Below are 144,179 nucleotides of genomic sequence, written 5' to 3'. Positions count from 1 at the left end.
ACCTTATTAAACAATATCATTATTTTTGATGCGGGTTATCATTGAAATATCTACATAATATTTATTTTTTTTTTGAAAATGTTATATACTTTATAAATTTAAGTTACTTGGCTTCGTCAAGTGCGTTAAGCAAATTCGTGAGCAGTTGCGTGACGCTAGATTCAACATACAATTTAGATGGTATCGATGTAGACTGGGAGTATCCTATAAGTTCTACCGAAAAGACTACATACGCCAACATTTTAAAGGTTTTAAAAAAACAGGAAAAAAAAAATATTTGTTACTAGAGCTAATTTAATTTTTTTTAAAAAATAGACGCATATTGTGATTTTTTAAAATAAAAAATAATGTCAGATGTAAAAATAATTTTTGATTAGATCCTAACAACAGATGAAAAATTACTATAGAATTTAATTACAATTATAAATAGACAAAACAAACAAAATATGAATTTTTTTTAAAATGAAATAATATATATAAAAGAATCTTAGAGCAGCGTTTCCCAGTAAAATAGTAATGTCTGCTGTGCCAGCCGGGAATCAAAATTTCGGAGGATTTGATACTAGCGCTATGAACAAGTCATTTATTTTTTATAAATGTTTTATCGCTCTAACTTTTAGAAATATTTAAAAAATATATATATATTATACTTAAACTTTCTAAATTATATTATTTGATGCATCACTATATCAGTTATTTAGATTATGCAGCTATTATGACCTATGACTATCATTCAGCAGGTTGGGAATCTCAAACCGGTCATAATTCTCCACTTTTGGGGACCGGAGTCTATACAACTGTATTAATATTTTGCCTTAAAAAACAATTAACGAATTTATTTTCGTAATATTTAGAAAGGTTCGGTTGACGAATGGAAAAAGGTTGGTCTAAATCAGAATATTATGGTAATAGGTATACCATTTTACGGAAGAACCTGGAAATTGACAACATCCAATACCAATGTTGGTGCACCTGCATCCGGATATGGCTCTGGGGAGGATGGAGTTTTAACCTATACTCAAGTTAGAGCCCCTCATGAACATTATAATATATTACTCTCCAAATCAACTTCCTTTTTTTTATAAAGTGAAACTTAAACAGAAAGGCAGTTTAATTGTTAATAAATGTTAAAACCTGTTCACATGGAATAGGCGCTGAGTTCCTAAATATCTACCTCAAACTGTCATGAGTAATTTTATATCGCCCGACATGGCTTTTTGTTGCAATATTATACTTAAATAAAAGATAATAGTTGATAAATAAATTAAGGTTATATACATTTATAAATGAACTAACAATATATAATTTGCTTAATAAGTCAATATTATTTTTAAAATAATATTGATAACTAACTTCTTCGTAATTTTCAATTATCCACTGATAAGATACAAAGCCGAACTTGGCAAGAACATTGGGATGATTCAGCAGAAGTGCCTTATGCAGTCAGTGGATCCGAATGGCTTAGCTACGATAACGAAAAAAGTGTCACTAACAAAGTACAGTCATTATTATTTTAGTATAAATAATTTTTTAAAAAGTAAAACACCATTCCTTGCAACTGTGAGCGTAAGAAAACATATAGGTGCTACTATATATATAATTGTATACCTAAAAATAAATTATTCTATTTTCAAATTTTCCAATTGAATACGAATAAGGGTAATATATATTAACTGTCGTATAGTTTTTTTAAATTTTAATCGAATTAATCGTAATAATTTTTAATTTTCGAAATTATTCATAAATATTCTAAATTATTCATAAAGAATTCAGCATGTTCCTTGCGAAACTCTCTATTTTTCCACATCTACATAAATCATTTTTTTTAATAAAAATTTAATCATTTTCTTAAAAGAATTTAACCAAATCGAAAGATGTTTTTATATTGGCTCGATTACGAATAAGGAATCATCTTATTCGATAATAATAATCAAACCTATAGACCAATAATTTAAATAAATTATGATTTATATTTAAAAGAAAAAAAATTTATAAATTATTTCAATTAAATACTAAACACTAGAATAAGAAAGTAATTGGTATTTTGTTTTTTTAAATATAGGAATATTTGCCGATATTGTTACCCTATGAAATTATCACTAAATAAAATTTTTAGCAAGTTTTCAAGTTAAATTTTGAAATAAAGTTCCGATTAAAACGGGTCCATCCAAGTTCGGCCCCCCCGGATCTTTAGCGATAGAATAATTGAGTCATCTGAGGGACTTATTGCATTATTTTGATGATAGGTTCAATGGGCCTGCCAGAATAACATGGCGGGAGTAATGATATGGGAATTAGCTCAAGATTCTAGTAAGAGTTTGATTCGCGCCATTAGCAATTCCATGCAAGGGTGCAGTGGGGGCGGAAGCACAACCACCAAACAAAGCACAAATTCAACAACCAAGACTACCACGCGATCTAGCAGTTCTGGAAGTACTTCGAAAACTACTACACCTAGTACTTCAAAGACTACAACTACCAGTGGAAGTAGTGGATGTGTTAGTAACCCTAGCCAAATTTGTCAAAAAGCGGGACCCGTCTTGGCGGCTTATCCACCTGATTGCAGGTTGAATTTTATTAAAATAACTTTTCCTTTAGGATGAATATTTATGTTATATTTCTCAAAAATAATTGCGGTTTAATAGATTATATCGTTATCGAAACACTAATATTTATTACTATTTTATAATTATATTACAGTAATTGCTTATAATTTCGCAGAATCTAACAAAATAAATAATATTGTTATTATTTTTAAATTTCTATTTATTTTTCAAAAAGCAAATATGTTAATTGTCAGCCTGGAGCAAATCAAGTTGTTATGCCATGCGCACCAGGCACCATCTTTAATCCTAATATCCAGGTATGTGATTATCCATACAACTACAATTGCAAACCATGTTAAAAAAGCTATACATGGCTTATTTTGGGACAATTAAATTATATTATATTTGATTTAAAAAAAAATAAAATTCATTGTGGCAATATTAGATTGATAGCGGGAAAAATTATATTAAACTATATTATTAGATTTACAATATTAGATTTATAGCGGGAAAAATTATATTAAACTATATTATTAGATTGTTAAATGGGAAAAATTATATCAAATAGATTTATGATTTTAAAATTTACCATTTCCGTCTAATCAAGCCTAATTAATTTATTTACAATCAATCTACGAAGCTTAAAAATCAGAATATTTTTCGTTATATGGAATACTTTAGTCAGGAGAGGTCACAGTAATGAGGGTTCATATTATATTAAAAAATAAATTTCATTGTATAATTTTAGTATAAGCATGATTTAGATTACTATTGAAGAATAGATTGGAATAGAAAGAAGTGAAAATAATAATCAGAATTTATGCAAACATAAATAAAATAATTTTACTATCATACTTTAGAGCATGCTTCACCTTAATTATAAAAAATAACATGACATAAAAACAAAAAGGGAAAGGGTTAAAGCTAAATAAAAATTAAGAAAGAATACTGAACAAAGGTCTAGCTAGACATATATTATCGAAATCTAGAGGTTTAGGCAAAATTTTTCTGGCTGAAATATTGAGTTAGCCGTTTTTAATCGGCTCAAAACGAGCAGTAAAATTTTTGAAAATCATTTGTTTGTTTAAAAAATTATTATAAAAAAGAAACTAATCTTATATAATATATTATTAATTTTTGTATATAATTTTTATTTTTTATTATATATATTTAATAAAATAAATAAATAAATAAGAATATTTATATATAATATATAATATATTTAGTACTTTTTTTTTTAAAGTAACGAGTTACATTTTAGATATATATATATCGATTACAATTTATTTGTATTATAATTATATTTATTACAGCTGATAACCGCTTAAAAAAATCTCCGCCCAAAAAAGCGCTCAGAAAATTCTAATAGCGAGCTTTTAAACAACCAATTTTGGTGTAAATCTATATGTATTTTTTTTAAATTAGGAATTTGCAATTATGGCAAATGTATTTTTTTAAGAATTATGAGAGTGGGGTGGGATTGTGGATGGTGGCATGGTCACTTACTAGGGTTGAAAAAAAGAAGTATATTTGAGGTATCATCATCTTATCCGAAATCAACGGGTTGCTGGGTACATCCTATCCTCATGGAGGTAAAGGGGTCTATGTAAATTCCGTAACATTGAAACATGCAATTAAAGGTACGGCATATAATGATATAAAATAAAAAAAAAATTAATGAATCTTAAATGTAACTAGAATATTCATTTTTTTTGTCATCAAATAATTGAGCGCCATCTATTATATAATTACTTATTTAAAATCTTTATTTAATTCATTTATCATTATCTAATTTGAGTTGTAAAATAACGTCGTTATCTGATAGCGTTGCCTTTTTTTTGACGAGATCATTCGTTACTTGCTTCAAAATATAAGGAATAAGATGTAACGCGTTTCTTGTTTTTAAGTAACGGTGACTCAAAACGTTACTTAGAACTTCTCCTTAAAAAAATGGAAAAAATATATTTTATTTTTTTAAAAAAATTTTATAAATAATTTAAGCCGAGTTTTTCATTTCAGATCAACCATCAAAATTCTTTATTTTAATGGGATCTTTGCGGAACTCTGGAAGATATATGCTGATAGTTCTAGTCTACTGCTTCCTCTTTTTAATGAGATATGGAATATGGGCAACTTCCCAGAGGAATGGATTACCTCGATAATACTTAATTTCCCCTAAGAACCCGACTAGCCCGAAGGACTACAGAGGTAGTGCACTTATCCCGGTTACCCTAAAAATGTTCACGTATATTATAGCAGTCAGGATCAGACCAATCATCGATAGGAACCTCTCAAACGCCATCACATTTTATAGGAAAGGTAGAAACACGACGGAACTAACTATGGCGCTTAAGGTTATTCTGGAAAAAGCTAGAATGCATAAGTCCACCATATTTGCCTTATTGATTTAAGTCAAGCCTTTGACTCCATTATACAGCAAAAGATCTGGCCCTTGGAAGGCATATGAATTGATAAGCATATAATTTCGCTAATAAAAATAATGTACTACAATCATAACGTAATGGACCTAAATTTATAAATTATTTTTAAAAATACAAAAGAATTATCAAAATTAGAAGAAAAATAAATTGAGAGAAGATATAGTAAGAAAAATAAAAGTAAAGAAAATCGCTAAAAGTTAGAAACAAATTGAGAAAAGATACAATAAGAAAAAAAACGTAAAGAAATCGCAAAAATTTAGAAAAAAATTAAGAAGGAATAACAAAAATAAATAAAAGTTTAAGAAAAATTGACAAAAAATTTAAAAAAAACTACGATTTTTCTTTTTTGATTGGGACTTTTCCTTTTTTGAATGGGAAACCCTGTATCTAGAATACATTTTCACTGAAGTTTTATTTTAAGATGTTAGCAATACTTATTTTAGCCCATTTACGTCAAAAAAAATTTAAAAAACTTTAAAAACAACGATTATGACAATTGTCACTTATCAATGGTACATCTTCACTAAAAAATTTTTTAAACATGTTAGCAATACCTATTTTAGCCCATTTACGTCAAAAAAAATTTAAAAAACTTTAAAAACAACGATTATGACAATTGTCACTTATCAATGGTACATCTTCACTAAAATTTTTTAAACATGTTAACAATACTTATTTTAGCCCATTTACGTCAAAAAAAATTTAAAAAACTTTAAAAACAACGATTATGACAATTGTCACTTATCTAGGCTACATCTTCACTGAAATTTTAATTTAACATCTTTACAAATATAAATTATATTTTTATATTTTTGTGTTATAAAAATCAGGTATATAATCACTGAAGACGAATTCGGGTCCTGAGCCATTTTTAGATACGACATGAATATTCTTATTATAATTTTGTTCACATAAATCAGTAACCCAAAATTTAGCAATTTATCAGATTTTATAAAAAAACAAAAAAAATGAGCCAGCGAGTCGACTTTCACGAGCCTACTTCATGAGTCGACTAAGCGAGCCGACTACATGCGCCGACTATGGGAGTCGGCTCATGCGGCTCCTTGATAGGCTTGAGTTGGAGCCATTTTTTACGACTACGACTCGAGTCGTAAGTCGTAAGAACTCGACTTTTTAGCAACACTAGATGTTTTATAATATTCTATACATATACAAATCTGATGGACTTAGGTTCGTATCCCAGCAAAGATTTTTTCTTAATCTGGCAAAATAAATTTTTTTTCTTCTTAATCTAGCAAAATTAATCAAATAGAAGATACAATTCAAAGTTTGTAGCTATTTAAAAATTCAAACTTATATTTTAAAATTTTTCACAACTTAATAGCCAATGATATTCTTTTGAAAAATATTCGTCCAATAAAAATCATCATAGAATCATATCATATCACTTATTCACTATCCATTACCATATAAAACCATTAACATCTTATACATCATCATATATATATATATATATACTAGACTGATATATTATAGACACACAATCTTATATTAATATTACACTATACAATTTTACACAATTAATACATAAATATTTTTTGGGGGATATCTCATAGGCAATGGAAATTAAATTTTTTAATTTAATTACTATTTTATTATATTTTTAGATTCCTGCACAAGATACCATCCAACAAGAAGATACTGAATATCAACAATCAAATTGTAGTAGTACTGAAAATCAAGAGCAATGTATTATTGCTTTAACATCCTTAACACTAAATTTTTATAGTCTCTAAGACCTATATAAATTTCTTATTTTGATTATATTTTTTAACGCTATTAATTTTTTTCTGAAAAACCATTTCATGGAAAATTTAAAAATTGTTGTCATGAAGATACTGTTTTATTGCCTTCCCTACATTTAACATAATAAATACATATATTAATTAAGTTTTTTTAAGGATATCTCTTAGGCAATGGAAGGTAAATTTTTAACAGTAAATTTTTATAGACTTTTTATTTATACTTTTAATTTACACGCATTATTTCAGGTTATTTACGTTAAACTAGGAGCAAGGAAATCACATCATCATCAAAAACAACACGACATCGAGCAAATCCATCAAAGATACGATACCTTCATCATCAGTAAATTCTGTTTTATACTTTCAATTAACACGCCTTATTTCAGGTTATTTACGGCAAACTATAAGGAAGGAAACAGCATCATCATCAAAAACGACACCACATCGAGCAAAACCATATGGCAACAACACTTTCAAATAAAAGGCAACATTACGGTGATATACCCAGTTAATGCTTACAAATCTTAGATCCCTCTCAATTTTTAAAATATCTTAAATCTCTACAATTTTTTTAAATATTGTTACTAATGCTTATGTGTTGGAATACGATAATCGGCAAGTCTTGAGGTATACACAATTGTTATATTTTCTTACAATTCATATCTTTGTCTCTTTTTTCTATTTCTTCCTTCCTTCTTTTATTTATTCCTTTTTTTTATTTCTTTGCTCCTCCCTAAAATCCATTTCCTACCTTCACACGGGAGGGGGGTGAATAGCAATGCTGACTAACAGGAGCTCGGGTGGATAATGTTATTTGGGGTGCTAATATGAAACATTGTTTCCATGTAAAAAATCTTAATTGATCATAAGATAGAAATATTTCTGATTCATCCATCAATGAGATAAAATTTATTATTAATACACTCTCCGGTTCAACTCCATAAACTTACTCAAAGTCCCATGTCTCTGTTTATATTGTTTTTATGACTGCAGATAAAATATGGTTGGAACATTTTGTGATATGATGATATTTACATATAATTATTTTGATTTTTTTTAAAAAATGGTACAATAATATATATTTTTTTTAATAAGTATTACTATATAAAAATCCAGTCGCAAATAAAATAATCACAAATTATTTCTATTTATATTCAAATACTTTTTTCGGGAAATATATTTGTATTTATATTCTAATTATATCTGCAAAGTTAGGCCCAGCCCGTACCCGGCCCGAGTCCGGCCCGGCTTAAAATAATCGGGTTCGGGCCGGGCCGGGGTTGGGTCGGGTCGGATTTTGGAATTTTTTTAAAATATATCTAAATTTATCAATTTTATATTGAATTTTTTATGTAAAATAAAAATTTTTGATTTTATTTATTGAAACTAAACGCCATATAACATATGACTTTTATTTTGAGTAGTCATAAAAATTAATTTCTATATTTAAATAAATTCGGGCCGGGCCGGTTAATTTTTTTAAAAATTGGGTTCGGGCCGGGCCGGCAAAATCATTTTAAAAATAATTTCGGGTCGAGCCGGGCTTGAAAAATTGGCCCGATGCAGATCACTAATTCTAATCCAAAATTTTGCATAAGTTTTTAAAAAAAGAGGATTTTGTCTTTGAAAATTTTATTATCGTCTGCCTTCTTATTTCTTTAATTTCTAAATATTTCTTTGGATATAAGTAAGTTATTTATATTATACATTTGATATTACAAAGCGAAGAATAAAATGAGTAATGGAAAAGCAAACCTGTTTGCGTTTTTTTTAAAATGGTTGCTAACGCCAAACGGTAATTTTACCAATTTGCACGCGGTCATTTGAAATGCTTTATTTGCGCTTGCAACGCTCAATATGTGCGCACCTTTGATTATACAAGGGATATCTATGGAAAATGGCACCCATCTATCAATTCTGCAACAGGTGTAGTTAATCGATTTTTTTAAATTCCAGATTGTTCTTTTCGTTATATAATTTTTCTATTTTAGGATGTTTAAAACAAAATTTTTTTACTAAAAATAGGTTATTTTACTTATTTTTCGATAAAACCTGAACAAATAATTGAAGGGGAGAGGGTGAAGGTGGCATTTCAATTCGGTAAGAATGAATGAGGAGCCAGGAGTTTGGGCCTCCCTATATCAGGGAATAGGAAGAGAAAATGGTGTACTTCTATAGAATAGAAAGGAGTTGTAAAGATATGAAAGTATCCTCTTTTGGGGAATTCAATATAATTTTTATCGATATACGTTCTAATAACCTAAAAGAATAAAAAAATTTTTATTGAACATAAAATTTTAGAGATGAAATAAATTTGGTATCTATTTTTAAAATATTATTATATGAAATGGTAAAATATTTATCAAAAGAACCAACTGAATAAATAATTTCCTATTAATAACTATATAAAAAAAAAAGTAGAGATTTTTTTAACATCTATATTCGTTTAAAAAATTACTATAAAAACCACCCCAAAAAAGAGTAAGGGTTTTATATATTATTTAAATTGGTAATTTTAACATTTCTTATAATATTTAAAACATAATGTTTTTCCAACCTTCGAAAACTTTTCTCTCATTGACGGCTCTTGTATGCTTAATAACGATACCGACATTTATAGAAAGTAAAATAATTTTAGAATTTTGTTATATAATAAATGTAATTTTAATTATATATTTAATAATTTAATTTTTAGGTGGTGTGATAATAGGATACGTGCCAAACTGGCCTCTGGATTTGTCAACGGTAGATGCTAATTCAATCACCCATTTACTCTATGCTTTTGTCGGTATCAATCAAGATGGTAGCGTGAGTTATAGCGCCTGTAAAAAATATTTTTTAATATAATTTTGTTCATAATCATTTTTTTTGAAGTTCTTAAAAGTGTTTGTACAGTTTTGATCCTTTCAAATCTTATCCAAAGAAGTCATTGTATTTAAACCTATTAAACTTTGAATTATATAACTTAGACCTGAGCGTATATTTTGATAATCAAATAGGAGATTTATGACCATTGATGAATATTTTTCATATTTTTTTAGCCGATTTTCAGAAGTTGAAGGACTTTAAAAATCAACATCCAAATCTCAAGATAGTGCCTAGCATTGGAGGTGCCTCATATACCTATATGTTTGGGTAAATCATTAAACAAAAATTTTGAATTCAACTCACGTTAAGATTGGTGACCACCTTATTAAACGATATCATTATTTTTGATGCGGGTTATCATTGAAATATCTATATAATATTTATTTTTTTTTTGAAAATGTTATATACTTTATAAATTACTTATTCTTAATATGGATATAATTTAAGTTACTTGGCTTCGTCAAGTGCGTTAAGCAAATTCGTAAGCAGTTGCGTGACGCTAGATTCAACATACAATTTAGATGGTATCGATGTAGACTGGGAGTATCCTATAAGTTCTACCGAAAAGACTACATACGCCAACATTTTAAAGGTTTTAAAAAAACAGGAAAAAAAAAATATTTGTTACTAGAGCTAATTTAATTTTTTTTAAAAAATAGACGCATATTGTGATTTTTTAAAATAAAAAATAATGTCAGATGTAAAAATAATTTTTGATTAGATCCTAACAACAGATGAAAAATTACTATAGAATTTAATTACAATTATAAATAGACAAAACAAACAAAATATGAATTTTTTTTAAAATGAAATAATATATATAAAAGAATCTTAGAGCAGCGTTTCCCAGTAAAATAGTAATGTCTGCTGTACCAGCCGGGAATCAAAATTTCGGAGGATTTGATACTAGCGCTATGAACAAGTCATTTATTTTTTATAAATGTTTTATCGCTCTAACTTTTAGAAATATTTAAAAAAAATATATATATATTATACTTAAACTTTCTAAATTATATTATTTGATGCATCACTATTTCAGGTATTTAGATTATGCAGCTATTATGACCTATGACTATCATTCAGCAGGTTGGGAATCTCAAACCGGTCATAATTCTCCACTTTTGGGGACCGGAGTCTATACAACTGTATTAATATTTTGCCTTAAAAAACAATTAACGAATTTATTTTCGTAATATTTAGAAAGGTTCGGTTGACGAATGGAAAAAGGTTGGTCTAAATCAGAATATTATGGTAATAGGTATACCATTTTACGGAAGAACCTGGAAATTGACAACATCCAATACCAATGTTGGTGCACCTGCATCCGGATATGGCTCTGGGGAGGATGGAGTTTTAACCTATACTCAAGTTGAGCCCCTCATGAACATTATAATATATTACTCTCCAAATCAACTTCCTTTTTTTTATAAAGTGAAACTTAAACAGAAAGGCAGTTTAATTGTTAATAAATGTTAAGACCTGTTCACATGGAATAGGCGCTGAGTTTCTAAATATCTACCTTGAACTTTCATGAGTAATATTATATCGCCCGACATGGCTTTTTATAGCAATATTATACTTTAAAAATAATAGTTGATAAATAAATTAAGGTTATATACATTTATAAATGAACTTACAATATATCATTGCTTAATAAGACAATATTATTAAAATAATATTGATAAATAACTTTTTCGTTATTTTCAATTATCCACTGATAAGATACAAAGCCGAACTTGGCAAGAACATTGGGATGATTCAGCAGAAGTGCCTTATGCAGTCAGTGGATCCGAATGGCTTAGCTACGATAACGAAAAAAGTGTCACTAACAAAGTACAATCATTATTATTTTAGTATAAATAATTTTTTAAAAAGTAAAACACCATTCCTTGCAACTGTGAGCGTAAGAAAACATATAGGTGCTACTATATATATAATTGTATACCTAAAAATAAATTATTCTATTTTCAAATTTTCCAATTGAATACGAATAAGGGTAATATATATTAACTGTCGTATAGTTTTTTTAAATTTTAATCGAATTAATCGTAATAATTTTTAATTTTCGAAATTATTCATAAATATTCTAAATTATTCATAAAGAATTCAGCATGTTCCTTGCGAAACTCTCTATTTTTCCACATCTACATAAATCATTTTTTTTAATAAAAATTTAATCATTTTCTTAAAAGAATTTAACCAAATCGAAAGATGTTTTTATATTGGCTCGATTACGAATAAGGAATTATTTTATTCGATAAAAATAATCAAATCAATAGACCAATAATTTAAATAAATTATGATTTATTTTTTAAGAAAAAAAATTAATAAATTATTTCAATTAAATACTAAACACTAAAATAAGATAGTAATTGTTATTTTATTTTTTTTAAATATAGAAATATTTGCCGATATTGTTACCCTAAGAAATTATCACTAAATAAAATTTTTAGCAAGTTTTCAAGTTAAATTTTGAAATAAAGTTCCGATTAAAACGGGTCCATTCAAGTTCACCCCCTGCGGATCTTTAGCGATAGATTAATAAAGAGTCATCTGAGGGATTTATTGCATTATTTTGATGATAGGTTCAATGGGCCTGCCAGAATAACATGGCGGGAGTAATGATATGGGAATTAGCTCAAGATTCTAGTAAGAGTTTGATTCGCGCCATTAGCAATTCCATGCAAGGGTGCAGTGGGGGCGGAAGCACAACCACCAAACAAAGCACAAATTCAACAACCAAGACTACCACGCGATCTAGCAGTTCTGGAAGTACTTCGAAAACTACTACACCTAGTACTTCAAAGACTACAACTACCAGTGGAAGTAGTGGATGTGTTAGTAACCCTAGCCAAATTTGTCAAAAAGCGGGACCCGTCTTGGCGGCTTATCCACCTGATTGCAGGTTGAATTTTATTAAAATAACTTTTCCTTTAGGATGAATATTTATGTTATATTTCTCAAAAATAATTGCGGTTTAATAGATTATATCGTTATCGAAACACTAATATTTATTACTATTTTATAATTATATTACAGTAATTGCTTATAATTTCGCAGAATCTAACAAAATAAATAATATTGTTATTATTTTTAAATTTCTATTTATTTTTCAAAAAGCAAATATGTTAATTGTCAGCCTGGAGCAAATCAAGTTGTTATGCCATGCGCACCTGGCACCATCTTTAATCCTAATATCCAAGTATGTGATTATCCATACAACTACAATTGCAAACCATGTTAAAAAAGCTATACATGGCTTAAAATTTTGGGACAATTAAATTATATTATATTTGATTTTAAAAAAAATAAAATTCATTGTGGCAATATTAGATTGATAGCGGGAAAAATTATATTAAACTATATTATTAGATTTACAATATTGGATTTATAGCGGGAAAAATTATATTAAACTATATTATTAGATTGTTAAATGGGAAAAATTATATCAAATAAATTTATGATTTTAAAATTTATCATTTCCGTCTAATCAAGCCTAATTAATTTATTTACAATCAATCTACGAAGCTTAAAATCAGCAGAGTTGTTAAACGCTATTTTTAAAAGTAGCGCGCTACCGTAATAGCTATTTGTCAAAAAAAGTAGCGCGCTACCGCTTTCGCTATTTGTCAAAAAAAGTAGCGCGCTATTAGCTACTTTTTATAAATAAAATTTAGAAACAAATGAAACAATTTTTTTTTATTTTTTTTGCTTATAATGTAAATGTATAATAAATAATATATAAAAATCAACATTTATAAATATAAAAATATAGTTAGTTTCGATTATAAAAAATAAGCAATATAAATAAATATTTATTTTAATTTGTTGCATTTTAATAATAATATCATTTCAATATTATCATCCCCAAGTCTAGAGCGACGATCAGAAAGTATAAGCTTTGCTTTACTAAATAATCTCTCAACACTAGCACTTGAGGGCAAGGGTGTATTAAATTTTATATATAAATTTTTAATATATGAAAAATTATCAAAAATATTCATTTCAATATTTTTTGATTGAAAAAAAAGATCAATTGGATTTTCTATTAAATCATCTTTAATTTCAAAAAAATTATTTGAGGATGTCTTCGTGGTAGATACTCGGCAATCTTTGTTTGTTGGAGTAAGATTATTCAGCTTCGCCATTAGCCTATCGCGTTGATGTTTGGCATCATCGGAATTTATATATGGCCAGTTTAGTTTAAACTTTGGATGAACCATTGCTGCTAAGACATTGTCATCATTGTATAAGTTTGGGAATCTAAAAGTTACAAAAATAGAGTATTTTAAATATATCTTAATCATAAAATTTTATAAATTTTTTAGCTTTAAACATTAAGTTAGAATAAATCTTCAGTCAAAATCAAAACAATATAAATTTTATTTACCTTCTCTCAATGCCTTTTAACAGAGAGTCTACTAGGGGCTGGCATAAGATTAGATTATTCAATCTCTTTAATTTGGTATTTAGGATACTTAAAGTGGGAACATAATACCCCATCTCCATATTATCCTCACCTTCCAAAATTTCAAGGGAAACAGCAACATATTGCATAACCTAAAAAATTAAAATGATATGGAAATGAATCATTATTAATTAGAATTACTTCTGTATACTCTTTTATAAAAGTATGCTCTTCATCGTTAATATATTCAATTTCAACAAGATCACAGAGATAATTAATCTCTAATCTTCTTTCCTCCAGAAATAAAGCTATTAGTTTTATTGCTTGGTAAACAGAATTCCATCTTGTACGATTAGGGGTTAATAAATACCTCCCTAATAATTTTTTTTTAAACATGTCAGAACTTTTAGGAGATTTGTTCTGCTTATTCCATAAAGTTTGACATTTATAAAATGTCGATCTTGACACCCTTTTAAAATCTTCATCATTTAAAGCTCCTTCAGCATCTACTGTTGCTATCAAATTTAAATTATGACAGGAGCATCTATGATGGCTGGGTAACATTGTGGAGTTAGTAGAAGATCCTATAGAATATTGATTAGATTAACATGTATTATAAAATAATTTAAACCTTCTTTTAAGATCTCATTAATATCATTGGCATCAACACCTATTTCCTCCTCTTCCAATACATGTTGACTATCATTCTGTATCTCATCTTCAGCATTATCCTCACCAAATATTCTATATATATATTAAATAGGACAAATTAAATTATTCATCCAATTTTAATAGAAATGTCTAGTAATATTTATCAAAAATAGAGTGGAAAAATCATTTCTTAATATTTTAAATTTTGAACCTCAGGAATTATAATGTAACTAAGCAAAAATATTTTATCAAATGAATACATTGAATGAATTCCCTGTACTCTATAATATATTTTATATTTAATTATTTTAGCAAGTTCTTATTAAAGGAAATATTTAAGCTACAATTGATATATAATATTAGATAATTTTAAAAGGCTCTTAATAAAATAAATAAGGTAGAATTTAACTTTATTAGTTACTTTTATTTATTTATGATATAAATAAAATTACATTGCAGTATTTATTTACGGAATTTAATTAAAAATGAATTAGAGAAAATTGCTATGTAATTAACAATTAAATAATATAATGTTGTACATTATTTTCATATTTTTATATATAATTAATAATTTTGCAAGAAATATATAAAAAAAATATGAAAAAAGATTTAAATGATATTTATATTTATATACTATATACTCCCTTCCCTGTTTAAGCTATTAAAGGGCAAAAATTAATATTATTAATCCCTGGTTATTATAATTAATTCATCAATAAATATTTTATTAATTATTGCAAATATTCATTCTTATATGTGTATGCTATGTTCTTCACAAATAAATAATAAAAACTGTATTTTATAAACTATTCTAATTTAATTGGTAATGATAATTTAAAAGTATCTTGTATTTAAGTTACTCTAATTTAGTAAAAGATACAAGAATCTTTTATCTTGTATCTTTTTGATTATTTGAAAAAGATACTAGTATCTGTATCTAAGATTCATTTTTTTTAAAAGAATCTGTATCTGTATCTAGATTCTTTTTCTGGAGGACCTGCCCAACTCTGTCAATAACCATATCTTATTAAATGTTAGATTAGCTCAATATTAATGAAATAATCCACCTCTGTTTTATATTTTATTAGTTAATTTCACTAATTTTATTTATAATTTGATATAAATTATGATAATCATAATATTACTAAAATATGTGTGTATTTAGTTAATAAAAATTCTATAAATAATGTGAAATATTAAAATACTAAATATTTTATAGATTAAATAATAACCATTCCATTCTGATAAAAATCATAACTTAAAATAAATATTATAAATAAATTTGTGATATAACCTAAATGCCTTCAAGTAGTTAGACCCATTATCAGTAACCATCTTGCAAACTTTATTATGAATCCTAAAAGACTTGTGGATGTCAATAATTTTATTTGCAAGTACGTCATATGTCTGGCATCCTATAATCCTTTTAAGGGCTAAGGCTACAGATCTTCTTTTTAAAGGAGGGTCTAACCAATGGCCTGTGATTCCCAAATAAGCTCTAAAAATATTTAATCAGATTAATTTATAAATATAAATAAGTTTTTACCTTCTGTTATGTGTCCAACTATCTGCCGTGGTACATACATAAGATATATCTGATAACTCTACTATTAGAGCATCTTTCATCACTTTGAAGTTGTCGGCTATTTTATTCATAAGTGTCTGGCGACATAAAACTGTTGTGCCAGGGGATAAAGTTTTAATCATCAGAGTAAATGATGGATTATCAACCAAAGACACTGGCTGAACTGTGTCAATAATAAAATCAACAATAACTTTATCAGCCAATTTTTGTGAAATATTGGCATGTTTATTATCAGTTAATTTGGTTTGGATAGTATTTGTCTTTTTGAATGAAGATTCTCTTATACCAAAATTTTTTATATGTTTCTCTATTTCCTTATAGCAATTGGCGTGAACAGTCTAATAAAATAAATAATATTATAATGTAAAAATAACAATTTACCTTTAGGTGTTTTTTCAGGTTATAGCTACTCGATTGATTTGATGATATATTTTTTTTACATTTTAAGCACAGGAATTTGAATCCAGATTTTGTTTTAATATTTATTTTAAAAAATTTTTCAAATTTAGGGAATTGAAAAACGTTATTAGAGCTATTAAGTACATTTTCTTCCATTGAATCTTCCATATCTGAATCACTTTCAAGGATTTGGATATCCATGGACGATGCCATTTTAGATTATTAACACAGATTGAAAATATAAATTAAAAATTGAAAATATATTTAAATTTCAAAATTAAATAATAAAAATTATAATTAATTATGATATTATATTTAAATTTTCATGTTTATACTTACATTCATTATATTTTTTAAAAGTAGCGAAGTAGCGCGCTACTAAAAAAAGTAGCGCGCTAAAAAATTAAATAATTTAAAAAAAGTAGCGGGTATTAGCTATAGCTACCAAAAAAGATAGCGCGCTACTTTAACAACTCTGAAAATCAGAATATTTTTCGTTATATGGAATACTTTAGTCAGGAGAGGTCACAGTAATGAGGGTTCATATTATATTAAAAAATAAATTTCATTGTATAATTTTAGTATAAGCATGATTTAGATTACTATTGAAGAATAGATTGGAATAGAAAGAAGTGAAAATAATAATCAGAATTTATGCAAACATAAATAAAATAATTTTACTATCATACTTTATAGCATGCTTCAACTTAATTATAAAAAATAACAAGACATAAAAACAAAAAGGGAAAGGGTTAAAGCTAAATAAAAATTAAGAAAGAATACTGAACAAAGGTCTAGCTAGACATATATTATCGAAATCTAGAGGTTTAGGCAAAATTTTTCTGGCTGAAATATTGAGTTAGCCGTTTTTAATCGGCTCAAAACGAGCAGTAAAATTTTTGAAAATCATTTGTTTGTTTAAAAAATTATTATAAAAAAGAAACTAATCTTATATAATATATTATTAATTTTTGTATATAATTTTTATTTTTTATTATATATATTTAATAAAATAAATAAATAAATAAGAATATTTATATATAATATATAATATATTTAGTACTTTTTTTTTTAAAGTAACGAGTTACATTTTAGAGATATATATATATCGATTACAATTTATTTGTATTATAATTATATTTATTACAGCTGATAACCGCTTAAAAAAATCTCCGCCCAAAAAAGCGCTCAGAAAATTCTAATAGCGAGCTTTTAAACAACCAATTTTGGTGTAAATCTATATGTATTTTTTTTAAATTAGGAATTTGCAATTATGGCAAATGTATTTTTTTAAGAATTATGAGAGTGGGGTGGGATTGTGGATGGTGGCATGGTCACTTACTAGGGTTGAAAAAAAGAAGTATATTTGAGGTATCATCATCTTATCCGAAATCAACGGGTTGCTGGGTACATCCTATCCTCATGGAGGTAAAGGGGTCTATGTAAATTCCGTAACATTGAAACATGCAATTAAAGGTACGGCATATAATGAACGTCACGCCATTTTCGCAGAGGAGTATATTGATGCAAGGGAAACAGTTGGGTAATTCCGTGCCGGGAGATGGGCAGAAGATTACCCCGTCGAACCTAACTATAACAGGGGGCAATGATATGGCCGTCGTAGTAATCGAAGGCAACGTGCTTGCGGAGGTGCTAATCGTAGATTGCGGTAATGTGACACTAGAGGATTGTGGTGGATTGAACTTAAATATTGTAAAGAAAATATATTTATTTTGACTCTAAAAAACACATTTTTTTTGCTTGATTCACTAAAATAAATGAATAAAATTTATAAGCTTCAGAGAGGAGAAATAAATCGATTTATGTAAGAAGTAAGTCAATCTTCTAGAAGATCGGCATGTAATTTTTAAATTAATCTCTGAGAGAGGTTGGAAAAGTTCTGATCAATGTATAAGATGAACGCTTCTCTTGACAAGAAATATTAGCATATTCCTCAAAATGAGGTCAAAAATCCCAGACTTCGGGGAGAACGAATATTTTTTTCCCCCCACTTTATATTTACCTCGTTGAGGAAAAGGGCAACAACATCCGTAACCGTCTTGAATCTTGAAGCCAGGATCGTATCTAATATCACAAAAATAGTCTTTGGGACAAATAATGCCCCCTACAGTACCGCATATGGTGTTGGGGAGTGCCATGCTTTCGGAGCATCTATGGCAAACTATATAAATGAATAAATAAAAATGTAAAATGTTTAGAAAACGTAATAATATATTCCTACCTATCAGGGCTTCGAACCGTTATACAGAGATTTGGTTCATTTCGGTTTTTAGTTTAAAATTTATCAGTTCGGTTAGGTTTAGATCGGTTGGTTCTGGTTTTTGTAAATTGGATTTTTAAAAAGAGAATTAATCATAACCCATAATGTATATATGTATATATTAATCTCAGAATAAATCTTATTAATTAATATTTTTATAATTCCTTATTTAATTTAACCATGAATATTATTTCTTATCTAATTAACTAGTAATTTGCCTAATTTCTATTAAATTGGGTATATAAAAGTAAAAAACAATAAACTTGGTATTGATTGATATGAAGATAATGCGATTTAAGTGTACAAAATAAATTTAGTAGAAATCACGAATTTAAATTTTTCCCCAAGGAAAATTGAAATTTCAAATTCAGGTTAATAATTTTAAAGTAATTATTTTTAAAAACCGCTATGAACCGGTTTAAACCGGTTCAAAATATTTATAACAGTTTAGTTCGCTTTATATTTCCCTATTAACGGTTCGGTTACAGTTCGGAAAATTATAACGGTTCGTTCCGGTCTTGCGGTTCGGCTCAAACCGCTGCTACCTTCTAAGAATAACCGTCGAATTCGGATGGCTATAAAAAAATAGCTAACTTTCTCGATATATTTTTTTTGGTTTCGAGTATATTGATAAAAGTTTAAAAAACAAAACAAGATATAAAATATGAGGAATTCCAAACCTAGGGTAGAAGCGTCATAGGGTAAAGATATGTGGTGGTATCTATGCACAATCTTGAGTGACTCGAAGTCCTTCAGGCGATCTTGCGTTTCTTGAGGATAATTGTCGAATGTGGCAAATTCATCCTTGACTTGATCATCTTTCTCCTCCCTATCAATAATCTGTGTTCCTCGTTGATAGAAAAGGGAAGAAGCCAATTGTTTTGGAATTGTAAGTTGCTGATATAGTGGTGATGCTTTCAAAAATTTAATTTGTAGCTTTAAATCCATGCGATAAATGTTGCTAAAAACCTCAGTAAATTTCAATTAACCTTATTGGGAGTTCATTAAATTATCACTTTCCAAGGTATAATCCAAGCAAATTTCCTATAATCCCAAGCCCTGATATTTTAGGATTTCATTTATTAATAATAGTAAAGTTTTTACTTAATAATCTGCTACTCAAGTCACTAGAAGACCTCTCTTTCATCATCTGGAGATAAGCTTTCCAATAATGTCTCATGGAGGAATACATAAATTTATCATATTTGTAATAGTTTTCTAAAGTCGTCGACACTTCGGGAGGGTTCGTGTCGGATGGCGTTGAATAAGGGGGGAAGATATCGCCCACCACGAGTTTATTATAATTATCATTAATGTATTTTATGACCTCTCTTCTAAGTTTTTTTTCCGTCTCCGCCACTTCCGTTTCTTCTTGATCTATCCTATTTGACGTTTGACTGAGATCCTTCATGTTGCTAAGGGGAAAAGTTGGGATTACTATTTGATCCCGAAAAAGTTGCGCCTTGATCAGATTTATCTTAAACTTAAGAATTTGAAATAATAATAATTTTAAAAAAAATACTTATTTTATAAGGTTAAAATCCGTGGTTCCTCAGGTCGGACTAAAAACCCGAACCATAAAAGGGTGACTCAGTTTATTAGCTTATACTAAAAAGCAATTAAGTATCAAAATTTGCATCGGTCCAGGAAAGGTCTAAATTGGTCAGTTCGATGCAAAAATATTTATTTTTCTTTTCTCCTTCTGCTTCATTCTCTCTTCTTCGAGACCAGTTAATAACGTAAAACTAAGTTTTCACTTATTTAAAAAGATTTATTTATATATATATATACATAATATTATTCTATCATTTTATTTATTTTCCCCGGGGGAAGAAAGTGCAATATTTAGTGAAACACTAACACGCTCAATAATTATCCCCGATAAAGGTTATCATAATAAAAATAATTATTATATACCTTATTCAAAATGAACTTAAACTTTTGATATTTAAAATTATATAAATATTTTCAAAATCTTGATTCATATATTTTTTTTTATTTAAAAACATCACTTTTGCGTTTTATTTTAAGATCGTTTATTTAGAATATTTATTTATGGCTAGCGTCATTGTGCGGGTGTAGTCATAAGTAGTGCTGTTAAACCGCTAGTTTTGAGCCGATTCGTAACTCAGTATTTTATCCAGAATAATATTACGCAAGCCTGAAGATTTTGCTCATAGAAGGAACAAAGGTATAGGCATATATTCTCGAAATCCTCAATGTTTAGGGCAATATTTTTCTGTCTAAAATATTAAGTTAGCCGTTTTAAAGAGCCGTTTAACAACACTATATGTAATATTATTATGGCTAAAAATCGTAATCGAGTCGTTTTTAAACATCGAACCAAATCAGACCATTAAACAACACTAAGGCAAGGATATTTTATGGCGCATCACCCGTTAAAATTCCGGTGTACCGATGTTTAACATATAACCATTTTCGCCTAAAAAGTGCCAAAAAAATAGCAAATTGAATAGCTAATACCCAAATTATATAATTAATACCCAAATTACATAATTAATACCCAAATTATATAATTAATACCCAAATTATATAATTAATAACCAATTCTATTTAGTCGAATTATAAAATTTAATAGTGTAAATGAGCAAAAGTACTAGCAAATTAGCAAAAAAAGTCGTTTTACCTAAAAAGTGTTAAAGGACTTAATTTAATAAGCAAATACTTCAATCCAAATAATAAATGAGAAAATGTAATAGCAAAATTGTAAAATGGAAATAAGAAAATGAACAAAAATTACTAAGCAATTTTTAAAAAAAATGCAGTTTTGCCTAAAAGTGCTAAAATGACCCAAATTTAATAAGCAAATACTAAATTTATATGATAACTGAGCAAATAATAATTATAGATTGGAAAAATTTGATAGTAAATGACCAAAAATACTAAATAAATATGCCTATAAAAGTAGTGTTAATTTCATCCATAAGAATATGGCGCAAACAAATGTTCTTAGAAGGAACAAAGGTTTAGACTAGACATACATTATCGAAATCTCGAGCCTTTGGCAATAACATTCTGGCTAAAATTTTGAGTTAGCCGTTTTTAAAAATCGGCTCAAAACGTGCCATTTAACAACACTACCTATGTGAAAAAAAATACAATATAATAGCAGATACTTCAAATTTTTGTAATAAATGAGCAAGTATTTCATATTGCAATCTCATATTTTAGATCTAGGCGAAATGGTCGTAGGCGAAATTTTTATAGAGGCATTGGTTATAAGACAAAGCCCACCCATTTTAAATCAATTTTCTAATCTTTTTTTAAATATAAATTCTAATCAAAATTAACCCAACATTTCTGGACATAATTCATCTTATATAATACTGGAATCAAATGCGGCAAAATAATGTCTTTAAAAAAAAAAGAACATTTGTCAGCTATGTCAATTAAATTTTTACAGATTTCAGTAAAAACCAGTTAGAGGTCTGTAAACCGGTTAGTTTAACCCCGCCGGCACCATAACCGCCTACACTATGGCAGGAAATATTTTGGGGGGGGGGGGGGGTGGATGAATTTAAAATAATTTAAAGGGGAAAAAAATGAGGAAAACGGAGTTATGTTTATTTAAAAAAGTATATTTTTTTATATGTTTATGTGAAATATATATATATATTAAAATATAATAATTAAAAGAATTCAACCCAACCAAATAACTTAGAAGAAGGGAGGGTGTGCTAAACAATTTAAAAAAAAAAATAATTTGGCCTTTATGGGTCGGGTATTTAAAAAGGTGGGTAAATTAAAACCGGTCCATTACAGACCTCTGCCCTTTCGGTATATCCTACCCTATAATATTATGTATTTAAAAATTTACTAAACCAAGATGATGTGTATGATGATAATCGATACGAGTCTTGATAGGGTCAGAAGTGACGCATACGCGATTGGCATCTTGCGTAAATGCTGATTCCTGAATCAAGCATGGCCAGCGACAACTTTTTTAAGAAATAAATCCATATTTTTTGCCTTTTTTTTATGACGAAGTTATGTCAAAGATAATGTTTTGGGGAGTGGGAAAGACTTTTATTTTTTGAGGAGAAAAGCCCCGTAAAACAAAAACTTTTATCCAACCGATGTGTCCATATGATCTCGTAAAATTAATAGAATTTCTCCGTTATTCCTAAATTATCATTCCTCATTCCTCGGATATGAATATTTGATGGACGCCTTGTTAGTCGTTAAAGTGAAGTGTGGAGAAAAGGTAGATGGGAGAAGGAAATCACTTATGAAGGGAAAATACTCAATAAATATGGCGATTTTTCTTCTTCTTTTAAATGATAAATAATGAAGATTTTAAAAATTGGTTTTTATAAATTTTTATATTTTTCATATAAAAGTTTAATAAAATATATTATTAGCATAGCGATTATATAATTTATAAAAGATTTGAGAATGAAATTCAACTGTTTCTCGACATAAGATAAAGAGAGGTATTTCGATAAAAGTGACTTCTTTGATAAAATTAACGTTTATCCCTAATTATCATATTTTTATTTTTATTTTAATTTTGTTTGTTTTATGCTATTTAAAATGAATGTGGTTTAATTGAAATTAGAAGAAAAATATATATATTTTTTTTTTAATTTTCCGCGAGGGATGATATAATTAACATAATTTCGTTAAAACAAATTGTCAATAATCGTAATAATATTTTTTACGACGACAACACAAAAACAAATTCAACTATTTTAATGAATAATATATATTTTTTTAAATTATTTATAATTACTTTACATAATTTTTCCATTTTTATAAAATTAAAATAAAATTAAACAAAAATAATAAAAAGTATTAATTTTAATTATTTGTATATGTTAAAGTGTCAATGTGTTTTTTTTTCTAAAAATTTAAAAATCGGATTTTTCCGGAAATACATTTCAGCATGTTTGGAATACCTATCTTACGATTTTAGAAAATTTTGACGTTAACCACCATTGAGTAATTAATAGTTTATAATTTATAAAAAAAACCTATGGAAAAACTAACGTAAATTATATTAAGTTCTAAAGTTCATAGCGAAATTGCCTGAATTATCATAGGGTAGTAGGCATTCCAAACATGATAGAAAACATTTCTAATAGAATCAAATTTTTAAATTTAAAAAAAACGTGCTAAAAAAATGATTTAAAGTTAAAAAAATAACAATTTGTCGGGAAAAACCCATTAACGATAACATATACATCATATATATATCTCTTTTATTACGTTTACTATTCATATTAATAATTATACATTTCAATATGATTACACAATTATACAAAATCATAGGTTTGAAATTTGGCCTTAGAAAAGAAAGAAAGATGAGTGATATACGGAGCAGAAAATCCAAAACATTTTCGAAGTGATGGAACAGAAAATCCAAGATATTTTCAAAGTGATGGAACAGAAAATCTAAGACATTTTCAGAGTGCTATGGCGGTGTCCTGGTTTATTTTTAAATACTTATTACTGTTTAGCCTAGGCTAAACAGTCTTTGAACACCCTATTTTAAGTTTTTAAGTATTTGGTATAGTGTTGTTAATTGATAGGTTGTGCAAAACCCAGACCCGGAATTTAGGTCTAAAAATCGACTAAACCAGCTCTGAGCACGAACCTTAAACACAGATCAGTTGTTCAGACCCGTGGCATGCATTCCTTATTTTCGTTTTATTTTTTTGTATTTTTCTCTTTGTTTAGTGGAAGCTATATAGCCGTATAAACAGCTGGCCCTTTAGTAATAAAGTCGAACGAGGAATGCAGCTTATAAGCTTTTCTAAAAAAATAAAAATGTGAAAAAGGAAACTTTTTCTTAAAGAAAATATCACTTATTTTCCTTTGTTGTAAAGTTACAACAAAATAAATAATATTTTTTTAAAATCGCTATCACCTTTAAAGCCCTACCATTTCCTAAAGATATCTCGAGATTAGTTTGCTCCAATCCACCTTCGTTTTGTTCATAAACACTGCTTACTTGTATATAGTACTGATAGGTTGGGTCTAAAGAATAAACTATGCTTTTTACATAACAGCTGCCTCTAATTCTAGACAAATACTGCAGATAGATATCCTGCCTATTTCCCAACCTCATAGAATTTTCCATCTCTATGCACAAATTTTGTATTTGTATCTTAACTACATATATTTTTTTTATAAAAAGTTAGTATATCAAGATACATAAATAAATTGGAATCGATGAATACTTTGGAAAAGGAAGCATCTTTCTTTCTTTCTTTCTTCTCGTCTCTTCTCTTCTCTTCATCTCTTTTTAGATTTTTAAACCTCCTAATCATAAGTTTTAAATATAATCGTTTTTTATATATATATTCTTACGTAGAAAAAAAAAATTCAAGAATTTCAAATATTCCTTAATACTTTATATAAATTTGAAAAAGAAAGAAAAAAATTATGCAAATTTGAAAAAATTGTGTATTTTATAAAATATAAGCGACTTAATAATTGCATTAAATAAATATCTAACTATATTGTATAATTAGGTTTGTTTAGTGGTACAAAAACTAATTTTTTTCTATTTTAACTAAATGGTATTATAATTTTTTAATTTATTCTATTTTAAATATTAATTATTTGCATATTTTTTTTAGATAATTCATAACGTAATCAAAAGAAAATATTAATTGTGAATATCTTTTGATGACATAATATATATTTATATATATAGTAATATAATCAAAAAATGATTTTTATAAAATATAAGATAATTAATTTATTTTCAAAATAAAGCCATGTTTAAAATATAAAAAAATAAACATATTTATTAGCTTCTAAACACGAATCAATATAAGTTACGAGGTTTTTAGGTCTTTGAATAAACAAAATAGATAATTTTAATCATTCCTTCTTGTTAAGGTGTAGTATTATGAAGAGTTTTTTTTTTGTTGAGGTGTGTATGTCACGCCTTGCGACGGAAAAAAATGAAAGACGGATAAATCTTCGCGGTTTTTCTTTCCCCATTAATTTTCATATAAATATTTTTTTTTCCCAGTCATCTTTTTTTTTTTTTAAAAAAAAGGATTTGATTTTTGATCAATTTGAGAATTTTCCTAGGAAAGGAATTTTAAGAATTTTTTTAGGGCACGTCACGTGTCCCGTGCAGAAGAAGGCTAATTTTTTTCGACCCAACCCGAAAATAGTAAAAAAGGAAAGAAATCGTTATTATGGCTAAAAATTATTTTTTTAAACTCGAACCAGCAGGGCCTGGACCTAAGAATATTTTTTGGTGTTTAGGCCAAGCTTGACCAAAAAATTAAGGTTCATGAAAGTATATGCCAAAATGTCTCATAAGTTATAAAAAAAAAATTCGTCAAAATGCTTCATGACAGAGGAAGGCGTAATAATATTTATCGATATAACCCCTATAAATTGGTACAAAAGCTGGGAATTTTACATTAAGGAATTGATAAAGTTATAGTTATAAATTGAGGTCAGATTTTACTCGATGATTCTAGAAATATTTATGTTGCGATACTGAATCCTGTTTTATAAAAGGCTTCGACAGAACCTCTACATCAGACCTCATATATTTAATATTTAAATATAATTCCCAAAGCACGTCATAAGTTTCGGAAAATTTTCCCAAGCCCGGACCGAGCCCAAAAGTTTAATTTATTGTTTTTAACGAAATTAAATAATATTTCAGTGTTTGCACTACTGAAATTTACTACTATTAGAAGAAAAAAATTGGAATATTAGAAGAAAAAAATTTGAATATTTTCAGCCACGCTAGAAAATATAATATTAAGTCCATAACCAACCCATGGGGTCTGTAAACTTATATATCATTGCTAAATCAAATAAAATGGCAAATAAAGCTCTTGGTATTGACACGTAGTTCGATTAAGAGTTTAAACTCGCATGCTAACATAAAAACCTATATTTTATATTTCAGGACACTTTTTTACATAAAGTGTAAGTTAAAAATTTTGTTTAAACCAAAACCGTCGAAAATGCTTATATTTTGGATGATTTTTGGATATTACGCATACTATATATTTAGCCAAAGGCATGACCTGATCACACATGGGATTTAAGGTAGCCGCTACTGAATGAGGCTCAAAATGAAATTCCGGATACTAATTCCTCCCTCTAATAATATATTATCATGTTATAATGATATAAAATGATGCTAGGTTTGTGTACTAAATATAAATAAAAATAGAAATAAAGAACCTTATTAATTTTGAAGAAAAAAAATAAATAACTTAAGCTATTTTTAATGTAAAAATAAAATGCCTAAACGATAAAGTAGTTTCCAAACTTCATTTGATATTTAAATCATGGGATGCTTATTATAGAGATATTATATTTTTGATACACGTTTATTACATGTCATAATTATCCGTGATGTAACCGAATTTTCCTCATAATTTTGATATTTAAATAAAACAATGTGATCTGTGACGTGTACATTGTTTCACCCCCCCCCCCCCGACCCCTAATCATGGGTTTGATATGAAAATTCCCTCCTTCTAGAATCGAAATTCTAGATGTGTCACCAATCAAATTTATTAATCTTGATACAACCTAGAATTTTATAGGAACCCTATGTAGAGCATTGTAACTTTTTCGATTTGAAAAAACATATTGGCTTAGATTTATTTTATTTTATTTTAATTTATTTAATTTTACACAAAAAGGCTCGCTTTGGCTTAGAATAAAATAATGAAAGCTATTTTTTATTTATCTACCGTTACGTCTAAATAGACAGTCATGTCTTAACACATTATTAGTTTCAAAAAAGGTAAATATTTGGATCAATGCCATATAATAATATCTAGACTGACAATGCATTCATTAAAAGTGTACTTCAATGAAAACAGCTGGGGACGGGACGCCTGTTTGTTACCCATATCATTATTAAAAATTATAAACGAGAGGCCAATTTATTGTTCTGTCTGACGCATACTTTATTAAAGAATTACCTGATCATCGAGATAACAAGGAAGCAAGTTATCAATTTAATTATAGTTTTTATCATGAGATACCAAAATGGCGGGTCCAGCTGATTTGCATTCAACGACGCTTTCAAATGCATTATGAATAAATCGTCAGTTTAGGTATTATTGTATATCATTGGTTTGGACCTAGCCTTATATAAATATAATATATTAAATTTCGGGTTGAGCGAAATCCTTCATCAGCCCTTCATTGCACAGATGAAAGAAAATCTTTCAAGTGAATAGGTAAAATACCCTCAGACCCCAATTTAAAAATACTATATACTAAAATCAAATTAATTTGTGGCTTACGTATTTTAAAAATATATTAAACTATAAGTTAATAATTTTAACTGTTATTTTATTAATATAAATGTTATTTTATCATTTATATGACAGCTTTTAACAAGAGTGTCAAAAAAAGTGACAAATTATTTTAAAATGTCACAATGTAATATTAAAAAAAAAAAGATATAAATAAAATTGCCGATGTAGAGATGTTTATCTAAGGTTCAAATATTAATATAAAATAACTTTTAATTAATAAAAATGATATATAAAAAAGTATTTGGATGAACAGGTAGAGTCTATGAGACCCCAAGCTACAAAACACCTTCTAAATTTTGAACTACTGTTGACTTTATCTAAAAATGTAAGATTCAGGCAAAAACATCGAAAGAATTCTAATTAATAACGTTTTTAAAATGACTTGAGTCTCTGCATAGTCCCTATTCAATGAAGGGTTAATCTGTCAACGGCCCTACGAGATATTATATAACTAATAAATGAAAGTTTATTTAAGTTAAAAAAAATATTAATTTATTTCGCGTTTTGTAAACGTAGCCCTTTTTTTTATATAAAATCGTCTGTATTTATTAAAATCGTCTGTACCATATTTTGGATTAAATTATTTCAATTAATATCCTAATTCAATCAGTTGTAAGTGAACTTCGTTGATAGACTTTTGTTTATAAAATATATATTCATAAAGAAACCAAAACTTAAATCTTCTTATTTTTAACGATTTTTATGTCAAACCAAAAATGAAAAATTTGTATTTTTTTGCGGTTAACTTGAATTGATATTTTTTAAATATTGCAAAATAGAAAAACAAGCTTAAATATAATTTTAACAGAATTTAAAGGAAAAAAAATTCTAAAAAGTAAGTATTAAATAATTACGATAATAACATATTTGCAAAAAAAATAATTTCCATAAGAAATTTTAATTTTTTTCCCCATTTGATCTTCTTCGGCTAAAAGCGAATTTTTTTCATCCCTGGTTATTATATTGCAAACATTATACCTAATTCCAAGTTGCTAAAATTGGCAAATTTTTTCTCTGACCTTGAATTTTATGGTCTGAAGAGAATAGATAAAATTAGAATTATTATATACCCTTTTCCTATATTATTTTCGTCGCATATACTTATAATCAAGATTAAATAAAATATTGGATTTCAAATTCGCAATATAAAAATGTTAAATTCATCAGAGAAAATAATGGGAGATAGTATGAGAGAAGAGGATGATTACGATTCCGACGTTACCGATATAAGCAATATAAGCCCCGCTCGACTTAAGGTTATTCCTCTAGATTTATCTACCAAATCAAGCAAAACATTGCGAGGCGCTGAACAACCCATTCCCGTCAAACGTAGCAAGGTCGAAAATCCCCTATCACTGGCCAATAAAACAGCCATTCATTCTAACCCAAAATCTTCCCATAATTTTATCAAGTACATGGATATTATGAAGGAGGACAACTCATTACCCGTCAACAACCTCAATATTTCAATGCATTCTACCACTGACAAAATATCTGATTTAATCGACGCCGTGATAAAAAAAAAAGTTGGTACTAATTTTCGAGCTTTGAATTTGACAAAATCGACAAACATGTTTAAAAAAATATGCATCCCTCCAACTATAAGAGAATCACCATACATGCCAACACCAATCAAATCATTGTCAAAGTATTTATTTTATTTTTGTTTGCACAATACACTACTTTGGAAAAAGCTGTGATTAGAAAATGAATTAGTCTTTAAAAACAATCTGATAATGAATATTTTTAGATTTAAAAAAACAACTAATTTTCGTGAAATAAAAACATTTCCTTAATATCGTTTTTTTATTTTAATTCACAAAAAAAAAAATTTAAATTGCTAAACCCTACCATGAAATCCTTAAAAATATACAAAATTTATACCAATAATTTCAGTATACAATAAAATGTATTCTTAAGAACATTCATTCATTAAAACATATGTAGAGTCGTTTTTTGTCTATGTCCTTAATGATAACGTGTTAAAGGGGCCCTTTTATGCTAAGTCATAGCAAAGAAATTTTCTCGCTTAATATTTAAACAATGGTAAGTAATTTATTAAAGCTTAAAAATTTTTCCGCGACTGTGGTATACCCTTCAATACAAAAAAAGATTAATTTATAAAAGTCTCAAATTTAGTAGTTTTATTTGAATAAACAATATTGTAATGATAAAAGTTAAATCTCATAATATATCTTTTATTCAATCAGATCCCAGAAAAATAACAATGCTCTTAATGTCTTAAATAGTGTTGTTGAGTTTTAAAAACGGCTAACTCAATATTTTAGCCAGAAAATTATTGTATAAGCCTTGAGATTTCGTTAATAGATGTTCAAACCTTTGTTCCTCCACCTATGCGCAAAATCTTAAGGCTTGTATAATAATTATCTTAATAAAATATTGAGTTTGCTGTTTTTAAAAGTCGACCTAAAATGAGCCGTTTAACAGCACTAGTCTTAAATGATGGACGTATATGAAAAAACAATGTAAATTGCAAACTACAAAACTGTCATTTAATTAAACATCGATACTTTATTATTTCATGTTTTTATACAAATAAATTGCTTAGTTATCTATTAGTATCTATTGTGCGTATCTAAAACAATTTACATATATACTCGATTAAGAATAAAAGAAAATACATTACCTCGAAATTTTTTTTTAATATTAAATTCAAAATTATTATTAATTTGCGGAATTTATTTTTCTACTCTTTTTCCACATCTACATAAAAGCAAAAAAACAATTTTTTTTATATATATGTTAGTTGTCAATGTGTTATTTATTTTTAACTTTAAATCATTTTTTTAGCGCTTTTTTTTAAATTTAAAAATTTGATTTTACCTGAAATGTAATCCAGCATGTTTAGAATACCTATCTTATGAATTGTAGATAATTTTACCGATAACCTTTGAACCATTTACAATTTATACGAAAAATCAATGGAAAACATGACAAAATTATTTGAAATTCATAGGATAGATATTCCAAACATGATAGATAGAATACATTTCCGATATAATGAATTTTTTAAATTTAAAAAAAGAGCTCAAACAATAATTTAAATTTGAAAAAATAGCACATTGTGGGAAAAAACATATTAATGCCAACATATATATATATAATTAAAAAAATACTATAAAATAATCATAATATCAAATTATAAAAATTACAAAAATTGATTTTTTTAAAAAATCTTACTAAGTGTTTCTAGTAGATTTATTACGCGAAAATTAAAACTGTATTATTTTATTTAGGCATGACGAGACCATGATGGTCAACAACGACAAATCTTGCCTGGATATCAATTTGGATACGATAATTTGCGGCCATGCTTGGAAAATGGCGCGAGACGCCGAATACCTCAAACGTTCCACGAGCTCTACCCTATACCGCCTATTCGAGCTAGATAATAAAACTCGATTAAATTGCCCCGGCGCCGATTTAAATTTGAATTTCGTAAATGCGTGGGAATAATAAAAAATTAAATTACATCACAGAAATTTTATTATGCCATGAAATAAAATATTGTTATTTTTGTTGTAAAAAAAAATTAATTTTCTGGTCCTTGAGATCAAATTTACAAAGAAATTGATTTTTTTTAAAAAAATTATTTTTTTTGTCATCGATATTATTGATATTGAAGGTTTGTTTTTAAAAAAATTTTTTTGTTAAAAAGCAAAATATTTTGAAAGGTTTACTTCATCTCCAAAAGCTTCATGATCTGGATTTATGATTCTTGTATATATCTCCGTGTTAGATAGCTAGTTGTTACACAAAAACAAATACGAATAATAAATTATTTGCTTAAAACGAATCGAATATTTATTATTCGTGATCATGTCAATCAAATAAAAAAAGTAAATTTTATCATTTGGTATGAATTTCGAATAATTTTAATTTTAAAACGAATCGAATATTTATTATTCGTGATCGTGTCAATCAAATAAAAAAGTAAATTTTATCATTTGGTATGAATTTCGAATAATTTTAATTTAAAACGAATCGAATATTTATTATTCGTGATCATGTCAATCAAATAAAAAAGTAAATTTTATCATTTGGTATGAATTTCGAATAATTTTAATTTAAAACAAATCGAATATTTATTATTCGTGATCGTGTCAATCAAATAAAAAAGTAAATTTTATCATTCGGTATGAATTTCTGATAGTAAATTATTCAATATGCTTAAAGGATTCGAATTCGAATAAATTTTTATTCGATCCATTATAGGAATAGTGGCGAAGAAGGATATTCATTCATTAACAATCTGACCTTTTAAATGTCAAAAAATATGGTTGCCATGTGATTGCGATTATTTGAAAAAAAAGAAGATAAAACCGGGATGAACCGTTATGATTTTCCTATAAGGGTAACCCAACTCTTGAACAAAAGGACAAAACTTCAATCCTATTTAAAAAATTCTTAGATAAATAAATATTTATTGAACTATTTTACACTTTTCCTTGGGGAGTTAAATTGATCGCGGTGCTAAAGAGTTGTTCTTCTTACTAGCTTTAAATTTAAAACTATTTTGAATTATCGATTTGATACAGGTTAGATGGGAATGAAGAAAGAGGATATATCACCCAAAATGTGAATATTGTAAATGAAAATATATAATGATAAAATATAAAAAGGATAGTTAATTACATTTAAAACAACAATATAATTTGTTTTTTAAGTATCACTTTTTAGCTTAATCTCCGATAATCCAAAAATGACACCATTTAAAGTAAATAGATTGACAGATTAAGGGATTATATAAAGATAAATAAAATTTAATATAGATTAAAATCAATGAAACTTTATATATTATTTATTTTTAATTTTATAAAATTCTAAAACATTATTGAAATTTTTTTTTCTCAAAACAATGTAAATAAAATAAAAACCATTCAATTTCTAAATAACGTAAACAAATTTTGAATTATTATTTTTATTGGTATGTTTTAAAAGACTTTATTTGATAATTTACTAAAAGGATATACGGAAAGAAGAGGAAAAAAAATACTTCTATAATATCCAATAAATAAAACAAATTAGACAATTTTTCTATAATTTAAAAAAAATCAAATTCCAAAAATGACACAAAAACTTTCATTTATAAATATAATTATCGCATTTTTTCTAACAAAAAAATATAGAGCCGGAATATCGAATATTTCCATTTCAAGGAAGGCTTTTTAAAATATCCTCGACATCCTTGAAGACTTGATCCAAAGGTTTGGAAGCTATGACAACTTTCAACAACCCTTTGTGAGCCGGGTTCGAATAAAACTCTATGAGTGGCTTCGTTTGACTGTGATAAACTTTAAGCCTTTCTTCTAAAACTTTAACATTGTCGTCCGGCCTCTGTATAAGGGGTTCTCCCGTTACCTTAAGCGATACAAGAGGAAGTAGCGATAATATAAAAAATAAATGCAAATCCGAGTTTGGAAGTTTAACTAAAAAAATAGAATATTAACGGTTATTAAAATTTTTTACGAGGTTTCGGGTTATTAAATTCAACCTGGTCAGGGATCCAAACCGAAACGAATATCGGTTCGGTTCAGGTTCGGTTCGTAAGAAATTAAAATATTGGTTCGGTTCGAACCTCTAGAAACTACACTTTTGTATTCAAACCTACATTCGAATTATGTATAGGGAAAATATTTTTTTATTTTATCATTAATTCAAAAAACACATGTATAAAACCTTCATTTTTATTAATTGCACATTATAAAATAATATTTAATTTATAAAACACATGTATAAAACCTTCATTTTTATTAATTGCACATTATAAAATAATATTTAATTTATAAATATAAAAATAAATATCAATGTTTAATTTTAATATGAATATTTTACTTTTTTTTACTTAATTTTTTTTATTAAGCCTCACAATTAATATATTTCAAAATTCGTTTGACTCAAATTACATTATAAGGAGATAGTATAAATTTAATTGTTGAAAAGCATCTTTCCACACTGACTTGGGTAGCCGGCACTGCCAATATGATATCAGATTTGATATGTAATTGGATTTAATTTTTCTCTATGCATTATAATTTATAAGCTTGAAATATTTAAAAAATGTTGTAAAATGACAATATACTAAAATTTATAAAAATTAGGACAGACACTTGTGATTGATGATAATCTTTAAAATAATTCAAATATAATTGAAATTTTTTTAATATGCTAATAATAACTTACATATTATTTTATAAGAATAAAATCATGAGGTTCGAACCGGTTCAGAGGCATTTTAGCGGTTCGGTTCAGGTTCAGCCAAAAAATTTTAGCGGTTTAGGTTCGGTTCAGGTTTGATAAAAAATACCCGTTTTTAACGGTTCGGTTTGGATCTCTAAACCTGGTTCCGTTTCCGGTAAAAAGTAGAATTCTACGAACCAATTTTTAAAGGGAAATAAATTTTTAAACTATAAACCATTTCGTTTTATATAAAAAAAAATATATATACATCATCCTTCATAGGCACTTTAGGCGGATTGTTTTTGATGTGATAAGTTCTTCCACTAGGTTCGTGTATAAGTCTACCAGTTATCCGGCCGATCAAATTCTCATCCGGTACTTTGAATTCGATGACGCAACTCAACTTCTTCTGCAATTTTGTCATCATTTTGTCCAGCTTTATGTATAATGTTAGGTTTGTATAATCACAAGATAATTACAAAATATGTGTGGAGAAATCTATAAACTTTTAATTTGATTTTTTTTTAAAAAAGAAGTATATCATTCATTATAACAAAAAAAAATTTTGAAGTTAGGAGATATTTTATATCTTTTACTTTTTAGTTCATAATATACACCCATATAAACACTTAAATAGTTTTTATGGATATTATTTGTGTACTGGATGGATATAGATTGTCAGGGACTTCTATAAAATAAAAAAATTCAGACTAGCAGAAAAAAAATCCAAATTAAAAACAATACTTCTTTAGCCCGTCCTGTTTCAATGACCAACATTTATCATCCCCCCCCCATATGGTAGAGGTTCCCTGAACATAACCATGAGTATGTCTCCATAATAATTGATTGGCATATTCAGAATCGAATAATTTCGCCTTCGATTATTTGTATCAGCGAGAATCGTATAATTCACTTATCTCTCTAATATTAAAATCTATAAGACAAAATGTATGCATAAAGACCTGAGGTATCATATTGGATACTTTAATTAAAATTGATTTTAATAATTTTTTAAATATTTAAATCTGTTGAATTAGCATATCATAGCATAATTTATTAATCATTTAAGTAAAAAGAATAATTTTTTTAAATCTTTTTGAAGAATTTAACTTGCCATATGATTTTGCGAAATATTGGTATAATAAATTTTTATAAAAAAACACGCTTTTTGGGGGTATTTATAAAATACGACATTTAGAAAAATTAATATATTTTTATCAGGGTTGGCAAGTCGGTCAATTGACTGGTAAAATTTTGTCATATGACCGAAGGAGTACTTGACTAGATCAAATACTCTAAAATATTATTGGTGAATAGATTATAGGCATCGATTTAGTTTATAATTTTATAATGAAATACAAGATTTTCATATTAAAGAATTTCATTTTTTGTAATATAAAAATAAAAGAATTTTTCTCATAAATAATTTGATTGAATCTCAATATATAAATTAGAGACCTCCAGAGGTACCATATTTTTTTCAAAAATTTTTTACGGCCCGGCCCGGGTATCTATATTTAAAGGTCCGGCCCGGCTTTTTTTAAAATAGATTTCAGGCCCGGCCCGGATTTTTTAAAATAATAGTTTTTGATTTTTAAAGCTAATAATGTCGATTTCAAATATTTGGTTTTACAATATACGGCTTGACCCGGATTTTTTTTAAAAAAATTTTCAGGCCCGGTCCGGGTATATTTAAAAAAAATTAAAATATGGCCCGGGCCAAGCCTGCAGGTCTCTGATATAAATGAATATAGTAATTTTGCTAAAATATGGTTTGAGGAATTTACTCTGCTAATTTTTATTACATTATCTACAATTATCCAGACAAGAAAGAACATCGTCAATAGAATGTAAAAGCAAATATAAAATATGCAAGAAAGCTCTGAAAGCAGCTGTTGAAGAAGTCAATAGAATGTAAGAGCAAAATAAATATGGAAGAAAGTTCTGAAAGCAGCTGTTGAAGAAGTTGGATACTTGTCCGAAAGGAATCACCAATAGAATATTAAATGAAGAAATATTATGAAAGAAAAATTTATAATTTTAAACTATTCATCAACATTTAGCTATCTTATTGTTGTAAGTGCAAAGGTATAAATGTACTTTATCCCATGTAAAAAAAACGAGATGTTAATTTTGGAAAACACATAATTCAATCATGCCATGATTTTATAATTTCTCTACCCAAAGAAAATAAATTAAAGATACTTTTGAAAAAGAAAAAAATTTATTGGATCCCCAATATAAAGGGAACATCTTATTACTAGTGAGTATGAAGTTTGGGTAAAAGTTTTTCAACCTTGATTCTAATCAAATCAAAAGAATTATCACTTCTCTTATTTTTTATATATTGATCGTGGAATCAATATAATTTTTAGCATCCATTATATTTGTATCTACTGACTGTAGGTACTTATTTAGTGGATCTATTGTTATTAATATCTCATAAATTATAATGGCGAATATAACGTAATATTAACACATTGAGATAAAAGACCAGTCGACTAAATCATAAATGGAAACCTTTGAATTAAAAGTTCTAGTAGAAAAGTAAAATAATACTTCACCAGTTGCCTCAAGATTCTCATAAATGATGCGAGTTGTATATAAATGACCAGTCCACCTCTGGCTTAAAAGTCTCTTAAGAGCATGGCCTGTATATTTACAGGATAGGTTAAAACGCCTAAAATAATCATACAATGCATTGGATAAATTAAAATAATTAGAAATGATAACAATATTATTATATCAATTTTGAACCACAAGATGCAATTTGTGGTTGTAGCAGTATAAAAGAAAATTTTTTATTAATTTTTTTTTTGAAGTAAGGCTTGCACTCCTCCATTTCGGCCAGAAATAACGTTTGCGCCATCGTATATATATTCGTTGAATTAATATTTAACTTATTAAGTTACTTTAAAATGAAATCAGTAATGTTTTCAGCAGAAAGACACTCTAAATTAATAATTCCTATTAAATTTTCTTGGATTTCTACTGAAAAGCTAATAATTATGCTCAGGTTTTCACAACCGGATGCATCTTTTGTCTCATCAGCCTTAAGACAAAAAAAAAGGCATTTCACTTTTGTTATATTTATCTGAGATATATTCAAACACCATATCTGCCATAATATATTTATTTTGTTTTGAATGTGGGGTGATGGATATTGGGCATTTTTGGGTATTAATTTCATAATTTTATTAAATTCAGGATCTTTTTGGATTGTGTATGAAAATATTGTTATAAATAGTCCAGGGTAATAAATTATGTTTTCATCTTTTATAGCGTCCTTAATTTTTGTTGAACCAGTCCCACTATAAAGTAGGTCCTGTATGTTAGGAAATAGCATCAAATCAAATATCGATTTAAGATAATAACGATTAGGGTTAATTTGTTGGCATACCAAAATTGCAGTATCCTTATTTATATTTTGATTTTTATCATGCCAAATTGTTATTGAATTTAAATGAACTTTAGAGCTTTCACGTTTTAGCAGTCCCTTCTTTAGAGCAAACGCATTTTTCCAATTTCTGAATCTATTTTGTTCAAATTCATCACTTTAACTACACAAGTATTTCCTATGTGGAATACAAAAATCAGCGTCAGCTTCTACAATGTACTCCAACCAGTCTCGACTTCTATACCAGATTTTTGAAATGATCTTAATCTTCCTTCCATGGATATCTTTTTTTCATGAAATTGATTAATTTGATTTGTTTTGGTTTATTCTGGAAAAGGTCACCTGGGATTTGAATTGAACTTGAATTATTGGAGAATTTTTTCCACTAAAAATATTATAATTAATAAATTGTATGGAAGGAAATTGGCATGTTAAAAATCTAAATATAAATAAGGATATTGAGATAACAATAATTTTGGTATGCCAACAAATTAACCGTAATCGTTACTATATTAAATCAATATTTGATTTGATGCTATTTCTTAGCATAAAGGAGCTATCTTTTAGTGGCACTTTGACACAAATTATATATGCTGCAAAAATAATTTATACTTCTGGATTAATTATAGCAATGTTTTCATACACGATTCAAAAAGATCCAGAATTAAATAAGATTGTGAAATTTATACCCAAAAATGCCCAATATACATCACCTCAGATTCAAAATGAAGTAATATCTATTATGGCAGATATGGTGCTTGAATATATTTCACATAAATATAACAAAAGCGAGATGCCCTTTTTTTGTCTTAAGGCTGATGAGACGAAAAATGCATCAGGTTGCGAAAACCTGAGCATAATTATTCGCTATATTTTTTCTGGAGAAGTCCAAGAAAATTTAAAAGGAATTATTAATTTACAGTGTCTTTCTGCTGAAGGCATTACTGATTGCATTTTAAAACAACTTAATGAGTTAAATATTAATTCGAATATAATAAACCAGGCATATGATGGTACAAACGTGATATCTGGCCAAAATGGGGGAGTGCAAACCCTACTTAAAAAAAATTAATAAAAAAGCTTTATACATTGCTACAACCACAAGTTGCATCGGTTCAAAATTGGTATAATATTATTGTTATCATTTCCAATTTTTTTAAATTTATCCAATGCATTATATAATTTTTTAAGGCGTTTTAATGTATCCTGTAAATATACAGGCCATAAGAGACTTTTAGATCAGAGGTGGACTGGTAATATAGAAACATCTCGCATCATTTATGAGAATTTTAAGGCTTTTTAGAGTATTATTTTAATTTTCTAGTATAACTTAATTCAGAGGCTTTCATTCATGATTCAGTCAAAGCCACTGGTCTTTTATCTGAATGTGTTAATATAAATTATGTTATATTTGTCACTATAATTTATGAAATATTAATAACAATAGATCCTAAATAAGCATCTATCGTCAGTAGGTACTAATCTAGTGGATGCTAAATAATCTATCAATGGTACATAAAACGCCTATACATTTTCAATTTTTTTTAGTCAAGACCAAATTACATTTGATTGTGAAAAAAAATCCAATTGGAGTTCTTTAAACAATAATTATTATGAAATTATTGATTACTTTGTTGATCTTTTTAGATAGATTAATATGATAATAATAATCCTCTATCATGTTTCCCCCTTTGTTACTGATTATTTTATATCAGATCCATTAGAATCATTATTAAATTAAATATGGAAACGTTACATCATGAAATGAAAATAACAAAAGGATTATTAGCTGCAGAAGTTAAAACATAATTTTGAAAATATCCTAAATATTATGTATAAAAAAATATATCATCATGCATTTAAAGAATTATATAAATGCCACTCAGCAGCCATCATCATAAGGAATCAATGATTTCTGAGGTCTCATTCTCTATAGAGAGAGTTTAGAGCACTTGAAATTCGATGAAAGATCAACATAAGCTAAATTTATTATTAATGGCTAAAAAGATAACACAAAATTTATCCTTTAATTCATTTATGTTAAATTTTATAAATAAAAATTGTCATATTATATTATTATTTTATATATTCGTATTATAGTATTATTTTGTATTCATATTATATGAATAAATTTTGAATAAAAATAGTAAAAAATGTTTATGAATGCTTAATTATTTGTTTTATTTTAAAAAAAATAATGCCACCCCCCCCCCTTCCCCCAAATGAGCAGCTGGCCACCTGAAGATTCATTTAAATATAAATTTGTTAAAGTTGTAGATATAATAAATGTGACTAATGAAATAAAGTATAAGAAGGTAAATAAGTTATACCAAATGTTAAAATCAAAATAAAAGAAATGTATATAAATGCAAAGTAAAATATAATTTTTTAAAGAAAATATATATTTAAATATTATTCTATGTTTTAAAAGATAAAACAAAAATTTAAAAAGGATCATAGGAATATCTAACATAATATTTCAGATAAGGAAATTTAAAGTCTAAGCATTTTGAAAATTAAAAAACAAAAAGATACAAATATAATTCATTGATTAAGTTAAATCTACTTAAAATATATAATTGTATTAAAATAGTCAAAATATTTGAATGTTAAAAGTTTAACAATATATAAATATTGTATATTTTGCTAGAAAAAGTGTAAAATATATAAATTTGGTAGATATAAAATTTAATATTACTGATGAAATATAAATTTGCATTTCATTACTTCTTGTGCTTGTGCTATATTTCTAGGGAAGCCATCAAATATAACACCATGTTTACACTCTGGAGACAATAACTTTTTTTCCAAAATTGCAAACATGACATCATTTGAAACTAACTCGCCTTTATCCATAATACCTTTAACCTTTTTCCCTAGTTCAGTACCTGTTGCAGCCATTTCTCTCAACAAATCACCTAATTGAATTCAAAATAATTAAATCAATATAACCTCTTCATAAAAAAACTAAAAATATCATCAATCGTAATTAAAAGGTGGTATATAATATAATAAAATGAGGGTAAATAAATTAGATAATTGCTGATATTAAAATTTATCAATCATACCTGTGGACAAATGGAAGACATGATGTATATCGATTATTTTTTTAGCCTAAAATATTAATTTAAATAATTTAATTCAGGGTTATAGACCTGCGTCCCTTTTCCAGATCCTGGGGGGCCTAAGAATATACAGTAAAATGTTTTTTCTGGAGGTGGCATTTTAAAGGCAAATATTTTAAATGTATCTACTGTAGAATAAAATATGATTGATAGAAATCAATCGCACATCATGATAATACATCATAGGAAATGTGAATATATATTAGATTTTAAAGTAATAAAAACAATTTTTGAAAATCAATTATAATAAGTCACATCTTGAAAAAAAAACTAGATATATTTTGAAAATATCTAGATCATTTTAGAAATAATTCTGTTGATCATCCTTTCTTATTATTACACAAAATAATTTGCGATTAACAAATAAAGGAATTTAAGCATAATAATATATACATATAATAAAACACTATTTTTATAAAAAACCATTTAATATAAAGCTAACGTGACCATAGGTATTTAATTTTTAATGATAAGAACACCTGTCATTTTATTTTTATATTCGTATCAATGTTACAAAATAATCAAATTATATAATGGTTCAAAAATTCAATTTTGAATTACCTTCCTTGATATTGATATTAGGAGCTACACGTGGGTTAGGAAAATCAATATTTGATCATATATATCCTATACTAAAATACAAAAGTAACATATTTATATTAACTGGAAGAGACGTTGATAAATTATCAAAGGATGTTAAAAGCTCATTAATTTTAGAACCAAATGCAAGTCAGATAAAGGAAAATATGATTAACTTTATCAAATTTGATCTTGATCAACCATATAGTTATATTGTGGATAAAATTGGGGAAATTTCCACTATTATGTCTAAATCTAATTTACATATCGAACAATTTTTAATTATCTATAATGCTGCTACATTAGGTTCTGTGTCAAAAAAAGCAGATCAGTTTTTATCTGAACAAGATGACCAATTATTAGAATCTTATTTTCGGACAAATATGACATCAACTATACTATTTCATTCTCTTTTAATGAAAACTATCAATAATTATAAGTGCATTCATCCTAACACAAATCCTATGCTTCAAGTTTTTGTTGTTAATATATCATCACTAATGAGTACAACTCCTATGCAAGGATTTTCATTGTATTGTGCAGGGAAGGCAGCACGGGAATTATATTTTAAGGTTTTTGCTCAAGAAAATGAACAAACCTTTGAAAAAGGTGATGTAATAGATAAACACGTATTTGTCCATGTATTAAATTATGCACCTGGTCCTTTGGATACAGATATGATGCATGATATATGTCTCAACCATTATAATGAATCTGTTAAAAAATATTTTATAGACTTAAAAAATTCACATAAATTAGTTCCCATCGATAAAAGTTGTGAAAAACTGATTAAATTATTAAAAGATGGCAATTATAAATCAGGAGATCATGTTGATTTTTATGATTGATTTTTATTATTATTTTATTAAAGTTGATTCTTATAATAACAAAATATGATTTTCATTATCTAATTCATAAGGTAAATTTTTTTTAAGAGAAATATATCATTTGTAGAAGTGAATGGTTAAAAAATTGAAAAATTTAGGCATTTTTTTGTATTATATGTGATAATCCTAATTTTGATGCATTAATATTGGAATATAATCGATGATTGTTATATTTTATTTTATAAATATGATCCATTCCTTGTTTACAAATTTATTTTAAGGTAAATTTTATTTAAATTACAAATATATTTATGACTTTATATTATATTTTTTGAATATTTATGTTTGTTATCTACAAAATTAAAATGATGTAATTAAATAAAGAAAAAATTGTTCATATTGTATGGGTCTGTTTTATATATTCTCTTTAGAAATTTTTATATAAGGATGCACTAATTTTATAAATTAAATAGGAATTGAACAATTAAATTTGGACATGAAAAGGATGATAAGTTTAGGATTGAAAATCCTATGAGATTGGGAAACAGGGATTTCCAGTGTAGCAAGAACATAATTACCTTTTAGTCATCATGAAATAAAAAAAAATGGTGCCCTGTTTTTATGATTTGAAGTGCGCCCAAATTTAGCCTTTCACCTTAACGTTTCGAAACGCAAATACATTTTAAATATGCATTCGTTTAAATTGGACAGCATTTTTTTTTGTTTTAAATTTAGAAGTACCATATTTTTTTTAAAAAAAAAAGAAGTTAACTGTTCAATATAGACATAGCTGCGTTTGCGTTTTTTTTATTTGCGTTTTGAAACGCTGCGTTGAAACGTTCAATTTTCTGAGCAACATTATTTGGACAAGGATATCCTGTTTTTAATTTCTTTTAAGCTTACTAGCTCGTCATTTATTTTAAAAATTAGGATTTAATAACCATAGTCTGTCTACCATTTTATTGCGGATCATAAATTCTCAACTAATTTTTTTATATTTAATTATGTATTTTGAAGGTCAAATAAGGGAGTTGCCTGCATTACGAAGTGTTTGAAGTTAGACAATGATGACCGTAGTTACCATTTTTAACTAATTGTAACTAGTTACTGTTTTAAAAAAATAACTACCTTGATAACACCACTTTACCTAATCTAGCATTCTTAACTGTGTTTTTTGACATGTGACTGATTTATAGTAGGCACGATTTATTCAAGCGGTGCAAAATTATTCTCTGCACAATTTACAAAAGCAAGCTATAATTATTTAATACGGTGCAAGATGATATAACCGTTACAGCTGTTTATGCATATATCAAAAGAGTATTATAGCATGTGACGAATCAGCTGGAGCGATTAAATTCGCATCGCTTGAGCAATTCGCGCTACTATAAATGCAGTGGTAGTCTCTTTATACTAATATATAGTGACTTACTTTTTTCAAAAAAACATGGTCTCTTATAATGTGATCTAATTAATATTGCAAAAAGGTACTTGTGTTCTAAAGTCGAGATAGATGACCAAAAAATCGATATATAAAATTTTATACAACGTAGCCTGTTACAGTGGCCCCTACACTTTTTGAGCGAATGAAGCAGAATACCCCCATGAAAAGTATCCCCCCCCCCTTCGAAAAAATGATAATTATGACACTCATAAATTTCAAAAATAATTTTTATTGCATCAATTTTTAATATATAATATAAATAAAATGCAAAAAATATAACTTTATAAATATTATTTTAAATTAATAATTTAGATAAATTAGGGGAAGAGAAAGCGAAAGAATTTATAATTTCATCAGTATTTAATTGTTTAAATAAAATTTTTCCCATTGATAATATGGTTAAATTATTGAGAAAAGAATCTTTCATGGTACTGCGCAGTCTTGTTTTAATTAATTTAATTTTGCTCATGACTCTTTCGGCAGTACATGAGGTTGTGGGAATGGTTAATAAATATTTATATAAAATTCTTAAATTAGGGAAAGCAGAAAAATTTTAAAGTAAACGATAAGGTAAAATAAATGAATAGTTTTTCCAATCTGAATCGTAAGTCCCTGAATTATCATCATCATCAGAAGAAGCTAAATAATGTATTGGTAAAAATATTTTAATTAAATAAATTTACAATTCTCAGAATCTGACAAATCTTTAGATTCTTGAACCTCTAGGTCATGAGTAATAATTACATCCCCATTTTGGCCATCTTATTTCTAAACTTCAACATTTCTTCGAAAATTTTACTTGAATTTAAATTGTAAATTCACAGATATCCTCGATATCTTCTTTAATAATTGATTTTTCTGCCATTCCCTTTGGCGTAAAAAATGATGTTTGATGTAAAGATTTCATGGAATCATCATTAAATCTTTCGTTAAACTGCATAATAATTAAATCGAGTGCAGCATAAAACACACCTAATCAAAAATGTAGATTTCTCTCCTTCATAAAATCTTGCGCCTTTGAAAAAACATCTAAAAATTCAGTTTAAAAAATAATTAAGACAATAATTTTTATTATACTTCTCAAATTAATCAAGCAATCTTTTGCCAATTGAATTTGATTTATTGCATACCATATATCCTTCGAAATGGTTTGCAATTTTGTACAAGTCAAACTTGTTATCAACAATATTTTATCCAAAATACAAAGTGATAAAATAAAATAAAATTTTTCTATTCTAAAGACTATAGCACTAGCCATAGTGGAAGTGGCAGGATCTTCAGAATCCTTCTGCCCTCAAGGCATCATAAAGTAGAAAAAAATTTACAATAGCTTTATATGAGGATAACCAGCTTCTAAATAAAAAAACATTTTAAATCTAAATAAATAAGGTACTATTACCGAGTGGTATTATTGATGCGTAGAAATCGTTCGATTTTTTCAGATCATTACACTGAAATTTTTTGAGTACCTCATATCTTTTTACACCATTAAAATAGACATAAATCTCATTTAGTATTCCTAGAACATTTCGAAGTTCTTTAATTGATTGGCATAATTGAACAACGATTAAATTTAATCGATGACAATAACACCAAATAAAATCTGCCTTTGGCGCCTCTGCTCTAATCAAGGCTTTCACACCATTGATTCTTCCACTCATGTTTGAGGCGCCATCATAACTTTGCCCAAATAGTTGTTCAAGAGGTAAATTCATCGAGCCAAGTTTGGATATTATATTATGCTTTTTATCGAGACCTGTGGTATTTCCCTTACAATATATGTCAATCAGTCTTTCAACAGGCTTCGGCGTCTCATCTATTTTCAACATATCTTACTATCAAAGCTATTGCTTCTGATTTCGAAACATCGTATGTGCATGATTGAAAAGCACCTGTTAAATGTAATCTCATTTTGAATTTTTTTATAACCATATTTTTCATGGTTTCAATGAGAATGTTTATGTTATTATATGATAATAGGTTTGAATATAATTTCGTTTTTAATCCTATTTTCTTTCTTCATTTTGCTGTATATACATTTTTAGTATAGGTTCAGAATCTGCAATACACTTAATAAGGGCCATCATATTGATTTCTTGTTGCCTGTTACCCCAGAAGGCTTGGTTACGAGATATTAAATAATCTAAACATCTTATTATAATTCTTATAATAGAACGGTTATTATCTACACATTCTTTCTGAGGTGTTATAAATTTTAATATCGAATTATTATTATGAGAAAGCCTTCCATAATAGGCCATCATATGTGCCTGTGAAGATTCATGCAGAATAATATCACGATTAATATTTTGCCATTTATCTAGACCTTCACATGTCCATTTTGAATTTGCGTGTGGACCACCAAATAAGAGACATGTTAAGCAAAAAACTTTATACATTTTAATACTATAAGTAATCAAATTTCTAGGAATTTTGCTATTGTCAATATTGGTTAATATTTTTAGGCATATTTTAAAATTGGAAAAATAATTTATGACAAGAAATTTCGGATAACAAATTTACTAAACATCGACCAAAATTTCCCTCAATATATTAAATTAAATATTAAGTGGGGGATCTTATTGTTACATTTATAAACCAGAAATCACATGATCATGATGGATGTTAAAAAAAAGTACCCCCACTCAAATTTACTGAAGCAGTTGCTTCGGACTCCCCCCCCCGTTGTAGGGGCCCCTGGCTTGTTATGGTATAATAAGCAGAGATCTGCACACCCTGTCGGTATTTTAATTTTTTTAAATATACCGGGGCCGGACCGTATAGTTTAGAAAAATCAGGGCCGAGCCCGAAAATTTTCTAAAAATAAGCCGGAACACGCAAATGGTACCTCTTTATTAGGTCTTTGATAATATAAACTTAACGATTCACATTTGATTAATTCTTTTTATATATAATTAAATGGGTTTTTTTTTAAATAGCCCCTTTCTAGCTCAGTTTGAAGTGATATCTGGATAAGTAAGAATTTTTTTTTAGCATTAATCTTTTTTATAATCGATCCTCTGAGTATATCGAAATTATCCAACATCATCGAGATCTTGTAGTCACGTGTTAGGCTATGATGTTAACATTTTGATTCTGGCCAGTAGTCTATGTTAATAAGTCTGATTTTTCATAATATAGCTTAAAAATAATATTATGTTTAGCATCGAGATTTGGCAAATTAGATGTTTAAGCATTTCTGCTAGGCTGGAAGCAAGATCTTTAGGCTTACATAGTTATTGGTTATTCCTCTGTAAATTTGAACATTGCTCATTTGCACCCAATGAGTGAACCGACGAATGAAACTATATTTTCCGATTATCGAAATGTTTTTCAGGTAAGGGGAAATGAGTTGATAGGCATAATAAAATTCATTAATTTAAGCTTAAGTCCTTGGTGTGATTGCATTGAGATCGGAAATATTTTATTTGCCATCTGTGAGCGAAATCTCCGGGTTTAATATAATATAGTTCGGTTATAATCTTAACCGGACCGTTTTTTATAATCGACCCGAATCGGGCTTTTTAACAACACTACTGGCCATGTGGAAACCTGGGCAAAATTTTAAATTACTTAGATTTTCTGATGTTTTTATGATTATATCTATTAGGTGTAGTTTAGTAATAACCTATTTTTTGGGGCTAAGCCTGAGATATTCTTTTTGACTGAGGCGTTGGGAATGTCGAATATGGCAATTGTCACCCTTTAGAATTAATTACATTATTAAAAAATTTCCACTAGGAACATATTCAAAATATTAATTATTTACCTTATTTTCATTAAAAAAAACATTGGAAATGTTACATAATGACGAATACCAAAATTTTTTTGAATTTCAACTAATAATATTCATTTTTGCTTAATTTCATTTTAAAAAAAAACATTGGAATAGTTATAAAATGACATATCCCACCTTTCTGAATTAAATTATCATAATACAGTAAAACAGAACGTTAACCAATCAAAAATCAGATTAAGCTCAACCTTAGCCAATCAAAAATCAGATTAAGCGCCGCCATTACCAGAAATCGGCACAGGCTCAATTAAAATAAATCGGCTCATGATTAACTAAAAATAATCGGGCATAATAATAGGTAATTGGATATTAAATTTTACTTTTTTTTTGAATGAAAATACGTGGTCTATTTAACAGATATAGAATTTTAATTTATATTTTTTTTAAAAAAATATCTTTAAAACACGTTTAAATAACCAGTGTTATGATAAAAGAACAACAATTTTCCAGGGAATTCAGAGATTTTTAATTTTTTTTATTTTTATTTACATAATAATTAAGAAAAATAATCCAGAAAACGTATTCTTCTTATTCAAATATTTAGGCCATCCAGGGCGAAAATTAGTTGACTAAAACCAACAATATTTCTAGGTCTTGTTTTTAAAAAAAAAAAATAAACTTTAAAAAAAATCGTAAATACCAATCTAGGTTTTAAATGAATTAGGCGTTATGTAATAGTTACTTTTAAAATGTTGCCAGTTACATTTAGGTCAAAAATGGTAACTGTTGTCAACAACCCTCTCTAATTTGAGCCCTTCATATGGGAAACTCCTTTATTTGACCAAAACTGAGTCCCAATTAGGATCGATAACCCCGGGGATATTTTCGAGAATTTAATTGTAAGGGAGAGAGGGAACATTCTGAAAGTTAAATCCATTTTTTCTTATAAATAATCATGAATGGCTTGCATATATTCGTTCAAAATATTCCAGCAATTATATCTTTGAACAAAATATTTTAAATCAACTAGTCACGATAAGTGTTGTTAAACGACGACTCGTTTTGAGCCGATTTTTTAAAAACGGCAAACTCAAAAATTTTAGCCAGAAAAATATTGCCTAAGCGAGATTTCGCTAATAGGATGCCCAAACCTATGTTCCATCTAAAGCAAAATCTTCAGGCTTGCGTAATATTATTCTGGATGAAATATCGAGTTAGCCGTTTAACAACACTGGTCAAGATAATAGCTCGTAATCATGAGTTTGACACCTTGGGCCAGGGTGAATTATTTAACACGGTAAAAATGTATAATATTAATTAAATTACATTGAACTGATAACCTTTGGAATATAAATTTGTATATAAAATAAAATGAAATAAGTTAGTAAAAAAACGTGATATATTTTATATAAGGTCATTCGAATATAATTTGTTTAAATTTATAAAGGTCTAATATTTTTGAAATATATAAATATGCATAAAACTATTCAATATGATATGTAATATAAATATAGTTAGTAAACGATTATGAATAATAAAATAAAAAAATCATAATAACAAATTGACAGTATTGAACATAAATAATAAAATAATGCAAATTACAATAATAAGTAAAAGCGAAACCAGCACATTTATTCAAAATCCCCTCCCCCTAATCATCAGGAGAGATTGAATTGATAAAACAAACATAATTAGCCTTAAAAATGGATATCGCGATCTTCTACCTAAAGTAAAAGCTTTTGCGAGGCTCCCCAGAATTTCCTGATTAGGTGGCCAACGTCTTTAAAATACGTTTTAGCCAAATCACCATATGTTGTTAAAGTGGAGCAAATGATTAGTACGAATATGTAATTAGAAGAAAAGGTAATTATCGAAATTTTTCACAAGTAATAGATCCGAATCCTCCTGTTTTATAGAAATCGGAAATAGGGTTGTAGTGACGGATTTATCAATAATCTACGTGCCTGAAGGTGTCTAGTAATGAACGCACATATTGAAATCGATAGTGGGATCTTCGCCATGTTAGGAAGTGTGGCTTAATGCCAGGCTATGTCTGTAAACGTTATGTTTCAGCAGGCACTAAGAATGACTCTTATTCTGGTTTAGAATATTACTAGATGCGCCTTCTCTAAAAATAATGGGCTCGATCGCAGATAGTAATGGATTTTAGGGATGTTATAAAAATTCTTAATTAAAAAAATGGACTTGTGAGACGAGGGAAAGAATGCGTTTTTAATTTTCAAAAATATCGTACATATTGCTAAAAAGAAAGATTTACTGACTCCTCGCCAAAGGGAGAGCCCAAATGCGAAAAATTTTTCAAAGGGACATGCTTAAACCCAAAAGCGTCTAATGGAATTGTATTGATTTTGCAACATTAGTTTTGGTTAATTACAAGTCTGAGACTGTCAGTGGAAGCCTTAATATTAACAACATTTTCCACCCCAGCAGAATCGCCGGAGATGACTCCATCTTCAATGTACCATAAATGAAGGGGCAGCGCGCAGTCATTTTTTTATTTTAGTTATCAAATCGTGGATTCCAAGACAGAATAATATGGAACCCAGGGGGTCACCCTACTGAATACTTTGATAAGATTATAAGACATAATGGCCAAATACCAAATCGGATGGTATTTTTATAGGATGAAAGGATAGTTTATAAAAACTGGGAAATGTTTTATAAAATGTGAAATGATTACCTTTCCATAGTGTTTGCAACGGTCCGGTCCGGTCCGGTCTTTTTTTTCTAAAATGGGACCGGACCGATGGACCGTTAAGTCAAATGAGACCGGACCGTGGGACCGTCGGTTCGGTCCGGTCCAGGCGGTCCGGTCCCACCTAATAAAATTTTTTTTATAAAGCTACAAAAGTTTTATTCTGCATTTAAATTTATTAAAAATGAATAGTTAAATTACCCTATTAATATTTCAATTATATCATCAATTCATTTTTATTATATTATACACAAATGCCTAATCAAAGAAGAATATAAAAAGTAAACTATGAATATTGAATTTAATGAAACGGAAGAATATAAAAAGTAAACGATGAATTAGATATTATATAGTGTTAGGCATTAAATAATCATATTTTATATGTTCATGTACATACACATTAACTATAAAGCAATTTATAGTAAACTTTTATATTCTTTAATCGGTCTTCGGTCGGACCGGACCGGACCGTGGGACCGTGTTGTTGGACGGGACCGTCCCATGGGACCGAAAAGTCTAATAAGACCGGACCGGACCGGACCGTTGCAAACACTACATTTCCATGAATGCTAATGTAAGCTTTTCTAAAGTCGATTTTAACAAGGTGTTGATCGGTATCATTCTAACATAAATACGAGTTATATGTGCAGCCCCTTCACATCCTGAGTTCGTTCCGACACCTAATTGAAGAGGAAGAAATGTTAGAGACTTGTGCAGAAATCCTGCTAACTATAAGCTTGGAATATAATTTACTATATACAGCACCAACTGCAATAGGCCTGATATCACCATTCTTTATTTCTCAGGGCGAGAAGTTTGGCTCCAAAAAAGGGCTCTTGCGAAATCTGGGATGTCACTATTGATGACCTTGTTGTATAAAATTGAGTGATTTTGTCCAATAAACAGATTTGACTATTGAGAATAGGAGTGGTAAAATCTTGAAGAAATAAAGGTTACATGCCTTCAAATCCAGGGGCCGCGTCCTTCTGAAAAGATCTGACTGATTTAAATACTTCTTCCGAAGTGAAAATTGATGGTTCTTAATTTCAAAAATCGTTATAACTTCCGATGTTTGGGGATGCTTATCTAGCATTTTTGGTATGATACCGCGTCCACTGGAGCAATATGTGAAAGTATCTGCTTAGATCAAGAGCATCATTTATGTTCAGGTTATTTATTTTATTTTCGATTAGCTTCACCTTGAATTTTAAATGTTAAATCTAACTGTTTTTTGTTGCAGGTGTTAGTTATGATATCATGGGGTTAATAATTGATATTGGAAGAGACTAGTTTAATATTCCTAGTAAAAGAATTACCATTCACAGCAGGAATTTAAAAAGATTTGTGAATAAAAAAATGCTGACCATGCATCCTTAGAAGATAAGTTTTTTAACAGCCTATCAATGCATTGAGCATAATTGGTAGAAACAACTTATCTGGTACCTCTTGGAATTCTGGAAATCAAACGGGGTTTAGGAAGGGCGAGGAATAGGGCAATGAAGGGATTAGTTATATGAATATCAGGGATATTAGATTCAAGAATGTTTGATGTTGCAATATTTTCATGAGTTGATATAGATGGAACAGATAATTGTGTCAGAGGATTCAAGAGAAATTGTTAAGAGGAATTAAAGGGGACAGAGCCAGAAAGGGGGCATCTATTTCCAATCACACTATGGGCTCTTAAACGGCTGTTTCCAAGTTTTAATGCATTGAGAAAAGAAACTTCTATCTAACATAATATGTATTAAGAGAGAACAAACCTGTTCATCATCTTATTTGAGTGCAGGCATTTACCAATATGATTATATATTCAAATCTTTTAGCAGCTATCAATTATACATTATTAAATGCTATTATAATATGTAATGGAGTAAAAAGGTCTATGATGTGAGATTAAACCCGTTCACCATCTTCTTTGAATGCAGTTTACCAATATAATGATTATATATTCAATCTTTCAAATTTGTAGCTATCAATTTTACATTAGACATAATTTAATTATTATTAGTGTTGATAAAGTTACTTTTCAATAAAATTATATATTTTCAACATATAAATCAAAAACCTGACTAATGAATTAAAATATTATCAAAAGGCCATCGTAAAAATAGTCTTATTGGTTGATAAATCATAAAAAAGTTCTAATTGGAGCATATAAGAGCGTTTTTATGTTCCTATAAGGGATTTAGAGATTAACCTTGAATTCTTAATGACGCGATTGCGATTTAACAGCTGACTAAAAGCTGTTTATGAGATCAATTTTTTTTATTAAAATAATTATTTCTTAGATTATTATTATTATGAATTGAATTATGAAAAAATTAATAAATAAAAATCGATCTCATGAACAGATTGTAAAAATTGATCAGCTGTTAAATCGCGAGCGCAAACGCGCCACTATGAATTCAAGGTAACATCGAAACGCAAATATATCAGTATCCAACCAAAACGTAGCAACCCTAATATACAATCTTAAAAAAAGGATAACTTTTGTATAAAGTTAATACTTTATATCAAGTTTTCTCAGAGAATTTAGCTATGGAACATTTAATAAAATAAAATGCATTTTTTTAAAAACAAATTTAAAAATTCTATATTTCATAAAAATGCCTTTATTTTTTTTTTAAAAATAGGGAAAATTTAAATACACACACAAAATAATATTTGTAAATATATTTGCCAAATGAGTGAAACCAAAATAATTCATAAAATAAGAAGAATGAAATAAGAAAGTGTAATATATAATTAATGTAAAATTGATTTATTTAAAAATAATAATATAAATGTAATGACTAAATTAATATAAATTATATTTTCAATGCGCTTTAATTTCTTCCTGACATTTCTCTACGATTTCTTTGAATTTATCCATCAATTCTTTGTTCTATAAATTAAAAAAAATAATAATTACATTCATATTTTATATTATAATAGAAGGAAAAATATTAAGACTTGTACCAATCTAATCTGACAAAAATTTTAAACTATCAAGTAGGGTCTATTATATTATACAGCAATAAAATACTCAGCATAATCTTATAACTGTGTCACGATAAATTCCTAAAATATTCTCCCTAATGAAATTAAATAGGAACAAAACGAGTCACAATCTCAAGCACGGAGGGAGATACACAATGTACAAATAGAAACAATACTTAAGTTGATAAAAATTTACTTTAATAGTTCATTATATTATATAAAGGTATCGTTAGCCGTAAGTATAATACCACAGCCCCCATGGGACATTTTTTTCACACCAAATAAATTATTTTTTTGTCAAGTTTTTATCGAGAATAAATCTAATGAATCAGCTGGAGCGAGCTAACATAAATTTTTATACAAAGTTTTCGGCCTGGTTTGTTTAAATATTTTTTTTTAATGTTTGGAGTTGTGTCTTGCCAGTAAATAAAATATATTGGCGGGAATCGCTAGGATGGCACTTCCACTCCCGCATTGGGCAGAGAAGATCTCTATCAAGATGCATCTTAACTCGTATCCTAATATTACAACAACAAAAAAATCTGATACGAAATGCATGATGATGGACAATATATATTTTATTTTTTTTTAAAAAAATAAGGAACCTTAAATCGAATCGTGAAAAATTCTCGCTTCCCTTCCAAAGCCTCGTCCGCGTGCTCGGAGTCGCCAGAATAATCCATGCTTTGCCAGCTTAAAGAGGTTCCTTTGATGTCCTGAGGGAAAGGTTGGAATTTTAAGGCGGAAGTAAGCCTATGGTTGCACGCCACCTGTTTTGGGCGTTTAAAGAAAAAATAAATAAAATAATATTTTTGAAACAGTAAATGAAATATATCATCAAAAGATTATAGATTATTTAAAAAAAAAAAATGGGCAAAAATATGAAGAAAGTTATAAAAAAAGCTACCATAAAATTTTGAAGGATCTGTAAAAATTCAACGATTTTACCCTAAAGACAATCCCTTAATGGATAGCAGTTGTTAAAAGATACTTTTTAAATGGATCTAGATACAGATACATCGTCTAAAATAATATCTAAATATCGATATTTTAATCAAATATCTATCTAGATACAGGATCTAGATTATCGAGATCCTTTGACAACTCTGATGGATAGATATAATTTAAAACAATAAATATTTAGTAGTGTTGTTAAACGACCTAACTTTAGTCAGCTATAAAGAGCATAGACACATGTTTTTAACCCAAAAAAAATTCCAATGAATCTTCAAGTTGAGACTCAAACTTAGAGGCTTAATTCAACTTTTTAGGCTAAAAAGCTTGATTAAGCCACAATTCGGAGGGTCAAAGTTAGGTGATTTAACAATACTAATATTTAGAATTCGATTGGTTTATTTCAATATCCACCTCTGAAATATTATTTATCACTTAAAGAAATATGAAACAAAGTGTTTTTTTTGCGTGGTCCGAACCCGAATTTTGGGTCAGAACCTGAGCATGAAATTTTTTGTTGCAGCCAGAATCGAACCCGATTATGAAAATAAAAAATTGTGGGTATTTTAATTCACATATTTGCCTCCTTTAAAGGAAAGTATAATTTTATAAATATGTAATTCTGAGACTATTTTATTGGATAGATATCTTAGAATTGTTATAACAGATTAATATTCTAGATTTCATGTCGGGTTAAAATGTAGAATATAAATATACATTTTTATTTAACCAAATAAAATGTGATGTATGGTTAAGTGATAGAATAGAATTTTTAACTGGACACAATACAAATCAATCACAAATCACAGGAAATTGTCAATTTCGGGGAAAATAAAAATCAGCACGTGATTCTAATTGACATTTCTTATGTAACAAAAGGGCATTGGGTCGAGAAACTGAATAAGGAAATAGAAAACATATATATATAAAATGAAATCTTTTAACTTTAAGAATTTTTTCGCGCCTCATCAAAAATCGGTATATCGTTTCGTGATCCGCAATACTCTTCAAAATTTTGAATTGTCCAACGCCTTTCTCCTTCCATTCGTTCGTCGTTGAATCGAATCTAATATATAACAAAAAAAGAAAAGGAAGCTATTTATTATCCGTGCCACATGGCAGCCCGTACGAATCCCGAAGATTTATTTTAATAGGTTCAAAATTACCTCTAATACAAGCTCTCAAGATTAATTATACTAATATATCAATTCTTAGAATACGATAGTTAAAGGTAGATATAAACCGATGCCCGCGAATTCCAGTGACCCAAGTGTCAAGATTAGCCCTAAGGAAGCAATTGAAAGACAGTCTATATCTTTTTCTTCCTCTTGAATTATTACATTTTCGATCTCACTATTTATACGCCTAAAATTTAGGTACCAATTTCATATTAATTGTCATTTAAAATGATTATCCTTATAAAATTTAATATTCAAATTATGCCTTTATCATTAAATTTATAAATAACCTTTCTTTTTTCGATACCCGTATTTGACAGTAAAGATAATATTAATCTCTTTTTTTTATAACGCAGTACGATATATAAATAATATACGTTTTTTTAAAAAAACGAAGTCAGATTAGTATTAATATTTTTTTTAAACCTAGTTTAAAAAATATATCGATTAGAGATCTGCAAAAGTAGGCTCGTTAAAAAAAACGGGCTCGGGCCGGGTTTAAATAAAATTCGGGCCGGGTCGGATCGGGCCTTGGAAATTTTTTTAAATATATTTATATTTAGATTTATAAATTTTATATCGAATTTTTTTATGTAAAATAAAAATATTTGATTAAATTTATTAAAACTAGACGCCATATAGCACAGGTCTTTTATTTTGAGTAATTATAAAAATTAATATATATGTTTAAATAAGTTCGGGCCAGGCCGGGTCGGTAAATTTTCTCAAAAGATTCGGGCCGGGTTTGAAAAATTAGGCCCGATGCAGATCACTGATATCAATTTTATTTAAAATTGAGAAAAGACGAAAGCAACGAACCTGTAAAGCTTGCCCCGTTCATTGAATACGGCAGTCTCATTTTCTTCCCCGGTTACGATAGGTACCAGGTCGACAAGCGGAGCGTTTACGATATTCAATTCCGTTGCGTTTAAATCTTCCTCCGTTGTTTCGTTTTCCTGGTCTTGCGGAATAGGTTTCTATACCCGTGGGGAAAAAAAGAAGGAAATAATATATTATGTTGTTTTAACGAGCATTCAAAATATAAATTAACTTCAGGGATGAAAACTGTTTTTTTTTCTTTCCCACGAGTGTATCAAATTTTTAAAAAAATTGAAAATATCGCAAATTTTTAAGAGATCATATAATAATAAAAGTAATTAAATCGAAAAAAAATATCGCCATTTACTAAGCGAAACGTTACAAAATTAAAATCTAACTTAGAGGGTTATAACGGACAGGTTTTTGCTGGGCGGGTTAAAAAAAATTAAACATGGGGGGGGGGTAAGGAGGTTAAAATATTTATGTAATAACGGTTAGGCAGGTGAATTTTAAATATTTTTAGGGCCAAAATCTTAAACAAATTTTTTCAATAAGAGGACCTCTAATTTATCCAAGGCTAATAAGATATCGGGGCGATTTAGCGTTCGAACGCATAATGTTTTACAAAAAAATGGCGAGCTCCTTTATAATTTTTTGAAGAAATGAATAACGGGCTATTTTTTGGTCAGAAAAGTAACGTGTAAACATTGGTCAGAAAAGTAAAGCGTAACATTGGTCAAAAAAGTAAAGCATAACATTGGTTAGAAAAGTTAAGTTTAACATTGGTCAGAAAAGTAAATTGTAACATTGGTCAGAAAAATAAAGTGTAACATTGGTCAGAAAAATAGAGCGAAATATTGGTCAGAAAAGTAATGCGTAACATTGGTCAGAAATGTAAAGCGTAAACATTGGTCAGAAAATTAACGTGTAACATTGGTCAGATAAATAAAGTGTAACATTGGTCAGAAAAATAGAGCGAAATATTGGTCAGAAAAGTAAAGCTTAACATTGGTCAGAAAAGTAATGCGTAACATTGGTCAGAAATGTAAAGCGTAAACATTGGTCAGAAAAGTAAAGCGTAACATTGGTCAGAAAAGTAAAGCGTAACATTGTTTAGAAAAGTAAAGCGTCATTGGTCAGAAAAGTAAAGCGTCATTGGTCAGAAAAGTAACGCGTAACATTCTAGTATAAATACTATATTCGTGTTAGCATACCCGAATAATTTAGAAATTATGAATTCGGAAAAAATGGAAGCCAATTCTTACGTACCTCTTTGAACCCGAACATGGGTTTAGGTTTAAGGAGTTCGGGATTGATTCCTTTGTTAATGGATAACCCGCTCCCAAACGTAAAAGCTCCTCCGACGTACGCCTTATCCTTTATAGTGTCAACGTCACCAGTTTCTGTAATAAAATTTCAAATTATTCTTCAAATTCTAGTTTCAAATGACATTTAACAAGTTAGAAAAATGAGAGTTTACAAGTTTAAAATGTCAATCAAATATTTATTTTTTTAAAAAACCTTTGATTGGCTGCGCTGCCAAAGAAGCAAAAGATACTTCACGTTTACCGTCTAGCGGAACCGAACCAAAAGAGGAGAAATCGCCAAAATTAGAAGACGTTTTAAGGATGGAACCGAATATGGGTAATGACTTGTCATTCTTGGCATTGCCATCATCGTCCTTAACATAGGATATATCGCGAAGAGTACTGGACGCGGCGGTAAATGAGCTATCGTTTGAAGTATTGAAGCCGCCTGACGTTTTGCTAGAAGTCGCTGCTTTCACTTGATTCCCCATGTCAGCGCTGGTAAATAGTGTGGAGGAGTCGCTTACCGCGATATTATCTTGGAGAGGTTTAGAGATTGAAAAGGGCTTGAAGTTGAAGGAAATGGGGTTAGAAGTAGTGACCGCATTAACCGTGATAGGAACCTTACCGGTGACGGGCGGAAGGCTGAGTTTTGAAGATGCGAAAAATGATGCTTCAGTAGCGTTAAAAATATTTTTCGAGCTGCTATCGGCTTGGGCTATGACGGTATCTTTGTTCAATGCTGTTTTTTTTTAAATAAAAAAACTGTATATTATGTTCTCAAATTGCTTGAATTGGGAGGGAGGGTAGATGTAGGGGGAAGAGGGTTCAGCAAATTTTTATTAACTTAAAAAGATATTTAATAAAATAGGAAAATTTCCTAAAAGCAAATGATCTTCACCTCCCCCCCTTACTCCACCCAACTTATGAAGCTATATAATAAACATATCATAGTGACTATTTTTTATTATTAACTTATTTTGCAAATTTTTGAATAAATTGTCTCTAAATAGCCGGGTTATGTTAAGGAGGCAATCCAAATTATCATAAATGGATAATATCTAGAAATATTGTTTTTTTTTAAAAAAATATAGCAAAATTTTGTGTTAATCCGAATCGAAACAAGTAATTGTATGTAAGGTTCTGAAGTGAGATTGTAAAAAACGATGGACCTATCAGAATCTAATCCCACTAAAAAAAAGATCACATGTACCCCGGATCAGATAGGTCCTGGAAAAAAAAATGTCCAATGCACGAAACTCATAAATTTTGGAAATTTTTTTTGTTTTCGTTATAAAAAAGAAGAATAACATGACAAAATGGCGGAGAAAATAAATTTCTAAATTTCAGTTTTTTTAAAAAAAAAGAGATGTGCAAATTAAAGTATGTATAATAGTGCGCAAAAATTGAGCTTTTGCGATTTGACGTATTTTTTGAATAAAAAAACATAACGCTTGCTGTGTTTAAATTGAAGCGGCTTTTTTAAATTATTTCTATTTTGTAAAAAAAAAAAATGGAATTAATAACTTTGGATAATGAAAATTTAATGGCGTTATATATATTATTTACAACATAAAAATAAGAGGAAGTTCAGAGGAAAAACTTCAGAAATATTTATTAAAAGAAATTTATTCTCTGAGTATGTTACACTGAAAGGTGATTTAACAATATCTCAGTTCTTTAATTATACGAGAATGAAAAGGTCTACCCTTTCAGTCATTCTAAATATGATTCATGATGATATCAATCCCAAAATAACTAATTTCAATAAACAAGTGGATGCAGAGGACAGGTTATTTTTGACATTAAGGTAATGAAAATATTTTAATTATCCTACATTTATTCATAAAAGATATTTAATAACTGGGATGTCCTTCTCCCAATTATCTTATAGCTCAAGGATATCCAAATCCTGTGTTGCATTCATTGTTAAATCAGTATTTAGGGCAATTTGGAATGCTGGCAATGATATTTATATACCAAAGCCTACAAGATTGGGAAAGAGTACATTAAATTTATATATTGCAACAATTTAATATATAATTATTTAGATTTCCCAGGAGTTCTTACTTCATTCAGGGTTCCCCAATTGTTTTGGAGCCTTGGATGGGAAACATATTTATATCAAATGTCCACCAAATAGTGGTTCTCAATTCTATTGTTATAAACAAAGATTTACTGTAGTTTTGTTAGCCCTTACTGATATATATAGAAAATTTCTGTATATTGATGTAGGGGTTTATGGAAAGCAAAGTGATGGAGGAGTATTTAAAAATAGCTCCTTTTATAGAGGTTAGAATATAATAATTTTTAACTGATATTAAATCATACATATAATAATAATGTAGAAATTATAAACAATACTCTGGATCTCCCACCTGACAAAGCATTTCCAGGCCAAAATGAAAATATGCCATATGTAATGGTGGCTGATGATGCATTTCCACTGTCATTTTATTTGATGAAACCTTATCCAAAAAATGGTCTATCTCTAGAGGAAAGAGAATATAATATGAGACTCTCCCATGCACGTGTCAGTGTGGAGAGGAGCTTTGGAGGGATTGTAAAGAAGTTCGAAATACTTAGTAGACCAATTGAAATTAGTGTCAATAGCATTGAAATTATTATCAAAACTATATGCTTGTTGCATAATATAATAATTAGTAATGAAGGAATAGCTGGAGATGTTGATGATACAAGTATATTAAATATTTTAGTAACTTATATTTTCTTGATATATAAACCTGACCACAAGACCATTCCCAATAAGCAGAGAAAATAACATCATCAACATTACAATCAAGAGATTTAAGACATAAATTTAAAAATTATTTAAATTTATAATTATTTTGTATTGTTTATTTTATCAAATAATATAATGATTATAGTATATGACTGATTAAATATATATTTATAATAAAATGTTTAAATTTTGAAATCTTTATTCTGAAAACCTCATAATTTAAAATCTTAGAATATATTTTACAAAAAATATATTAAAAAAACTGACTAATTAATGAATTATTTATTAAAGATATTATAATATCTATATCATTAGAAGCCTTTAAGTATTAAGATCATTCTCAATAAGCAGACAATTTCTTCAACAATTGAAAAAAAGATTTAAGAAACAAATTTAAGAAATATTTAAACTCTTGATTATTTTTTATATTTATAGTGCGCACAAATTGAGCGTTTCAAACGCTGCGTTGCAAACGCCAATAATGCATTTCAAATGCATTCGTTTAAATTGAACGCTTTGCCGTTTACCAATTGCACCCATTATAAAAAAACGTAATTTGGTTAGCTTTTTCTGAGCGCTTTTTTTAAAAATAATTTTCAAAAAATGGAGACCACTACTTATATGTAAGTAAACTAACATTTTTTATATATATTTTTACATGTAAACTAATATATTTTTAAATGCAAACTAATATTTTATATATAGGCCTTGGGATGATGCGATAACAAAAAAGTTTCTAGCCTACCTAGAAACAGATGAAATGATATGGTTCCAAGGCCATAAAGATCACAAAAAAACCATGCTTGTCATGGAACACCTGAGAGGGATAGGATCCAGGTATAAATATAAATAAGTATGCTTACATTTTCATTTATTTAAGGCTAGCAGATGAATTCTTTGAGTATGATACCTCAGCCCTTTGTCTGAGGAGAAAGCTCAAGAACTTTCGTGGCCAGCTTAATAGAATTAAGCTGGGCAAAAGGTCAGGAGCTGATGGAACCAAGTTGAACTACAAATGGTATGAATATATAAAATTCATGGAGCCTACAATTATAGACAGACCTACAACTAGCAATTTTGATACTAGTGAGAGTATCAGAAGTGTGGCTAAATCTTCTAGTAAAAAGTTAGAGGACGAATTATTAGACTTAATAAAAACTCTTGTGCGCACTATAACGTATTCTCTGATTAAATTGACGTTGCATTTTTACTTTAAAATTAGTTAATATTATATCGATTATTCAAAATATCCTCTAAATTATATTATCGTCTGCTTTTTAAAAAAAATTTAATTTAAAAGATCAAACGTGGCAAAATGACAGTTTGAGCTTTTCAAAATGGTGTCTAACGCCAAACGGTAATTTGATCGGGAGAGCCATTATTTTATTTATTTTTTTACAAAAAAAACGCATTTCTGACCTCTGGTCAACAACGCTAATAAGAGCTCTATTTTATCCACGAACCGGACCAGGAATTTCCAGATTTCAGAGGATCGGGAACGGAACAGGAAACACGATTTTAAAGTATTTCCTCCGGTGATTCACCGAAAAGTTTTGGATCCTAAGGAACGTTCCAAAAATTATAATCGCGAGAACGAAAAAAAGGAACGTTTTAACTCCTTTATTTTAAAATTAATATTCGGGCTTCTTCGTCTTTGTTGGATGCAAAGATGGCGATGAAGCTTACGGTCGAGGAATAGATGTTAACTCCCCCCCCCCCCATATAAAATTCCCATCAAAAATGTCAATCATTTCAAAGTAAAAAAAAGTGGACAATAAAAATAATTAAAATTGTATTTCATCAATGTTTACGTTTGAATATAAATGAGTCTATCGATTTAGCGTCGTTACCATCGGTAGCCCAAAAATTGGTATTAAATTTAAAATTGTCGCTTCTGGATGAATCGCCTGTCGAAATCGATTTTTGAAAGGTGTCAAAGTTCCCGAAGCAGGGGTTGGTGGCTGGCATATCGGGAGTGACTTTTTCGGTACTGGGGCTATGAAAAGTATTGATATCGTGGTTACTATCTTCCTCTTGATAACTTTCCGAGGGAGCCCTGGGGCGGTTCAGTGAAGGGTCATTTGGTACATCTTGCGTAGAAATAAAAAGGGTCATTAAAAAAATGTTTTCTTATATCTTCCATCTTATTTTTTCTTTCCCCAGATTGATTATGGTATTTTGGTAGACATATATATTTTTTGTTTTAAATCGTAATAATTGTTTAGAAATTAATTAATTTAGTTTTAAAAATAGACCGGGCAAACATGGACCAAATGTAAAATATTTACAAGCCTGTTTTAGGTCAGAAAATTGTCTAAATCATATGATCTATAAATGCCATTTTTTATGCATACTATTTTTTATTAAAATAAATAAGTATTAAGATCCATACCATTTATGGTTAACGTTTTTGACGTTCGGCCGGATTTGCAAGCGTCTACGATGTCTCCAAACTTTTGAGCGATTTCGCAATTCTGGTTTAAAATCAAATATGTCGATATGTTTAAAAAAAATAAATAAATTATAAGAAACTGATTTCAATATTCGGCACAATAAAAATAATCGACAGGCATTTCTCTAGGACTCGGACTGGATTAGGATCCTCGACAAAAGGTCATTTCCCTTGGGCAGACATTTTCAAAGCGGAGTTTGAGGTCCGGTTTCAAGTAATTTTTATTATTTTAAAAAAATAACATGATAGTCACGAGTCATTTACACGCCTTCGAAAAAAAAAATAATATCGTTAGCCATAAGAAACGTTGCCCGAATTTTCGAAATCTCGCTAATAGATGTCAAAACCTTTGTGTATTCTGTGAATAAAATTTTAAGGCTTGCGTTAACATTTCCGGATAAAATATTGAGCCCGTTTAACAACACAATCGTTAATACTGCGTTTTAACTGTTATCAGTGTTCTCGATTATTAACGCGGAGCATGAATATTTTGATCATAGATGGCAAGGGCATCTATTAGCCATATCTCTTGAGGTTTGGGCAATATTTTTTCTAGCTAAAATATATCTGGTTCGTCGTTTATTAAAATCGCCTCAAATCGAGCCGTTTAACGATACTTAAATGTTATTGCTCACAATTGGGAGGCGATTATGTCGTTGCGTCAAATAATCGTATTTAAAAAATCGCGAATAAGTTTTCAACCTTAAATTTAACGGTGAATTTCTCTTCGATTCCCTCGCTTCCGCAAATGTCTGGTTCGCTGAAATCGACTGCCCGCCAACTCCACGTATTATTTTTGCCTTTCCCATCTTGGGAAGGTTTCCCCCCGGGAGAAAGAGCGGGTAAGTTGGAATTGACAGATGGGCCGGGCATCAACTTGAGGCTGGGTTCTATCCTGTGATTGCAAGCCAATTTGAAGATTTGTTCCCTCCTGAAGAGTAACCGGGTCCGGTTAACGATTTGCGGATCCGAAAGCACCAGCATTTGCCCTAGGCCTCTTTCCTTCCATTCCTTGGTATTGGGGTCAAATCTGACAGTAAATATGGCATATTGTTTATCATTTTTAAAATGGACGTGTTAACGCCAATGTGCGAAATCAGGTGACATAGTGTATTTTATCTTATTTTAACTCGTAAGAATGAGGTATTTTACACATGCTGGAATTTATTTCCGGAAAAATTCTCATTTTCCAAAGTTAAACGAATGAAATGATAAAAATTATTTGATGAGCGCGATTTTTTTTAAAATTTAGGAAACTTTTTTTTTGGGAGGGGGGGGGAGGAATAAATTCCATTATATTTGTAAATTTATCATATAAATTTATAACAAGCAAACTTTTTGAGTGAGATTTTACTAAAAAAAATAGGAGGATTGCTGGAAAATTAAATATTGGTAGCCATCTTTGGCATTTTCATTTGTAATCAAATTGGGAGCCTCCATATTTTTTAGCGATTTTTTCGCCATTTAAGAACCTATCCTTAGATTACGATCATTTTTATTCAATTAAACTATGAAGATTCAAACCGTCGCAAAAAACATAGATAAATTACTCAAGCTTAGGAAATTAGGAATTAAAGTGTGTATAATTTAATTTGCATGTAAAATATTTTTTTCTTAAGAAAACAATAAAAAAAAAATAAAGATTACAATATTTACTGTACAAATCTGGTAAAAGTGCTATATATTACTCTTATGGCAAAAAAAGTGTGACGGCAAAGCAAAATTTACCATTAATTATGACTTTAATATAACTAAAAATCATTCGGAGACCTGAAAACCAGTTCAAAGTATTTAAATTTAATTTATAATTATCTTTTATCATCTGATATTAATCTTAGAACAACTGGGTTCAAATTTTCAAGGTATAAATATTTTATCCCATAAATTTACAAAACAATAAACACAAAATTAAATAGATGATTCTCAAGAAGCTGGTCATCCTCAGGTACAATCTTTGAACCTTCCAAATCATATTTCGTACTGATTTCACCCCTGCCGCGCAAATGTATTCTATCTTTTCATCACGACTCTTCACCCGGTTACGATGGGCTTCGTCCCATCTTCCTCCAGGAACTAACATCTCTCATAATCAGCCAGGTCTCAATTTTACAAAAATTTATAGACTTTCTCCAATTAAATAGCACGTGGACTCGTTCAACAAGAACGTCTGACCAATAGCAATCGGGATCGTATTCCTTCTATTCTTTTCCCTTACTCTCTCCCACTAATATACCATTGATTTCCCACCTTTTCTCAATTTTCCCACTACCGCTATTCCATGCCATCTCATCTCCAATTACTATTTACTTTCATTAACAAAAGGGATCCAACAAGGCGATCCTCTGGACTCGACACTTTTCTGCATAGGAATCAACGAAATGGTCAAAAATATTTTTGCTTATACTGCACACTTCATACATTGACGATGGAATATTCTGTGCCCCCCCCCCTTCCACTAATGAGGTCGCAGAGGCACTTGCCATCATCAAAACACATTCCCATGCAATGGGACTCTCACTTAATGAACAAAAAACTGAGATCTGTCCATTTCATTGTTCTATTCCATTCACCTATATAACTTCCACACAACCGAGCTCTCATCCCTCACTCATCGCGGCTTCCCAGTTGGTCTGGAATACAATCACTTTTTCACCAATGCACCATCTTCATTTCAAAAACATCTTTAAGTTTATCCCTCCTAATCAAGCTGTTATTCTCCTGAAAAACTTTTACTACATTCCTAAAATTCTTTACACTCTTTGATCCAGCTCAATCTTCAAATTAATCACTTAAATCATTCGATACTTCAGTCAAATCTCTTGTTGAAGAGATCCTTAATCTACGCTTTAACTATAATTCATGGTTACAAGCATCATTTCCATGCAAGCTCGGGTGTATCGACTTACACTCACCTCTAACTCTTTCCATTAGTGGATTATTAATAAATTTTTTTAGAAATTTATTAATTTCTAAGTGTGATTTTTAGACATTTATTCTAATCAACTAATATTTTTAAGTTTAAAATGGATTTTTATTTTTTTATATAAATTATATATATATATATAAATTAGGGCTGTGCCGATCCACATATTTTTCACCGATCCGATATTACTTCAAAACCGATCCGATACCGATATTTAATATCGGCACAGCCCTAATATAAATTATAAATAATTAAATTTTATATGACATATAAAAAAAATTTTTGTATATTACAAATTAATAAGAATTTTTTTTTATTCATTATTATATTATATCGTATTTATATTGTATCAAAATAAAACTCTTAATTTCAAACATGGTAGCTAATATCGTGTTAAAAAAATATAAGATATTTATTTATATTAAATGAATTTTTTTTTTGTTTTCTAAAAATTTATTCATAAAGTTTTGAACAAACGTGGACGCCGTTCGACTTTTTAAGAAATGTTTACAGCACTAGAAAATCCTAATTCATCAAATTGAAACCTTTTATACATTAAAATGAAGAATCTTTTTCTTTGAATTGTGATCTATTTGATATATTAGAACGATACAATATCTTAATATATTATTGCTTACAAAAAGTAAATTAGTTTATTTTTAAAAGGCTAACCTGTAGATTTTTGCTCTTTCGTTGAAAAGAATATTTTCCCCCGTGGATTTATCCATCAGTATTCCATCCAGTCCGACCTGAATCAACTTGCTGCCTTTACCGAGGGGAGTTCTAGTGTAGCTACTTTCCGACCGCTGTGATATGTCATGACTACTTTCCTTGTTGAGCGATTTATCCCCTTCTTGCGGCAAAAGGCTATCTCCTACATAAATAGTTTTGAAGAAAAATGAAAATTAAGCGCTCGGAGTTGGACCCCGTAATAAAAAGGATACCGGCTCCGAAAATATTTAAAAAATAGAGTGAGTATTTGTTCCGTCGTTTTTAGATTTGGTTCGGTTCCCAGTGGTTTCATTCTTCTAAGATCAAATTAATCTGTCATCAAATTAAATGTTATTTTTTAAATAAAACTTGGATCCAGGACCTTATTTACATAAAAGTTATTTCCATAATTTGCACAAACACACTTTCCTCCCCCCCCCCATCCACCTATCATTTTTAGAGTCAGACACCAAAAATACACAAAACCCAACTCACTAACCCAAGGGTTAGGTCGAAACTTTTTTCGCTTTGGCCTGGACCAGATACGTTCCAGGTAATGAATATAAATTGTTCGGTCTGACAGGAACCTAGAAAAATTGATGGATCGCAAAGCGGCCCAAAGCATTTAACGAAATTCAGACCAATAATGTAGTGTTGTTACATGGCTCGTTCTGAGCCGATTTTTATATACGGCTAACTCAATATTTCATCTAGAATTTTAATAAGCAAGCCTGAAGATTTTGTTTGTAGAAGGAACAAAGGTTTGGACATCTATTAGCGAAATCTCAAGGCTTAGACAATATTTTTCTAGCTGAAATATTGAGTTAGCCGTTTTTAAAAATCAAAACGAGCCGTTTAACAACACTACAATAATGCCGTTATTATGAATATTCATTCTGCATTGGTCTATTTCAAAGATCCGGCCAAGTTTCACGGGAAAGACGGGATCGTAAGCGATATGCCCATAGACGGGACACGTCAAACATGGCAGGAAGTTTGCAGCTTTTTTTTTTAAAAAAAATGTTGTAAAAAATGGGGGCCAAACCATTTTCATCTTCGCATCCGATGCATTTAGTGTGGGATTTTGGTTTGGATTGGTAAAGGTAAAAATAGGGTGAGAGGCTGAGGCTTAAGGCTTTTTCCACTAAATCTGGCGATGGCAATTTTTCGTAGATTAGTTCTACATCTGGATTGGGAGGAGTTTCTTGAGCCGTCTTCTAAAAATGATAGGTTTAAAAATATAAGATTTTAAAAAATATATATATCTAAATTATATTTCCCTTCCTTCCTAAAAAGATTGCATAAAAAAGCATGTTAAATGAAAGTCATATGTCAGAATCTTCTTATCGTTCCTTCTCTTTCTTGTGGATACAAGAATTTTATTATTCATGTAGCGAGTTATGATCTCCATAAGTATAATTAATTTTAAATGCTTTGGAGGGAAAAAAAAGGTTACCTATTTTTATTCCTATCAAAAAAAAATTAAAAAATGATAAATCCATTTCATCTAAAGAATGTCAGTAAAGTCATAGAAATGGCGTAAGAACTGGAATTGTGATAAATGTTTATTGTATGTAAAATAGACATCACTAAGTTAAAGGATCATGATACTTTAAAAATAAAATTAATATAGAATTATTCACTCAGTATCTTAGTACATTTTAAGGGTGTATAGTTGTTTGTCATGATCATCTATGATTTTCTCTTTAATGTTTTTTTAAAAAAGAATTTAAAAAAATTTGGCCAGATGTTTTTTTTTATAAAATAGCATAAACATTTTTTAATTTTCTCAAAAATCTTCTTTGACGAGTATGCTCAAAATTTTTTTTACGAAAAAAATCTTCAATCTTTTTGATATTCAAAAGAATTTTTGCTCAACCCTTGACTGATTCAAGATTATTATTAATAATCATGTCAATCAAGTGTGTCTGTCATTATATATATTAATCAAGTGTGTCTATCATAATATATATTTTTTTTACTTGTTGAGATGCTTTACCACCGTCGGATTTTACAGCACCTGGCATACTGGTTGTGGGAATCATTTTAAACGAACCTTAAATTTTATACATATAGATAAAATATAATAAATAAAAAAATTTTGTTATTCTACCAAAAAAGAAAAATTTTGAATATTCAAAATAGAAAGTTCGAAAATAAAAAATATGCCTCTTATAGTGCGCACAAATTGAACGTTTCAGTTTTGAGCCGATTTTTAAAAACGGCCAACTCAATATTTTAGCTAGAAAAATATTACTTAAGCGTAGAGATTGATTTCGCTATTAGATATTTAGACCTTCGGGCCCTATGTGAGAAAAATATCCAGGTTTGCGTAATGTTCATCTGGATAAAATATTGAGTTAGCCGTTTGTAAAAGTCGGCTCAAATGGAGCCATTTAACGACACTAAACGCAGCGTTTCGAAACGCAAATAATGCATTCGTTTAAATTGGTAACATTTCCGTTTTGCATTTTAAATTATTTATTTAAAAAAAATAAAATATCTTGCGTTTTTTTTTGGAAACGTTTTTAAATTTTGAAGTGATAGCATGGATATACAACATCTTATAAAAAGTAAAAATAACTATATTAAATGATACAATAATATTTTTATCTTACGGAATTATGATATAAAAAAAAAAGTGCTAATTAAATATAGGGGCAAGCCATTTTTAGACGTTGCATATTGGATATAAATGAAAGTTAGCGTTTTCTATTTTTTTTTTATTTGCGTTTCGAAACGCCGCGTTAAAACGTTCACTTTGTGTGCACTATTATATTTAATCCAAGCCTGAGCTTTTTTAAGTGTCCTGTTTTGAAAAGCAAGTATGACCCAAACCAAAAACATAATCGAAAAAAGGAGAGGGGGCAAAAAAATTATACTCATACCTTAATTGAAAATAGTAAGGGTTCACAAACGTCATCAAGTATAAATTTATTCAAACTTGTGGTCTTGAGGGAACTGCCGGCAATTCCATCTACGACAGTGTCAGGTGACTTCTTGGTCGCCCCATCACGTGAGGTATCGCAAGCAATGCATTTGTTTCTCTCCAGAGCGTTTACTATGTAACAAGCATCACAAGTCCACCCATTAGCGTAATTAAGGTAAGCACCTAGACCGGGTTCATCTTTCGGATGTTGGTACCTTGATACGCAAAATATCGTTGAAGTTCAGTAGAGAATCTATTTATCATTACAACTCGCTTTTAAAGGTTATCCTTTCTCTGTACTAGTATTGTTAAACCTGGAGACTTTGCTGATAGACGGCAGAAAGGTCTGGATCTTAATTTGAAAAATCTTGCGGCTTACATAATACTATTTTGGCTAAAATCTTAATCGGGCCGTTTTTAAAAATCGACCCAACTCGGGGGGGGGGGGGGGTTTAACAACACTACTCTGTACCCCTTATTCTCTCAGAGGCGGGAGGGTAAAACAAAATAATATTTATTTTAAAAAAAAACAAACTTACGAGTGATGTTCAGATTCATAGGAACCATTGTACGTGCTGGTATCGGACTCTTCTGTATCGCCTGCCTCTGTCTGGTCGAAACTTCTGGAAATGTCTGCCCTACCTTTGACCGTATTGCCACTAACAATGATATCTCCTCCGGTAGTGGGTGACTTGGAATCTTTTGTATTCGACCTAATCAAAATCATTAATTTTTCATTAAAAAAACTTACATAAGTAAGTCGTTTTCTCTGGATATATCTATCATAGACCAACAACGTATAATCAACGCTGTTAACGCTACTTTTTAAAAAAAATAGTATACTATAGTTACACTTACTTTAACTACTGATCCATGTAGCCTAGCGATTTTAGTAGAGATACTACCTTTGAAAAAAAAACTGCCCCATTTTATTTTCTGAACGTAATCGTTAAATAAACAACTTTTTATTCAAATTTGAAAATATAATAATATCAATAAAAAAAATAATTTTTTGTTTAACTTTTAATATTAATAATTTTCCCGCTAAAATAAAATTTCAATCGTCGCTTCTCGACACGTTTGGACACACTTTAAAAAAACCGAATCCGAACCCGTCTAAACCCAAATGTTTTTTTATCCCGTCCGCGTTCACGTTTTGGATTCGGGTTTTCGCGACAAAATGTCGAGTTTTAATTTACTCTACAATTTTTTTTATTCGTCGAAATTTTATTAGTATAGATAGATTGTTACTTTTAAACATCAGTGGTAAAAAATAACGTAATCAAATAAAAATGGCTCACGTAGGTTTCAAATTTTTACGTTATGTATTAAACAATAATTAAGATTATCTTTGAGGTTTAATACAAAAAAAAAAATCTAGAAATAGAAGTCAGCTGATAAGCCTAGCACTATAAAAAAAAGAAGCTAACGTTAAGAAAAAGTTAACCAGGAAGGTGGTTTGCTTTAGGATTTTATTTTTTAAAAAAATAAGCAGAAATTTATGAGAATGGTAGAAATAGATGGCGACCGTACCTCATAAATGAACCACTATTCAAAAGCTCGACTACTCTAAACTAGATGCTAACTAAAGATGTTAAAAAAACGAAACTCTAACGAGTACAGTTGAGGTTGATGACGTCATAGGCAAAGGGTTTATATAGAAAAAATAAATAATCTTCTTCTCCGTTTAATGGCGATTTCCAGGTTTACCCAGGGTTGGCCAGTTTTCCTTCCGATTTAATCGTTAGGAAATTTTGTAGCAAGGCTTTTACAATCGGATTCCCTTCCTGAAATCAACCACTTCAGGTGGTTTTTGCACCCCGTCGAGGAGAGACCCAGACCACAATGAACCCTTTAGATCTCCATTAACCGCTAAAAAAACCTTGCCACTCCCCCGTTCTGTTTTAGGCTAAGAACATACCCAGAGCTAGTGTTGTTATAGGCTCAATTTTTTTTTAAAAACGAAATATTACGCGGTCCTCAAGATTTAGTTAATAGCTACCCAAACCTTTCAGCCATTTATGAACAAAATCTCTAGGCTTGTCTAATATTTTTTAGGCCAAAATCTTGGGTTAGCCATTTTTTAAAAAAATCGAGCCGTTTAACAACACCACCCTGCTGTGCGTTCTGGCGTTAGAGCGCTGAGATGCTCTTCAAATTAAGAGGTCAGTCTTTATAATGTCATTTTGATCACTGAAAGTTTTTTTTTTGAGAATACTCAAAACAAAATTTTTCCTAAAATAAAATTTTTCCTAAAATTTAATGTGTTAATTTTTCGTTATGCATATAAAAATTTCTCATGATTGGAGATGCAGAAAGAAAGAAAAAACGAAAGGAAGGAAGAAAGGAAGGAAGGTTAAGTAGACACAAATTTATATTAAGTTTCGACTAATTATAATAAATTGTCATAAATTTTTATGTTTCATAATTTTTTTTACTATAAAATCTGATGCTAAATAACGCAATAAATTTTAATTATTTAAAAATTTAATAGTTATAGAACTTTGTGTTTCTGTCTCAAAAATAATTTTTCATATTGTTTAAAACTTTCCAGAATTTATAGTTTGGTATAAAATAATACCGTGAAATAATCAAGGCTACACATTAAACAAAATAATTTGTGTAACAAAGACAAAAGGATATCTAGATGCAATCAGACCACATAAAATCGCTCGAGATATGGATTAGATATCATTAGGCCCGGTCTGAAATTTGAAAATTCGGACCCCAAGGGGGGAATCGGGACTTGCAGATCACTAATATAGATAATTATTTCGATCAATATCGCTATTTGACTCATTAATAAATTATTAGATTCATAAAAGGTACCCAAGATGCACCAAATCCAGCATCCGGGACGTTTTCCGAAAATTGCCATTCCTTAACCTGTTCCCTTTTTTTTAAATATATATAATCAACACATTTTCATAACACACAAAAAAAATCGTCTCTAGAGATGAATAAAAAATTGAATACCGTTAAATTGCCTATATTTATTTACTGTTGGAATATACGCTGATAAACACAATATGTGTTGTAAAATATTTCCACATTTACGTAACGACGTAATCACTGCAAAAATACTGTTAACACAATTGTTTTTTAGTTAAACAATTTCATAAAAAATAAAATTGTCAAAATATTATAAGGAAATAAATGTTTTCCAACAAAATCAATCATATTATTACTAGCATTACCGATAAATTTATACAAATTTTTAATCGAATTAAATTTACAATTCAGCGTATAAGATTTGATAAAAAAATTTTTTATATATATAAAATCAGGAACTCGTAACTGGATTGGTAATTAAATTTTCCTAGAGGGTCCAACAATGGACAGCTGAAAAAATGTTAATGCATCCCCAATAAATATGAAATATATTATTTATTTTTTTGAAGTGGCTTACTTGATATCTTGCTGGACCACGCCTTTGAAGCCCACAGGGGCGAAGGTGAAATTTCGGTTGTCGCCAAATGATATGCCATCTTTACTACCTTGGGTAGATATAATAATGGGTGAAGCGGTCGATATCGTTTGAGGGGAAGAAAGGGGGGAAGAGAAAAAATTGAAATTTATCCCCGAGGTCTTGGTGGTTGTTATCTATATATGATTTTTTTTTGTAAGAAAAATGTTTTATGACTTGTATAGGGGATCTTAAGTCCACGGGAATGGCAGAATGTCTCATCTTCAAATTATTTCCTGGAAGTATGCACACAAAAATAAATCAAATAATTCTCCTAGGTAATAAAATCATAACTCGATAAGAATTTTTTAAAAAATGGATTATTTAAATTAAAAGAAAAATGATTTATATAAGATGTGGAAATAAAGTTTAAAAAAAATTATAAAAAGTTCTACAAGGAATTCATGCTAAAATTGGTTGAGTAATTTGACCCTAATGAAGCAATTTAACACCACTAGTAAATAATGTGTGTGTGTGTGTATACAAATTTATTAAAAATATCTTGTTGGTTATAAAATATATATTTTTTGTATAACACTATTACGAAATTACTGGATTTTGCTTGGGTAATGTTTATCGCCAAATAACCGCGATTTCTATAGATGGAACAATAATTCGACAAAATCGAAAACATAGAGAAGAGTGCTAAAGTGAATGCCAATGATTAAAAACTACGGTTTTTTCAGTGTCACTCCAAGGGTCATTAGATCGGCCAATGTTCGGCCGATTACCCTGAAGAGAATGGCAGATAATGACATGAAAATGCTAGATTAAACTAGTGGCATGCCCCCAGAACCATGTTAAATAGAAAGAGGACTAAAAAAATAGGAAGCTAATTTCCGAGGACGAACCTGAAAAGGACCACACTAAACGAAAAAGTATTTTAAAAAGTCCACAATAACAAAATGGACTGATATTAAAGAGTGACGTCGGAAAAATGTTTCCAATATGTAACAGAGTATTTTTTTCTAATTTAAAAAAACAGTGCTCAGTGAATCATTTAAAATTGAGATTACATTCCCATGGATCCTTGTATTTTGTTTATAGATATTTTTAAAAAAATAATAAATAAACCTGAGTTTTCAATCCACCACTCAATAAACTATGTTGTTGAGTAGCGAAAACCGAAGAGGGTTCAAATTTAAAGTTCATGGTAGCAGTTGTTGTAGAAGAAACAACACTGGTGAAGCTGAAGAATCCTGGCTGGATAATCGTGGAAGAAGATTTAGATAAGAGAGAAGTGGTATTGACCAGGGTCTTCGATAAGACTTGATTGCTGAAGGAAGATATGGCGACCGTTTGACGGGGTTCGGGAGACATCTGTTTTGGAGAGAATCTGGTGGTGTTTCCCATAGATTGGAAGTCTGCGTAATTATTGTAGGATGGGGAGGTACCTTCTTTACCATAATCTTCGTGGTTATTATCATAGTAATCCTTCAATGTGGTTGGCAACCGGTATGGTGGGAAATTTGTATTCGAGGAGCCAAATGTGTAAGAATTGTTGGGTGAAGCCCTGATATTCTGTCCATAATAATGTTCATCTAGTTGATGATTGTATTGTGTGATCATGGGATGATGATGTCTGTCATGATAGATAAGCGGCATCCGGGAGAAGGCTATGCGCAAGGAATTCAGATCAGCCCTCAGATTGGCTTGCTGCTCGTTGAGGCTGTTTCTTAGGTTGCTTTGCTGTTCGTTGATAATGCTAAGGCTTTCCTGTAAAAAATGGAAAAAGGAGAGTTGCATGAAATAACAAAATTGGATCGTTTTCTTTAATACTATAAATTAGATTAACCAATGTAAGGTCAGCTGGTTCAAAAAATTCATTTCGATTGGTCAACTGAATTCCCATTCTCTGTTACCTAAATGTGGGTCAGAGTAAGAATAAGATGCATTTTATATGAACTGACTGATATGGTAAAGAATAAACGCTGCCATGCCTCCCTTTATACATACGAGAAAAAAAATGTATAAATACTATCTAACGGTATCGGGTCCTTCGTAAATTTAGTTAGATAAAATCCAACTCTAATTTATATTCATTGCCCACAATTGTGAAATATAAGTTGCCTGAAATAACCTGTCAATCAGCCAATACCAAATTTAAAAAATATCGACTTTGCTGAAAATAAACTCCAGTATATTTTAGAAATAAAAGCCCCACATTGGATAAATTTTTTTAAGATCCAACCTGATCTGTTAAATGGTAATTAATTGTGTTGTAAACGAACATGTTCATTTTAAACGCGTTCGTGAACGAAGTTCCTTTTGAACACGTTCGTGAACGAAGTTCCTTTTGAACACGTTCGTGAACGAAGTTCCTTTTTTTGAAAATAATGAACGACGTTCCTTATATTTTTAAAGAACTTTCAACGTGAACGCGTTCCTTTTTTTTTTGAAACGTTCGTACAATTTTAAATTTTATTTATTTGAAAAATTTAATATTAATCCGAATTTTTTAAGAAATAGTCTCATATTTTTTTAATCTGCTGTTTATCCTTCTTCACATTTCAATTTTTTTTTAACACGCCATATTAATTAATTAGAATATTATAGTTTATATTTTAATCTAATAGATTAGTGTAAGCATGGATATTCTTATTTTTCATCATTATCCTCTGATTCTAAAACTTTTAAAATCAAATGAATCAACATTACCATGACCCAAATATGATAAATATTTTACAGTAACATCCTATATTAAAGGAACTAATTCGATACTTACCAAATGTTAAATATGCCCAAAAAGTTTTACATCAGTTTCAAAATCTTCAAGTTCCAATTTAAAACGACATTGGATTGCAATATTAATTATTTTATTTTATATGATATAATATAACTAAGTAAAATCGTTAAATTTGAATAAAAAAATTCATTTGGGCTATTCGACCTCAACAATATCAATAGTTATTTAAAAATTAAAAAAATTAGTGGCGTAAAATATAATCCGCAATCCGCCCCCCCCTCCATCTGCCCCTATAGAGCCTGTTTTTAATGTAGTTAATGTCGTATTAATTGCTAAGCGTTTCTGTCTGACAAACGAAAATTTTGAAAAACAATTGTCATTAAAAATTAATAAGAAAAATTTAATATAATGTTTTAAAAGAATATAAGACACATTAAATTATATTTTTTTAAAAAAAATTATCATAAAATTTTGAACGAACATGAACGCGTTCCTCCTTTTTGAAAGTGAACGCGTTCGACTTTTTATAAATATTTACAGCGCTAGTAATTAAAGAAAATATTATATGGGAAACACAAAATAATTGTACAAATTTTATCGAGGTCCAAATCCAATTTTGATAATAAATTTTAAGATCAAACTCCTATGAATCCAACTTAGTCCAATAAAATGTCTGGGGCTGGGGTTGGTCAAATCTGAATTGGACTGGTTCACGAAGGGTTCTAAAATGCCTATCATATAATTCAGCTATTATGAACGGTATCATTTTCAGTTACATACCGATAAGCAACATGTAAATTGTCTATGATATTAAACAGTCATCGACATGTATTTGACTTATTAAAGATATTGATTGTAACGTACTTGGAACGCATTATTGATTAACTTATTCACATTCAATTGAAAAATAATGTTCTTCCTTAAGCATCTAGCAATCACTTTGAGACGCTTCTAAGTTTTTCTCAATAAAACCTGTTGTAACAACGGGGTAGCGACAATTTATAAAGAAAACTCATTAGGACCATAATATTTTTCCAAAAGCATCCGGTGATCCCTCTGAGTCTCCCATTTAAGTTATTTTTTGTTATGGCCCCTTGCACCAATTGGTTTATGACAATTAATTTATTTTTTTTAAAAACTTACTACAAAAAAATTTAAAATAATGATAAATTATCATAAAGATATTTGTGATTTTAAGTAAGGAACTTTTGATATTTAATAATTTAGAAATATGTGAAACTTAAACTATTGTCAAAAATATATCTCCTTGTTGCAAGTTAAATACTTTTTCTATGATTTTTTGTAAAAAATAATAAATGATCTAAAATGTCCCTATCACATCATTTTCAATGCCTGGACGAGACTTTAAGCTTAATAGATTTTTAACAGTAAAATATAGGCAATGCCTTGTTGTATTGATCTCACTAATTTGTTACCGGTGGTGTTCAAATGAACAGTTTGAAAATCGTTTGATATGTTCACTAAGGTTTGGTCTCTCATTCTCGCTATCCAAATTACAAAAAAGGGAAGATGCTTTCCAGTATAAGGCACTTTATATTTTATCATAAAATTTGCTTAGAAAGGATTTTCAGAGTATATATATATACTTGTAGATTCAAGAATCTATATCATTTAAAGTAGGAGTGTACCAATAGCTCCTTATTGAAGGCCAATCCAATCTGATGTTATGATGATATTGGCCAATTCCCAATAACTAATTTGATTTTGTGTTTTTTTTTCATAGTTAACCACCATCTATTACTATATCATAGCCATAACATAAGCCATATGAAATATATTATAATCAAATTTTAATTAACCTATTAGGTATATAGGCCCAGCCATATTTGAATTTAAAATAACCAGACTGAGTAAAAAAAAAATTAATTTTAAAAATATCCATGCCAGGCTGGGCCAAATTATTTAAAATTGTGAATCATAGAACAAAATACCACATTAATTCACTTATAATATTTCTTAATTCCATTTTTTGAATCCTTAGAAAATATTTCCATAAATGAAAATTTAAACAAATTAAAAGCAACAAAAATACACTCGATATTTAAAATATAAATTAAATAATTAAAATTTGATAGTAGTATACTTTTTAAATGACCTAGATTATGGTGGCATAATAAAAAATAAAATATGTATAACTAGTGTTGTTAAATGGCTTAAGTCAATATTTTAGCCAGAAAAATATGCCCCTAAGCCTCGAGATTTCTTTAATATATGTCTACACCTTTGTTACTTCTATGAGCAAAATATTCAGGCTTGTGTAGTATTTTTCTGGGTGAAATATTGAGTTAGCCGTTTTTACTCAAAACGAGTCATTTAACAACACTATATATAACAAAACAAAATAAGATTAGTGATATTGGATCGATAACCAGCTAACAACACTATATATAACAAAATAAGATTAGTGATATCGGATCAATAACCAGCTGATAGCAATTCAATATCAGCAATAATGTATTAAATGGACCACTAAAAAGTGGTCCTAGAGAAAATCCCTATATTTTAGACAATTTTTAATAACGGCTAAATCAATATTTTATCCAGGAGAATATTATATTCATGAAGATTTTGTTCATGGCACAAAGGTTTGGACATCTATTATTGAAATCTCTAGGTTAGGCAATATTTTTCAGGTTAAAACATTAAGTTAGCCATTTAAAAATATTGGCTCAAATCAAACCATTTAACACTAGATATATATTTAAAAAATTTATTTTTAAAAAGAATTGAGTTTTAAAGTTGATAAATAGGGTGTGTAGTAATGTGTAAATTATATTATGAATAAGTATATTCATTAATTAGATGTTTTATAAAGTTTATCTGTATATGTATAATATTGGGTGATAATGTTATATATATAACTGCCTAACATTATTGCAATGTAAAAAATCTATTGTAATATTTAATATCCTGCCTTATGAATGATCATGGTTTTATAAATAAATGTTGTATGAATTATACTATGTGATATTCAAAATTATCCCATTTATTAAAGGGTGTATCTGGTGATGCAGAATCACTCCATTTGTGTCGATTTTTAAAATTGTCTAACCTTTAGTGTGAAAAATATTGTTGAAGTATAGAGATTTCACTAATAGATGTCTAAACCTTAGAACCATCTATGAACAAAATCTTAGAGCTTGCATAATATTTTTCAGGATATAATATTTTAAAAGTGCTACATGTTGTTACTCAATATTTCATCTAGAATAATATTATGCAAGCCTGAAGATTTTGTTTGTAGAAGGGACAAAGATTTGGACATCTATTAGCAAAATCTTGAGGTTTAGGTGATATTTTTCTGCCTAAAATATTGAGTTAGCCATTTTTAAAAAATTCAAACGAGCCGTTTTAAAAAAAAACTAGGTGCTAGTTTTATGAATGTTAAGTACTCCAGGTTTAATTGAATGAAAATCGATATGCATTAATCAACATCTTTTTATACTTTAACTTGATATCTCCAAAAATATAAGAACTAGGAAGCTAAATTTAAACATGGCTTCAGTTATATTGTGCCTTAGTTTGTATAAATAATAAAATTTGGCTGAGATCCCTAAGGTCAGCAAAATAGCTCATCATGGAACCCACCTCTAATTTATAGCACAGATCATTTATAATAAAAAAATATATTGATAACATTATAAACAAATAAATATTACAAAAAGTTTCTGCAATTTGTCATCCACCCTTTTTTCTAACTGGGAGTGAGCTAGGGAATGATTCTGTTCAACCAGGGACATTATTATTGATTGATTGGATTGCAATGTCTTGGTGAAGGCTCCCAAGAGTTCCTTTGTCTGTTTGTCATTTTCTTGGAAGGATTTTATCTGGGAAATCATAAATTGAGGCAACATATTGGAGGAAACACTAGTTGATAGATCTTTGTTATCTTCCAACTTAACATTGGGATTGATATGAGAAGGTTGAATATTTATTGTGTGCTCTGATGGGGTTTCTCCACTATGAGACATGTTAGTGAGATTCAAAGGCGGTGTTGGATAAGTTGGTCCACTTAACGGTGGCCCTGTCATCAAATTAATTACTATGTTGCTAGGGGTGGGATTTTGTAAAGCAGAGCTAAAGATTTCCTTCTTAAGAGGATATGAATTATCTATGCTGTCATGCGATAAATGAGAATAGTCTAGATTTGAGATATTTTTGAGCTGATCATATGTTGGTTTATTAGGTAATAAGTCCTTGTGTTTTGCTATGGGCAAAATATTGCTAGAGGAATTGAATAGAGATTTCCCAAAGAGGCTTGTATTTGATTTATTGTTAAAGGAAAATATAGATGGTTTATCCAATTTGGTGTCAAAATTATAAGCTTTTGTCTTCACATTATTAACTTTGTCAAGATTATTAGAATCATTAGATTTTGAATTATTAACGTTTTTGGTATGGGGTGAGCTTGCAATAAAAAGATGATCATTATGTTTAGCCATTTGTTGCTCATCTCTAAAAGTGTGATCAGAATGGTTTTTTAATGGAGATCCAAATTGATTAAAAGTGTCATAAAATTGATCATCCTTATCCTTTTCAACATTGGAATATTTATAAATTTTATCCTATTTTCAAAAAAAAATATAGTAGATTGTTTTAATATATTCTAATTTTACATTCAATTTTGATATTAAGTCATGATTTGGGTATACATCATTAGTTATTGATAACCATTTCTATAAATAAAATTTATATAAAAAAAATAATTAAAAGTATAAATCATTCACCTGTGGATAACATTCTTCCATCATATCCATAGGCATATGATATAAAATATTGCATACTATAATTAAATTAATCAAAGAATAATAAATTATCAACAACTTTTTAAGAGTATTTCCTTAGAGCTATACATAGCATATATTCTAAAAGAAATGCATTGACTTGATATTATATAATATTTAATTTTACTTATCATAGCATTGGAAAGAATTTAAGTAATCATGTTTTGCTGAATATATATCACCCATTAACAATAAAGCAGGTATATTGTCTGGCCTTTCTTGTAAATACATTTTAAGATGTCTAATTTAAAATAATCTGTTAAAATCATGTAATTAATTACTTCTCACCTTTTAGCGGTATCTATATCACCATATTTCTCAAAAGCAATTTTAGCTGCTGTATAGCCTCTAAGCCTTCTAGCCTATTGGGTTGAGTTAAAATATATTCCAATAAAATAAATACATGTACCTCTTCCGTATTTGGCATCCTATTCATTAACAAATCAATCTCTTGTTGCAATAAATTTCTATCCGTCATATTATGGAACAATTAACGAATTTTACCAATCTGGTGAAATGAGATGTGGTCTTTTCATAAAGAAAATGGCTAGTTAAAATTTACAAAATTGAGAATATACGAAATATACTCAATACTCCATAATTAATAATAATTTTATTAATTTAGTCTGAAATAAAGGAGATATTGTATAAATATGGATATAATACTTAATTTAAATGAGGTAATTAAAAAATAATTCATATATAATATAATTCTTATATTATAAAAAAATGGATTTCATTCCTCTTTTTTCTTATATTTATCTCTTTTATTTTTACATGAATTGTGTTATATAAGTATTATTATCTTATATCCGATTAAATATATATTATTTTTGATAGTTATCTCAAGCAGTGATAAATAACTCAGTATAAAATTATCGTTTTCAACTACTCTTCCATTTGCTTGAGATAATACTTCTTTCAAAAATATATGTATATATATATGTAACTAGATTATTGATTTATTAATTAAGAGTGTACATGCATAGGAATTGTCATAAATGAGTGACATATTTGATGATATTTATTGCGTGAACATTAATAAATAAATTGTGCAGGTTCATTATTAGACCGTATTTTAATATTTTGTTTTATTTTATTTTTAGATATCGAAATTAAGTTTTGTTAAATCATAATGAGATTGTATTTTATGCGCTTCCCTATAAAAGGGAAGCGAAATATTATAAAGATTATTAACTATTTTATTTTTGTTTTTAATATATTTTTTTTTGATTGTAATAGTAAATTTTGAAATAAAATTATTCGTTTTTTTTGTGTGGGAAATTCAATAAAATTATTATACTCGGAGTTTTGCTTTCTATTCGGACATATACGGCACAACGTGATAGTTGGTGCCGTGACCAAAAAATTAAAGTAAAAACAATTATTTTTATAAATTATTTTTGGGAAAACATTTTTGTGGAGCGTTGTGGTGGATAAGATCGCCAATTTGAAGAACCGTCAAGAGCAAGTACCGTCAAGAGCAAGTACCGTCAAGAGCAAGTACCGTCAAGAGCAAGTACCGTCAAGAGCAAGTACCGTCAAGAACAAGAACCGTCAAGGACAAGTACCGTGTGTAATAAGGGACCGTTTGGGTTGAAAGACCGTCAAGAACAAGTACCGTCAAAAGAGGTGACCGTCGAGTGAAAATTTTCAAAAGACGTAAAGTACACGGAAGTGCTGCCCAAATTTTTGCCGATATAAATCTATTAGACGAAAATCGAAAATTTACTAAAAAAGTAGAGTACACGGAAGTGCTGCCCAAATTTTTGCCGATATAAATCTATTAGACGAAAATCGAAAATTTACTAAAAAAGTAGAGTACACGGAAGTGCTGCCCAAATTTTTGGTTATATAAATCTATTAGACGAAAATCGAAAATTTACTAAAAAAGTAGAGTACACGGAAGTGCTGCCCAAATTTTTGTCTATATAAATCTATTAGAAGAAATTCCAAAAAAGTTTATTAGAAAGCAAGTTACACGAAAGTGCTGCCGATTTTTTTTTTCAAAAGACGTCAATACACGGAAGAGATTAAAGATTAGCGGAAGGTTTTGATTTTTTTTTTGAAATTGATAAATGTATATGTGTATTATTGGAGTTTTTACCTTATTGATTTTATCTTATTGTCTGACATTACAAGTAGTTAAGATATTTTTGGTGAAATTAATTATTAATTTTTTGTGAATATTTTATAAAATTTAGTGTTGTTAGAGAAATAAATTAGGAAAAATTGAAATACGTAAATATTTTAATGAAGGGTTTTAAAATTACAAAATATGTGGAGTTGCAATATAATGTATTGGGAGCGGTGGTAGTGTTGATGATATGGTTGTGTAGTTTATATTTTGGAAGGAGAATGCGAAGAGAAAGGAGTATTAGGATTCGTGGGCAATCGTTGTTGGTAGAGGGGCATAATGGAGAGGATGATAGGTTGGGGAGAGTGACGTGGTTACCGGTTCAAGAAATAATGAAGGGTTGGGTCAATAATGAAGAAATTGACCGGTTAAAGAACGAGAGGATAGATGACAGACATTTGGATGTATACCGTGGACGTCAAGAGATGCCAAGGCCGTTCAACAGTGGGGGACAGAGAGGTCGGAATGGAAGATGTTATAAATGTGGGGAGATGGGTCATATTGCGGTGAATTGTAGAGATGTCAAATGTTTTGCGTGTGGGGAGATGGGACATATTTCGACATATTGTCCGGGCAGAGCAGAGAGAATACGTTGCACGGGTTGTGGAAGATTTGGACATGTGTTAAAGGATTGCCGAGTGGGAAAGGTGGAAACAAGGGCAGGTTTTCCACAGAGAGGAGAGTCGTCGGGGGTCGTGAATATGAGGAGTATGACGGAGATAGGTGGAAAAGAAGGAAAGGATATTGGAGAGGAGATGACGTGTTTCAAGTGCCGAGAAAGGGGACATTGGGCCAGAGATTGTAATAAAGATTGACTATATGATGGGAAGGAGAGTAAAATAATGACCGTGGCGTTAGGAGGAGGCAAGAAAGAGTTGAGAGTTAAAATGTTGCAGCAGGAGGTTCAAAGGGAGTTAATGTATCTGCCGAGTCCAAGGGTATGGTTCGATATCAACGGGAAGATGGTATCTATGTTGTTTGATACCGGAGCAGCTATTTCGGTGATGGGATATGAGGATTTTAGAAGACTTTGGCCGGGTAGTAATATAATTAGAGACGTTATGCAAGTGAGGCAGTTTGATGGATCGGAGATGGAGATGATGGGAAGAGTGCATATTGGGGAGGTAGGAAGAGAAGGATGTAAAATGTTGGACTTATGGATAATTAACCGAGACGTTGAGCCGGTGATGGGATGGGATTGGATTACAAATGTAGGGCCGAGGTATGGATTCTGGGGAGTATTTGCCCGATGGGGAGTATTTGTGGCGATCGAAGAAGATATTCGGGAAGACTTGATAAATATGGTCCGAGTGAATGAAGAGAAGAGAATGTCGAGAGAAAATTTGGAATGGATGGAGGGCCGAGATAATATTGAAGTAGACGATGGAAGATCCATGTTTTGGGGGGAAAGCGAAGAGAATGCGAGAGAATATATGTTGGGGAGAGGTCCGATTTATGTAGATGGAGAAATAGGAAATGTCCAAGACAGTAGATATGGAGTATTGAGGCCGCTGGTTAGTGAGAAGAAGGGAGAGAATTTTGTAGAACAAGGAGTTGCGAAAAATTTGTGGGGGTGTGGAGAGGGAATAAAGGAGGTCCAAAAGGAGGTGGAGAAGTTAGTGGAGAGGTATGGAGAAATATTTGAGGAAGAGTTGGGTTGTTTGAAGGGTTATGAGGTGGAGATTCGGATGAAGGAGGGAAGTGTGCCGAAGTATTGTGCTGTACGTCGTGTACCTTTTGAATGGAGGCGAGAGGTAGAGCAAGAGTTGGATAGATGGGTAAAGGAAGATATTGTATGTCCGGTCGAATATAGCGAGTGGGCGACACCTTTAGTACCGGTGAAAAAGGCTAATGGGAAGTTGAGATTATGTGCAGATTTCCGAGTAACATTGAATCCGTGGGTAGTGGAAGTAAAATATCCGTTACCGAGGATAGAGGAGATATTGGCGAATTTGAAGGGGAGTTTATATTTTTCGAAGGTGGATTTTTCTAATGCGTATTTGCAGTTGAAGGTAAGGAAGGAGATGCAGAAGTTGCTGACCATAACTACGCCCAAGGGACTATTTGCGTTTAAGAGATTGCCGTTTGGGTTGAGTGTTTCGGCACCCATATTTCAGAGGACAATGGCGGCCGTTTTTCAGGGTTTGGAGGGAGTATTTTATTATATGGACGATGTCTTGATAACAGGTATTACGCAGGAGGAGCATAATAGGAGGCTAGAGGAGGTATTTTGGAGAATCAAAGAGAAGGGATTGCGTGCTAGTAGAGAGAAAAGCGTGTTTGGAGTAATGGAGGTTGTTTATTTGGGTCATCGGATTAATGGAGTAGAGGTTAGACCGTTGGATAAGAATATGGTGGGTATTGCAAACATGTTGAGGCCGAAATGCAAGTCGGAAATACAGTCGTTTCTGGGAATGGTTAACTATTATCACAGGTTTGTAGAGAATTTTGCGGAGATAGCGGCACCTTTGTACCAGTTGTTGAAAAAGGGAGAGAGATTTGATTGGGGAGATGAACAGGAGGAGGCGTTTGAGGAGTTGAAGTGCCGGATTGGAAAAGAGCCCGTCTTAGTGTGTTTTAATAATGAACTGGAGGTGATATTGGCGGTAGATGCGTCTCAAAGGGGAGTAGGAGGAGCGTTATTGCATCGTATAGAAGAGCTGGAGAGACCGGTGTTATTTTTTTCTAGAATTTTTAGGGCCGCGGAGACGAGATATTCGGTAATTGAGCAAGAAGCATTAGCTGTAATTTTCGGATTGACAAAGTGTCGGGAGTATTTGATTGGGCGTCGTTTTGTAGTCTATACGGATCATAAGCCGTTGATTCATTTATTCCGGAAGGATAACAAGGAGTTGATGATGTCGCCGAGGTTGCAGAGGTGGTTATTGATGGTGGGTAGTTTTGACATGGAGATGAGATATCGTAGAGGCCGAGAAAATTATTTGCCGGACATAATGTCGAGATGCGGAGCAGGGGAGGATGTGGAAGAAGGTAGTACAGAGGAGATGTGTAAGAAGGAGGTAGCGATGGTCATGGTGGTATCGAGGATGTTGAAGGGAGGTCCGGTAACGTGGGAGGAGATTCGGAAAGAGACGCAAAAAGATAGGGATTTGAGTCGAATAAAAGAATGTATAATGGGCCGGAAGCCGTGGAAAGAAGGAGATAGAGCTTATAAAAATGTTGGAGGAGAATTGACGGTGATGGACGAATGTGTAGTCCGGGGAAATAGGGCAGTGATACCTGGGAAGTTGAGAGGAATGGTTTTAACAATGTTGCATGCAGGTCATCAGGGAATGGAGCGTATGAAACAATGGGGACGAGAATATGTATGGTGGCCGAGGATGAATGTGGAGATTGAGGAACTAGCAAGACAATGTGTAGTATGCAATACTTGGGCCAGGATGCCAGCAAGAGATAGAGAAGGGACTTGGCCTAAAACAGCGGAGCCGTGGGAGAGGGTTCATGTCGATTTCTTCGAGTACGAAAAAAAGGATTATTTTCTAGTGGTTGATGCATTTTCTAAATGGGTGGAGTTTGAAGTTGTAGGAGGGTTGACAACGCAAGTAGTGGTCAGAAAATTGAAGAATTTGTGGGCAAAGTTTGGAGTGGCTAAATCAATCGTGTCTGACGGTGGACCAGCGTTTAGTAGTGCAGAGTTTGCGAAATTTTGCAAAGAAAATAGGATACGGCATATTTTATCTCCTCCATACCACCCAAGCTCCAATGGGCAGGCAGAGCGGATGGTGGGGTTGGTGAAAGATTGGTTACGAAAGGCAAAGTATGGGAAAGGAGAAGTATGGACGTCGGTGATGTATTATAATAATAGTAGGAGGGGAGAGGATTTGTCTCCAGCAGAGAAGTTTTTAGGGCGCAGAACGAGGATTGGGTTAGATGCTCTGAGGCCAGAGTCTGAGGGTCCGAGGAGAGAACGGGAGGAGGAGGAACTAGCAAAGTTTATGGTGGGACAGTCGGTGTGGGCGAGGGTATATGGTGAAAAGGAGAAATGGCGAGCCGGAGTTGTGATGGAAAAGGTAGGAAAAAAGTTAAGTCGGGTCCGTTTTCAGGATGGCAAGGTTGGTGTAAGACATGAAGATCAGATACGCAGAGGAACGGAAGCGGGGCGAAAGTGACAGGGGCAAGAGGTCAACGAGAGGTCCGAAGTTCAAAAAATATATATAGGTCAAGGTCACGGGGGTGGTGTAGGTGGTCGTTCCGGAAGGCGGAAGGGAAAGGTGAAGTATGATATAAAGAGGGGTATATATATATACAAGGTGGGAATATAAGTCAAAGTATGATCGAGTCAAATTGTAAAGAAAAATTATAATGTGTCAGAGTAAAATAGTAAAAGGAAAATTGTTTTTTTTGAATTGTTTTTTTTTGTGAAATTTGGTGGAGCTGAAATAAATATTAGAGAAATGTTTAAAAAATGTTGAATTAAATAAATTAAGGAGAAATAAAATTATTAAAAAAAAAAATATTTTTTGGAAGTTTAGGTTAAATAAAATAATGTAAAGGGAAAAGGGTTTTGAAAGTGTATATTAAGTAAAATAAATTTTCGAAATATATTTGGTGGAATAAACCGGTAACGAAGAAGGAATAAGCGGCGGAATAATATTGAAGCGAAAATAGTTGAAGGTTCTTGTGGTAAACGGAGGGGCGGAGGCAGGAATAGAATGGGTATGAATAATGGGAATAGGTGGATGGGATGATGTAATAAAGAGAAGTATTGAGAAAAATAAAAATTAATTTTAAAGAAAAAAAAAACAAAAAGTAATGGTAAAAAAAAAAATTAATAACGGGGTTAGGGTTGAGTGATTTATATTATAATGTTTTTTATATTATAATGTTAATAACGGGGTTAGGGTTGAGTGATTTGTATTATAATGTTTTTTATATTATAATGTTGTATTTTGTTGGCAGGGAAGAGTGAATTAAAAGGAAGAAATAATAATAATAATAATAAGATGTTAATAAAGGGAGTAATGGTTGTTTGTTGTTTTTAATTTTTCTTAAGAGAAAAATAGTAGGAGTTAAGGTTAAATGATAAAAAATATAATAAATAAAAGTTTTTCTGTTAACGAAAATAGAGAGAGAAAGAGGAAAAAAAAAATAGAGTTAGGAAGATGGGGTATTGAAATATAAAGGAAATGATTTACGAGTAAGAGAGTGTTGAGAAAAGGAAAATTTTGAATAAGTAAGAGAAGAAGAAAACATAAAATTCATAATTTTATTCGGTAGAGGAAAATATCATTTTATTCGGTATGCCGATTATTAATAAGTAAGTCGTTATATATATATATGCAAGGAGAGTGATGAGGAAAGGGGAGGGAAGAAAAGGGGGAAAGCAGAATAAAATAAAATAATAATAAGAGAAGGTAAATGATTATGTGATATAGATATGTAGACCTGGGTACTCATTTGATGCGAAATACGATAATTAGTGCGGATATGGAACCGCTTGCTAGTGAATGGAGGGCTTTAGCCCAGGAAGGCACGAGATCAATGGAGGGGAAAAGAAGACCATCAGAGCACTCAAGGGAAACGGTACGTGAAGAAAGAGACAGGGTGATATGTTATGGTTGTGGAATGGCGGGACATATCCGCCGGTGGTGTCCCAAGGAACGGTTTGATACTATGGGAGGGCGAACCTGGAAGGAGTCGGAGCCAACGTCCGCATCTTCCGATAACAGAGCAATACAATCAGATCAACGAATGGCGTCGGACACGCCAGTGTTACGGGTAGGAGAAGATGAGTATAGGCAGTTGTTGGGGCCAACGAGGTCCGATAAAGGGGGGAAATGTCATAAATGAGTGACATATTTGATGATATTTATTGCGTGAACATTAATAAATAAATTGTGCAGGTTCATTATTAGACCGTATTTTAATATTTTGTTTTATTTTATTTTTAGATATCGAAATTAAGTTTTGTTAAATCATAATGAGATTGTATTTTATGCGCTTCCCTATAAAAGGGAAGCGAAATATTATAAAGATTATTAACTATTTTATTTTTGTTTTTAATATATTTTTTTTTGATTGTAATAGTAAATTTTGAAATAAAATTATTCGTTTTTTTTGTGTGGGAAATTCAATAAAATTATTATACTCGGAGTTTTGCTTTCTATTCGGACATATACGGCACAACGTGATAGGAATAGCGCCATATATATAGTTTGTACTAACTAAGTACTAATTTGAAAATGGCGCTACAGCTGACGCTTATGTATGGGTAATTTTAAATGTCTTTAATAAATGAATCCCCAAACTAATAATATACATTATTGGCTTGCACCAATTTTTATTATAAATACCTATACTCAGTCAAACTAATTAGAAAAAAACAAAAACTATAAATTTTATGATTTAGCATATTTTTATTATTAATTTGCTTCCAATAAGATAATATATTTTTATAAACTCTATTAAGCAGTGAAGAAGCGTCAAGTTTACTAATTCGTCTTTGTTTTAGTAAAATGATCAAGTACTGCATTATAAAAGTTATAGCTAGATTTTAAATTTTTTAATAATTTTTTTTCAATCGAAATCAAAGATAGATACGATAATCGATTTTGGCTCATTCTGTTTCTGCAATAAGATTTGATTATTTTTAAAGTTGAAAAATTCCGTTCTGCACTTGCTGTTGTTGAAGCCAGTTAAGATGAATTTGCATAATTTAAAAAACCCTTTAAAACTTTTCATCAAATTGATGCATATTAAAAATTCAAATATTTCATTAATCTAAATTCAACATCCCGAAACACTAATTCGGTTTCCAGCTTGTGTAAGTCAAAAAATTGAGAATAAGTGTCGTTTAAATTATCTAATAGATATTTTAGGAAATTGATTATTTGGAATTTACTAATCTAACAATTCGACGAATTTAATATATTTTGGTGTAAGACATATGAACAAGAATTAATCAAATTATTTTGAATATGCTTGATAGCACAATTAAAACTGCACCATTTCTAAATGATGTTTCAATAGTAAATTTTCTTCCGCGAGCAAATGAATTATTACAATATAATTTCCTCTATTTACTGAATTAGAAGAAGATTCATCATCACCACGTAATACGAGCTCCTGAATTCCAAGAAAACATAGTTGGTCAATATTTCCAATATTTCTCTATTTGATTTGACTTTAGAATTATGCTGTTCGATAGATATTTTGCGCATCGAATCTATCATATTTTCCATACGATTTTGGCCAAATGTTTTTAATTTAATCATCGATTGCAAATGAGCGGTTGATTCTTTGCCGTTTAACTGCCTTTATATTCATATCCGAAAATTCTTTATCATACCAAACATATTTTTCCTTTGGGAATAATAGGCATGACCTACAATATAGAGAATTAGATTATTCACATACAGTGAGCTTTCATATTTTTCATATTTATCGATAGAAAAATTACCGATGCAAGTTTTGATATCTTTTTAAAGTTTTGTAAAATTGGTTTTGGTCTTCCTTTTTCAATAATCAATTTTTTCGCATCAAAATTTCTTGAGCTAAATGATAAATTTTCAATAATACAATTACAATTATTAAACATTAATTAAGGATTTTACAAACGAAAAATTTTTTATTTTAAAAAAAGTAAGGAAAAAAATATTATATAAAAAAATTTCTTTCTCTTTTTATTTATTAAAAATATTAGCATTTTTTTATTTACTTCCCCAATGCCTATTTTTTAATGGTAAACACAATACCATAGCATGATTTTCTCTTTATTTATTAAAAAAAATAAGCAATATTAAATTTGCTTCCCTCATGTATATTTTTTTTAACATAGTAAAAATAATAGTAAATTTTTTAACGTAGTAAAAATAATAGTAACTTTTTAACGTAGTAAAATAATAGTATTTCTTAATATAGTAAAAATAATATTAATCTTTTAACGTTATAAAAATTATATTAATCTTTTTAACGTTTTTTTTAACGAAGTATTTAGTACAGTACAAAGATTATATTAAGTTTATTTAAAAATTTTGTAAGAAAAATTTCAAGTATTTTAAAATAATTTTACAAAACAATATAGTAATGCTGTTGATCTCAAAAATTTATAGATGTAAATTTTTAAATATTATTCGAATACCGTGGAAATAACATCATTAGGCATTGTTGCAAAGCTACGAAAAAATCGAATTGAAAATTACGAATGAAAAATCTATAAAAATGGATATAAAATAGAAAAAAATGGATGTAAAATTTAATCCAGGTTTTGGTAAAATAATTGTTTTAGAGGAGAAATTTTGGAAAATCACAAATAAGTGTAAATTAGTTCTATATAGTAAAGTACCTCATAATTCCCTTGTAATGGAAAGGTATATAAACAGGGTTATTTATTTATAGGTTAAAATTTAGAGTTTGAAGAATTTCAACTGAAGATATATTTGGGAATGCTCAAGCAGGGATTTATGATTACAACTGATATATATGTACTACAATTTATACAAAATATTAGGTTTCATAAGTTGGATATTGAAAAATTATTATATTCATACGTAAAACCTTTGTAATAAAAATGCCTTTTAGGCTAGAATAAAACATAAATACATATAAATAAATCTTTTACAAGAAAACGCATGATAAATATAAGTAAATAAATTGTTTTAATAAGTAAATGTTTTATCATTTTTATGTGTAAAGAATGTTTCTTGATGAAATCTCAAATTTAAAATTCAATTTAGCAATCTTTGAAGAGATTATTTTACTCAAAATTTTGGGGGAAAAAGATTTTCAAAAAAAATATTATTAAAGATTTTTATAAAAAACTCCGTTAAAATATAAATTTATTGTTTGGCTAAAGACCGGAGATAATATGATTCAGGAATTCTTGTTAGCACTGTTTAGAGAATAATAATAAACTCTAATTGTTAATTATTAATTTTAACCAAAAATATATAGACCTCATTGACATATATAATACCTAGACTGACGATTCATTCATTAAAATGCATTTTTAAGCGTCGTTAAAAGCAAATCAGCTAGGCCCGCCATTTTGGTAACACATATAGAATTATTCTCATGTTAAAAACTACTATTAAATTGGTAACTTGCTTCCTTATTATCTCGATGATCCTGTAATTCTTTAATAAAGTTTGCATTCAGATTTAGGAATAAATTAGGCTCTCGTTTAAAATTTTAATAATGATTAGTGTAACCAAGATGGCGTCTCCAGCTGATTTGCAATGATGTACACTTTTAATGAATGAATCGTCAGTCTAGGTATTATATATGTCATTGATAGACCTATATAATGCATATACGCTGATATGAGAAAACGTTTTTGGATTTACATATATAATAATAATATTTAAGGATTGGTTTTTCCGCTCTCTACTCCTTTAATATATATATTATCAGCGATAATTCACCTGCTATTTAAATCAGATTGGCCTAAAATATATGATTTTAATTCTTTTTAAAATAATCTTTAAAATGTATACCTCAATTTTTCAAGGTTATAAATAATAGAGTTTTTCACTTCTAATATCAATCTATATACAATTCTAACATATAATTGATTCATTTAAAAGATTAGAAATTCAGATGGGTCATTTACACATCAATTTTTTTAAACTTTTTACTCTGCAGAATATATTATTATTTTTTTTAAATATTTCAAAATATTCAGAAAATTACACCCCGGAAAATAAATATTCACATAAAAAAATATTCCCACAGAAAAATAATTCCCTAGAAACAATTTCCCGCCAAAAAAAAGTTCGCCATTTTTAAGATCAGAAAAAAATTAATTAATTTTTTGAATAAAAAAACTCCCCAAATTAAATATTTAAAAATTTGAGAAAATCGCAGAAATAAATTTCTATTTATTTTATAAGTCTGTAAATGCCAATCTTTTTAGCCCCGGTCTAGCCTAGTCAGGTTCCGTCAGCACTAAGGTTATCCAGTCCCCGTTTTTTAAAATACAAGACCTAACCGGAAATAAATATAGGTGAGACACCAAAAATAAACAACTATTTAAATTTATAATATTGGCAAGTGGTTAAATTAAAAACACGATTAACTTTATGGGATATCAACTTCTATCAAATATCCAATGCAATGATATATAATAATACCTAGACTGACGATGCAATCATTAAAGCATTAAAAGCGTGCATCAATGAAAAACAGCTGTGGACGCCATTTTGATTACCTATATCATTATTACAAATTTTAAACGAGACGCCAATTTATTCCTATGTCCGACGCAAGCTTTATTAAATATTTGTCCGATCATCGAGATAATCAGGAAGCAATTTATAAATTTTAATAGTAGTTTTTTAACATGAGAATAATTACTATATAGGTTACCAAAATGGCCGGTCCAGCTGATTTGCATTCAACGACGCTTTCAATGAATATCAGAATTCATCGATATTCCAGGCAGGGAATTTTTCTTGCCAAGTCGGTTAATTTTTTATTTTTTTACCCCGACCCAAAATAAATAAAAATTTGAGGGTTTGCCATGTCCGGGGCATGGCGGACCTATTTTGTTTTGACTTATATTTTTAATTTTTACCCATTTAATAAAAGATGCCTATATTTTCAAATTAAAAAATTTTTTATACCTAGTTAATAAATAAACTTGATATTTATATTTTTTTGTTTGCCTTTTAATTATTTATACTGTAAATAAAACATTTTATGCAATCAAAATTATATTAAGTAAATACAAATATAAGAAACTAGCCATTAGGTAAGAGGGAAAATAATTTTCGGGGGATATAAAAAATCCACAATAAATAATTATTAGAAAATAATTCAAAATTTTTAAATATATTATTTGAATAATTCATATTTCATGGAAATTATTTATAAGAGAATTTTTTATCCTTTAGTTTTTATTAATTTTAATAATTTTTATTAACTTAAAAAAACTGGGTCCGGGAATTATTTTCATAGATTCCGAAGCCCATTAATATTAATTTTTTATCAAATTTTCATCCGATTATTTTATGGGGAAAAAAGAATATTTAATCGAAATTTTCGGCCTTCGATCTAAAAAAAAAATATGGATTTTTATCATCACCGCAACCATATTCATATGGTATTTCAATCTTAATGACTATTATTATGTTCCATCTTCTGATCAGGAAATATCAAATCAAACGGATAATGACTACTCGGAAGGAAATCCGTTTAAGATAGCAACTCGAGATTCAAGAAAAGCCCTTACCGATTACGATATAATTCTTCGACCTAATTGCAGGATATTACCATTGAATTCGTCTAAAAAGGCTTATATTCTGCCATCCTCATTTTTGAAGTTGGAATGTATATCGGACAAGAAGATTCCTTTAACTTACATCCATTCGAGTAGAAACGCGGAAAATTTAGATATAAAACATGCTTCCATTTTGAATATATTGGTGAATTCAACCGCTCTACGGCTTCATTACGAGGGTGCGGATAATTTTAAAGGTTGCGAATTCCAAAGAATATTGAGGGATACAAAATCCCTCAATCCGGACAATATCATTACATTAACGCAGCCGATTTCGTTTAAGTATCACGTGCGAGTAGTGTTGTTAAACGGCTCGTTTTGAGCCGATTTTTAAAAACGGCTAACTCAATATTTCGTTCAGAATATTAATACGCAAGCCTGAAGATTTTGTTTGTAGAAGGAACAATGGTTTGGACATCTATTACCGAAATCTCGAGGCTTAGACAATATTTTTCTGGCTAAAATATTGAATTAGCCGTTTAACAACACTACGTGCGAGTTCATATTAATTCGACTTATTTTCAGGTTCGCGATGTTGTAAATCAGAATTTCGATATTTTCGTACGGGTTAAATGTTTCGATAAAAAAAATTCGGTCATTTATCAAAATGTGCATATAGCTGCCCGTCAATCAGTGTCTCATTACGTCAAATCACAATCAACTGATAGAAAAGGTAAAGAATTAACGCCCAGGTTAAATATGTTGCTCGTGGGAATATATTCGACATCGAATAAGAATTTCGAGAGAAATTTACTTAAAACTTACCGATACCTGACTTCTAAAAGGAAAAATGTTTTTCATTTCAAAACATATTCAAAAATTGCAGATAATACGTATCCTAATCTGAATGCTCTGCTAACCGGGAGATTTATAAGGGAAAATCCAAATGGCAACGAAAATTATTTCGACAATATCAGTTTAATATGGCGCGAATACGAAAAAGAGGGTATTCCAGCATTTTCTTAGAAGACGATTCCAATTATACGACTTATAATTTTAGGAAAAAAGAATTTTATAAACCACCTTGCCATTTTTATTTCCAGCCATTTTCTCTGGAATGGAAACGATTGATGAGATCATTATCATCTCTAAAATATTGTTCTGTGTATGGTAAAAATGAGGTCGAAATGATGCTAGACTACTTCAAAGTGTTGATAGAAGAAATTGAGGAATCGAACCTACCCTATTTCAATTTCAAATTTATCACTCGTTACACGCACTCCGACATGCAAGGGCTGGGTGTGCTAGATGACCTTTTGTACGAATACTTTGAAGGCCTAATACAAAATGGTCGCTTAAAGAACACTTTTATTTTCCTATTCGGTGATCACGGTTTAAGATATGGACCACCAAGACAAACTTTGGATGGTAAGATTAAATACCCGTATACATTTTTTTAAAAAAATATTAATTAAATACCGTTAATCAGGAATGTTAGAGAATCGTATGCCTTTCCTTCTAGCCATTCCACCCGACAACTTCTTCACAGATTTCGATCAAAATGATACCATATTTAGAACTAACACCCAACGTCTAGTAACGGCTTTCGACATCCATAAAACATTGCTCAATTTACTCGAGATCACCAATGGTAAAAAAAATATTCTCTAACCATATCAGATCAAACGTCCACATATTTAGGTGCAAGAGATACTACCAAGGGTATTAGTTTACTGGAACCGATACCCATGAATCGCACTTGCGAATCTGCTTTTATATCCGCAGATTACTGCCCCTGCAATTGGATAAAAATGGTTCCACCAAAGGTGTTCAATAAAATTATCTCTGGTAACGATATAGATGCCTTGTATACATCTAAGCTGATTAGATATGGTGTTGATTTAGCCATTAAAAGTATCAAAAATATTTTATCAAGTTATCGCCATATTTGTCTAGTAGATGAATTGGAATTAGCTACTATAATTTATGCCATTTTGATAACAAATAATAATGTGACTAGTGATCAAGATCTTAAAATGCTGGCCGCATTGAACATAAACACGAACGTTAATGACGCAGTCAAAATAAGTGACATCGATGAAACTCGACTGCCAAAAGTATTCGGGTTGATAAAGGGGTTCGTATTGGCATTTAAATTCTCACCTAATCAAGTGGCTTACGAAACGACTATAGAATTTTATCAGCAAAATGCAACCAAAATTTTCAAGAAGATAAAAGTAATATTCCCGCTTGACGCTTACGAGGTCCGCTCGTATTGCACAAAAGTTAATCGCATTAAACCCTTTTGACATTGTAGATCTTAAACTCATATTTATAAATAGTTGAGGTCAAATGGACAGGGTTATGACTGCTCTACAAACAGAGTCATGCAGCATTTCAGATCGATTTTAGAAACATAGAGAAAAATCTAATTATTTTGTCAACCAAATGGGTTTAGTTATGGTTAGGCAGACAAAATAAATAGAATCCAGTTGATCTGAATATAGGTAACTAATTTTTTAACTAATCAAAATTAGAAAAGAAAGAAAGAAAGAAAGAAAGAAAGAAAGAAAGAAAGAAAGAAAGAAAGAAAGAAAGAAAGAAAGAAAGAAAGAAAGAAAGAAAGAAAGAAAGAAAGAAAGAAAGAAAGAAAGAAAGAAAGAAAGAAAGAAAGAAAGAAAGAAAGAAAGAAAGAAAGAAAGAAAGAAAGAAAGAAAGAAAGAAAGAAAGAAAGAAAGAAAGAAAGAAAGAAAGAAAGAAAGAAAGAAAGAAAGAAAGAAAGAAAGAAAGAAAGAAATAAAGAAATAAAGAAATAAAGAAATAAAGAGAGGAGAGAAGAGAAGAGAAGAGAAGAGAAGAGAGAGAGAAGAGAAGAGAAGAGAAGAGAAGAGAAGAGAAGAGAAGAGAAGAGAAGAGAAGAGAAGAGAAGAGAAGAGAAGAGAAGAGAAGAGAAGAGAAGAGAAGAGAAGAGAAGAGAAGAGAAGAGAAGAGAAGAGAAGAGAAGAGAAGAGAAGAGAAGAGAAGAGAAGAGAAGAGAAGAGAAGAGAAGAGAAGAGAAGTGGAGCCGTCTGAACCCGAAGCGTTGACCGAAAACTATAATAATACGATATGTAAAAATACCTTTAATATTAAGTTTGTAAACTCGTAGATAATAAATTTTTACATATAATTCTATTTATATTTATTTAATAAAATCAATACTTTCATCACTTAAGGCTTAACAGTTGGGTAGGGATTAAGAGGTAAGATAACAAAATTCTATTTTGTCATTTTTGAGTTAAGGTCTATATCTCTGGCTTATCCATTAGAAAAATTTCTTTGACATTAGCGATCTCTTCGACACTACCGCTCACGATTCGGTCATCTGTGAACCACTGTTAAAGATCTAGCTGACAGATACTTTTAATTTTGTTTACTAAATTTGACAATCCCAAAATAAAATATAATTGTTTGAATTACTTTTTGATGATGACAGTTTATATTCTTTCGTATTGTGAGAAGGACTAGCGTAGGAATTGGCCAAATGAATGACGGAAAGCTTGCAACAAAGGATTTTATGAAAATAGACCATATTATGGTTTTAAAAGCATTGTTAAAATCAATTAATAATAAGGTGTTTTTTATGGGTTTTCTTTGAAGAAATATGAGGGTACCACCATGATAGACCTATTCGCAGCCACTTGCTATACTCTCCCCCTAGCTGAGTCGAAATGATACTTTTGGAGCCTTTCTCGTGAATTAGAGCCGGAATCAATTTTAATACCAATTTCCTGAAGAGAATACCTATGGGCAATTGGGCTCAAGTTTTTGTTGGGTTGGATTTAACGGGATTAGTTTTACTTCAAATAGCATTGGTTGGGCGAAAATCGATACGCCTCAAATGTAGGATCCAGTAGCCAAAAAATTGTTACACTGTAAGAACTTGAGATGAGAGACGGATAAATTAGATCTTGAAAATAAATTTGTCTCGAGGCTCTCAAAGCCATTGCCCTTATCTTTTTTAAAGGTACTAAATAACTTTCCTCACTTTATTTTGTTGAGAATTCTGTTGGATAAAATATTAGAATTACATTTGATGATTCTAGCTACCTGATGTGGGGAGTGCTTTCGAAGCTTACTATATAATTAAAAAAAATTAGGTAGATTTTCTTGTCGTCCGTCAAAAAATAAAAAACATTTTAAAAAACAAATTTTTTTTTAAAAAATATATATATATTAGCGTTAATGTGTTTTGTTCCGGCCAGAGTTGTTAAAGTAGCGCGCTAACTTTTTTGGTAGCTATAGCTAATAGCGGCTACTTTTTTGTAATTATTTAATTTTTTAGCGCGCTACTTTTTTTGAAAGTAGCTAAGTAGCCGCTACTTTTAAAAAATATAATGAAGGTAAGTGTAAACATGAAAATTAAAATATAATTTCATAATTAATTATAATTTTTATGATTTATTGTTTAATTTTGAAATTAAAATATAATTTCAATTTGTAATTTATATTTCATTTGTATTATAAACCTAAATCACGTGTTAATAATTTAAAATGTCATCGCCTATGGATATCCAAATCGTTGAAAGTGATTCAGACAATGAATGTAATGGAAGATACCAGGAAAGAAAATGTTCTTAGTAGCTATAATACAAATTTCCCATTCCCTAGATTTGAAAATTTTTTAAAATAAATATATAGCCAAAACTGGTTTCAAATTTATTTATTTAAAATGTAAAAAAAAATATTTCCTCAAATCAATCCAGTAGCTATAACCTCAAGAAACACCTAAAGGTAAATTGTCATTTTTACATTCTAATAATATTTATTTTATAAGACTATTCATGAGTTTTAAGGAAATCGAGAAACATCTAAATAATTTTGGTATAGGCGACTCTACATCTAAGAAGACTAATTCAATTCAAAACAAATTAATTAATAATGCAAATGACAATATTTCTCAGAAATTGGCTGATAAAGTTATTGTTGATTTTATAATTTATACAGTTCAGCCAATGTACTTAGTTGATAATCCATCATTTACCATGATAATTAAAACTCTATCACCTGGTACAACAATTTTATGCCGCCAGACACTAATGAATAAAATAGCAGATAACTTTTAAATGATGAAAGATGCTCTAATAGTAGAGTTATCAGAGATATCATATATATGTACCACGGGAGATAGTTGAACACATAACAAAAGGTAAAAATTTATTTATATTTATAAATTGATCTGATTAAATATTTTTGAGCTTATTTGGGAATCACAGGCCATTGGCTAGACCTAGAACTTTAAAAAGAAGATCTGTGGCATTAGCCCTCAAAAGGATAATAGGATGCCAGACATACGATGTACTTGCAAATAAAATTATTGATAATCTATCTTACATTAAAAATATGTATATAAGATTAAATACGCCCTTACCCTCAAGTGCTAGTGTCGAGAGATTATTTAATAAGGCAAAGCTCTAGACTTGGGGATGATAATATTGAAATGATTTTATTATTAAAATGCAACAAATTACCATAAATATTTATTTTTATTACCTAAATTTTTTTTTTATAATCAAAACTAACTATATTTTAATATTCATAAATGTTGATTTTTATATATTTACTGTGTACAATAACATTATAAGCAAAAAATAAAAAATCTGTTCGTAAATTTATTTTATAAAAAGTAGTTTAAAAAGTAGCTAATAGCGAGCTACTTTTTTTGACAAATAGCGATAGCGGTAGCGCACTACTTTTTTTTAACAAATAGCGGTAGCGGTAACGCGCTATTTTTAAAAGTACCGTTTAACAACTCTGGTTCCGGCAATGTATTATTTTTTCAACTTTAAATCAACTTTTGAGGCCATTTTTAAAAATTTAAAAATCTGATTTTACCGGAAATGTATGCCGCCATGTTTGGAATACCTACCCTATGAATTTCAGACAATTTTTCCATGAACTTTTAAATTTAATATAATCTATATTAGATTTTCCATATATTTTTTTTTATATAAATTATTGATGACTCAAAAGTTAATAGCAAAATTGTCTACAATTCGTAAGATAGGTATTCCAAACATGATAGAAGGCATTTCCGGTAAAATCCGATTTTTAAATTTAAAAAAAACGCGCTCGAAAAATGATTTTATTATAAGTTGCCAGAAAAAAAAAACACATTGACGCTAACTTATATAAAAAAAAACGCTAAAGGGTGCTCATCTGGCTGATGAATTGATAGATAGTGTCGCATAGTGTTGTTAAATGGCTCATTTTGAGCCGATTTTTAAAAACGCCTAACAGTAATTTATCCATAAAAATATTACGCAATCCTGAAGATTTTTCTCATAGATGGTATTCAAAAGTCTAGACATCTATTAGCCAAACCTGGAGGATTATAAGAAATTTTTTTTCTGGCTTAAATATAGAGTTTTAGCCGTTAGCCGCATGCAGATCTCAATTGATATCCGTCGACGTAAATATATCCTTCCTGGGGGTAACCCGAAATTAGGAGTAATTACTGATCTGAATCGGTTCATTCAAGCCCGGCCCGTAATTTTTTTATTTAAATAAAATATTGTCCGGTAGGGGTCCAGATGCCAAACTAATTTATTATTTATCCCGAAAAAGCTCGGTCAAAAAAGTTAAAATTATTTGTCCGCCCCGGCAAAAATCTAAGGAAGAACCTTTCAAAACTTCCCTCGAGGAGGAATTTGAAGGAATGTTGGGAAATTTCCATAAATGTCGGGAAGATAAATGATAGGAAGTTTTTAAGAACTTTTATCTTTTCATAGGTTTAGAGGCAGCGTTAGATAGAGCTCCGTGGTTCGATAATTAGCTTGACTTTTGGAATATCGCTACTTGCTCAGTAGAGCAGGGGACAAGAGAAATCTTATAAGCCCCAATTTTATTGGAGATGGTCAAAATTTGAGTTTTGAATCAAAGGATTTTTTTTAATTTTAAGTTCTAGCTCTAATAGCATGTCTTGAAAAATTGGAATAGAAAAGAAGAACGAAAGGCACGCTTCATTTTTTCTGGGGACAGATGATTTTTAATGTGAAAAAAAAAACATGAATAATAAGGTAAAAAAAAATTTAGGGTTTTTTTTGAAATCGGTGGAATTTGTTTAAGAATTCCTCTGTAAATTTGGACATTGCTTATTTGCCCCCGATTAGTGAAACGACGAATGAAACTATATTTCCCGATTATTGAAATGTTTACAGGTATTGGAATATGAGTTAATAGTAGTGTTGTTAAACGGCTCGTTTTGAACCGATTTTTAAAAACGGCCTACTCAATACTTTACCCAGAAAAATACCGCCTAAACCTCAAAAATGCACAAATATATGGCTAGACCTTTGTGCCTTCTATGAACCAAAAATCTTCAGGACTTGCTTAATATTTTTCTGGATAAAATATTGAGTTAGCCCTTTTTAAAAATCGACTCAAGTAGTGCCGTTTAACAACACTAATTGTTAGGCATATAAAATTCATTATTATATTTTTTTAAGGTTAAAGCCCCGTGGCTTGATTGCATTGAGATCGGAAATGATAGACGGGATTTTTTTGCCATCTGTGAGAGAAATCTCCAGGCATAATATAATATTAGTTTGGTCAAAATCTTAATCGGGCCATTTTTTTAAAAAAATCGAACCGAATCGGGCTTTTTAACAACACCCACTGCGAACTGTCCCATCAGCTAAGTAACGCCATAGGGGTGGCGAATGGTCTGACAGAAGATAGCCTAGGACCTCAGAATAAAACAAATATATTCTCTTTAATAATAGACAGCCGTCATATTTCAAATTTTGCCCAAATAGTGGGGGAACATATTGTTAACCCCATATTAAATGTATATAAATATTTCAAATTATTGGCAATCATTTAAAAGTAAATTAAAAAAAACTTGATGAACCTGATCTCTAAGGGTTATTGTTGCTAAAAGATTTGGGTCGATTTTTTAAAACGGTTTGATTTAGATTTTAGTTCTTCCTTTCTACTCTCTTTCTTTCTTTCTTTCTTTTCTTTCTTTCTTTCTTTCTAATAATCTTATATCGAGATTTGGCAAATAGGTGTTCCATGCATTTCTGCCAGATATGTTCAAAATCTTTAGGGCATACATAATGTTAATTTAGTTACTAATCTGACCATTTTTTAAAATAGACCTGAATTGGGGTTTTTAACAACACCACTAAGGATCTTATGACCGTTAGGTTCTCTCCATTTTTTAGATAAATTGGTTGAGTTCAGAAATTTATAGGGTTCATTTCGGTTTCCCTTGTGGTTTGATATGTCATCCTGTGCACAAATGTATACTGCTCACACCTGCTGATTTTACCGCGTTAGGAGAGATAAGAAAGACCGTTGCCTTTTCGTCATTTTTTTTAAAAAAATGAGAATGCTACAGATCGGAATATGAATTAGATTAATTAATACAAAAAAAAATGACTAAATTGATGCGATTTTAAAATCATAATTTATGTTAAATATTTATTAGACAAAATTCACTCTTTAACGTTTCAAAATGTGTAAAATTTTTCGTTTTAAAGAAAAGAGGGAAATTTTTATTAGTTACAATTGCAAAACTTGCTTTATTTTGTTGTATAAAGGTTGTGTGTGTACATCAATGAAAACAGCTGGGGACGCCATTTTGGTTACCCATATCATTAATAAAAAAAATTTAAAACGAGAGGCCAATTTTTTACAATGACGGACACAAGCTTTATTGCAACTCATCATCGAGATTAAAAGGAAGCAAATTATCAATTTAATAGTAGTTTTTTAACATGAGAATAATTACTATACGAGTTACCAAAATGCCGGCTCCAGCTGATTCGCATTTCAACGAAGCTTCCAAAATGCATTATGAATGCATCCTCAAGTCTAGGTATTATTATATGTCAATGTCATAAATATGATTTATTGTAAAACTATCCTAAAAAAAAATTGTTTAACATGCCGTAATTTAATTATTTTTTTTAAATTTACGATAATTACAGCAGTTTCATATCAAATCATCAATGACATACATAATACCTAGACTGACGATTCATTTATTAAAAGTGTACATCAACGAAAATCAGTTGGGGACGCCATATTGGTTACAGTAATCATTAATTAAAATAACATCAATCTGGATCACAAAATTAGGATAATATATATTTGTTGTTTTAATTTTAAAAAAATTAGAAAATATATGGTAACTTGAGAATAATTATCATGAGGGTTACCAAAATGGCGGGTACAGCTGATTTGCTTTTAACGACCCTTATAAATGCATTTCAATGAATGAATCGTCAGTCTAGGTATTATTATATGTCATTTCAAATCACACACACACACTTTACTGTATTGTAATAATGTATATTGATAAATAATTCACTTTTTATTGTATAGATTTTGTTATTATTTTGTTATTCGAGTGTTTTTTTTAAAAATGTATAAATTATTTCATGTTTGTTTTCAAATTACACATTTGAAAGTTCATATTATATTATTTTAGTCTATTTTATTTTATTTTTTTATTGATTATAATATTTAATAAAAATAAATAAATAAAGCTGCTATAAAAAAATGTGTAAAAAACTTAAAAATAATAATATCAAATATGGTTATAATAATAAATAATAATAATAAATAATATATACTTAACATAAAATAAAAACTACAATAAACAAATAATTTCTACAAATAAAATACATTTTTTATAAAATTTAACAACAATTTTTAGACAATTATGTTAACAAATTTTATTTAAAAAATAAGACACAAATTTTTTTACAATTTTTTATCTTTAAAAAATAAATCAAAAATTAATAGACTTTAAAAAATTTAACAAAAGAGGAAGTCATTTTCTTGATATGTCCGTTCCACTCCCTTACGATTCCGACACGGAGGCGGCAGAGGATCGGGAGATAAATAATGAGGAATCAATCCACAGGGGAAAGGGCCATACTTATACCTTCGTCAAAAGCTACGAGGAGAACCCGGAGAATCTCGTCAAAACTTACGAAAATTTTCGGTGGTCCACTTTTAACAGGACTCAAACGGATGAGGGTGTCAAAAAATATTACCGCTGTAGGGCGATCCGGGGTTCGAATTGTCCGGCTCGATTATATTTATTGTACGACGCTACTAGCGTCAGGGTATCCTTATTCCTGAGCGACGCGGAACACCGACACGTTACCGTCAAAAAGGTAAACGGCATCGATTCCGTCACCAAAAATATCATAAAGGAATTGTACGAACGCGGAGGATGCAAAACCCCGTCCCAGATCGCGAAAAAATTGGCGGATCGAGGAATTTCCCAACCGTCCAAAATGCAAATAAATTCGTTTTTAGCATCCGTGAGGAAGAAAAATTTTGTTCCGGCCAATATCAGCCTTGGTGAGATGTGCAATTGGTGCAAGGACCATACGAATGTGCCAAATGACCCCGACGAATGTTTCGTGGGGCATTACGAAATCGACGAGAATAATGATAATCCGCAAGTAAAAATATTCGTGACCTCGAAGACTTTGCTGTATCTAAGTACAATTTCGGACCACGTAGCAGTTGACGCCACGCATAAACTGGTGTGGCAGGGTTTCCCGGTCATGATAATTGGAACCACGGATAAAACTCGAAACTTTCACCCTTTCGGAATAGCTATAACCATACAGGAAACGAAAGACGATTTTGCTTTCGTATTCAAGTCCATCAAATTGACGTGCCACAAAGTTTATTCGCACGACTATCATCCCGCGGTACTCATAGCGGATGGGTCGGACGCCATAACGAACGGATTTTTAGAATTATTTGATAAAATCGACAAGCGAATCACGTGTTTTACCCATGTTAAAAAAATGGTGGACTCCCGCTTGAAATCGATCAAGGATTCGGTCATAACTTCCGAGATCATCAATGATATCCATTTTTTGCAAACTACAAAATCCCCGCGCGTATTCGAGAAGGCGTTTTATTTATTCAAGCAGAAATGGACGTCCAAAAATTCAGCGGCAATCAGCGATTTCATCGAATATTTCGAAGGCGAATGGATTTCGAAAAATAATGGATGGTACGAAGGTTACGCCATTGGCTACCCCAGTAATAATAACGGACTGGAATCGACGAATAAAAAGCTCAAAGATCTGTACAGTTTTAGGGAACGTCTTCCTCTGAACGAATTTCTAAGCGTCCTCCAAAAAGATATCATTCATCGAATGTCGAGGGAAAGAAACGCCCTCGTCCCCCGACATATTAACGAAAACGCTAAAGTTATCTTCGCTCAATATCCGCCAGCGTATTTAGCCCTATCCACCCAGACCTACGAATGGTTGAGGGCGAACAAGGGCATCATACCGATATCATCGTCATCGAAAACGGTGTATTACGTGGAATCGGAGAAATTTGGTGCAAGCGGCACATTCGATCGCGACTTTTTGACGGCCTATATCGAGAGAGACGGTTCGCTAGGATGGTCAGATTTCGAGGAATGTCAAAAAGATCAAACGTCGGTGTGGGAAGTCACCTTCGATTGTGACGATTGGAGGAAAAGCCTATGTACTTGCCCCTCATTTTTCAAAGAATACACCTGCAGGCATATTTGCGGCGTAGCGGTGAAATTTAAATTATGCGTTATTCCGTTTGAACCTCCGTTAGATGCAAAGGAACCGAAAAGAAGGAGAGGAAGAATACCCAAAATAAAGAAAGCCTTAATTATTCAATAAATTATGAATGAATGCTAATTTATATACTTTTTTTTTTGTAAAAATTCGGGTCTCGAGGGCTAAATAAAAAAAATCGGTTTATATGTCTTCTTTTTTTTAAAAAAATAAATAAATGTCTTGCGAATTCTAATAGAATAAAAAGTTATGATTATGAACCTCAAGTAAATTACCGTTACTACCAGCTGATTTATTTAAATTTCTATTCGTCTGTTTATAGGATAACATGACCTGTCATGTTTTGACAGGTTATCAATAAAATTTAAAGGTATAAATTTTGTTTAAACCAATATCTCTCGAGCCTTTCATGAAACCTTACCCATATCCCTTTGATTCTACTTCCCTTATTTCAAATACTCGTTTAATTTTCGATTAAAAAAAATTTCCTTCACTCACATTTAAAAAAGTATTCCGGCGACGTAGCAAACCGGATAGGATCGGATGTCCCGCCACTGGAGGGGTCTACCATGTTCGTAAACTAGTATTCGAAAGCGAAACGAATACCGAACAGTTAAATGTTTTGTTTTATTCGAATACGAATAAGTGGTTATTAGAAAAAACCGATAATTTGAAAGAAAAAGACTTTTATAAATATAACTAGTATAAACACCCTTACAGTTAATATCTGGTGATCGATTTTTTAATTATTATAGCTAAAATAATATTATCTGAGCCTCGAAATTTGGTCAAATAAGATGCCCAAACCTTTTCTGCCACCTATGAGCAAAGTCTCTAGGCTTTACATTTTAATCGAACCGATTTCTAAGAATCGGGCTGTTCAACAACCACTATTAATATAGTAAAATAAGCTAATACCATTTAAGAAGTGCTAACTTGAAAGGATTTCTGATACTCTTAATTTGTATATATCCGCTTATACCTGCGCGCTGATTATATTATTTACAACGGCGGCGGCGAAGAGCAGAAAAAAAAATTAAGAATAAAAATCAAAAATGTGTATACACATTAAACAAATTTTGTAATATTTATTTATAATTTTCATAAAAAAAAATTGTTTAAAATTTGAATTATTCAAATTACTCGTTTAAGTGTGACACGAGATTGAAAATTTGCACCTTATTTATGCAAAGAGAGTATACTATAATATTTATCGAAATTTCTCACAGGTTTAGAATAGTGTTGTTGATTTGAGCCGATTTTCATAAACGGCTAGCTCGATATTTTAGCCGGAAAATGCCTGACCAAACAATTTTAAATTTCTGAACCAGACAACGGGTCCACAACCATGGTTTTCCAGAACTTATCTTACTTTTTTTTTAAAAAATTGTAAATATCAGCTGATCTGAATAGTAATTTTCTAGAATTAAAAAAAAATGATAAGTTATTACAGCATTTAAGCATAATTTTTAAAGAGATATTATGCACCTTATGCCAAAATCTCTAATGAAAAAAAAGAAGGAAAGAAGATGTTTAATGCATTTTTTTTTTGTTTTCTAAATAGAATTCAGAATTAAGAACAAAAATATAAAGTCGAGCTAAAGGCGAGAGCCCTAAGGATCATTCACTCATTTAAATATTATGTAAAAAAATATTCTTCTTTTTTTTGTTTTATTTTCTCGAAACTTTTATCGACAACGAAAACGGATTTAATCGTAAATCATATTTATTTTTCCTAAAAAAAATTAAAATGAATGAAAGAAAGAAAGAAAGAAAGAAAGAAAGAAAGAAAGAAAGAAAGAAAGAAAGAAAGAAAGAAAGAAAGAAAGCAAGAAAGAAAAGAAAGAAAGAAAGAAAAGAAAAGAAAAGCAAGAAAAGAAAGAAAAGAAAAGAAAAGAAAAGAAAAAACTTCAAAAAGAATAAATAAAACGCTAGAAAAAAAAGATTAAAAATTACTATAATTTTATACGTTTGAGACTCGAGATGCTAATTGGACTTCTCGTTTGGACAACACGACAAAAGTTCCGTATTCCAGAATTAGGGACGAAAGTCTTAATTAGGAAAACGTGCAATATTTAGTTCAGTGTTTGAAAAGATTATTTTTTTCCCAAAATTATGAGCCAAAAAAAAAATCTAAATAAGGCTATGTCCTAAATATAAAAAATTAGACCTCTAAAATTACTCAAATTTAACGGGAAAAAATAATATAAGTTATATTGGCCTAAATGATTTTTTTCTAATTCGTGAATTTTTTTATTTTATTTATGATTCTTAAAAAGTTTTACAAATAGCGAAAAGTTAATAATTTTATCATTAAAAATTTTTTCTTAATTTATAAAATGATTATGTGAAATAAATGACAAAAATAATTATTACGATCTCATACAAAAAAAAACATTAGACTATAGAAAAAAGCCACTTACTCTCCACCCTTCCCTCACAAAAATATAACTTATCAATCCAAAATAATCCTTTCTAATAATAATTATATTTCATAAACATATTAAATCTTCTTGATCAATCCCGTCTTCATCCAATATCATGTCTTCTTCACCTCCAAATCGCAAACAAAGAAACTTTTATTGTTCTTTTCCAAAACAACCCATGCGATTATCTCGTTTTTCTCTCATCCACAAGGAAACATTAATTCCCCTGTCAGAAAATAACTGACATTTTCTGTATTATATTAAATTTATTTCTCCTTTTTTCAACAGCTACAACATAGACAATACACATTCCTGTGGATATAAAAGCGATTTAACTGTTAGAAGATGCTACATCACAAGTTAAAATTAAATGGGAAGAAATAGGTAAAGCTATATGATCCTTTAATTATGGACAAATTAATAAAAAAATTTATTGCAATGATATTAAATAAGTTTTTTAAGGTTATCTCATAGGCAATGTAAGTTAAAATTTTTATAAAATTCGTGCCTTTTATTTGTACCTGATAATAGTCAATTATAATTTTGTTAATATATTATGTAATATTCAACTTCTTTATTAATTATAGGACGTTTGTCCTACTTAAATAGGGAGTAATTCTTAATAATATTTAATTAATATTAACAAATTCGGAAGTATTTAAGTTTTGCTAAATTGTAGTTTTAATCTCCATGATATGTAGCGCCACCTATAATATTATATTTTATTTTAAATAGCATTATATTTCAAAGTGGAAATGGAAATGTTTTGTCTTAATTGATGTCAAATATATTGTTCTTTCTATATATCTATAATTTATCTATCTATCATAGCAATTTTAAGCCAATTTAGATCATATTAGCAAAATGGATTTAATCTCCTATAAATCATGAAAAGCATTTCAGAAGTATTTTGAGGCAATAGGCAGGAAGGAACATTAGTATGAAAAAAATGTTTGCAGATAATCCTACAAGAGCTAAGGAATTCAAATCTATAATATATATATTCAATAAAAATCATCATAGCTTAACCATATCAAACACGCATTCATAAACCAAATCGAACCGCCATTTTCAAAAAAAAAACAATACTGAATTACAAAACATATAATAATATAAATATAATTACAATATTAACATAATTAGATATATTTTTTAACAGACACCACATCGAGCAAAACCATCATAGACATACCATCATAATCATTAGTAAATAATTAGATATATTTTTTAACAGACACCACATCGAGCAAAACCATCATAGACAAGATACCATCATCATCATCAGTAAATTTTATTTTATACTTTCAATTTACACGTCTTATTTCCAGTTATTTACGGCAAGTTACGAGCAAGGAAATTACATCAAAAAAACGACACCACATCAAGAAACATCATCATCATCAGTAAATTTTATTTTATACTTTCAATTTACACATCTTATTTCCAGTTATTTACGGCAAGTTACGAGCAAGGAAATTACATCAAAAAAAACGACACCACATCCAGAAAAACCATCATAGACAAGATACCATCATCATCAGTAAATTTCATTTTATACTTTTATACATTGCCTATGAGCTTAAAAAACTTATTTATAAGGTTATCTCATAAGCAATGTAATTTAAAATTTTTATAAATACTATTTTTTTAGATTCCTGCACAAAACAAACATACATAATAAATAGATATAATATTAAATAAGTTTTTTAAGGTTATCTCATAGGCAATGTAAGTTAAAATTTTTATAAATACTATTTTTTTAGATTCCTGCACAAAAAACAAACTTACATAATAAATACATATAATATTAAATAAGTTTTTTAAGGTTATCTCATAGGCAATGTAAGTTAAAATTTTTATAAATACTATTTTTTTAGATTCCTGCACAAAAAACAAACTTACATAATAAATACATATAATATTAAATAAGTTTTTTAAGGTTATCTCATAGGCAATGTAAGTTAAAATTTTTATAAATACTATTTTTTTAGATTCCTGCACAAAAAACAAACTTACATAATAAATAGATATAATATTAAATAAGTTTTTTAAGGTTATCTCATAGGCAATGTAAGTTAAAATTTTTATAAATACTATTTTTTTAGATTCCTGCACAAAAAACAAACTTACATAATAAATACATATAATATTAAATAAGTTTTTTAAGGTTATCTCATAGGCAATGTAAGTTAAAATTTTTATAAATACTATTTTTTTAGATTCCTGCACAAAAAACAAACTTACATAATAAATACATATAATATTAAATAAGTTTTTTAAGGTTATCTCATAGGCAATGTAAGTTAAAATTTTTATAAATACTATTTTTTTAGATTCCTGCACAAAAAACAAACTTACATAATAAATAGATATAATATTAAATAAGTTTTTTAAGGTTATCTCATAGGCAATGTAAGTTAAAATTTTTATAAATACTATTTTTTTAGATTCCTGCACAAAAAACAAACTTACATAATAAATACATATAATATTAAATAAGTTTTTTAAGGTTATCTCATAGGCAATGTAAGTTAAAATTTTTATAAATACTATTTTTTTAGATTCCTGCACATATGAGAAGAATGATAAGTTTAGGATAGAAAACCCTGTGAGGTTGGGAAACAGGAATTTTAAGGTTTCTATCTGCAGTATTTGTCGAGGGGAAAAAAATTGGCCGTTATAATAACCACTAACTACCCTGATTATAATTATTATACTTTAAATAATTTTTTTTAAAAACCGAAGAAAAATTAAATTTTTTCCTACTAATTTATCATACTTCCGGTCTGTAATTGAACTCGAGGAAAGGTAGCGCGTTTGGATGCGCATACATTTAGGCTATTCATGCATATAAAGCGGGGAAATAGTAGCTGAACATACAAAATTTTATAGATCAAGAGTTCAATATAGCGTTCGATGATCATGTGGCGGAATTACACATTGGCTGAAGAGGGTTGCGAGAAAAATCAAGAAAAACTCTTTATAGTGCCCACAAATTGAGCGTTTACGTTTAACCGCCTTGCTTAAATTGAGATTGTCTAATTTATAAATATCTATCGATTAAAAATTTTAAATAAGTTCTAATAAAAAAGGAATTGTCTTTGAAAATTATATTATCGTCTGCGTTCCTATTTCTTTAATTTCTAAATATTCCTTTTTTAGGGATTATAAGTAGGGATGTACCGATATTTTTTATCGGATCGGGCCGATATTTCACCCATTTTAAAATATCGGTTATCGGCCAATATTATAAAATTTTCCTATCCGATCCGATATAAAATGGCGTCTTTAACAAAAATAAAATGTTATAAAATTTCAAAAAAAAGTTATATCTAAGAACATAAATAAAATCGAAATCCATTTTTATGTAAATTTTTTTAATAATAAAAATTAATTAATAAACATTCTGCCACATTGTTATTTTTTTCGCGCATTCTGTTTATAAAAGTGTGCGATAATCTCTTTAGAATCTGTTTTTAGTGAAGCTGGTGATATTGACAGTTACCATCGCCGCAGGCTGACCTCCGATAAATTGGAAATTTTGGTATTTCTGAAAAGAAATCTTTGATATATTAATGTTAAATATTATTTTAAATATTTTGTCTCAACAAAAATTAACATGTAATAAAAACAATAACCCATGGGGCAAAAAAGAGCGGGGCCGGTTCGGACCCACCTCTGACGAGATTGGGATGTTATGTAGGTTCCATGTCAATTCAGCGAAAATTTTATCGCGAAACACTTTTTCGCGAAACTTTTATCGCGAATGTCGTTTATCGCGAATGTCGTTTATCGCGAATGTCGTTTATCGCGAATGGATTTTATAGCGAAACTTTTATCGCGAATCCATAATAGCGAATACTATTCCGCGAATGCAATATCGCGAAACAAATATCGCGAATTTTTTATAGCGAAACCTTTATCGCGAAACCTTTATAGCGAATACATTACCGCGAATACAATATAGCGAAACAAATATCGCGAATTTTTTATAGCGAAACTTTTATCGCGAAACCTTTAATGCGAATACATTACCGCGAAACTTTTATCGCGAATCAATAATCGCGAAAATTTTATAGCGAAACTTTTATCGCGAAACATTTTAAGCGAATACATTACCGCGAAACTTTTATCGCGAATCAATAATCGCGAAAATTTTATAGCGAAACCTTTATCGCGAAACCTTTAAAGCGAATACATTACCGCGAAACTTTAATCGCGAAAATTTTATAGCGAAATTATTATCGCGAAACCCAAATCGCGACCCAAATCGCGAAGACAATGTAGCGACAATTATTTCGCGAAACATATATCGCGAAGATATTATAGAGAATTTAATATCGCGGTAATTGCTAATAATGACTAATTTATTTTGAATCATTTTTTTATAATTATATTATTTGAATAATATTTTTTTAATTCACATAGTTTGTAATTTTCTTATAACCTTAAAAAATTTTTACAATGATTAATTAACTTAGACTGGTTTATGAAATTTGTTATTGAAATACACTTTTTTCGCTATCCTATCCTTTCCTTCGAAGTTCTTATTTTATAATAATCGCGCACAAGGAACTCAGCTTTATCAATATATTAATCATTGAGTTTATTAGTTAAATCTTGATATTTATTGGCGAAATTGATATCTGGGTAGCATTCCTATTTATTGTCTGATGACTTAATATTTATAAATTTATCAATCAATTTTGGCCAGGGTTAGCAAGTCAGTCAAATGACCAGTCAAATGACTAGATTTTGACGGGTCAATTGAACGGGAGAATATTTGACCTGGTCAAGTGGTCATATATTCTATAAGATCTGAATATAAAAATATGTTTGAAAAAGAAAAAACGATATAAATACATGTGAAATGTGATCACAATGCTTATTGAGTTCCTAATATTAAGGAGAGCATTTTAATCATAGTGAATTTAATGAAGTATGTAATATAATAAAAGAATTAGGCATACAAGGTGGTGATCAAAATATTTCAAGCTATATCATAAATTTCAGAAATAAAAGCGGCTTGTTTAATAGAAAATCAGTGGGGATAGCAGTAACTTCCATAAGAAACAATCAGATTTCAAACTCAAGCAGTGGAATTAGCTTTGACCACCATGGCCATTAAGAGAAGTGACATTACTAACAATTTCTTGATCTACTTCTTCTTCAGAAAGAAATTGGTCGATTTGTGTCAATAATCTTACTAAAACAGAAATCGATTGAAGATTTAGACAAAAAGAAAATTGATTAAAAAATATTAAAGAAAATGATGATATTCAATATAAAATAATATTTATTTGATTTTAACTATATTTGATCGGTCAAATGCACAACCGTGGTTTTGGCAGTCACTATTCTTAAACAGTGTAGATGAATAAAGTCTACAACATTACTGTTTAGAATATCAATTTTGAATGGCAATTCAAAAATAAATTACATCTAAGTGAAATAAGGGATTTCCCCAATTTAAAATATTTATTAATTTTATTATTTTCAATCTTTATAGATATCTTTTTATCTTTTCTGTTTATTTGAAGGGGGGGGGGGGGCGTGATAAAATTTTTAGTTTAATAACTCGGCATTAATTTCAATTAATATAATATTTTGATATGGGTTCTTATTGAATCTTAAATAATTTTAAAATATAATAAAAAAAATAGCTACACTAAAAATTAACAAATAATTAATGACATATTTGATAAATTATAACTATTTTTAAAAAAAAGTATTGCCGAAATTTAAAAAAAAAAATTTTCCCGTCTGGCTGGTGCCATTCCTTTGGTTATAAATTATAAATATTTTCGCCATTCTTTCCTCTTTATTTCGGAGTCTTATAAAATATGTTATCAAGCAAAAATAAGGAGATCTTAACCTTTAAAAATTATTTGTTCCGCCTGGATAAAGTAGTCTCAGATACTAATTATTATAGATGTATCAATCAGGATATTTTTAAATGTCCCGTACGACTCACAAAAAAAAATGGTAAGATAAAAGATAATAATGAAATACACAATCATCCAGAAAATCCAATCGAAATGGAAACCAAGAAAATAATCAATTCAATTAAAAATGAAGCTTTGAATAATACTATGGAAACTCCAAACTTTATTGTGGCGAAACACGTATCTCAATTAAGTGATTCTATATCAATGGCACTACCATCACCGAATCTTATGAAACGTATAATTCACCGAACGCGGAGTTCAAACAGTTTTGCACCTCCGAATCCTAGCAGCCTTATTGAGCTGGTAATTCCGCATGAATATTCAATTACGGATAAATATGAGGATTTCATACTTCATGATGATGGTCCGGTAAGATTTTCTATAAATTTTTAGAACAAATATAACTAAATCCTTCATTTTTGTTGCGATAAGCTGCCCGATAAGAAACACTTTATTATAATTGCTTATTTATTTATCATGTGTGTCAGGTTCCCGACCGTGTTATCATATTTGGAACAAGAAAAAATTTGGACTTCTTAGCTTCATGCGAACATTGGTTTTCTGATGGTACATTTAAATCGTCGCCACCTTTATTTATGCAAGTTTATACAATTCATGGGATTAGAAATAATAATGTTTTACCTCTCATATATATATTGACCAATAGAAAGGATTATGAAACTTATAAAAGAATATTTACTATTATAGGTGACAACTTAATATCAACTCCAAAAAAAATTATGACGGATTTTGAAATGGCCAGTGTAAAAGCTTTCAATGAAGTGTTTCCCAATTCGCAACACAAATGTTGCTATTTCCATTTTGGCCAATCCTTTTGGCGAAACATTCAAAAATATCCAGAAATATCGCATAAATATAAAACAGATGTAGAATTTAATATACAACTTAGAATGATGGTTTGTTTGGCGTTTGTGCCACCCTTAAATGTAGTTGAAACATTTGAATTACTAATAAACTCCGAATTTTATTCTAATAATCAATTGTTACTTCAGCCTCTAATTGAAACTTTTGAAAAAGCTTATATTGGTAAAACGTTTGGAAGAGGCAGACTACCTGCTTTGTTTAATATTGAACTCTGGAATTGTTACCAATCAACACTGAACGGGGAAGCGAAAACCAACAACGCGGTTGAAGGGTGGCATAGATGCTTCAGTTCCCTCCTAACAAGTTACCATCCAAACATGTGGAAATTTATATCAAGTTATCTATATATCTATTATTTTAAAATGATTTAAAAAGTATAAAGATTTACTAATAAACTATATAATTTTTCCTAGGCTTAAAAAAACAACAAGGGTTGACAGAGTTAAAAATTGCTCAATATAATTCTGGTGAAACACCCTCTACCCCGAGAAAAAAATATCGAAATCTACATGCGAGAATAGTAACAATTGTTTCTGACTTCGAAAATCGATCAAGATTAGATTATCTTAAAGGAATCGCTATTAATATAACATTGAATGTTTAATTTTTTAAATTCTTATCTACAATAATAAAAATTTTGTTTGTTTTTATATAATAGTCTCAAAATTTTTATATTTTCATTATTTTTTTGTGACAAAAATATAGGATACTTTGGTATAAAATTTAGCTGGTTACTTAAGACTCATTCATCAAGATATAGATTTTATGAGGGTATTTACAAATTCTTTTATATGTGTGTGACACATTCTTTATCTACCACATCAATCCCACGATTAATATTTCAAAAATAACTACCTTTCGTCATGCATTATAAAATTATTTTAAAATTCATATTCCTAGCCCTTGAGTCATATAGTTGTTTCCCCTTACAAATATGATCATTTTTGATGAGCAACATTATTATAAAAGTACTATTAAAATAATACTCAAGTATTACACTAAAGGGCAAAGTTTAAAACGAGGATTACATTTTCCTTTTATTTATTAAAGCATATAAATTTATATCGGGGTGTTTTTGTCAGATTTTTTTCCCATGGTTATTTTTAACCAGTCTTTGTTCAAATCAGTGATTCTTTTAAAAATTTACACTTCAGTTATATATTTAACAAACAAACCTATTGGTTTAGACGATATGTTATGACAATGCTCTACTTTTTCCTTCACATATTCAATAAAAAAAAATTATTTTTTAAATAAATGATATCAACCCTCTCAAAACTTTTAACCTCCTGCCAAATATAAATAATTTTTAAAAAAATACCTTTCATCCACTTTCCAATTTTTCAAATAATGATAATTATTTCATAACTAACTATCCTCCCTCTAATTTCAATGATGCTCCTCTAATGAGTTCGCAGTTCAAGTTACGATATTGACCTTGCTATAAAAATTTGGGAAAAAATTGGTTGTATTAATTTTGTTATATAGCTTTAAAATTCCTTAAGGTTATTAATTATTTAAATATTGGAATTTGGTTAAAATTTTTTAATATACTATATTTTCATTTGATTTGATAACAATGTAAATGAGCTTGGGTGGCTTCATGTCATGTCATGAATAATAAAATTAAAATACATCATTTTTTTTGGTTATATTTTTTAAAAATTATTTTCTAAATTTTTTTTATTAATAGCTCAACCTATTCGCGGCTTGATGAAAATAATTAGCTATCCTAATTGATTTTACCATAACCAATCCATCTCATTTTGATATAACATTTTCCAAAGTTGCCGCAAGTTATGTCATCTGTCGGAAAAGTTTCCAAGCTTAATTTTCTTTTGTATAAAATATCGAGTTAGCCTTTTATCTTTATCCTCATATTTTGAAATAAGGAAAAAAGTTGATTTTATAAATAATGATAATTTCATTTAATTTTTTTATTATAATTGCTTTCTTTAGATTCTTTGTTCAATCTAAATTTGATAATTTTTGAAATTCTAATAACTTTTGGTTCATACTCAGGGTTGCCAGGTCAAAATTTTCAAATTGAGGGAGATGTGGGAGAAACATGAAAATTGCGGTAGAAATATAAAAATTGCTAAAAAAAATTTTTTGCGGGCGGCCTTCGGCCGGGATTTTGAATTGATTTAATTATCCGCCTATTATTTTTTATAATTAGTTATATAAATACAAAGTCGGTAACTATTTTTCAAAATACAATAAAATCTTGATTTATTAAATTATATTAATTTATAAAAAAAACCAACGATCTTTTTTAAATATAAAAAACGATTTTAATTTTACAATTAAAAATATATTTTAAGCGAATGTCCCTCAAAACGACCGCAATTGGAAATCTACCGTGTGTGTGTATAACATTATAGGGATAGGCGCTTAATTATCAAGTATCACGTTTAAATACATAATAAGGTACTCCAAAATAAGATATAATACAGATGCAACTACAGTTGCGGCAATTGTACTTATCTTGTAGTACAACATTCACAGAGATACTTATCATCACAATGTTGGTAGAATCTTTTTTCCATAATATTTAACGACTCTAATATAAATGAAAATTATACTTGTAGAACAAATGAGCAAGGCTATCATTAATGTTTTAAGACCTAAATCCAGGAGGTCAATTTTTGACGATTTGAAAGATGGGCATATATATGCAATTCTAACAGATGCATCTAAAGGGATTTCCCTTGATCTTCAGCTATTTCAACAAAATTAAGGTCATTTCAATAAAACTATTAAATTTTTTCCCCTCAAATAGTGAAAAATCCAAAGACATAGCTAACCATATAATATCAGATTCGAGATGATCAATAAATTGCATGTCAGCTTTCTGATCTGTTAATGCCTCAGTGAATTTGGAAAAAACAGAGTGTATTTACAGAAGCGAGTCTACACAATGTTGGTTGCGATATGTTCCTAATATCGGCCATCGATAGAATTTTAAAATTTTATAAACCTTTAAAAAATATTTCTTATAATGAATGGCAGAGGTATATTTAGGAATGATTTCACATGTAGAATGTGCAGTTGCAATCGGAAGAATCTTAACAAAGATTCACAAAATTATGCTGCAGATGTGTCCATCTTTACAGTTAAAAATTGACAATAAATTTTATGGCGCCCTTGCTAAAACATAATTATATTTTATTTGAGATTTAAATAATAGAACTAAATGTTTATCGTCGTTATTGAGATTATAATATTCCTGGCATGACATATTATACATTATTTAACCATTAGCTCGTTCTCTAATGTTGTTAAATCCGATTTCTCTCCTTTTTTCCAGGCAGTCCTCTTCAGGCTAAAAATGCGCTCGGATGAGTAGAATGAGGTAAGGAGAAGTTTTGGCGAATCATAAAAAATAGAGAGAATTAAAATCTTTTCAAATAAGACATCAATGTCTTTCGGTATTTTTAATATATTTATTAAATTACAAAAACCTTAATTGATGGTTTCTGTTCCAAGGTCATAATATTTATACAATTGTAAATAGAGTTATTAAAATAAAATTTTGATTGTAAATATTCTAAAATTGTCTGAATAAAAATATCTGCATTATTTAAATATGTATTAATTAGAGTATTATTTGAACATTTTAATATAATATTTTTAGCAATAGCGCCATAAAATTTATTTTCAATTTTTAAATATAGAGATGAACAGAGCTGTAGCATAATTTTGTGAATCATTTTTAATAAAGAATATTCTGATTGCAACTGAATATTAACTGCATGCAGTAGATTTCCTACATGTGAAAAGAATCCCAAATATACTTCTGCCATTTCATATTAGAAAAATTTTTTCAAATTTTAGGACAGCCTTTAAAATCTTTATTTAAGAAGTATTTTTTTAAGGGTTTGTAAAATTTTAAAATTCTATCGATGGCAATTAATGACAACCACCTGATAGGTATATATCGCAACAACTCACACCATTCCAAGTCAGACCACTTCACCAACTCTTTTAATTCATTAACTCTTTTAGTTGAACTAAATTCGTTAAAATATTTCATCACAATTATTTCGACATCCACAGACAGTACATTCATTGCCTTCTTGCAAGAACTATGTAGTATATATGGCATATACAGCCAATTGGTAATAATTCATTTGTGCTGCCTCAATTCGGTAACTTTAGTTTTGGCCAAAATTTACAGAGGCATTATCAGCGCAGAAAGCTGGCATGCAAATCATTGATAACCTTGAATCAGCTATATTTACCCTTATGTGGCTAGCTACATCGTTGGATTTTTCACTATTTGAGGACTTTTTTTTAACAGTTTTATTGAAATGTTCTTATTCTTGTTGAAATTGCAAAGGATCGAGGGAAATGTTTTAATATTTCCATTATTAGATACATTTGTTAGAATTGCATATGGATGCCCATCTTTCAAATCGTCTAGAATTGACCTCTAGGATTCAGGTACCAAAACATTGTGATTGCCTTGCTCATTTTTATTGCCACAAGTAAGGTTTGCACTTATATTGGAGTCGTTAAATATCATGAGAAAAAGATTCTACCCACATTGTAATGATATATATAGAGCTCTGTGAATGTTGAACTACATAATAGATGTATACGATTTCCGCAAATATAGTTTCATTTTGAGAATATTTTTGTATTGCAATCGATGTTGATATACTCCCCTGTACTGACTAATATTAATGAAATGATGTTGATTTATTATTGGATAAAAATAAAACAGGATAGAAAGAAATTTACAAACTAGACATGTTTTTCGAATAAATATTTAAAATTTAATTTAAAAATATAAAAATAATCAATTAATGTCTCAAAATTATTATTTACATATTAAAAACGTTTAAAATACTTTTTTTTAAAAATCGCGGGAGAAATTAAATTGCGGTAGATTTTTGCGGGAGATTTCCAATTGCCGTAGTTTTGCGGGAGAGAGATATTTGCGTGTAAACTAAAAAATTGCGGGAGTCCCGCTGATGGGGAGAGACATGGCAACCCTGTTCATACTTAAAGGTTGCTACTGTCTATTTCTCTTATTAAAATTAGTTTTTGTTTATTGACTAGAAAAACGGATTGATGGAATAGTAAGTACTAATCTGGCATTTCTATGGTATGAGCTCACCCAAAAATATTTGTTTTTTTTCGCATGTTGCCAATCGTGGCAATTTTATCTTATTTTGTCGAAAAACTATCTAATGAATTGAAGAATCAATGTAATAAATTTCAATTATTGATTTAAGTTCCAGATTAAATGCTTCCAGAAATTTGGTTGGTTTTACGCTTTAATGGGAGATATAGATTTTATTTCTCTTATAGTACGATTACCTTTTTGTGTGTGAAAAAAATGACTGAAGAATTAATAAATATTAGCGCAAACCAGCTATTTTCCATTCTATCAATAATGCCAAATTAGGCAATTTTTCTTATTTTGCTAATAAACTTTTTCTTTATACTGTCTCTTAAACGAATTAAATTATAATTAATACGGAACATCGATAAAATTTTCTGAATAAATTATTTCCGTCGCTTAAATCATAGATTTGCCAAAATTTTGTTACTAATAGTTTTTTCCTTTTACGAGCTACTATACTCGTTTAAATACTAAATTGGTACAAATAAAGCAAGAAATAATGATATAATTTACAATTAGTTCGTAGAACTATTCAGCCGCCAAATTTAACGGCGCTGATATTAAAATATATAAATCTTGTTTATTCCTCTGTGATACACAAGTTGAAGCATATAAAGAAGTTACTCAGAATTATCAAACTATTATGGTAATTATAGATATAAATAGCTTAAACCTTTGATTTTGAATGATACGATCAAGTTAGAATATTTAGAAAGAATTAAATAAAAATGTAAATATAAGCCTAAAAAATATCTAAAAATTTATTTTTAATTCTACATTCAAATGCTGGCTCAGAAATGAGTTTAATGAATATGATTAGGCGAAAAAATTTTTCTTCGGTCTCATTTGATTTATTAGAGGCCGAATTAATGGTAAAGCAGAATTTTGACATGAATTGCGAAGAGTTAAAATTTATTTCATATATAATAAACTTTTAAATAAAATAAATTCCTTCCGATAAATATGTAGATTTGGATCTAATTTTTATATATTTTGACTTTATATTCAAATTCAAATTTAAATTTGTAAATTATAATTTGTAAAAAATTATTCACCAATATTGATATATAAAAGGATTGCAGTTGTGGCGCTTTCCGCTTTTTGTCCTTTAGTCATTAAAAATCCCACCTCACTCTTAGAATATGGGAGGTATGGCCGGGCCTAAAAATTTTTGCAATTTACAAAATGAATGAGAAAATTGAATAATACACCTATTTAATATAATTAAAATATAGCCACTTTTTATAATTATTTTTTATTATCCTTCATTTATATATTCCTCTCAAAATTTAGAAAATGTTTTTATCAACCCCCCCCCCCCCACCCCCACCCTTGTCGTGGTAAAATATGTAAAAGTAAATAAATAAACACTTAACCCATTTTGCCCTGATTTCCCGATATTGGAATATCTTTATTTTCTTGATTTGGAACATTTTCTATTTATTTTCAAAAAACCCTGATTTTTTTAATTCCATTTTATTAGAAAAAATGAGTAAAAGTGCTTACAAATTGAGTAGAAGCGTTTAGCGATGTTTTCACAAATACGCTATGATTTAAATTGAACTGGTATTATTTTAAAAAATGATGAAAACTATTTTACGTTTTTTAATTTTTTTTTTATATTGTTTAGTTTGACTTGTGAAATCAGCAAAAATAAAAAACTAAAATAATTGAAGATCTAATGATTTATTTCCAAAATTTATTCTTCATAAATATTACAAATTTATGTAATCTAGAATATTTTGAATTTTTTTTTTGATTAATCATAACTTTGCAGTTATTTCTATTTATTAAAATGCGAATAGAAGAAAAAGGAAAGGTCATAATATTCAAATGAATTAGTTACTATTATATCAAAGTTATATCGATGTGCATTATCTCAAAATTGTAATTAGGAGGCATTAATTATCAGTAAAATTTTCTATAATTAAAATAATCTGAGAAAATCAATAAAAAATTCTTAGCTTTCAGTATATTTTTTTTATCTAGATTAGAAATAAAGTATTACTTTAAATGACATAAAGCACACTTTTAAATTTTATGTTGGGGGGGGGGTTAACTTATTCTGCTATAAACTTAACCCAAAATGTCCGCTCCATACTTACAACCATGAGTGAGTGAGACCAGGAAGACTAATATATTTTCTATCACATCAGATAGAGGTTACATGCTTATTAAATAAACAATACGTAATAAAATATTCTTAAAACATTAGCGTTTATGATTTAAGAAACTTCAGTTGGTAAATTGATATTGAATATATCGATTTCACTTAAAATGAATTCACAATTTTCGCGGTCATGCGCTCGTTATAATAATTTCGCGCAAATACATTCGCGGTAGAAAATTCGCTATAAATGGTTCGCGATTAAAGTTTCGCTATAACGAGTTCGCGATCAAAGTTTCGCTAAATGTATTCGCTCTAAAGTATTCGCGGTTTAGGTTTCGCGGAAATAAATTCGCGATAATGAGTTCGCGATCAAAGTTTCGCCAAAATGTATTCGCTATAAAGTATTCGCGGTTAAAGTTTCGCGAAAATAAATTCGCTATAAAGAGTTCGCGATAAAAGTTTCGCTAAAATGTATTCGCTATAAAGTATTCGCGGTTACGGTTTCGCGGAAATAAATTCGCTATAACGAGTTCGCGATCAAAGTTTCGCTATAATGTATTCGCTATAAAGTATTCGCGGTCATGGTTTCGCGGAAATAAATTCGCGATAATAAGTTCGCGATATTGTCTTCGCTATAAAAGTTTCGCGGAAAAAAATTCGCGGAATTGGTTTCGCGATATTGCCTTCGCTATAAAATTCCTTCGCGATAAACGACATTCGCGATAAAAGTTTCGCTGAATTGACCTGATACGGTTATGTATGCTTTTTTTAAAAAAAAGAAGAAGATTGTATGAGCGACATAAATAATTTATATTCAAATGGCCACAATTATATTGATGGATAGATGAAAGTTATTAATAAAATGAATCTAGGTAGGATCTAGATCAAAGTTTCACTTTTTCAAAATACAATCTCATAAATTACGCCTTTAATTATAACATCGCTAATAATAACTTTTTCACCCTACGAGGCATAATTTTTTCTTCTAAATTTAAAAATTATTGTTGTTATAAATTTTGATTTTAACCTCTAAATAAAAATATTTGTCATTGATTATTTATTTTATTTTTTTCGCGGTGATTTAAAAAAAAATCGATATTTAAATAAATGGAAAAATGGAAAGGAAAAGTTGCTTTGGTAACCGGCGCTTCCAAAGGATTGGGAAGATGCATCGCTGAAACCCTGGCGTCACATGGGATCAAGGTGGTAGCCTGCGCTAGAAATGAAGAGCAATTGAAGGTTAGAAATTATTTTTCATTAAAATATTTTTCTGGGAGATTCTTCTTCTTTAGGATACAATTTTAAGATATAAGGCCCTGTCCTAGTTCGGCTTAACTCAATTATGCTTTTTTTTTAGTATAGGCAAGAAGGAATTTGATCGAGGACACACTTATTTTGGTTTATTTTAAGTATTTGGTGGTGGCATTTACTCTTTTTCGTATATTATTCTAATTTTTTTTGGTTGTTTTTTTGCTTTTTTTTGGCTAAGAGATGTTTAAATAGCCGGTTATTACGTTTTAAGCCGACCTTGGAATAACGTCCTAGACGTTTTATTTTCTTTTTTAAAATCACAGTTTGATTTGGGATTACACAAATCTTTTTGATTTTTCGCGTATTTCACGTCATTTTAAGTGGTCAAAAATATTTAAAATGATTATATGATTTATGATAGTTCCATCTTTATAAAAAAAAAAACTCTCAAAATTTAATTATTTTTTTTAACTGTATTTTAAACTTAACCCCTTACACTATAAATAATCAATAGTTATTTAGAATTGGCAAGGCTTTATAAATATAATAATCGAGATTTGAAGCGGAGGGGTAAATTTCCGTAGTGACCTTTATGGGAGGGGAGGAGTTACCCCTCCCATACGTATTTTGTTGATTTTTAGTCCTCTTTTGTCTGTTTTCTTTCTTTCTTTCTTTCTTTCTTTCTTTCTTTCTTTCTTTCTTTCTTTCTTTCTTTCTTTCTTTCTTTCTTTCTTTCTTTCTTTCTTTCTTTCTTTCTTTCTTTCTTTCTTTCTTTCTTTCTTTCTTTTTTTCTTTTCTTTTCTTTTCATTTCATTTCATTTCATTTCTTTTTTTCTTTTCTTTTATTTTCTTTTTTTTTCTTTTCTTTTCTTTTCTTTTCTTTTCTTTTCTTTCTACGATTAAATTTCACAGTTTTGAATTATTATTTTATGGTTTTGAAATTTTCGCAGTTTTAAATTATTGAATTCGCCGTTCTCATTAAAAATGGCCTCGTTTTTTTTTAAAAAAAATTAAAATATTGTCCAGTTTTATTTTTATTTAAACGCGCACAATTTTAATTAAAATATGTCCCCGTAAAATTTAAACGGGTGGCTTAGCTTTATAATAAAAACGAAAAAATTATTTTAATAACAAAATGGATGCACAATTTTTTTTTCAGGGAATCCTAATCAATATTCTTAATTCCAATCCCAATCCTATGAATTGATTGCTTGATTTAGTGTTATACAGCTCAATTCAAGCCCATTTTTAAAAACGGATAACTCAACATTCTATCCAGAAAAATGCTATGCAAGCCTAAAAATTTAGCTCATAGATGTCACATAGGATTGAACATATATTTTTTAAATCTCGACGCTTTGGCCAAAATTTTCCTGGCTATAACTACACTAGCTTGATGAGTAGTAAACTTGACTTGAATCGAGTTTCAGGTATTGCGCAGTTAAGCTGTTAAAATAATTTTTAAAAAAACTGCGCAAATGTTTAATATAACTGTGAAATGACATCCTAAAAAAAATCTATGTATATTATGAATTTTAAACCCTGTGCATAGAATTAATTTTCCAAAAATTTTTTTGTATTTAAACTTATACCTACGGCCTGTCGGTGACCGGGGTGGCATCTCTAAGCTCGGAAATTCATCTTACCATATGTCTTTACACATCACTCTTGAAGAAAAAGCTGAAAATATGCTCCTCACCAGGATTGAACCTGCGTCCTCTGCGTCCTTTTGTTTCCAAGCATACATCATAACCCATTTGGCCACCCCGGCGATTACGAAAAATATTTTATATTTCCCTATATATATCTATATAAAAATATATATAACATATAGTCCTTGAGTCAAGAGCTTAAGCAAAAAAACGCTCACCTGGATCCTGTAAAATGCGACATGGAAGACGTCACCCAAATTCTGGCCCTCTTCAAGTACATTTTCGACAATTACGGGACGCTCCATATATGCGTCAATAATGCTGGGGTTTCTTTCCCAGACTTTTTCCTGCCCAACGAACCCATTAAAGATGCGAAATCGCTCTACGGATCCGAGGTAAAATCCCGAACGGACATGTACGATCGTTGGTTAACTACTCTCAGAGTCAACGTCTTGGCATTGTCCATATGTTGCAAGGTCGATTCCATTTTAATTTTATTGCCATTTTTCCTTTTTCATGTCGGAGGGGAGATTAACAACGTAGTATTGCACCTGCAGAGGTACAATTAGCACAGCTTGGCCCGGATTTTTTTCAAAAATTTTTCTCCACCCGACCCGGGTTTTGATTTTTAAGTCAAGCCCGGCTTTTTTATGAAAAAATATTTGGGACCCGGCCGGATTTTTTTTAAAATATATTATATTTAAATATTTGGTTTTAAATTATACGGCCCGGCCCGGTAAAAAAAAATTCAGATCCGGCTCGAATATTTTTTAAAAAAAAAACTATAATACGGCCCAGCCCGTGTAGCCGGGCCGGGCTTAGGACCGGGCCTGCAGGTCTCTTATAATTATAGTAACTTTAAAACAAATACAAAATGTCTAAATATATATTTTTAAAAAAAACGATACTATTAATGATTAGGGTCGTTCCGTTCCCCGTGGCTTTCTTTATTTAGGTTGGTGTTGTCTAATGGCAACACCAAAAGTGGACAAAAAAATGGGTGACAAATTTCAATTAAAAAAATTAATTTTAATGGAATTATAACCACATTTTATATTAACAACAATAAAAACATATAAATATAAATAATTTCTGTAAGGAAGCCCTCAACTTGATGGTAGCCACCGGCTCCAAAAACGGGATAATAATCAACGTTAGCAGCATAGTGGGGAAGCAAGTTATACTTTGCCCCGTTGGTAAGGAAGGTCCCAACGATACCTACATACACATTTATGAGGCCACCAAATTCGCTGTATCCACGATATCCCAGCTGATTCGCTTGGAGATTCAGAGTAAACATCTGGAAGCTCACGGTATAAGAATTTTGAACCTCTGTCCGGGGTGGATAAAGACCAATTTCGCCGACAGAATTCTTCAGGTCACATCGGGGAATAACCAAAAAGATGCCCGTAAACATTTTTTGTTTATTCCTATATTGATGTTGAAAAAAATTAATAATAAATAATAATTCATTTCAAAAAAACGTCTAAAGCTTCCAATGAGATCGACTTTTTCAAGGACATAGAACATCTAGATCCTCGAGATGTGTGCGATGCTTTGATGACGGCCATCGCGTGTCCTTACGAAGTTCAAATCGATGAAATAATTTTAAAAGCGGTTAAAAAATCGTCTTGATGCGTTTTTCCGTTTTATATTTCTAATATAATGCTAAACATCATTTCTTATATAAAAAATTAATATATCATAGATTATCCTCTTGTAATTCAGGAAATTTTTTTTTAAAAAAATGATAAATTTTATAGAAACTAATGCTGAATTTGTTTCGCATTACATTATATATTTCTATATTGTTTATATATGATTTAAAATTATTTGTATATTGAAGATTTTATTTATTAAACCCCACCCCCTCCCCAAGATTTGTAATAATATAATAAACTTGTTTTTATAATTATTCGCTAGGAAAAACGCTATGATTTATTATTTTGCTCCCGTCTAAAACCTTGTTTCCCAAAGTGCAATAGTTTTTTAAAAACATTAAGGAAATTTAATGATACAAGTTTTTAAAAATTTTACGTATTTTTTTTTGGACTTTTTTTCGATTAAAATTTTTGAAAAGTTTTAGTTTATTGTTTTAGTCAATAATATGCAAGTCTCGAGATTTTATCAACTAGAAGTTCAAAGCAATCCTTCTGTCTCTGAGCAAAATCCCCAGTATTGCATAATTTGATTTTGGCTAAAATCGTAATCGGGCTGTTTTTTTTAAAAAAACTACTCATTTTAGGCATCTTCATTTCTTCTACATCAGTCGGCCTTTATTTAGATCTCTATTCTTTTGTCTTAATGTCAAGGTCTTTTCACCCATTTCTGGCAAGTTTATGACAACAAACACTCAATTTTTAGAAAAATTGAAATTGGAATAAAAACGAAATTGAAATCTGAAAATCGTGTCCTATGTTTAATTATTATCAATCTTTTTTTTCGGCTTTTATATCTATAAATTATATATAACGAAAACAGAATATTCAAATATATTACTATGAATAATTTAAAGTCAAGATAAATTATAACGCGAAACGAGTGTATTCAAATCTAATAAAATTTAACGTTGTCTTAGTAGTTTTTAATTTGTGCATCTTGTCCTATAATAATAAGTCTAAGATGAGTATAACAAAGGCCTTTTGGAGCTTATATAAGATGTGAGAGGTCTCATTTTCGTAATCGCTGCCCTTTTCAAATCTGTTACACATGTTTACCCCGAAGTTCAACATAGCGATTTCAACAAAGAATGGATTGACACGATTCAACCTTCAAATTCATCAAAAAAAGAATAGACAGGCATATTGCGAATTTCAACCAAAATGATTTCTACGAACAATGGATTAATACGATACAAATTACAAATTCCTTCAAAGATTTCGAGGCTTTACAAACAGTAATTTCCTCAAAAGATTTCGAACAAATTACAAATTCTCAGTGATTTTCGATGAGGTACGAGCTGCAAGTTAATTTGAAGATTTCGAGGCAAAGGAAATGGAATATCTTGGGCGCAATATTAACTGGAATGGAATACACACCACAAATAAACATGTAACAGCTATAAGGAATGCGCCTGCGCCAAGAAACATGAATGAATTATAAGCATTTATTGAACTCCTTACGTATTATCATTGCTTCATAATTTCTCAACAGAGGCACCAAATTAGGCGTATGCACAATAATAAAACTTAGAAATAATATAATAAATATCATATTCAAAAGAAGATAAGTTTTAAAATATAACATTAACCTACACCTGGCGAAAATCTGTCCGGTGGTTTCAGGTTTCTTGTCGGGTAACGTGAATACTTTTCTTTTATTTTAGCATGGTCTTCATTCATTATCGATAATTCCGTTTTAGGTAATTGGTTATCGGTTGGGAGCTCAGCACACTTTTCCCTTATATTATCCTGGTTAGTCGTAATCTCCTTAGTAATAAATTTACTTCGTAAGTAATTTAAATGTCTTTTTTCTCTATCACTTTTAGGCGATTGCACAATATATGTCGTTGGATTAAATCGATCTCTTATTTCTCCGGTTAACCGATTGGGTTGATTTTCTTTCTGCTTTCTAAAATTCTTTATCCAATACCACATCTTTACCTTGAAACGTATTTACTTCATCATTTACTAAGTTATCATTTCAAAAAGGGTTCTAAAGACTCTCGTTTTAATAGTAATGAAGCTGGAGTAGCGTTTGCTTAATGTGGAGTATCGCGATAACGAGCATAAAAATTCTTCCTAAAGTGTTTTCTCGAATACTTTTTTTTTGCATATAATTTTTTTAAAACAATGGTAAAATAATCTTTCTTTCCTCTAATCTAGAATAATTTTTTTGAGGGTACCGTCGAAGCGAAAAATATCTTCTTACTCCACCCCCCCCCCCTTTATTTTAAATATTAGTATTATAAAGCTTATTAAACTTCGATATAATTCTAACGAAATTTTATTTAGGTTTCAAGAAAGTTAGCTTGGACTCAATTAAAAAATCTTTAAATTAATCAATATCCCCAAAAAAAGGAAAAGGTGCAGTACCTAGAAAAAAAAATCAGATTCTAATCGTAACCACCCCCTTCCTCCAAAAAAAAATCGAAAGGGTTAGCGTTCATCTTTCATTCGAAAAAATCGACGCATTAAGCGTTCAACGTTAACCTTCAAAAAAAAGGAACGCGTTCACGTTCGTTCAAAACTTTACGAATAATTTTTTTTTTTTAAATTTTTACTTAATATTTAATTTAATATAAATAAATACCATATATTTTTTAACACAATATAATTAACCGTGCTTAAAATTAAAAAATATTTAGTCTAAAAAAAAAATTCCTGCATTTTGAAATGATTCGAAATAAGAAAATTTTCTATAATCGAAAGAACGTAAAAAACGAACGCGTTCGAAACGCGTTCACCTTCGAAAAATAAAAGGAGCGTCGTTCTTCATTTTTTTTTCACGAACGAGTTCGTTTTGCAACATTAATAATCACTTATTCTATAAAGAAATAGTAGCATATTATTCGTTGTTTGTCCTGAGACAGTCCGATCTAGAAAAGATAATATTTTTTTTAAATGAATTTTATTTAACCCTCGATATTCGGCACATAGGCTTCCAAACTTATCTTCATTCTTTCATAATATTATTTTGTCTAAATTCTTTCTCGGATCGTTTTTACAGATCTACCTGAATCGGGCTTTTTAACAACCCTCTCTTATCCCTTATGTCTCTAGTAAGATATTTAAGAGGTCGAACCGAATGAAATTGAAAATTGTACAAAGAACATTTTAATGCTTCTTAACCTTTTAAATGCCAAATAATTTTTTTTTTTATAAATTCTTTATTCAAATACTCCATAAATAAAATTTTTAGTTTAGATTTAATTTTACAATGTATAGATCAAACACCAATTAATGACATTAATTGGCAGAACATTGCCCAAAAATACAAATAATATTATTAGAAATATAAATGTCTAAGGTCCGGTCTGATTTGAAAAAAAAATTTCCATTTCCAAGAGCGACCCCTATATAGATTTTAAAAATAAATATTTACAAACCCAATAAAATTCTGGGGAGTCTTGTAAAGTCTTTTACCTGAGGAGATATCCTCTTAAGTTAAATTATCTCTCTTTTAGTAATTCAATTACTTTCTATGATTAGTGGTTTCACTCATAAATGAAACAAAGTGTCCATTTCCTTTTCCTTCTTTCCAATTTAATTTTTTTTTAAATTTTTTACTGATAAAATAAGTAATTATAATTATACAATGTTATATTTTAGAGGAATTTGAATTTAAATTTTGCAATTGACTAATTAATTTAATATATTGTCGTATATTACATATATAACAATTGTAATAATATTTAATATTATGTTATATTTATTATATTTTTTAAAATTTAAATAAATAAATATATTATTAATGATAGATGATACAGATATAAATATTGATATAAAAAAGATGATCCTAGGTTTTGTATCAGGTTATTTAAGTTAATAGATGCTATATTATTATTATAATTACTTTTTATAATTATTATATAACCTTTGACTACCAAAACGATGGCATGGCCGATGATTAATATTCTATCCATTATTATAATATATGTACTTATTGTTATTCTAGAATTTTCGGATGTTATTTAGTAGATTTGACTTAATTAAGATGTCATGACTATAAAATAAAATATTTTGATCGCTTTTATGAAAGTTATATTGATCATAAATGAATTAAAAAACAACATTCTACTTGTGATTATGAAATTAGTTCTTATTATTCAAATGAAAATATATAATAAGGGACAATAATTAACATTTTTAGAATATGCTCCATCTGGTATTCAATATCGGAAATATTATTACATTTTTATCCCCTTACTATAGCATCTAAATAAGAAAAATAATGTAACATTATAAAACGATGCTCAAAAAGTAAATAAAATTTTAAAAGTAAAATAATTAAAAATAATATAATGATAAATTGCATTTTTAATTTAAAATATTAAAGTCAGTGAGACGGAGAGTTTTTAAATATATGTCTTATGAATGGTGGAATATATGGTTCCACTTACGAAATTCAATATTAGGAATTGTAAACCAATGTTTTTTTTTTAATTGATACAAATATTTCAATAAAAAGTTTATATAATATAATGATAACAATATATTTCATTTTTACACTTTTTCATTAAATAATAATGATAAAAAACATTAATATATCAATAGATAATTTAATGTTTTTATTATAAAACATCTCTTGCGAAAACCAATACATAATATATTTATTCACTTCTCTTTTTCACTGATATAATCCAAAATTATACAAAGTCCAGCACGTCTGACTTCGTCAATCGCCACACTTTGTATTTAATTGGAATAGATATGTATAATAAAAGATGAAATTTACAATATATTTTAAATTAAGTTTAATCAAGTATATTTAATTAAATATATAAATGTGAAAACAATAATAATGAGACTTTGAAATTTTTTATATTTTTACAGATAAACAGATGTTTATAACACTTTAGGGTTAGGTCGAAATTTATTTATTTTCGACAAGGATAACGTGCTAGATAAGATAAGATATGGGTAAATAAAAATATACTATAATTTGAGATATTATGATATAACAGTATGTATATAAATTTTAATACATGTTAAACACATAAATTTTGAATCATAAATATTTTAAATTAAATATTTTTAATAGAAAATTTAGAATTCAATGGACAAAATTTAGAAAAATATGTGGAAATATATTTGTCTAAGTTCCATGATTCCGAAAATGAATTAGATATTCAAAGAAATAAAATCGATAATTTTAAAAATATTCTACATGAATCATTAGTCTTAAGGTCTGCTGTTGATAAATTAAATACTCAAATCAAGTTGGTAGATACAAAATTATCTGCAACTCATGATGTGAGTTATATTTTTTTTATTTATGCTAATTTTTTATATCAGCTTAAGAAACAGATTGATAAAAACCAGAAAGAATTGCAACTTCAACAAATACAATTAAACAGAATATGCAATGAATTAGACCAGCTTAGTTTCCTTATACATTTTAGTAAATTAGTTAGTTCGATTCAAAATGGTATCACACAATTGCTAGAAAATGGGAAATTGGTAAATAGCTCATTAATAACAGGGCTGATAGACCTATTTAAAAATTTGAAAGAACTTAAAATAAAACTTGTTAGCTATAAGGGTAATCAATATTTTGATGAAGATATATATCAACAGTTAAGAGATAAAATATATCAGCTTTTACATTCATTGAACAAAATATTAGTTGATGTATGGAATGAAAATATCACCATTAAAGGTTAATTTGATTTATGGATAAATCATATTTTAATATTTTTTAAAAAAAACATTATAGAACATAAAACAATTCAGGATCAATTAGAGATTGTTATTTTACAATTGCCACCATTCTGTTTATGCGGAGATGTTTGGATCAAACCATGTACCTTTTTATTAGATTGCCTTCACCAAATCTACCTCTTATTAAATTTAGGTTTTTTTAACAATTCTATACCTATTCAATAAAATTTCAATCAATAAAACCTTGGTGGGGCTAAAATTAGATTATGAAAATTTTTTATTACCTGGCATATAAGAAAAATTTGTACACGCTTGAAAAATTTACCCTAATTTGGCATCTAAAAAGATAAATTTTCACCCATTTTATTATTGGCTAATTATAATTATAATATAATTCTAACTTATTATTGATCAATTTAAGCTTGCTATGATTTATTTTTTTTATTTTATATTGATATAAAGTTGAAAACGTTTTTTCTTAAGTATATTTTATTCTCTATTTTAATGTTATGCATTAATTTAATTGTTCAGCAATGACTTTGATAATTTCATGATGTTTATCTATTTTGTAATTTTTTTAATTTTGGGAGCTATGGGGAAGAGAGGGGGTGGGTATTAGATAAGCCAGTAAGCCAGTCCCCTGATATAAATTTTACCCCCACAAAATGCCTTTTATGCGATTAGTAAATTTAATTTAAAAAAAGAGCAAATATTATATAAAAATCAATTCTTTCATAATAAATATTCCTGCATTATTTAATTTAATTAATATTTTATGTATTTTTGAATAAGACCTTTTATAGATATAATTTTGGCCTAATAATATACATAATTAATTCCACTCCCTTCACCCCTCACAAATGAGAATTTTATCTACAGCCCAACATGTTAGGATCACCTGATGCCAAAAATTTATCTATTTCCATGGGTAAATTTTATTTCACTCCTTCTACATGAACCAGGGTTAGTTTATAATATGAATGTTATCTTAGAAATAGTTGACATGTGATAACACTACTTATTATCATGTGATTATTGGTTATTATTATTTTTAACTGTTTCGGTATTTTAATTACATATTGTTTTTTGGTTTTTTTTACAGAAGAAACAGTTAACGACGTCGATAATTGTTTGAACCGCGAAGAGCCTTTGCGATCTTTTTACAAGAAGTTGTGGAAATTCTTGTACGAACCCTTGCTTAAATTTTACGCCGATCGCCTCGATAGGTGCAAGCATGGGGACATTACCTTTTCCGAGATATCCATTTCGGCCGCCGTCAATTCTACGAGTCTCGACCAGGTTCGTTTTTTTCCGTATGTATAAAGTGCTTAACAAATTGAAACGCTTTCCGTAACTCATAATAAATGACAACGTGCAAATTGATATTATTTTGCTTTAACAAAATTCTCCGCATTTTCACAAAAACTGTTGTCCAAATTTATTTATAAGCACTATTGATCAACATTTTTTTTTATTCTTTTGATTAGTAATGCAAAACGCTCTATTTGAGCCTATCGTTTATAAATAATGTCTGACCCAGTATTTCATCCGAAAAAATATTAAGCAAGCCCGAAATTTTTGCTCTTAGATGGAACCCACGAACAAAATCTTCAGGCTTGCTTAATATTTTTCTGGATGAAATAATGAGTTAGCCGTTTTTAAAAATCGGCTCAAAACGAGCCGTTTAACAACACTACTAGGACCTATATACCGAATATCAAATATATATAACCGGAGCCCGAACTCGGCTAGAACCCCTCCGTAAAATAAGATGTCAAGAAACCGGAACCCTTTATTTTAGTTCGTCCAAGCTTTCAAAACTCTGAATTTTTTTTTTGATTAAAATGAAATTTAGAATATCCAGAAAAAAACGTTAGAACTTCGTTTCCACGAGGAATCTTCTGAATCCTGTGAGTATAATATATATCTAGATTTGACTAATTATTTATTTTTTTCAAAATCATTTATGAATACTCGCTTAATTACTAAGAAAAAATATATAATTAGGATCTAATTGTATACCAGTTAGAGCTGATCGAGAACCAACATCTTGTAACGCTTCTGAAACCTACTTGAGAATAGTATTTGGGCGGTGCCGATCCACCAATTCTTTTAAACCGATCGGACATTTTTTACGATACCTCCAATGACATATAATAATACCTAGACTGACGATGCATTCCTTAAAAGTGTACATCAAGAACAAGCTGGGGACGCCATTTTGGCTACCCATAGTGACGCAAACTTTATTAAAGAATTGCCTGATCATCGAGATAATAAGGAAGCCAGTTATCAATTTAATAGTAGTTTTTTAACACGAGAATAGTTACTATATGGGTTACCACAATGGCGGGTCCAGCTGATTGGCATTCAACGACGCTTTCAAATGCATTATTAGGAATCTATCTTCAGTCTAGGTCGGTCACGATATATTTTTTAAATTTATTTACCATCTATCTTTGGGTCAAAGTCAAAAGATCAATATTACCTTAAGAAATAGGAAATAAATAACTGCTAACGACGAGCATTTGGGTACTAAAAAACGCATTAAATTTTCCGTTTTCTCGTGGCCAAGGGTATATTTGGGGTACATTAGTTAAAATTAATTTTGAAAGGTTAGGGTAATAGGTGGCAAAAACTGGGAGATTATATAACGTTTTATATTAATAATAAATTAGGCGATGGCGATAAAGAAACCCCGCCTAAATACTCTTTCAATAACCTCTGTAACGATATGTGCGACCATTTGAACCGGATAGAAATTTTCTTAACTTTCAACTTCGATTTGGACGCATCCAAAACCGATAAAATATTCGGGTTGAATCAGCTGATCGGTGCCGAGAGGCCGAAAACGTGTTTGGAATACGGCGGTATTTACGGTCAACTTAACCGAGCGATTTCTGAAAAGATTTTCGAGCCCAATATCCCGGAAAATATTGAGGTTCAGTTTTTTTCCAATTATTTTAAAAAAATACTAGAAAAGATTTAAATGTAGTTATAAATGAATGAAAGAAAGAAAAAAGAAAGAAAGAAAAACAAATGCAAATGATAAATGAAAGATATATTTTTTAACACTTTTCAATAGATTTTGGGAATTATGCCAAGCATAGTGAAACTTATTTTTATACAATTATACCCTGCGTTGACTGTTACCGCGAATCGCGGTGTAATGTACAAAATGTGTGAGAATTAAAAACAGAAAATGTAAACGATTTAAAAATTATTTTTTAGGGATACACGGATTTCCGCGAGGGTTTGTCGTACCTTGTTCGAAATTTGCGCGGCGTCGCATTGACAGCTGATCTGGAGGGCGTCGGCGATATATCTAAAATTTATTTCTCAAAATTTTTGCGAAATTTTTCTGCCGCTATATTGGCAAAAGCTCGAATTATAATATCGAAATCCGGGGACTGTGCCACCTACCTGAAAACGATATCCTCTAAAGATATAAGTCAGTTTGTAAATTGTTTCTTTCATTATTTATAAACGTATATATTAATCTTTCTTAAAAAGGTATAGCAAATGATACGAGTGTGACGATTGACGCTGTCGGTCAAAACTATTCTAAAACTGATCTCGAAACCCCGAAAAGTATCGCGGAATCCTTGGAAAAATTCCAAACACTTTTCCAGGAATTAAACGTAGAAAAATATTTGGGATGTGACTCCCTGGATTTTCCCGAATGCCAAATCAGGTTTGTGTTTGAACGATCATATTCATTTAATTATTTTTGGTAAATCGATTTTTTGTAATGACGTCACCCATATTTTACTTTTACATATGTTAGCACCAATACTTTCCTAAAAGCAACTTTCTTCGAAACTAATGTTAAAAAAAATAATAGAGATCTGGGTTAGGTTTATTAAAAAATAATAAAGGAGGGCGGGCGGGGGGGGGGAGGCTGTGTCATTATTAAAATGAGACCATGGTTATAAATGTGTAATATTTCAGAATTGACTGACACCGAATTTGGCGGCGAATTCATTTGTGCCTTAAATATTCTTGGAATATCGATGGAACGTATAAGAAGCTTGTTATACAACAACGAAAAAATTTTTGCAATGATTGGGAGGGTGATTAAAATTCTCTTCCCTTCGAGACATGCATAGGTGCCATTTGAACTGTTCTGCCCAGATTTTTTTCGGCCCGGCCCGGGTTTTATATTTTTACGCCCGGCCCAGATTTTTCTACAAGTATATTACATTTATTTTATTTTTGTAGCTAATAATAGCCATTTCAAATATTTGTTTTTTAAAATATACGGCCCTGCACATGTGCCCGGGCTTAGGGCCGAGCCTCCAGGTCTCTGATTAAAACCTATATCTCTTCTCTACTCTATGATTATAGTGTGGATGATTAAATGGAAACTTTCCTTTTTGCAATATATTAATTCAATATATTGGTTTATCTTACCACTAAATTATTCATTTATTTTTCTCTATTCTTTCGCCTTTATAAACTCCGAAATTACTTGACAAAAACACAGAATTATTAAATATATTTTTTAAAAATAAAATAAGATAAGATAGAGCAAATTTACAATTTCTCAAAATCAGAATCAGCCCTATCCCATAGTGTAATAAAATATATACGCAATTCTTGGGTATGGGCTTTTGCTTTGCACAACTCTTTTCTTATCTAAGCATATGGGCGTTTAAATGACGGCCCTCGGACTGTTGTGTGACAGATACGTGCTACTTGTTCACAAACATACATGTATTTTAGCAAAACAAGTAAATTACCTAAGCATGCAGATTTTGCTCTTAGACAAGAAAAGGTTTGGACATATGTTATCGAAATTTTTTTAACCTTTTCTAAAAAAAAATCGCTTTTAAAATCAAGCCGAAACAACACTACATTTTTCCATAAACATTGCCCATATTTTAAATGAGTTGATTGACTTTTGGATAATAAGAAAAGAAAATACACTAATCATTCGTGAAAGTCAGTTGGATCCTTTTGATTATAAATATCGGATCGGGTTTGTAGTAATATCGATTCTGGCCGGTGAAAGATTTGTGGGTTCACCACCGCTCTATTATATTTGACTTTAAAAATTGGGGGGGGGGCAGCTTTAACAACACAAAATTTCGCATTCATCGCCATTTTGTAGCTTTATGAATCCTATATAAGGTATAAGGCTGCATTCAATAGTGGGATCTGATCCTACACAATTTAACAGCTGATTGATTTTTAAAACCGGTTTATGACTTTATGAGATCAGTCTATTTTTTTTTATTAATATTATAATTTTATAAAATATTTATGATAATAATCTAAGAATTATTGATTTCAATAATGAAAAAAATTGATATCATAAAACATTTTTTTAAATCGATCAGCTGTTAAATCGGATCTCGATCCCACTATGAATCCAGTCTAACTCTTAAAATTAATGGCGGCTAAATAAAATATCTATTATAAATTAAATCTTTTTTTCATTTGATTGTTAAATCAAGCGAAATAATGAAAGAATTACTCGCTGAGATCCGCCAGGTATCCTTTTTAGGGCACGATGAATCCATAATTCGAGCGTTCGACGAAGACGAAGATTCGGATGTGAAGAGTTTCCCGCAATTTTGTTCCACCGTCGACAAAACTATTCGTGATATCGTTGAATTATTTATAAATCTTACGCCAGCCATCAATTCGAACCCTCAGATTTCCCAAATCCCTTTGTATTCCAGTTATTTAAATATATATATTCCTTTCCTTTTTCATAAATAAAATCAATTTTAAAATGGCGGCAATTAAATTTGTAATTATTACGTCACACCTATTAATCCGCCATTTAGCAAATCATCCTTTCGGCCATATTGTTTACTTAATAAATGATAGATACAATTTAATTTTATCACTTTATATAACAAAATAATCCTAAAGTTGTCTACATGAACGACTGCTTATTCCTGGCGCATCAGTTGATTCGGTTAGACGCCCATACCCGGAATCTTCGAGCAGGGTTAGTTAAGGTAAATAATATACCCGATAAAAATAGGTCTGAAGATGATCTCCACGATATCGAGCCCTTGTTACATGCCTACGCTTACGAGCTCATGGCAAAGGGGGTAGGTACCTTCAAGGTCCAGCTATTTGCGAATCAATTCAAGATTATCAAAGATTTCGTAGTTGGTATTATACAAAAAAAAATTTTCCCGACTTTCTATTTTTAAAAGAATATTTGTCAGAGACCTGCAGGCCCGGTCCGGGTACACGGGTAGTGACCGTATTTTATCGCTATCATTAGCTATAAAAATTAAAAAATAAATTTGATATATATTAAGAAAAATCCGGGCCGGGCCCGGGTCGTGCTGAAAATAATATTTTTTTAAAAAATAAATCCGGGCTGGGCCGTGTAAATGGTACCCCTGCAGGCCAATATTTATAGATGTTCAGGTGTCATTATTTAGTTTTTTTTTGAGGGAGTTTATTTTTGTTCAATTACCATGCTTCCTAGCCCCATATTATTCTCAACCTATTTAATAAAATTCAATAAGGGAATGAGGTATGAATGCCATAAGCTTTAATTTTAGCTTACCTTATTACCTCAAGTTTTAAGATTTTAACTTTTTGACATAATGAAGATCGACCAATGGAATTTTTTTTTTTATCAGCATAAGTTGACTCCCTCACAGATACTCGTTTCTAAATCGCTAAAAAAAACAAAAGGAAAATTTGGGAATTTCACTTGATATTTTTCTAGAACGAAGTAAATCTAAAATTAATATAGATGCTAAGGAAGTAAACACTTATGGGAAATTATCAACAATTATTCCCAAAAGTTGTTCCCAATTCTGGGAACAATGATTATTATTACCTCCATTTTTTAGCCATTTTTTAAAAAAAATAAGAACTCAATTTAAATGGGAAAGTTTACTTACCTTCCATCTATCAATATTATTTTCCAATAAAAATCAGTTCAGTTAACCTTGGATTAATTGTATAAGATATATATACCGACGAAATTAATTACTAAAGATATAATAAAATTATTCATTGTTTTGACGGATAATAAATATTTTCTAAGAGATTTAAACGAAATTCCCAATTTTTATCGATTTAGAACCTATACCTTCTATCTGAGTATCACCCTTGTTAAAAATTTATTTGCCTTTCGTGTTATTATTGACAAATTCCTTATCGATGTTTGGAGTAGTTTTAGGGAGGAGAAAAGGGGGTGGATTTATTTTGGAACACTTTTATAATAAAAAACAAATAAAACATTTTTTAAAAAATAAAAAACAGCTATATTATAAAAAATACGCCTTAGTTTTCTGGTTTTTAAGGTTTTAGTATTTTTCTCTTAATGGGAACAAGAGAAGTTTGAAATTAAAATTTAAAACTAATTTTATGTACTCCCTATATCTATCAGAATATTTTGACGGCTTGAATACGGATAAGAATCTCGATGCAATACCCTCCGACAAACCGCTCAAAAAATGTTGCCTGCATTTGAAGAATCTTAAAAAAGTTAGTACGGCAATTGTTTAGACTTTTTTTGTTTGACAGGTGCCATAAATTTTACCATGAAAATGGGAAATCACGTTGACAAGTTAGTCGTCAAGTCACGCCCGGTGTTGTTAAAACGGCCTCGATTTTAGGCTAGGCGTTAACCATCGTTTGACGTTTATATGAAAATATATTTACGATATAACATAATTTTCGCTATTCGTGTCATGTTGAATTAGGATATTTTTACTATCAGATTTCTCTAATCGATTTAAACCATATCCAGGCGACGCACTATAAAAAAAACGTTTTGTATTAATTAGTATAAAAACCGTCAATTTTGATTTTTTTTATAATAAATGTTTTTCGACGTTTTTTTAGCTTTTCGCGGGTCACTTACCACGTGGAATATGGCAAAAATCTTTGGGTTCGTTATTGGATCACGAATTGAATACCATCATGGCGAAAGTTTTAGAAATGGACGATATCAGTGTGAAATGTAGCGAATCCATGTTAAACCATTTCGGGGTTTGTGTAATCGATGATGCGATTTCGCTCTTCGACTCTACCGCAGATTTTGCTTATAAAGATAGCCCATTATCAGAGGTTTCTTATGTCGGTTAATTTTTTTTATTACTCTGTTCATTTACCGAAATTTTTTAAAAAATTGTTTTTCTATTTAATTGCTTAATATTCGTATAGAGTTAAGAATCCGGCTCAGACTTGGCTAAAAACCCGGGTTCGGGTTTAGAGGTATCGAGCCTAAAAATTCTATCTTTTTCGGCTTTATTTTAGGCACATAACGTCCCTCAATTATTAAATACTTATCTATTTATAAAACATTAATATTATATTAGAATTCCTTCTCGAACCCCCAGATTTACAGTCGTTCTTTAGCCAAATTCAAAGGACTTTTGCAAATTTTGGAGAAACCCATGTCAGAAATAGCTGAGAGTTGGCTTAGACGCGAAACACCCGATTCGATTGCGAAATTTACGAACGGTTATAAATTAATATTTATATAACCATCTTCATATTCACTCATATTTCTCCTTTTTTTTGAGGAAGGAAGATACCTTCGGGTTAAGTTTTTGCTTAAATAAGTATCGTTTTAAAGATTTCAAATTTTTTTTTTGTTTAAAGAAAAGTATCGCTTTAAATATTTCAAATACTTTTTTTTGTTTAAAGAAAGTTATATCTCAAATAATTTTTTTTTTGTTTAAAGAGATGGGACATTTTATAATAATATTCTTATCTATATATATATAAAGTTTATATTTAACTTATCGATATTTTTTTCAATTTCGTTATTAATTAGCGTATCCTTTAATATTTTTCATATTTATTTGTGGTTCAACAACTTAATACTTATAAAATGGAAATTTAAATAAGTATTTAAATAAAAAAAAATCAATTTGATTTAAGTTATTTTTGTAATTTTACAAATCAATCAACGATTACAAAATTTAATAAATTCACCAGAGACCTGTAGAGGTACCATTTCAACGGCCGGGCCCATCAAAACCTTTCTACCTTTCTATGAGCTTAATCTCCAGTTAAAATATTGGGGTTAACCCAATGTCATAATACCTAGACTGATGATTCATTCGTTAAAATGCATATTTAAGCGTCGTTAAAAGTAAATCATCTGGACCCACCATTTTTGTAACGCGTATAGTAATTATTCTCGTGTTTAAAAACTTCTATCAAATTGATAAACTTGCTTCCTTAATTATCTCGATGATCCGCTAATTCTTTAATAAAGTTTGCAATTCAGATTTAGGGATAAATTGGGCTCTCGTTTAAAATTTTAATAATGATTAGTGTAAACCAAGATGGCGTCTCCAGCTGATTTTCATTGATGTACACTTTTAATGAATGAATCGTCAAAGACTATATATAATTTGGAATAAATTACTGATTTTTTTTTGTTAAATTTTTTTGTTAAAAAAACAAAAAATTATAATTCAAGCTTTTAAAACTTCGAAAATAAAAACAAATTTAGAAATTTTTTAGTTTGAGCGGTCAGATTGCTTTTTAGGGCGGTACGCGGCAACTTTAATCAAATTGATTTTTTTTTGAAATTACGATATAATTCTGCGTTAAAAACTGAACAACGCGCTTCTACTTCGCTTCTTTTAGAATTCTTTCTTTCTTTTCTAATGATATTAAAATTCCAAAGGGTTTTAGTTATAAAAAGACTAAAAATCATATAAATAATTTCTATATTATTTCGATAATTAAAGGTCATATAATATTTAATATGTTTTTCTTACGAAATTAATCTTCTAATATTATTTTCATTTGTTTTTTTAAAAAATAAACAGAGTTATACAAAGAAAGGAAAAAATTTCTATATTAAACTATGATTAATTTTTATTTATCATAATTATTGAATCTCCCACTTACCGATTCATTTACCAATCTTCATTCAATGGTTAATATTTATTAATTTACCAATCTCAATTCAATGTGTAATATTTACTATCCATATATTTATATATTGTATCCAAAACAGTCATCTAATATATCTAAAACAATCAATGTATTATCAATATAATTATATAATCATTTTGTTTCTTCGTTCAGTCTTGATATCCTTGTCCTTTCTTCCCAACAACAATTGCATCAGGTGATCTCCCCCCAAAATCTTTCCCCTTCACCACCCGAATCCATCATCCCCAAGGAAAAATTAATTGTTAATATCAGAAAATGACTGACATTTAGTATATTATATTAAATTTATTTCTTCCTTTTTTTTAACGGCTACAACAATAATAATACTTATTTATAGCGATTAAATGATAATTAAATTTATGGTGTATTACCATCTAATGTAGTTCGCTTTAAAGGAATGGCTATGGCCAACTATTTGTGCGAGGAAAAACTCTTATTTATGTTCTGTTCTGTGAGTTTTCTGATTTGTGATGAGCCCATAGATTTTTTGAAGAATGCTAGGGCAAGTTTACCGAAGGTTGCAAAGTGTGGTTAAAATGAATGGTGTAAAACTAACCAATTATCTTCCTTCCTTCCTAAAAATGAAATCAATAAATTAATTTTTTTATTTTAAAAAAATACTAAAATATAGGTATCCCGTTATTCACTGCCATCGAATTAAGGCGTTTAATCCGAGCGTTATTTCAAAATACCGAACATAGGAAGAGTATATTGGGAAAAATTAAATAAACTATTTATTACCTTATATTGGTGATTATGTTTTATATATTCATAAATATTTTCGATAACGATGTTTTAAGTAATCGTTCGTGATTTAAATTGTTTATAATAAATGTGTAATATATTTGTACAATTTTTGTGGTAATTTAAATATCTTGCGATTTAACTTGCATGCATGGTATAACGAATAGTGTTGTATATTAATTGGAATCTGCCCTGATTATTTTTACAACTAACTCCTCCAGATGATTTGCATCAGCTGACTCTTTGGAGGGTCAAAATTAAAAATTGGAGATCATATTCATTTCGTAATATGAATTTCACGTGTAAAAATGAGCAAGAAAATTGAGATTTCAGGCCGACCCCCTTTCAATTTCAATAATAAATAATTTATAAAAAAATAAATTTTAGCTTGTCAATTACATTTTTCAGAGTTGTTTCAAATGTATCTAGATACGGTTACATCGTCTAAAATGTAGAAACAGATACATTTTTACAAACATATCTAGATACGGATATGTTTTTACAGATGTATACGGATAGAGATACAATTTTTAAGATTCTAATGTTAAAATTCAAATTTTTGAGTAAGCTAAAAAAGAAAATTTATTGAGCTGAATCACATCTATATACAAATATATAATTAAGACAATGATTTCTAGACTTTAATAATCATAAATTAAATATATAATTAAATGATCATAAATAATTGTTAGATGTTAATAATAAATTCTCGAATTTTTTACCCGTTCATCTGCGAAGATATTTTAGCGATATTAAACTATTTCTACTAGGGCACTTGAAGGCAGAGTGATTGTTGTATTTAATGATTGACATTATATTGATAAAATCATTAAATATATTATAATCCTGGCAGCCATTTTAAATTAAAAATTTGACGAGTGTCAAAACTTATATCTTGTTTAAATCGAATATTAAATTTATTTTCAGATTTAATTTTCCTCAAAAATAGACAATTTTGCTGTTAACCTGTGAATAATTTATATAAAAAAATATATGGAAAATTTAATATGAATTATAATAAGCAGGGCCGTAGCCAGGAATTTTCCGTTAGGGGGGCCAGCTGCTTACTTAGGGGGGGGGGCACTATTTTTAAAAAATAAAACAAATAATTAAGCATTCATAAAAAATTTTTGCTATTTTTATTAAAAAATTATTAATGTTATATGAATACAAAAAATAATACTATAATATGAACATATAAAAATAATACTATAATATAATACGACGATTTTTATTTTTAAATTTTAACATAAATGAATCAAAGGATAAATTTCATGTTAATTTTTTTTCATAAGCATCAATACTAAATTTTGCTTACTTTGATCTTTCATCGACCCTCTAGTGCTCGATAGAACTCTCAGAGAAAGAAGCCACACAAGAAGCCGCTGTTACCCCAATGCTGAGTAGCATTTATACAATTCTTTAAATGCATGATGATATTTTTTTATATATAATAATTAGGATATTTTCAGAATTATGTGTTTCCTTAACTTCTGCAGCTAATAATCAATTAGCCAATTTTCATTTCATGATGTAAAGTTTCCGTATTTAAGTTTAATAATTATTCTAATCGGGCCATTTTGTACGGTATAAAATAATCACTATCAAAGGGGGACAATGCATTAAAACTTGATAGATAATTATAATCATCGTGTGTAAATCTATCTAAAAAAATTATCAACAAAGTAATCAATAAT

At 29.4% G+C, this 144,179-nt stretch overlaps 10 protein-coding genes and 1 long non-coding RNA gene across 12 annotated transcripts; 6 read left to right on the top strand and 5 right to left on the bottom strand.

Annotated features, from left to right (window-relative positions):
* The first annotated feature begins 9,297 nt into the window (after nt 1-9,297).
* On the top strand, nt 9,298-12,865 carry LOC135930916 (chitinase-3-like protein 1). Its single transcript, XM_065467716.1, has 10 exons — nt 9,298-9,376; nt 9,449-9,577; nt 9,795-9,888; nt 10,069-10,213; nt 10,449-10,543; nt 10,661-10,766; nt 10,822-10,989; nt 11,344-11,454; nt 12,207-12,526; nt 12,742-12,865. Exons 1-10 carry the CDS (start codon nt 9,298-9,300, stop codon nt 12,863-12,865), a joined length of 1,371 nt encoding a protein of 456 aa, XP_065323788.1.
* Nucleotides 12,866-13,336: 471 nt separating this feature from the next.
* LOC135922497 (uncharacterized) lies at nt 13,337-14,287 on the bottom strand. Its single transcript, XR_010570933.1, has 3 exons — nt 14,231-14,287; nt 14,012-14,181; nt 13,337-13,884 (listed from the first exon to the last, which is right to left on the bottom strand). It is a non-coding gene; the product is annotated as an uncharacterized LOC135922497 (long non-coding RNA).
* Nucleotides 14,288-14,303: 16 nt separating this feature from the next.
* LOC135930915 (uncharacterized) lies at nt 14,304-16,489 on the bottom strand. Its single transcript, XM_065467715.1, has 5 exons — nt 16,227-16,489; nt 15,975-16,178; nt 14,661-14,773; nt 14,400-14,613; nt 14,304-14,337 (listed from the first exon to the last, which is right to left on the bottom strand). The coding sequence occupies exons 1-5, from the start codon at nt 16,385-16,387 to the stop codon at nt 14,304-14,306; spliced, it is 726 nt and encodes a 241-aa protein (XP_065323787.1). The 5' UTR covers nt 16,388-16,489.
* Nucleotides 16,490-17,994: 1,505 nt separating this feature from the next.
* LOC135931430 (uncharacterized) lies at nt 17,995-23,376 on the bottom strand. Its single transcript, XM_065468528.1, has 5 exons — nt 22,789-23,376; nt 20,050-20,428; nt 19,626-19,859; nt 18,688-18,846; nt 17,995-18,367 (listed from the first exon to the last, which is right to left on the bottom strand). Exons 1-5 carry the CDS (start codon nt 22,858-22,860, stop codon nt 18,345-18,347), a joined length of 867 nt encoding a protein of 288 aa, XP_065324600.1. The 5' UTR covers nt 22,861-23,376; the 3' UTR covers nt 17,995-18,344.
* A 9,838-nt stretch (nt 23,377-33,214) lies between these two features.
* LOC135922586 (adenylate kinase 2, mitochondrial-like) lies at nt 33,215-41,118 on the bottom strand. Its single transcript, XM_065456989.1, has 5 exons — nt 40,983-41,118; nt 40,896-40,941; nt 40,555-40,745; nt 34,699-34,866; nt 33,215-33,611 (listed from the first exon to the last, which is right to left on the bottom strand). Exons 1-5 carry the CDS (start codon nt 41,049-41,051, stop codon nt 33,405-33,407), a joined length of 681 nt encoding a protein of 226 aa, XP_065313061.1. The 5' UTR covers nt 41,052-41,118; the 3' UTR covers nt 33,215-33,404.
* Nucleotides 41,119-41,465: 347 nt separating this feature from the next.
* On the top strand, nt 41,466-42,666 carry LOC135931844 (sepiapterin reductase-like). The gene has a single exon (XM_065469152.1). It carries the CDS (start codon nt 41,486-41,488, stop codon nt 42,377-42,379), a length of 894 nt encoding a protein of 297 aa, XP_065325224.1. The 5' UTR covers nt 41,466-41,485; the 3' UTR covers nt 42,380-42,666.
* A 10,187-nt stretch (nt 42,667-52,853) lies between these two features.
* On the bottom strand, nt 52,854-80,743 carry LOC135922956 (uncharacterized). The gene is made up of 23 exons (XM_065457507.1): nt 80,619-80,743; nt 80,498-80,571; nt 80,337-80,450; nt 80,250-80,290; nt 80,153-80,208; nt 80,042-80,101; nt 79,085-79,990; nt 73,793-74,434; nt 72,662-72,855; nt 69,792-69,965; nt 69,268-69,467; nt 68,306-68,379; nt 67,369-67,540; nt 66,285-66,486; nt 63,392-63,719; nt 62,630-62,711; nt 62,049-62,327; nt 57,709-58,236; nt 57,457-57,590; nt 56,188-56,345; nt 55,136-55,256; nt 53,842-54,006; nt 52,854-53,141 (listed from the first exon to the last, which is right to left on the bottom strand). The coding sequence occupies exons 1-23, from the start codon at nt 80,685-80,687 to the stop codon at nt 53,073-53,075; spliced, it is 4,842 nt and encodes a 1,613-aa protein (XP_065313579.1). The 5' UTR covers nt 80,688-80,743; the 3' UTR covers nt 52,854-53,072.
* A 1,824-nt stretch (nt 80,744-82,567) lies between these two features.
* On the top strand, nt 82,568-83,161 carry LOC135930914 (DNA-binding protein HEXBP-like). The gene has a single exon (XM_065467714.1). The coding sequence runs from the start codon at nt 82,568-82,570 to the stop codon at nt 83,159-83,161; it is 594 nt and encodes a 197-aa protein (XP_065323786.1).
* An 11,494-nt stretch (nt 83,162-94,655) lies between these two features.
* Nucleotides 94,656-95,834, top strand: LOC135930913 (uncharacterized). Its single transcript, XM_065467713.1, has 3 exons — nt 94,656-94,953; nt 95,015-95,176; nt 95,227-95,834. The coding sequence occupies exons 1-3, from the start codon at nt 94,656-94,658 to the stop codon at nt 95,832-95,834; spliced, it is 1,068 nt and encodes a 355-aa protein (XP_065323785.1).
* A 26,596-nt stretch (nt 95,835-122,430) lies between these two features.
* LOC135931350 (dehydrogenase/reductase SDR family member 11-like) lies at nt 122,431-126,912 on the top strand. 2 transcript variants are annotated; one of them, XM_065468396.1, is made up of 5 exons: nt 122,431-122,479; nt 122,731-122,846; nt 124,693-124,986; nt 125,610-125,919; nt 126,003-126,912. In XM_065468396.1, the coding sequence occupies exons 1-5, from the start codon at nt 122,452-122,454 to the stop codon at nt 126,143-126,145; spliced, it is 891 nt and encodes a 296-aa protein (XP_065324468.1). In that variant the 5' UTR covers nt 122,431-122,451; the 3' UTR covers nt 126,146-126,912. The 2 variants fall into 2 exon arrangements, with proteins under 2 accessions (XP_065324468.1, XP_065324469.1); XM_065468397.1 differs by lacking the exon at nt 122,431-122,479 and having other exon boundaries at nt 122,703-122,846.
* Nucleotides 126,913-131,042: 4,130 nt separating this feature from the next.
* On the top strand, nt 131,043-142,488 carry LOC135931646 (uncharacterized). The gene is made up of 15 exons (XM_065468886.1): nt 131,043-131,091; nt 131,213-131,424; nt 131,467-131,830; nt 131,888-132,025; nt 132,935-133,131; nt 133,688-133,742; nt 134,511-134,773; nt 135,064-135,283; nt 135,346-135,526; nt 137,292-137,518; nt 137,716-137,964; nt 139,205-139,302; nt 139,663-139,887; nt 140,139-140,283; nt 142,370-142,488. Exons 1-15 carry the CDS (start codon nt 131,088-131,090, stop codon nt 142,465-142,467), a joined length of 2,676 nt encoding a protein of 891 aa, XP_065324958.1. The 5' UTR covers nt 131,043-131,087; the 3' UTR covers nt 142,468-142,488.
* The last annotated feature ends 1,691 nt before the right edge of the window (nt 142,489-144,179 follow it).

The sequence above is a fragment of the Gordionus sp. m RMFG-2023 genome, chromosome 1 (assembly GCF_954871325.1).
Source record: "Gordionus sp. m RMFG-2023 chromosome 1, tfGorSpeb1-WG-v2, whole genome shotgun sequence".
NCBI lineage: Eukaryota > Metazoa > Nematomorpha > Gordioida > Chordodea > Parachordodidae > Gordionus > Gordionus sp. m RMFG-2023.
Note: the sequence above shows the minus strand (reverse complement) of the source record. Positions and strands in the feature narration are given on the sequence as shown.

Bases quoted from the DNA above. Each gene is read 5' to 3' on its own strand.
- LOC135930914 (XM_065467714.1), top strand. From the start codon at position 82,568: ATGCGAAGAGAAAGGAGTATTAGGATTCGTGGGCAATCGTTGTTGGTA.
- LOC135922586 (XM_065456989.1), bottom strand. From the start codon at position 41,051: ATGCCACCTCCAGAAAAAACATTTTACTGTATATTCTTAGGCCCCCCA. The intron at 40,942-40,982 runs GTCTATAACCCT...TTAATATTTTAG, and splicing joins GATCTGGAAAAGGGACGCAG to GCTAAAAAAATAATCGATAT. The intron at 34,867-40,554 runs GTAATGAAATGC...TTATACATAAAG, and splicing joins ATATAGCACAAGCACAAGAA to CTGGACAAAATGATGACAAA.
- LOC135931350 (XM_065468396.1), top strand. From the start codon at position 122,452: ATGAAAGTTATTAATAAAATGAATCTAG. The intron at 122,480-122,730 runs GTAGGATCTAGA...AAAAATGGAAAG, and splicing joins TATTAATAAAATGAATCTAG to GAAAAGTTGCTTTGGTAACC. The intron at 125,920-126,002 runs GTAAACATTTTT...AAACGTCTAAAG, and splicing joins GAATAACCAAAAAGATGCCC to CTTCCAATGAGATCGACTTT.
- LOC135930913 (XM_065467713.1), top strand. From the start codon at position 94,656: ATGAGATCATTATCATCTCTAAAATATTGTTCTGTGTATGGTAAAAAT. The intron at 94,954-95,014 runs GTAAGATTAAAT...ACCGTTAATCAG, and splicing joins ACCAAGACAAACTTTGGATG to GAATGTTAGAGAATCGTATG. The intron at 95,177-95,226 runs GTAAAAAAAATA...CCACATATTTAG, and splicing joins TTTACTCGAGATCACCAATG to GTGCAAGAGATACTACCAAG.
- LOC135930915 (XM_065467715.1), bottom strand. From the start codon at position 16,387: ATGATTAAAACTTTATCCCCTGGCACAACAGTTTTATGTCGCCAGACA. The intron at 16,179-16,226 runs GTAAAAACTTAT...AAATATTTTTAG, and splicing joins AGTTGGACACATAACAGAAG to AGCTTATTTGGGAATCACAG. The intron at 14,774-15,974 runs GTTATATCACAA...ATATATATATAG, and splicing joins AACTACTTGAAGGCATTTAG to AATATTTGGTGAGGATAATG.
- LOC135931646 (XM_065468886.1), top strand. The intron at 137,965-139,204 runs GTATTATACAAA...TATATCTATCAG, and splicing joins TATCAAAGATTTCGTAGTTG to AATATTTTGACGGCTTGAAT. The intron at 140,284-142,369 runs GTTATAAATTAA...ACTAAAATATAG, and splicing joins GATTGCGAAATTTACGAACG to GTATCCCGTTATTCACTGCC.
- LOC135931844 (XM_065469152.1), top strand. From the start codon at position 41,486: ATGGTTCAAAAATTCAATTTTGAATTACCTTCCTTGATATTGATATTA.
- LOC135930916 (XM_065467716.1), top strand. From the start codon at position 9,298: ATGTTTTTCCAACCTTCGAAAACTTTTCTCTCATTGACGGCTCTTGTA. The intron at 9,377-9,448 runs GTAAAATAATTT...TTTAATTTTTAG, and splicing joins GATACCGACATTTATAGAAA to GTGGTGTGATAATAGGATAC. The intron at 10,767-10,821 runs GTATTAATATTT...CGTAATATTTAG, and splicing joins GGACCGGAGTCTATACAACT to AAAGGTTCGGTTGACGAATG.
- LOC135931430 (XM_065468528.1), bottom strand. From the start codon at position 22,860: ATGCCAATCGCGTATGCGTCACTTCTGACCCTATCAAGACTCGTATCG. The intron at 20,429-22,788 runs GTTTAGTAAATT...CAAATTCTTAAG, and splicing joins TCATCATACACATCATCTTG to TTTAAGATAAATCTGATCAA. The intron at 19,860-20,049 runs GTAAAAACTTTA...AATTTTTGAAAG, and splicing joins CTTGAGTAGCAGATTATTAA to CATCACCACTATATCAGCAA.
- LOC135922956 (XM_065457507.1), bottom strand. From the start codon at position 80,687: ATGACGGATAGAAATTTATTGCAACAAGAGATTGATTTGTTAATGAAT. The intron at 68,380-69,267 runs GTTTGAATAAAT...ATAAAATTTAAG, and splicing joins CAGTTCCCTCAAGACCACAA to GTTCGTTTAAAATGATTCCC. The intron at 67,541-68,305 runs GTAAAAAAAATA...TATCATTTTTAG, and splicing joins GTGGTAAAGCATCTCAACAA to AAGACGGCTCAAGAAACTCC.